The following is a 140003-nucleotide window of genomic DNA, read 5'->3' as shown; positions in this document are numbered from 1 at the left end:
TATCTTTAGCATCAGACAGATCTGGGTCATGATTCTGCCAGCTGTGCGACCTTGAAAGAAACCTTTCACCGCTCTGAGCCTCAGTTTCCTCATCTATAAAATGGGACCAATGAATTCTGTCTCACTTAGTTGAGCTGAGGCCTGAAGAGAATGTTTTTACAGAGCCTGGCACACAGAAGTTGTCCGATCTGTGGAGGCTCATTTCATTTATACCAGTGCTAACTTTGAGTCTTGTTGGCCTAAGGACCACAACCAGAAACAACTTCCCCATCAGGGGACATGGCCTGACAGTCACCCTACCAGATATCCCAAGTGATAGCTGAAAAATGCTGGGTTGGCCCTAAGCTGTGCTATATCAGAGATTCAATGGCACTAGGAGAGAAAAGCTGATGCAGCTTCTTTGCCTGAAGAATCACAGAGAAAAGACTAGAAGGCCTTGCCAAAGTAATCCAGGCCAGCTCCCTGCCTCAGACAGGGATCACCCCCACCATGGGTTCTAAAACGAGTTAATTACCCTGTAATAAGTATAGAAAATGTTGAATTTTTTGGAAAGGTGATTTAAGTGTATTAACGTTGATCCACTCAACATGTAATCCTTAAATTTCCTGTTCTGCCTTTATCTCTAAAGTGCAAGATAACGTTTTTGTTTGTTTGTTTCTTAGGAATAATATTTTATTTTTGTGTTTAAAAATTGGAAATGCTCCAAATATCCAAATCAGAGAAAGTTGTTATTAAATCTCTTCAATTTAATCATATAAAGTCATTGTAAGGGTGGCTATGAAGACATTATAGTGAATATTAATAATCGACCATTGAGCTCTTACTACATGCTAGACATTATACTAAGAGCTACACATTAATTCTTTTGTTTAATCCTAAGAACAACCCCAGGAAGTAGGTACTATTATTATCCCTATTTTACAGCTAAGGAAACTAGGCCACAGGGAGGTTAAGCAACTTGCCCAAGGTCACTTAGTAAATGATAGAGCCAGAAATCAAACTGAGGCTGGCTGGCTCTAGCTGGCACCCTTAACAACTCTGCTGTAAAGGGAAAATGCTTATGAAATAATTTTAAGAAAAGAGAAAATAAAAATTAGAGCTATGACTCTCTGTGTAACAGAATGTCATTTGGTACTTTTCCTGTGGCTCCAGAATTGCAGCTAAGGCCCAGGGCTCTAAAGAGAGCTGTCAACCCATCCATGGCATCCGGGCCTCTGGACTTAATGAGGGGTGGTGAGGAGGCACAGAACAACAGGGGGCAGAGGGCTGATTCCTCTTTGTATCTTCGGCACCTAGCACAGTGGCAAATACAGAGAAGTGAATTGTATGTTGAGCTAAACAAGGCCTTATGATGTGGCAGACACCGTTCCAGGAGTTTTGCATTCATAACCCATTTATTCCCCAAAGGTAGGACTATCATCTGTACTTGAAAGGAGGAGAAAAGGAGCCTCTGAGAGGTTAAGGGATTTGCCCAACATCTGCCCAGCTCCAAAATCCAGGCTCTTCTCCAGACTCCACAGGCCATTTACGTAGCTACTATGCCTTGCACATAGTAGGAGCTCAGTGAACACAAAGAAAGAACAGGTATACACCAAATTTAACCCTCCTGCTAGAGCAGCATTTAAGAAAAGAGAAGCTTTGAGAGTAAGGAAAGAAGGCATAATAATGTAATCAGCAAAATAACTTCATCTCCAGATTTCAATAAAACACAGAAACTTTCCCCTTTCTGGTTTCATTGAAACAGCAGTGCTGACATGCACTATTTCTTTTTTTTTTTTTAACATCTTTATTGGAGTATAATTGCTTTACAATGTTGTGTTAGTTTCTGCTGTATAACAAAGTGAATCAGCTATATGTATACATATATCCCTGTATCCCCTCTTGCATCTTCCTCCCACCCTCCCTATCCCACCCCTCTAGGTGGTCACAAAGCACCGAGCTGATCTCCCTGTGCTATGCAGCTGCTTCCCACTAGCTATCTATTTTATATTTGGTAGTGTATATATGTCCATGCCACTCTCTCACTTCGTCCCAGCTTACCCTTCCCCCTCCCCATGTCCTCAAGTCCATTCTCTACGTCTGTGTCATGGACTATTTCTAATCCTGCCAGAGCCTGGGCTCCTATAAGATGTGGCCAGATGCAAGGTTTGGCATCATCTGCAGACAACTTTAGTTATTGGGGCCACTATTTGCAAAGCCTGCTCAGCAGAGTCACAGAAAGAGAAATACAAATGGCTAAACCACATAAAGCACTGTGTATTCAACTTAAGTCATCAAAGATTTGCAAACTGAGACAATAAGTTACCATTTTTTTTAACCTATTGATTTGGCAAGAATTTTTTAAAACTGGTAATACTTGTTGCTGGCAAGGGAATGCCTCACATAACTGATGAGAATGTAAAATGTAAATGATATGTAAAATGTAAAATGATACAACCTTTCCAGGAAGCCTTAGGCCTTTGACTCGTTACTTCCACTTTAAAAATTCATTCAAGAGAAATAAACAATTAGATGTAAATAAAGCTTTATGTATGAAAATGTTCATCAGAGTGTTATGGATAATAATGAAAATTAGAAAAATCTAAACAGATAACAGGGAATTCCCTGGCGGTCCAGTGATTAGGACTCCACGCTCTCACTGCCGAGGGCCCGGGTTCAATTCCTGATCTGGGAACTAAGATCCCACAAGCCAAGTGGCTCGGCCAAAACATAAAAAAATAAACAGATAACGGTAAGGAGAGGTTAAATACTTTGTGCCGTTATGCCCTCCCTATGTTGGAACACTATACATCCATAAAAACTGATATTCATGGGGGCTTTCCTGGTGGCGCAGTGGTTGAGACTCTGCCTGCCAATGCAGGGGACACGGGTTCGAGCACTGGTCTGGGAAGATCCCACATGCCGCGGAGCGGCTGGGGCCGTGAGCCACAACTATTGAGCCTGTGCGTCTGGAGCCTGTGCTCCGCAACAAGAGAGGCCGCGACAGTGAGAGGCCCGCGCACCGCGATGAAGAGTGGCCCCCGCTCGCCACTAGAGAAAGCCCTCGCACAGAAACGAAGACCCAACACAGCCAAAAATAAATAAATAAATTTATTTAAAAAAAACAAAAACAAAAAAACCCCTGATATTCATGAAGGAAATGCTTGCAATATAAAATTGTGGAAAAAATAGGTTATACACCTCTGAGAATAGCCAAAATCCAAAACTCTGACGACACTAAATACAGGAGAGGATGTGGAGCGGGAGGTACTCTCACTCACTGCTGGTGGGATGCAAAATGGTGCAGCCACTTTGGAAGACACTTTGGTGGTTTCTTACAAAACTGAACATACTCTAAACATATGATCCAGCAATTGTTTTCTTTGGTATTTACCCAATGGAGTTGAACACTTATGTTCATACCGAAACCTGTACGAGGATGCCTACAGCAGCTTTATTCATAACTGCCCAAACTTGGAAGCAGCCAAGATGCCCTTCAGTAGGTGAATGGATAAACTGTGGTGCATCCAGACAATGGAATACTATTTGGCACTAAAAAGAAATGAGCTATCAAGCCATGAAAGGGCGTGGAGGAAACTTAAATGAGTATTACAGAGTGAAAGAAGCTGATTTGAAAAGTCCATATAGGGGCTTCCCCGGTGGCGCAGTGGTTGAGAGTCCGCCTGCCGATGCAGGGGACATGGGTTCGTGCCCCGGTCCGGGAAGATCCCACATGCCGTGGAGCGGCTGGTCCCGTGAGCCATGGCTGCTGAGCCTGCGCATCCGGAGCCTGTGCTCCGCAACGGGAGAGGCCACAACAGTGAGAGGCCTGCATACCGCAAAAAAAAAAAAAGAAAAGAAAAGTCCATATATTGTATGACTGCAGCTACATGACATCCTGGAAAAGGCAAAACTATGGAGACAGTTAAAAGTTCAGTGGTTGCCAGCGTGCGGTGGGGCGAGGAGGGATGAATAAGTGGAGCACAGAGGATTTTTAGGGCAAACAAAACTACTCTGAATGATATTATAATGATGTATACATGTCATTATATATTTCTCCAAACCCATAGAATGTACAACACCAAGAGTAAATCATAATGGACTGAGTGAATATGATGTGTCAGTGTAGGTTCATCAAGTTTAACAAGTGTACCACTCTCTCTTAATAGTGAGGAAGGTTATGCATGTGTGGGGCAGGGGATATATGGGAAATCTCTATACCTTCTCAATTTTGCTGTGAACCAAAAAAACTGCAATAAAAAAATAGTTTTATTAAAAAATAGATTACATGGTTATTTGTACTATGATCTCAATTATGTAAAATAATATGCAAATATATATTCATATGTTACTATATTCATATATTGTTTTACATAGTATGATACATGAATATATTATTAATTATATATAATATGAATATATTATTAATTATATATAGTATTAACTATGTATTAATATGAATATAACATTTTATATATACATAAAATAAAAGACTAAAAGGGAATATACCAAAACATTAACAATCTCTGTCTCTGAATGATTGTATTATGGGTATTTACATTTTTTTCTCCTTCATACTTTTTCACATTTTTCTTTTTTTTTTTTTTGCAGTAAGCACATATTACTTAAATAATCAGAAATAACCCACAATAGAACTCATTTGGATCTGGGGATATGTCTGCCAACCACATTCTGGATCTGCCTCCATGGTATCTCTTCTCAAGATGATGAGGAAGAGAAAGTTTTAAGTTGTAAACTCACATTAACTACCAAGTGCCTTCCCCAAGGAAGCTAAATGTTGAAATCCTGCTTCAAAGTCCTTCTGATGCTAAAATAAGCTCAGAAAAGCATTTGCTGCAGTTCTTGGAGATCCACTGAAGGACGTCATTCACAGTGGGCACCAAATCAAACCCTCACTCGTCATCAGCACTGGCTGCAGAGCAAAGAATTTGAACCATCTAGAGGAGGAATGGGGTCAGAGCTTCACAGATAACTCTTTCCCTTAGGTTGCTATAATTATAATACAGGGGATTACTGACAGGTGCAGAACACACAAAGCTTTCCCAATCATTGTCTTGTTTGAGCTTTGCAACCACTCTGGAGAGACGGTGGTGGTGGTATTAGTAGTAGTAGTAGTAGTAGTAGTAGTAATAGTAGTAGTAGTGTAATAATAATAATAGTGACTAACATTTACTGAGCACTTATTATATGCCAGACATCCATGCAAAACACTTCATGCACATTATCCCTTTTAATCTTATACTGAGGTAGGAGTGATTATCTCCACTTTATAGGTCAGTAAACTATTGCTTAAAGAATTCAAATGACTTGCCCAAGGTCACCAAACTAATAAATGGAAGAACTAGGATTCATAGCCATTTTTTTAGTCCTCAGGTCCAGAGTGATTTCCACAACTGCTTACTGAACTTCCTCAACTTTAATTTTTATTGCTATTGTTATCAGGAGAGACATTAGTGCAGCAGTAAAGAGTGCCTGGCTCGAGGAGCAACTAAGCCCGTGCACCACAACTACTGAGGCTGTGCTCTAGAGCCCACGAGGCACAACTACTGAAGCCCACGTGCCACAACTACTGAAACCTGCATGCCTAGGGCCTATGCTCCACAACAGGAGAAGCCACCGCAATGAGAAGCCCTCGCACCGCAACAAAGAGGAGCCCCTACTCGCTGCAACTAGAGAAAGCCCACGCACAGCAACGGAAGACCCAATGCAGCCATAAATAAATAAATAAATAAATAAATAAATAAATAAATAAATAAAATCTAAAAAAAAAAAAGAGTGCCCGGCTCAATCCTGGTCTTTCTAGCTGTATAACTTTGGACAAGTCACTTTAGCTCCGTGTTTCAACGTCCTCCTCTGTAGAATGAGGATCATAATATCTGTCTCACGGGTCGAGGTCAAACAAAGCAATGTATACAAAGTGTTGAGCTAAAGCCTGCCCCAGAGTAAACACTCAGAAGACACTGGAACATATCTGATTTTCCTAAACCTTGTCTTTTCACATAGTGGGTCAAGGCCAGGAGAATACAATGAACTTGGGGGTCAATGCCCAGTATTCATACTCCCCATGACCTCGGCCCTCTTGAAGAGCCTCCTTCACTGGAGTGAGTACCTGTCGTTGGAATGTGTACCTAGTATCTAGGGCTAGGGGAGTGGCAGGAGTGCACACCTGGCTCCCCGGTTGTCCCTGAGAAACCCAGGCCTTTGGGACTAAGATGCTCTTTGTTGAATTATTTTAAGGTAGCCATGTTGATTTCATGCTGACTTCTGAGGGCTGGAAGATAAGGAAACCCAGGCCTAGTGGGGAGCAAATGTTTCCTGAAAAAAGCCACAGAAAGAGCAAATATCAGAGCTGGAAGAGGACTCAAGAATTAGCCCCTCCGAACCTGTCCTTGGACCAGTGATAAACCAAGACCCAGAGAAGGAAAGGGCCTTGACCAGATTCCATGCTGCACATTAGTGACAGAGCCGGGGTCAGATCCAAACCCTCTGCCTCTCAGGCCACCAACAGACCCAAATCTTTCCTCACAAAGGTGGCAGCTGAGGGCCAGCGAGGGACAGAGTGTCTGCTGGCTGGGAAATCCAGGCCCTTCCCACCCACATCACTGCCCTTCTGGCTTCTGGTCCAGGGCTTTTTATGTCACCAAGCTCCCTCACCAGGAACTTTCCTCCTGGAATCAAAGAAATGGTACCCTGCTGTCAGCTCTTTACCAATGGCCAAGGCAGTATTTTAAATGATAACAATAATCAAGGTCCGATCTCAGGCAGTATTTGAGACCTCAAAAACGGCAAAAATCTGCCAAATTAGGCCACATGAAACTAAAGGAACTAGAAACAACATCTTTCCCATTCCATCAGGCCTAAATTAGAACAGCTCTGAAGAGGACCCTGGGAGATCGGGCCAGCTCTCAGGCCTGTGGGTTTGATTTTCTTCCTCAAGCAGTCACTGCACTTTTCTTGTGATCATTGGATATTTATTAGGTGTGTGTGATGCCTCAATGCAGCCTGGAATTTGGAACTGATTGTAATCCTTAGGCACATACAGGCACCTCTTTAGAGATAGGAACTTTGGAATCTCTGCCATCGGGTCCCATGTTGTGGAATTAGTCTATGAATCAGCCAAGCTGGGTTCCCAACCCAGAGTCTATCTCCCCTCAAGGTGAAATAGTCTAGTGGGAAGAGTTCATAATCTAGGGCCTGGCTATGCTACTTCCAGTCTATGTGACTAGAGCAAGAATCCATCTCTGTAAGCTTCAGTTTTGACATCTGTAAAGTGAGCATATAATGCCTGGTCTATTCATTGTGCTGCTAGGAGGATTCAATCCATTCATTCATTTATTCATTCATTCATTCAGCAGAAATGTATTAAACACTGATCGAGAGATACCCTAGTGAACAACACAAGAAAAGGGAGAGACCTTGCATTCATGGTGCTTACAATATATCAAGTGAGATAACCAATTAACATATAAACAGGTAAATAAGCAAGGTATTTACAGCTTATGATAAATACTACAAGGGAGATAAAAGGGTGCTGTGACACAGAGAAACTGGGAAACATTCCCTTAGGGTGGTCAAGGAAAGCATCTCTGAGGATGTAGCATTCAATCCGAAATCAAAGAAGCTGGTTCTGCAAAAACCACAAGGAACAGCAAGTGCAAGGCCATGAGGTGGGAAAGGGTCTGAAAAGAGGCCAGAACACACAAAGCATATTGAGGGAGAGCGTGTTAAGTGGTACGAAATAAGGTGGGAGCTGGAAATGCAGAGCTCTGTAGCCATGTAAGTAGGTTGGATTTTCTTCTAAGAGCAGTTTGAAGTCCAGGGAGAATTTTCAGGAGGAGATGGAGGTGGATCAGAGGACGGCAAGGGCGGGAGCACGGTGAGAAGGCTGAGTGGTCCAGGTGTGAGAAGGTGGTGGCCTGCATGGGCCTAGAGGAGTTTCAGGATCAATTTTAGATGTGGGGTGTCAAGACTTGCTATTGGGTTGGGTGTGGGGTGGGGGAAAGAAAGAAAACAAGAATGATTCCTAGATGGGGAAATCAATAGGATCACTCATTGCACAATCATCAATGAAGCACGTAGATCTTCATGACCCTATGCTTGGTGTTGTGGACAAAGACAGGGATGAAGAGCATAGCTGAGACGGAGGTAGACCGGAAAATAGGCAAATGCATGCATTTAAATAAGTTTAGTAGATGTTAGAGAACATCTAACTCTGCTAAGGGAAAAGGATCAAAGAGGTCTTCTGGGCTTCCCTGGTGGCGCAGTGGTTGAGAGTCCGCCTGCCAATGCAGGGGACATGGGTTCGTGCCCCGGTCCGGGAAGATCCCGCATGCCGCGGAGCGGCTGGGCCCGTGAGCCATGGCCGCTGGGCCTGCGCGTTCGGAGCCTGTGCTCCGCAACGGGAGAGGCCACAACAGTGAGAGGCCCGCGTACAGCAAAAAAAAAAAAAAAAGAGGTCTTCCTAGGGGAGAAGAATTTGAGATGAGTCTTGAAGGAAGAACAGAAATGAGGAGGAGAAGGGCTCTGGGGTCATGCAACAGAGCTCTGAAATAGCAACAACAAAAACAACAACAATAGTAATGGTAGGTGATATTTGTAAAGCCCTAACAATGTGCTAGGAACTGTTGTAAGTGCCAGTTAAGGGAATTCCCTGGTGGTCCAGTTGTTAGGACTGTGCACTCTCACAGCCGAGGGCCCGGGTTCAATCCCTGGTCAGGGAACTAAGATCCCACAAGCCAAGTGACACAGCTAAAAAAAAAAAAAAAAAAAAAAAACCCTTAAAAAAAATGGGTGTAAGTTAACTTATTTAATCGTCACATAAGAACTCTGTGTGGTAGATACTATTATAATCATGTCCACATCATGAATGAGGAGACTGAGGCACACTTAACCCCTGTTCTATCACTTGCCCAAGGCCACACCATCTCAAACCAGGCTTCAGTCTCATGCAGTTTGGCTCCAGAGGTCAGGGTTCCACCACCACAAAAACTGCCTCTCCCTGGGAGAGCACTGCATGTTAAGGGGTTGACAAGTGCAGAAAGTATAGGGCGTAGGAAGGTAGAAGTGGATGGAAGGGGAGATAAATGACCTGTAAGTATTTTGCAAACTAGTAAGTACTGTCCCCCAGCGGATGATCACCACTGTGATTAAACAGTGTGAGAGACAAAGGTTTCTCAGCAGTGTCTCTGGATTATTGGCCTTGGGGGACTGTGGCTGCCTGGGGGGCTGCCCAAAGAGAGGGGATCTTAGGAGAGGATGGGCTGAAGTGAATCCTACCCTGAGTTGGGAAGCAGTAGGTGTGGGTTCCAGCCCCAGTTCTGCCCCTGACTTATTACATGGTTTCAAGTGAGTCACTTTTCAGCCTGGTGTTCAGTTTCCCCATCTGGAAGACAGAAGGAAGGAGGAGTGGGGATTCCAAGGGCCTGTCCAGTCTTCACATTTTGAACGATTGCTGTTGCAATTGGTGCCCTGCTTCTTGACTAGACAAAAAAGGAATGTCTGCTTGGAGTCCTTTACCAAAGCAAAAATGACAGCTCAGATGGGAGTGGCACCTTCCAGAAAGCAGGACCCATGCTAGATGAGAAGCCTATGACATGTTTCCTGAGTCCACAGATCTCTGAGTTAAACCCCTCTCATCCCTCCTGTCCCTGCCAGGATGCTGGTTTCCAACACCCCGCCCAGCCCAAATCCAGCCCATTCCTATCCTTTTTAATCTTCCAGGGGTGGGTCTGAGAAGCATTTCAGACAGTATATTTCTGAGAATGCAGCCAGAAGATGCTTTTACATCCTAGGGGGTCTTGTTTGGAGTCTTCTGCAAACCAAACCCTCGGGGCTTTTTTGCCTGTGCTGCTCCAGGCTCCATCCGTGTGATTGGTTTGGGTCCACTGCCCTGGAGTAAAAAGTGTTCATCCGGGTGCAGCATGGGATCTTTCTCTTCATGTCTTGGGATCTCCATAGTGAGAACAGATTCACAGGCCTGCAAGAGAACCTTTTCCATCAAAGCAATGCAATCCAATGCTGTCTTGCTGGCGTAGAATTTTGTAAACTGTAAAGCACATTCATACATTATTAATTCACATATTATTCCTTTTGCACCTCATAAAATTCCTGAACTAGTTTGGACAGGGGTAGGGTTGCAAGATAAAATACAAGATGCCAGTCAAATTTGAATTTCAGATAAACCATGAAGAATTTTTTTACCATACCACAAATATTGTACGGGACATACCTACACTAAAATATTATTCATTGTTTATCTGAAATTCAAATTGTTGCGAAGTCTAACAACCCTGGACAGGGAACATTAACCCCATTTTGCAGGACTGGGGCTCAGTGGGGTGAAAGTATTTAACCAAACTCTCTGAGAGCATGGACTATGTCTGATTCATTTGTAAAATTTTAGTATTCATTTATTTTGTAGTATTCATTTATTTTATATTCTCATAAAACCAGTGTATCAGTTCCTTCAGTGGTGATCTGAAAGATTTACGTACCATGAAAAGTTTTGGGCTTCCCTGGTGGCGCAGTGGTTGAGAATCTGCCTGCCAATGCAGGGGACACGGGTTCGAGCCCTGGTCTGGGAAGATCCCACATGCCGCGGAGCAACTAGGCCCGTGAGCCACAACTACTGAGCCTGCGCGTCTGGAGCCTGTGCTCCGCAACAAGAGAGGCCGCGACAGTGAGAGGCCGGTGCAGCGAGATGAAGAGTGGCACCCGCTCGCCGCAACTAGAGAAAGCCCTCGTACAGAAACGAAGACCCAACACAGCCAAAAATAAATAAATAATTTTTTAAAAAGTCTTTTCCTCTGAGAATATAACCCGTGTGTTTGCATAGGTATTGTATTACACAGAGCATTAAAAAGGTAATGGTTCATTTTTAATCCCCAATTCCCAGCCTGGAGTTAGCTCAGAGAAGATACTTGGGAAATGTTTACTCAACGCCTGGGTTTTCTGAGCCTCTCACTCTCCCTGTAAGAACCCTACAGGGTGAAAGAAAGAGTTGGCTCAGGACAGAGAATGGTCCCAGGAACCCAGTACTAGGCTTTCCTGTTCTTCCTAAGTGGTTGTGCCTAAGATTAATTCAGATGAATTTCAGGAAAGCAGAATGAAACTATAAAACATCATGAAATCAACACAGGGCATGATGAAAAGTCTCCTTTTCACAACATCCCCTTTCCACTCCAGGTGCAGGAACACAGGGAGGCTGCCACACCCAGGGAGATCTTGGGATAAAGGCCACCCAAGGAGTCCCTACACTGTCAGTGACAGAGGCACAAAGTCCCTCTCCTGGTGTGGAGAAAAGGGAACCTCCTACACTGTTGGTAGAAATGTAAGTTGGTGCAGCCACTATGGAAAACAGTATGGAGGTTCCTCAGAAAACTAAAAATAGAGCTACCATAGGATCTAGCTATCCCACTCCTGGGCATATACATGGACAAAACTATAATTCAAAAACATACATGAAAAAAAAAAAAAACATACATGCACCCCTATGTCCATAGCAGCACTATTCACAATAGCCAAGACATGGACCTAAATGTCCATGGACAGATGAATGGATAAAGAAGATGTGGTGCATATATACAATGGAATGCTACTCAGCCATAAAAAGAAAAAATAATGTCATTTGCAGCAACATGGATGCAACTAGAGATTATCATACTAAGTGAAGTGAGTCAGAAAGGCAAAGACAAATACCATATGACATCACTTATAAGTGGAATCTAAAAAAAGGGTATAAAGGAACCTATCTAAAAAACAGAAACAAACTCACAGGCATAGAGAACAGACTTGTGGTTGCCAAGGGTAGCGGGGGAGAAGGAGAGGGATGGACTGGGAGTTTGGGGGTAGCAGATGCAAACTATTACATTTAGAATGGATAAACAACAAGGTCCTACTGTATAGCCGAGGGAACTATATCTAATCCCCTGGGATAAACCATAACAGAAAATAATATTAAAAAGAATGTATATATATCTATATATATATATATATATCTATATCTATATCTATATATATATATATATATATAACTGAATCACTTTGTTATATAGCAGAAATTAGTACAACATTGTAAATCAATTATACATCAATTAAAAATAGTTTTTTTTTTAATTCCCTCTCCTGCCCCTTGGATGAGTAGCCCTGTCAGGGGCACTGGTGGGACAGCCTCCAGGGTGACTCTGGACCAGATTCAGCCCATCTCTCTCCTGATAGACATGCCGGGCTCTGCCCACTGAGAAGCTTGCATGCCAATGTCATCTGCCCAGCCAACGCTGTGACTAAACACAGACACTCGGAGAAGACTTGAGCTTCTGATGATGGACGTCGGGGGTCTTGGTTCCTTGCCAGGCTGTCCACTAAGAAAGATGTCCTGCTGAAGAATTGGAGCCTGGCACAAGCCCTGGCCACAGGTCTGAGGTTCGCTGGGTAGCCTCCTGGAATGTTAGGATTCCAAGAGAGGCCCTTAGAAAGCATCTAGGTCTAATACAAATATTCTCGTTTTTCCAGAAATACACACCAAGGCTCAGAGAGGGAAAGAACTTAGTCAAACTCACACAGTACCTTGGCAACAGAACCAGGTCTGGAACTCATATTTTTTCGAGGTGCTGCACTCCTGGTTCAGTTGATCAGCTTTTCAGTGCAAAGCAAAGAGCAGGTGGGACAGATGTGGTTACTCACCAGTGCACTGGCACTGTGGGTCACCGACCTTTAACCCTGGCACAAAATTAGCATCTTAATCCAGTCTATCACTCCCTGAAGGCCCAGCAGTCCACAGGCGGAGGACTAGAAATAAACTCCTCTCTGCCAAGGCCCTGAAATTGGAGATGAAATGGCTCACAAAGATCATCCGATCTAGTTCCCTCAGCAATGCTAAGTCCCCAGCATCCGTGTTGAGGCCAGTTCCAAGTACCTGTGAGCTCAGTGAGCTTGCAGGTTGGCAGGCAGTCCCCATGGACACAGAGGGTTACGAATGGGCCGTGGAGGGATGGACCAGGGGTAAAGCTAGCCGAGGGAAGCATCAGCATGCTCTTTCGGCCTCTGGCAGCTCTGTTCAAAAGTACAATTTACATCCACCTCAAGTCTGTCTCTATGAGCTTCTGCCCAGTGGGTCCAGTCTGCTGCTTCTTCAGGCTTGGGTAGAGGAGGTGGCCCAAGTCACCCCGTAAGTGAAACTACCAAGTTAGGCAGGAACCCTGATCTGCATGCCGTCCAGCCAGGGCTCTCTCCTGTGGTTTATCCCACTCAGGAGAAGAATGAGAAAACCGAATGAAGAAGGGCGGGGGCAGCTCTGCCTGGGATTTTTGGACGGATTCCCCTGTACTTGCCAGCTCTCAGCGGAGAACAGAATAGCCTTTGACCCTGCCCTTGTGGAGCTGATGTTCTGGTTATAGAGTCAGACAGTATGTGGCTAAATAAATGAATAAAATACTTTGAGGAAATGACAGTGCTAAGAAGAAAACATAGGCTGATAATGGGATAGTAAAAGGACCCAAGGGGCAGCATGACCTCTTGGGAAAGGTGCCCACTGAACTGAAGGTTGAATGAGGACAAGATGGTGAGCATGGGATGACCTAAGAAGAGGGAACGCGGCAGGCAAAGTCTCCGGGGCAGGAACAAGCTTAGTGTATTCGAGGAAGAGAAAAGCCAGGATAGAACATCATAAATGATAGGAAGCGGGGGAGGAGATAAAATCTGAGAGGTGGTCGTGGTCTGAGCCACAGCGTATTGCACTGGGCTTGGCTAAAGATTAAATCATGGTGCCAAGTCTACTGCCAGAGTAGCAGAGCCTCCACAGAGCAGGAATCACAGCATCATTGTGAGGAAAACTGTGAAGGCCAGGTGCTCACACGCAATGTGGCTGGGATGGGGTCACTGGAAAACTCCACTGGGACCTACGGTTCTAGCCTAAAATCCAACAGGAAACATCCATCCCAGGGTTCTGTTGAAGCCCAACAACACTGAGGGGCCTTTTCTGCAACTCCCCTGGGGGCACTGCACTCCTGGGGGAGTCCCACAGGTCAGAGGCAGTAGAGAAGGAAGCCTAGGTTTTAAGAGATTTTGTGAAAGGCTGGACTCTGAGCTTCACCTGCTTCCTGGGGCCCTTTCTCCTGCTTTCAGGGTCTTCACTGGGACTCTTCACCTCCTTCCCCCATCAGGCCTATTCTCAGAGCCAGAGCTGATACATTCGTTCACCCTGGGGTATAAATGGCACTGTGCCCTCTCCTGTGTTTTATCAAGAGTCAAAGTCCTGATCCAGAGGAATGCATCTGAAATTGTGTAATTTCAGTCATCAGCACTCCAAGGTTGGGGTGGGAGGGAGCGCTTGCTGAGTCAACAGGTTGATGGCAAGGTCCTGCCTGGAGCTTGGGTTCCTGACTCCAGGGTGGGTCCTGTGCTCCCTCCACCATGTTGCCTTGTTCTGGTAAAACATTGATTCCCACCCAAAACAGGCATTTGACTCTCTCTTGGGAATTCACGGGAAATTCTAGAGAGCAACCAGCTCTGTGCTAACTGCCAAGGTACAATTCCAGCAGAGGTAGTTGAGGAGGTGGAGTGGCCCTGGATAGACTGAGAGTCTAAGGACCGGGATATCAGTTGAGGATGGTCTCACAGAAAAGAAAAATCCAGCCCCTTCCAGAAAATTCTGCCTGGCTCAGCAAATTGTCCTGTCACCTCATTGGCACTGCTTCTGCATTTTTTTCCCATTTCAGACTGGAAAGAACATGTGGGCAATCTCCGCGCATTGGTTTTATCTTCCTTCAGGATGACCTAACCTTCAGGAAAGGCCAAAAAGCCCTATTCTTATCCTTTGCCTCCTTAATCTGCTTCCAGGAATTCATTCCAAGGGCGTACTTACAAAGATTGATTTAAAATCTTGCTTTGGACTTCCCTGGTGGCACAGTGGTTAAGAATCCGCCTGCCAATGCAGGGGACACGGGTTCGAGCCCTGGTCTGGGAAGATCCCACATGCTGCGGAGCAAGTAAGCCCGTGCGCCACAACTACTGAGCCTGTGCTTTAAGAGAGCCCATGAGCCACAGCTACTGAATCCTGCGTGCCTAGAGCCCGTGCTCCACAACAAGAGAAGCCACCACAGTGAGAAGCCTGCGCACCGCAACGAAGAGTAGCCCCCGCTCGCCGCAACTAGAGAAAGCCCGCATGCAGCAAAGACCCAACACAGCCAAAAATAAATAAATAAATAAATGAATTTAAAAATCTTGTTTTAACAAAGGTTGATAGTATATATATAATAGCAGAAAGTTAGAACTACCCAGGCACCAAATGACAGGCAGATGAACAAACTCTGGCCCATTCACTTGAAGGAATACTATGAGAAGCTTAAAAATGATAAAGATAAATCTAGTCGAGACGTGGAAAAATATATGTGAAGGAATGTCCAACGAAAATATTAGAAACCCCAACTGTACAAGTCTATCTTCCTTTTGTTTCTTTTTTTTAAACCTCCTCACTGTGCCCTTGAAAGGCCCTTGAAAGGCTACCTGTCTACTGTTCTAGTTTCCTCTTGTTAATGGCTGAATTCAGGGGGACATTGCCCGGTGTGAACTGGGCCCCACGACTAGGGTTTTCTTCAAGGATGAAGAAAAACAGCCAGTACCAATTCCAATTTACTTTTTACCATCTCTAAGACTTGTCCTTTAATAAAGTTAGCTCTCAGAATCTACAAGTTTCCCATCCTCGGATACAGAGAGCTGACTGGAGGTCTATAGATGAAAACCTGAAGAGCTCAAGAAAGATTTAAATAAAGCTGAAATAAAGCCCATCTTCTTTTTCATGGGTATTTCTGTGCTTAGATAAGGTAAATAAAATAATCCCTGTGAAAATGCTTTCTAACTTTTTTTGCGGTACGCGCCGCGGGCTTCTCCCGTTGCAGAGCACAGGCTCCGGACGCACAGGCTCAGCGGCCATGGCTCACGGGCCCAGCCACTCCGCGGCACGTGGGATCTTCCCGGACCGCGGCACGAACCCGTGTCCCCTGCATGGGCAGGCGGACTCTCAACCACTGCGCCACCAGGGAAGCCCAATGCTTTCCTTTTAAATGTTATTCAATATAAAATTATTATTCCCTTTCTTCAAAGAGTAAAACATCACTTTAATAACTGCTAATTGCTCAATTCTGCATTAGGTGGTTGGGACAGAAAAATGATCGTTTGCTACCCAAGATTCAGAAGAGTGGGGATGGAGTCTTGACCAGGCCTCCCCTTCCCAGGTTACTCTGCGAGTTGGGTTACAGAGAAGAAATAGCGCATGCTCACACCCAAAGGATGGGAGGTCGCTTTCTCCGTCACACTTGTGCTGGACCTGGGGAAACTGCCCATCTGGTCCAAGCGGCCTGTCCTCCTAGAAAACTGCCTTGCTCCCATAAGGAATAACCTTAACTGTATCAGTTAGGATTCTTAGCTGCAAGCAACAAAAATCTACCCTGGATAGTTTAATAATAACAACTATTATTATTGTTATTTTCATCATTAGTGTCACGGCTGTTATATGCGGGCGTTTGCTAGGCCTGGTGGTAAAAGGGTCTTCAGTGCATTATTTCTTTTTATCTACAACTTTGAAAAGGAGGCAATTCCTCTCCGGTAAAAAAGAAGTAATTGAGCTTTGGAAAAGTTGAGAAACTTGCCCCAAGGCCAGAGATTTAGTAAGTGGTGGAGATGGTTTTCAAAGCTAGAACAGACTACAGAGCTGGAGGTCTGCATTGCCAGGTCCTGCTCTCTCGACAACAAAGCTCCTTCTGGGCTTCAGCAAGAATCCACCAAAGTGGCGATGGGGCCTCCATCCTCTGGGGGTCTCTCCTGGCCTTCATACTTCAGGGCAATTTCCAGAGGGCTGGCTAGAGGTGGCTGTTGACATTCCCACCAGCAGAACCATGGAACCAGCTTTCCCAGCAGCCACATGAACTGGCAAGAAGCAGAAATGCTCTCATGGCCTCAGGAAACATCTGCAAGTCCTCAAGGAGGCAAGACCTGCTCCTTTATCCCCTTTCCAGAGGAGATAGCGGGCCTGTCCCATCTGTAGAGATTGGACAAACTTACTGCTTTTACTTTCCAGGCCGGGTTTCTGCAAATGGAACAATTCACTCCTACTACACTTTTAGGACTGGGCACTTGGGAGCAGACCCTGTACTGGGCAGTGGGGTCGCAGCCCTGAAATCAGAGCCACCAAATGCCTTCTAGGGCTCACAGGCAATGATGGAGACAGTGACAAGTAGCATTTGCAATTCAAGGTGATTGTTGCAGGAGAGGGGATGTGGGGAAAGGGGAAAAGTATGAACTTTGGAGTCAGAAAGATCCGTTTCCTCACATCCTCGTAGTGTGACTTCAGGCAAATTTCCTAACCTCACTTAGGTTGTTTCTTCATCTGAAAGAAATGTAAATAGTTATATTTTTATTGCATAATTCCCATAAGAATGAAAAGGACAAAGTACATCAATACTTACAACTGCCTAGCACATAGTGGGGTCTCACTGAATGATAATTACTAGTAAATATTACTAACATTATTGTAAAGGCTCTAGGAGGGGTAACTATAAATGGTGTTTTTAAGGAGACAACAACAGAAGAGACTTATAAGCTGGGTTTTGACAAGTAAGTAGGAGTCTGTTGAGTGGCTGGTGGGCAGGAAGAGTTTTCTAGTTAGAACAACAGCAAGAGCAGCTTCTGAAGGAGCATGGAATGTTCAGGCAGCATAAGAGGACCAGTCAGGAACTACTGGAATATTCCCATCAAGAGATAAGGGCCTTGCCTCAGGCAAGATGATCTCTGAAATCCCCTTTCTACTGTTCTCAAATAAAGGGCCCTCATTGACTTAGTGTAAATTCATAGACCAGCATTCTTACAATCTGTGCTACCTTGAGGGAAGCAGCCTCCACGCCCCTGGCCGGCAGGTCTACAGAGAATAAATGAAGCTCAGAGCTTCCCCCAGGCATCCAAGCCTCTGGCTCACCTTCCCCGGAGTTATACAGGCTTGGGTTTCGTTCCCAGTGGAGCCGCTCTCCTTGCTGTATAACCCTGGCAAGCCCCTCGTCTCTCTACCCTCTCAGTTGTGTTATCTGAAACGATGGGAATAATGACACAGTACGTAGAGGTCCTTACATACCATCTCAGCTCCCAGCACACAGCAGGTACCCTGCTTCCAAGAGCAAGGGGCTGCTCTGGCAGCTGAACTTATCGCAGAATCGGGGCAGGACCGACATAGTCCTGGGGAAGCCTTGCAGTATCAACCGCTACAGATGGAAAAAAAGACTTCCACCAAAATGGTATACTTTAGATATTGCTCTGCAACTTTGTGTTTTTCAGTGAATGAGAGATCATGTCAATAGACATCTTCCTCATTCTTTTTTTAGCTGAGATAGAATTCACATCCCATAAAGCTCACTTATTTTTTATTTTATTTATTTATTTACTTATTTATGGCTGTGTTGGGCTTTCTTGCCGTTGCTGCGCATGGGCTTTCTCTAGTTGCAGCGAGCAGGGGCTACTCTTTGTTGTGGTGTGCTGGCTTCTCATTGTGGTGGCTTCTCCTGTTGCGGAGCACGGGTTCTAGGCATGTGGGCTTCAGTAGTTGTGGCACGCGGGCTCAGTAGTTGTGGCGCATGGGCTTAACTGCTCCCCGGCATGTGGGATCTTCCCAGACCAGGGATCGAAACTGTGTCCCTTGCGTCGGCAGGAGGATCGGCCACTGCGCCACCAGGGAAGTCCCAAGTTCACTAGTTTAAAGTGTACAATTCAGGGGGTTTTAGTATATTCACAAGGATATGGAACCATTACTACTATATAATTCCAGAACAATTTCATCATCCCCCAAAGAAACCCCGTACCCATTAGCAATCATTCCCCATTCTTCCCTCCTACCGACCTCCGGTGACTACTTAGCTTGTTTTCTGTCTCTATGGATTTGCCTGTTTCGGAGATTTCATATAAACAGAATCATCTGAGGCCTTCTGCGTCTGACTTCCTTCACTTAGCATAATATTTTCACGGTTCATCCATGTTGTAGCATGTATCAGAACTTCGTTCCTTTCTATGGTTGAATGAGATCCCACGGTATGGGTATTATACCACATTTTGTTTATCTATTCATTATTTGATGGACATTTGGATTGCTTTTACTTTTGGGCTATTAATCCCCATTCTTTTTTTTTTTTTTTTTTTTGCGGTACGCGAGCCTCTCACTGTTGTGGCCTCTCCGGTTGCGGAGCACAGGCTCCGGACGCGCAGGCTCAGCGGCCATGGCTCACGGGCCCAGCCGCTCCGCGGCACGTGGGATCTTCCCAGACCGGGGCACGAACCCGTGTCCCCTGCATCGGCAGGCGGACTCTCAACCACTGCGCCACCAGGGAAGCCCCCCATTCTTTTTAATGCATAGTGTTCTATTGATTGGATGTAACATAATTTATTTAAGCACTTCCTACTTGAGAATAGTTCTGGTCTTTCCCATCTGGGGCCGGTGCAAAATGCTAATGCAAAAAATGTTGCCACAACATCCTTCTGGTCTTCCATAACAGGTAGTCAAAACATACCCCATTTCCTAAGGAAATTATTCAACTGAAGCAAAAAGTTATGTTGACAAAGATATTAATCGAAGCAATTTTTGCAGTAACACAAATGGAACTACTTAAAGAGTCCACAATAAGGAGCTCTTTTGATAAATTCTATTATTTGATGAAATAACGTACAGTCAGCAAAAATGAGAATTATGAAGGCAATGGAGCAACAAGTGAATTGCTAATGATGATCTTAAATTTAAAAGAAAATACAACAGAATGCAAAATGGTATCCCTGCCCACGCTGGTTCTCACAATAGCAAGACATGGGGCTGGGAAGCACACCCATGCCCTCTGTCCTCAAGTGTCCTGTCTCTGCCACACCACCATGACACACAGAAGCTGGGCTTCCTCTCTAAGGAGCAGACTGGGGATCACTGCCACCCTGCACTGCTGAGGGTGCCTTGAGAGGATCACTCAGCAGTGGAGGGGCAGCAGTCACAGTGCCTTCCCTAAATTTAAGATGCCAACTCCTTATGTTGGCAGAGGGTGGGTCATAGCTGGCTGTGTAACTGTGATGAGCATCATGGATCAAGGTCATCTTGGGGCTGTGGAACCAGTCATTCGTGGAGGTAATGGGTGACCTGCTGTGATGGGTACCCTCTGAACTTCCCATGTGCTATGCTGGAGTCTCTTGCCAGCATTCAGCATCTGGGACAAAGGCTTCCTTCTTAGAGTCCTGCTTGATACTGTACTGTCCAGAGTAGTGATTGCAAATACATTCAGCTGTAGCAGTTGTGAATGTATTCATGTGAATCTCTTTTTTTTAATGTATGCTTTCTATTGTCATAATCATGTATACTACAATCATTGCCATTAAAGTTACACAATGCAGCTACAGAACAGACTTGTGGTTGCCAAAGGGGAGGAGAGGTGGGGGAGGGATGGATTGGGAGTTTGGGATTAGCAGATGCAAACTATTATATATAGAATGGATAAATAGCAAGGTCCTACTGTATAGCACAGGGAACTATATTCAATATCCTGTGATAAACCATAATGGAAAAAAATGTACATATATGTATAGCCGAATCACTGGGCAGAAATTAACACAACACTGTAAATCAACTATATTTGAATAAAATAAATTAAAAAAAAGAATATACAATGTAGCAAAACCAGTGATGAACACGCAGTCTTTAAAATATTAATGGGAAAAATTTAGTCCCAATGGAGGATGTTGGCTGTACGCTCGTAGTTGTGATTTTTGTGATTTTTTTGTGATGGGTTCTATCAATACACTTAGATTATATTGACTATCTATTATGTCTTAGGTTATAAGTTATAATAAATAGCAAGAGATTACAGGTGTTATTTCTAAACATTCTAAACTTAAAATATACTAAATATGTAATTTTTGTGAAATCAAAGTTTATATGAAGGAATAGAAAAGACCAATATTTTATGGTATTCTGTAAAGTGCATAGTGACTTCCAATCAGCTCCATGCTCTGCTACTAGCCTCTACTCAGCTCCATGAACTGTGAAATGACCTCCAAAATCTCCCAAATCTTTGGCAGAGGTTTAAGGTGTGTTTGTTAGGGTCACAGCTAAGCTGCTATAACAAAGAGATACTAAAATAGAGTGACCCAAACGCGATGAAATTAATTTCTCCTAAAAACATGTCGGCCAGTCTGGGCTGGTGAGGTGACTTTGCTATGGACAGGTAGGAGCTTCCCTGTTGCTCGGCCATCCCCTAGGGGGTCATTATTTGCTTAATCAAAGCTGGGTTGCTACTCCTGGGAAAGAGGAAGGAGCCAGCATCTAAAATAGGGAGCTTAAGTTAGAGATGACTCAGAAAATGCGCCCATCACTTCTTTTTATATCCTACTAGTCCGAACATAATCATGGCCACATCCAGCTGCAAGGCTCAGAAATGGACTCTCTACTCTGCCCAAGAAGAGGGAGAGGAGGGATTTGGGAGAACAACTACGGATCGGCAGAAGAGATTTTTTTTTTAATTAAAAAAATATGTAACGATAGAATTATATCACTTCACACAACTGCTGACATTTCTCTGTGGTTCCTTCCACACTTGATATGTACATATCTTTTTACAAAGTTGTAAAAATAGTGTCTATGCAATTTACGTTCTGCTAGAATAAAACGACATGATTAAAATAAATGATATACTGTTTTTCACCTGTGATATTGGCAAAGATTTTTTTAAAACACAGTAGCCAACGATGGGGAAACGATGGAGAAATAGCCACTCTCAAATATTACTAATGAGGATGTAAATTTGTGCAACTTTTCTGGAGGGCAATTTGATGATACATCACAAAGGCTTTACAAACCTAAGGGGGAAAATTCAGAGGTGTGTATACAGATTTGTATAAAAGGCTAGCCACCAAAGCCTTATTTATAGTGCTAAAAAACTGAACCAATATAAATAATCAACAGCAGGAAATTGTTTAAGTGAATTATGACCCATACATCCATACGATAGACACCACACAGCCATTAGAATCATGGTTTTGGTAAGTCAGAAAGAGAAAGACAAATACCATATGATATCACTTAAATGTGGAATCTAAAATATGGCACAAATGAACCTATCTACAAGATAGAAACAGACTCACAGACGTAGAGAACAGACTTGTGGGTACCAAGAGGGAGCGGGAGTGAGGGAGGGATGGACTGGGAGTTTGGGGTTAGTAGATGCAAATTATTACATATAGAACGGATAAACAAAGTCGTACTGTATAGCACAGGGAACTATATTCAATATCCTGGGATAAACCATAATGGAAAAGAATATATATATGTGTATTACTGAGTCACTTTGCTATACAGCAGAAATTAACACAACATTGTAAATCAACTACGCTTCCATAAAAAAAAAATTAAAAAAAGAAACTTTGAGATACCTAAAAAAAAATCATGCTTTTGTAGAACATTAATGATACGAAAATTATGATAATATATTAACTGAGAGAAACACATTGCAAAAGAGCATATGTGATCTGTGTTGATGAAAATAATCAATAAACAATCTACAATAGGAATAGAAAAGAGTTTTATTTGAGCCAAAGTGAGCACTATAGACAGAAGACAGCCTCTCAGATTACTCTGAGGAACTGCTCTGGAGAACCATGGTTTTCAGCACAGCTTTATGTCTTGTCAGAACAAGGAACATCAAACACGTCAGGGGGACTTCCCTGGTGCTCCAGTGGTTAAGAATCCGCCTGCCAATGCAGGGGACACGGGTTCAATCCTTGGTTGGGGAACTAAGATCCCGCATGCCGCAGGGCAACTAAGCCTGTGCGCTCTGGAGCCCACACGCCACAACTAGAGAGAAGCCCGCATGTCACAACGAAGATCCCACGTGCCACAACCAGGACCCGAGGCAGCCAATAAATAAAACATTTTTTGTTTGTTTTACAGGTTTATTTCTGGATCCTTTATTGTGTTCCATTGACCTGTACATCTATCTATCCCTCTGTCAATACCACATTGTCTTGATTATGGTTGCTTTGTAGTAAATTTTAAAATAGGAAACTTTGAGTGCTTCAACTTTCGTTTTTTTTTTTTCCAAGACTGTTTTGGCTACTCTGGGTGCTTTGAGGTTCCATATTATTTTTAGAATCAGCTTGCTAATTTTACAGAGAAGCCAAATAAATGTTAAAACAAACAAACGAAAAAACACATCAGGGATATATTTCTTTCAAGGTTTCAAACAAAGCAGATCAGCACATGCACGGCAAGTCAGGACGGCCTTGGCACCCAGGAAGGGAGTCTTATTATCGAAGGAGGACCGGCATTGGTGTCCCAGGAAAGAAGGCATTTAATCTTGATTTTTAACATGGACATTCTTTACTTCTGGTCAATGTGCCCTTTCCTTTAATAATTAAAGCAGATGTACAATGTACAAACAGGCTGTTTTAGTTAGCAGAAAATTCAAGTTAACTCATGTATAAGCCAGAATTAACTTCCCCATCCCTCAAACTGTGAAAATTTCTTTTACCATCTAATTCCAATTTTTTTTCACTTAAAATTATCCAGAGTTATAAAAAGGGCTTGAAGAATATTCACCAAAATGTTAACAGTGGTTCTTGTGGGTGAGTGGTGTAAGCAGTGATTTTTACTTCCTTATGTCTTTTTAGTACTTTTCAAATTTTTTGCAATGAATATATGTTACGTTTATAATAAAGGGGTTATTTAAAACGCTGAATCAGACGTACAGAATCCTAACACATTAGAGCAGGATGGCTCCTCGGCAATAACTCCCTCAAAATTCTAAAAACAATTTCACCTCTGACAACTTAGTCCGTGTTGAGGTGAATACAAAACAAAATGTGTATGGAGGACTCAAAATAACTTAAAACACACACGCACACACTCCCCAAACTTCCGATACAACCAGTGCTAATGGGAAAATATACACTGGGAAAACAAACATTGACATTGGCAGAGATAGGAGATGAGAACTTCATTCATTCATTAAAAAACTATTTGTGAGCACCTGCTATATGACGTTTTTTTTTTTTTTTTTTTTTTTTTTTTTTTGTGGTACGCGGGCCTCTCACTGTTATGGCCTCTGCCGTTGCGGAGCACAGGGTCCAGACGCACAGGCTCAGCGGCCATGGCTCACGGCCCTAGCCACTCCGCGGCATGTGGGATCCTCCCGGACCGGGGCACGAACCCGTGTCCCCTGCACCGGCAGGCGGACTCTCAACCACTGCGCCACCAGGGAAGCCCTATATGACGTTTTTGACACACTAGATCCTGATAATCAATGATGAACAGATATGGTTCTTGCTCTTCTTGTCTTACAGTATTTAAAGTCTGCTAATGGTTGCCGAATGTCTATTATACACTATACATTTTCACAGACATCTCTCTGTCATATTACACCAATAGTATTAATCCCCACTTACCGAGTTAGGGCCTAACTGTTATGCATGGTTACATAGGCACTATTTCTAATCTCACAGCAACCCTATGAAACAGCTATCATTAAGCCCATTTTACAGATGAGAGAACTGAGAACTAGAGAGACAAAGAGAATTGCTCAAGATTGCACAGATAATTAGTGGCAGAGCTGTTTTCCAATGCATGTCTCTCTGCCCTTCAGCCTAGGGTTCTGTAGCCTACCCAGAGCTTTTAGTAGCACCACTCATCCCAAAGCCTAAATAAAAGCCCAGGACTCAATAAATTTGGACCTAACCAGACTTACTGAACTTACTGAGATGGGGCCCAGGAATCTTCTGCTCTTTTTTTTTTTTTTAAATCAGTTGTCAGATTTATTTTGAAAGTGTTTGTCAGAATCTTCTGTTCTTAATAAGATCTCCATATACCCTCATACTCATTCTAAAGTTTAGGACCACTGCCTTAATCTCTTTACCTCCCTCAAAATCCATTCTGCAGAAATTATTCAAGTGAAATGGAAGGGTGGAACTTGTAAAACAAAACATAAGAAGAGGCCTTTGTGGAGACAGAAGTCTGTCTGGATCTGGTATGTGTACCTGGGAGCGAGGAGGTGGGTACCTGCAGCCTGGGGAAAAGGCTGATGGAGGCAGCAGAGAGGATAGGCCGGAGGAGAGGCCTTTAAGGTCAGCTATTGCCTCACCCAGGTGTTATTTTGGGATAAACACTGCCTGCCCCTTCCCATTAGAAACCAGCAGCACAGGTAGCCACATGGGTCAGCCTATCAGAAAAGCAAAAAGCCCCCAATGAGAAAAAAAAATAAAATGGAACTAGAGATGACACCCTAGAGAGACTGCTCCCTCCCAGTGCTTACTATTGAATATTTAAGGACAAATCCCTGCCCAGAGAATCAATCCCACCTAGAAAGGTGGGATTAAACCAGAGGGGCCAAGAGTGATTCTGTGGGTCCTGTGGTCCTGTGTTCTGGGGCTTATCCCCGCCTCTCTCCTTAAACCCAGAGACTAGAGCCTGGTCTTCAGCTCTCCCCCCTGAAAACACTACTGAGGAGCTGCTGTCCCAGGGGACCATGAGCTCCTAGACCAAACTAATGAGCCACCTGAGAAACACAACCACGGTAAAAGAGGACAAACGTGTACGAGGACCAACATCTACCATCTGAAGCAAGATGATTGGAATAGACTGGCCAAGAATATGCTTGATAAATACACTTAGGAAAATAAGGGCTTTTAAAGTATAAAGCAAGAACAGGAAATCATTTTTTTACAACTTGAATGGTATATAATTAACATACAATAAGATGCACATGTTGAAAGTATTCAGTTTGATGAGTTTTGACATAAATGTAGTGAATAGTGAAACCATCACTATTATCAAGATAATGAAGATCTCCATCACCTCCCCACAAGGTTTCCTCCTGCCCCTTGTCATCCATCCTTCCCTCCACTTCCATCCCCACACAGCTGTTCATCTGCTTTCTGTCTCTTGAGGTTAGTTTTATTTTACATAGAGAATTTTGCATAAATAGAATCATATAGTTTTCATTCTTTTGAGTATTGTTTCTTTCACACAGCATAATAATTTTGAAGTTCATCCATGTTATTATATGATGATAATTTTTCCTTTTTTTTTTTTAAAGAAGATGTTGGGGGTAGGAGTTTATTAATTAATTTATTTATTTTTGCTGTGTTGGGTCTTCGTTTCTGTGCGAGGGCTTTCTCTAGTTGTGGCAAGTGGGGGCCACTCTTCATCGCGGTGCGCGGGCCTCTCACTATCGCAGCCTCTCTTGTTGTGGAGCACAGGCTCCAGACGCACAGGCTCAGTAGTTGTGGCTCACGGGACTAGTTGCTCTACGGCATGTGGGATCCTCCCAGACCAGGGCTTGAACCCGTGTCCCCTGCATTGGCAGGCAGACTCTCAACCACTGTGCCACCAGGGAAGCCTGATAATTTTTCCTTTTTTATTGCTGAGTAGAATTCTACCATATGGATATACCTCAATTTGTTTATCCATTTAAAAACAGTAAAACACATCGGTTGAGGTACTCCTGAAACTTTTGCCCATTGAGTCTACTTCTTCTAAATCACTTTCAAGTCAAGATTGTCAGTGTCTGTGATTTTCCACATAATATCTTCCCCTATGATATCAAGAACACTGGTTTTGCAGCATTTCTTTAAAAAAATATTAATGAAAGAATTAAACACCTATACTACTGAGCTCTAAAGCCAGATTTGCAATTACATATGATGCTAACTTACTTTTTTGGTACTTTTTTTTTTTTTAATTTTATTTATTTATTTATTTATTTTTGGCTGCTTTGGGTCTTTGTTTTTGCACGCCGGCTTTCTCTAGTTGCGGTGAGCGGGGGCTACTCTTCGTTGCGGTGTGCGCGCTTCTCACTACAGTGGCTTCTCTTGTTGCGGAGCACGGGCTCTAGGCATGCAGCTTTAGTAGTTGTGGCACATGGGCTGTAGAGCTCAGGCTCAGTAGTTGTGGCACACAGGCTTAGTTGCTCCGCGGCATGTGGGATCTTCCCAGACCAGGGCTCGAACCTGTGTCCCCTGCATTGGCAGGCGGATTCTTAACCACTGCACCACCAGGGAAGCCCGGTACTTTTTCTTATTGTGGTAAAGTGTATATAAAATAAAATTTGCCATTTTAACCATCTTAGTTCAGTGGCATTAATCACATTCACAATGTTGTGCAACCATTACCATTATCCAGTTCCAAAATTTTTCATCACCCTCAGCAGAAACTCTGTATCTATTAAGCGATAACTTTTCATTCTCTCCTGCCCCAACCCTATGTATAACTGAATCACTTTGCTGTACACTTGAAACTAACACAACATTGTAAGTTAATGACAAGTGTTGAAAAGAGTGTGGGCATATGGAAACCCTCATTCATTGATGGTGGGAGAGTAGACGGGGGCAGCCATTCTGGTATAATCTGACAGTATGTAGTCATATGAGGCATTCACGCCTCCCCCCTGCCCCAGTGGAGAGAAGCTAATGGGAAACCCAGGAAGGCAGCCTGGCCAGAGATCCAGCATCCAGGGAAAAGAGAAACTTGGGCCAGGGCTGTCCCCATGATCTGCAACAGTGCTCCACCCAAGTGCATCCTGTTCCAGAAAGTCCTGGTTCCCCCACGGGCACCTTTACCTCTTACCTGGACCACACCACCTTGTGATCTCATCCAGGTGCCGGAGGGAAACCTTGAGGCACACAAATGCCCAGGAAGGCATGAGTAAATCTCTGTGATGGGGAAGCCACGAGATGGATGGGAAAACCTCTGGTTTGTGGATCAACAGACCTATGTTTGCTACCAGCCCCTTGGTCTCGGGCAAATTTAGCTCTCTAAGCCTCAGCTCTCAAATGTTAGTGGGGACAAAACATTAGATGACATCTGTAGAAGTGTGTTGCATGGACTCGATGCTCAATATTAATTCCGCTGACCACATTTTTGACACGCCAGTGCTGAAAGTCTCTGGGGACACAGGGGCTCTTTTTTCTTGTTACCCTGAAGGATAGCTCTAAGCAGTCTTCCCTATGCTAAATCCAAATCTACCTTCCATAATGTTAAAAAAAATTTTAAATATTCAAAATAAAATTAAATAGAGCTTGAAAAGAAAAACAGTTTTACACTCAGAATGAAATAATACACTTGGAATAAACCCGGCAGTTTCTGCCCTATTCTCTCCCATCCCTAAGTCCTGCTCTACAGAGAGCCACAGAGCTGACTGCCTCCTCCCCCCACATACTTGACTCCATATTTTTAAATAATGTGTGTTTATACAGCTATTTCGTTCTTAGGAATTTATCTCCTAGGTGAGGATTTAGCACTGTTGAATGAACTGTCCTTCCAGCATCCTCTTCTGCTAAATTAGTCATCACTCCTCCATACACAACTGCTTTTAACTTCAAAAATATTCTCAGGAGTCTCCCATTTATCGATGCGCTGTCCTCAGCTCCCTTTGCCCTTGTGTGTTTTTTTGCGGTACGCGGACCTCTCACTGTTGTGGCCTCTCCCGTTGCTGAGCACAGGCTCCGGATGCGCAGGCCCAGCGGCCTATGGCTCACGGGCCCCGCCGCTCTGCGGCACGTGGGAGCTTCCTGGACCGGGGCACGAACCCGTGTCTCCTGCATCGGCAGGCGGACTCTCAACCACTGCGCCACTAGGGAAGCGCCCCTGGTGTGTTTATATACTGTTTTTTATCCTTTACTATCATGTTGGGTCTATAGAAGAGGAGAAGATAAAGGCAAGATGAACTTGCCATCTTTTTAAACAGAAGCTCCATGAGAGAGCTTCTTCGAACAAAACTTTATTGAAAAAAAAAGAAGTCATTTACATCATTTTTGGTGAGTAGTTAATTCTTAGTCGTTAAGTCTGAAACCGTGGTTAAATATCTTTTGCCCTTGCTGAATATATATACATGAGTTGAGATTCTCCAATCTGGTTAATGTCAAAACTAAAATTTTGAATTGGATTACTGATGAAGAATTTATCTTCATCTTTAAAAAAACACAGCTAATATTGAACTGAACACTCCTTTAATATTAACTGATCATAAACAATTCCTTCTCTTAAGGAACTGATTTTCAGGTATGCATTTTTGTCAATTGATTTGTTATCAGTTGTAATTCATTGGAATTTAAAATTTGTAATTTAAGAGATGAATAGCCCTATTTGATTCCTACTATATTTCTTTTTAGTAGCTTCTAACTTTGGCATTTGCCAAAATCAGAGATCATTTAACTTTCTCTAGGCTAGACCTTTTCTTTTAAAATAAGGAATGGGGTGGAAATATCCGGACCCCAAGTTTTCTAGGGCTTTTTTTTTTTTTTTGGCTGCACCACCATGGCATGTGGGATTTTAGTTCCCTGAACAGGGTTCAAACCCATGCCCAGGCTAAACCACTGGATCGCCAGGGAAGTCCCAAGACTTCTGTTGCTTTTTATTCTCCACCCAAAAAAATGTTTTACAAAAGTCAGATATTATCTCACTGGTTTCAACCCTCCCTTGGGAGAGGGCTTTTGGTTTTTTTTCTCCATACTAGAGCAGATCTAAACCTTTCATCAATTTGGAGGGGAAAGCCAGTTTTGTCAATCTGCTTCAAAATTGGGGGGAGGGGTCCTGGCCCCATTTATAACATCAGAGACAGGAACAGAGTTCCAATCATGATTCCTTTATTTCATTTGCAGCAGATTAAATGGGCAGGTCGTTCTCTGCTATTTAGTAGCGACTTTAAACAGTAAGAAGGCACAATTTGGGGGTTAAATTTTCTCACAGAAACTTTGCAAACGCTACGTGGTTCATTTGTGGCAATGATGTAAAAGGGATCTTTCTGAGAAAGGTCCATATGTATTTTAGTTTGAGAACAATCACAATTTATGCCCACCTTTTTCCTGAGACACAGGAAAAGATTTTAAATATATCCTGGGTGTCAGGAAGCTTTCAGTGTATAAAGGGACATTTGACCGAGGGATTCTTAGAAATACGACTTGATGGCAAGTGAGAAATAGCTTTCCTTTAAAATAAATTCATACAAGAGAAAGCAGTTGTTTCAAAGAACAACATTAAGTGTGCAGAAATGATAAAAACTCCAGGGTGGTATTTGAATACCAGAAGGTCTTGAAAACATTGTTTAGTTCATTTCTTTTTTTCCAGAAATAGTTATTGAGTAGCTTCTAGCTTTCAGGCAATCTTTTGGGCACAGAATACAGAGGTGAGTGAAAAATTGTTTGAAAGCTCAAAGCTCAAAGCTCAAAGCTCAAAATATAGAGCTCATAGAATGTTATATCTGGACAGGCTCTGAATAGCCACCTAGCCCAAGTCTCCTCTTTTTACTGACAGGGAAACTGAGGCTGAGAGAGCAGACATGACTTTGCCAGCTCACACATTTTGTTGGTGTGAAAGGAACATGAAGGAAGCCTGCCAATTCCCCATCCAGCACGTCACTGTGTCTTCATCCCTCTGAATCCCGATTCTCTGGAGTCTGTTCCTGGGACTGGCATCTCCAAGACTTTTGTCATGAAGGTTCTGCCCTGGCATCACCCATATTGGAGGCAGCACAGTTTACACCTGGGGGAAGTCACCCTCAGGAGAAGGACTGCTCTGTTCTAATCTCAGGTTCTACTCCCATGATCAACATTAGCCAATCAGTGCCAACTGCCAGAAAATACTGGCCTTGCTTCATTCTGAAGAAGCTACCCCAGTGTTTGTTGGAAGGAGGAATGAATTTTAACTATATTTATGGTGACCTAGTCTTCTCTCTTTTCTCTCATATGTGTCCAGGAAATCAGGATGCCTCTAGTTTTTTTTACTACAGATTTTGCTTACAGTCATATAATTCATTTTGATTCTGTACATCATACAGTTCTATATGATAAAGCCAAAAGAGAATTGAGGAAAAATAAAATTGTGGCTGCAGGGTCTTCCCTGGTGGTGCAGTGGTTAAGAATCCGCCTGCCAATGCAAGGAACACGGGTGTGAGCCCTGGTCCGGGAAGATCCCACATGCTGCGGAGCCACTAAGCCCGTGTGCCACAACTACTGGAGCCCGCGAGCCACAACTACTGAAGCTCACGTGCCTAAAGTCCGTGCTCCGCAACAAGAGAAGCCAGCGCAATGAGAAGCCCGTGTGCCACAACTACTGGAGCCCGCGAGCCACAACTACTGAAGCCCGCGTGCCTAAAGTCCGTGCTCCGCAACAAGAGAAGCCAGCGCAATGAGAAGCCCGCGCACCGCAATGAAGAGTAGTCCCCACTCGCCGCAACTAGAGAAAGCCCATGCGCAGCAACAAAGACCCAACGCAGCCAAAAATAAGTTAATTAATAAAATAAAATTAGTAAGTTTAAAAAAAAGAAATCTGTGGCTGCAGAGGGGAGCTTGCCAGAGATAAAAGCACACCTCTCAGAGATCAAAGGACATTTATAATAGCCTCTGGTTTTGTTAATCCTTCTCAACCAAATCTCATCCATGTCATTGGAATCGATCACCATGGAGAAGTGCCAGAGCCGTATTGTTTGTTGCGCTGCCTGCCTGCCGTCATAAGAGCAGAAATGGTGTTCCACAGTGATAGCAAACGGCTTTATTTTCTATACAGCTCGTGTGCTATGTGAGATTCCTGAGAATTCCTCCCTGTTGGCTCAATTCACTGGGCCAAGATGACAAACAGCCACATACCAAGGTTTGAAATCAGAAACCCAGTTCCCGTGGATCCTGCAGAGTTCACTGTGTGCATGTCACCTCTTTGGGGGGGGAAATTATAAGAATATTCTACAATTTATACAAAGCATAGAGATGTGCAAACTTCTGGCTCTTCAAACCTGATAATTTACAAAACCAGCTGCAGCAAATTTCTGGGAAGCATCTTGCGGTATTGCATCACAGTAGGGTCAGGAGAGGTAATTCACGGCCTGACATGTCTCCTCCCTGGCACTTCTTCTTGAAGAAAAGTGACTTTGCTTTACTACAGCCAGAGGACAGCCCTCGGCAAGCACGTGTATGGACATAAGCACAGGAGCCCGTCTGTACTGCTCACTGACATTGAAGAGAGGGTGCTGCAGATCAGGTGCCGGGAGTGGAAGGCTATGGTCGGGGAGCTCAGGCATTTACATCCGGATGGGGGGATTTTCCTGTTTAAAAACTTTGTCTTCTCCAGTACTGTTCAACATAAATCCCAGTTTTACAGGTCTTCATGGAAGCATCTCCTTGGGGGTAAATGTGCTGCAGTCTACTTATAAGGAGCAGGACTGGTTTAAGTCATGGAAATCCAAGAAAATGTTGGTCAAGCCAAAGAAAGTTGTTCACATTTCAGCACACACTGTCCTGGAGAGATGTGGTCCCTCCGTTGATGTGCCCCTAGATCCAGATGCTGGCTTTCCTTTACCACTGCAGAAAGCCCCTCCTGAGGGACGAAACAATAGGGCAAAGTAGTAAGTCTGTAATTTAAAATGTGGGCTTTGTGCTAAGTAAATTATACTTGACAAAAAAAGTTCCTAGATTTCCTCTTACAAGGAGAGAGAACCCTGAGTTAACTTTTGACAGGAGGCCCAAAGTCAGGTCCAGATGCTCCAAGTCATCAAATACAGCTAAACCAGACTCTAGTGGGACTTCTCAAACACAATTGAGTGGAAAACTCCCTAGAAGAGCAAAGAAAGTCAGCAATTTGAGCAGTCACCTGACGGAAACATCCATTAGCTTTTGAATCTATGGGAAAGAGATGATCCTAGGTCTTAACAGGTTCTCTATAAATATTTGAAGGACATTCTCTTCCAAGGACATTTAATTAAAAGTACAGTATTTCAATTTTTCTTTCTTTTTGTCTTTAGAATAATGTTATTGGAAGCAGAAAAGAAAGACCTTGTATTTGAGACCTAGATCATTAAATACTTCTCTAAAAAAAGTCTTTGACTTTGCTATATCAAAGCTCTTCTCAAAATCATGTCTATCAAAAGGTTGTGGTGCTGAAGATGTTAGATGTCTGTAAGCAAGTAAGAGATGCATACTTGAATGCTGATTGTAATTTTGAAAGGATGTTTTTTCTTTTATAAGGATTTCATGGCATTTCTTGAGGGAGGCGCTCCTGGCATTCCGGATGGAGCAGTTCTTTGTTGTGCTGGAACATGTCATGCATGTCAGGAAGTTTGGCGTCACTAGCCCTGAGGCACAGAACAGTCTAGTAACCTAGGTCCTGGGACAGCCACCCACAGATCCTACCACTGGACAAAGTCAGCAGTACCAAGTGCCTCTGATCCAGGCACTGTGGCCGGCATTTGGGACACAGACATGAAACAGAGAAGCACACCCATTGCCCTCAAGGAACTTACAGTCTAATGGGGAAGGCAGACATCAAACGACTCAGATCAGGGGCTCTGGCCCAGTAGGGCCCACTGAGCTCGGCCAGCCTAGAAGTCAGGAAGGCCGCCTTGTGAAGGACTGTGCCACTGACCCCCAGGATGAGTAGGCGGTAGCTCACAAGGCATCATCCGTTGTGTTTAGTTCTTATGTTGCTTCTAGTTTAGTCTTCGCTTCTAAAATAATTTCTAATTCTTTTCTGAATTCTTCATTTTTGAGTTTTTCTAATTCTGATTTATGCAGTTCTTTCATGTCTTAGGCCACTTGTTCAATGTATTTTCATTTGTTTTTAAATAACTGACTGCTTTGAACTGTTTCTGACATCTCCGAGGTGTGCTTTCATTGTCTATGGGGATAGCATTCTGCTCCCTCTTATCCTTTTAATAAGTTTGGGTGGAAATTGGCCTTGATACTTTCCTATTGTTTATTTTTATGCAAAATTATTTGTCCTGACTTTTTGGAATAAGGCTATCTTCAGGAAAGATTTTCAACCTTCACAGAGCCCACTCTTGTTGTTTTTGTGTGGAGTGTAAAAATAAAGCAGCTTGATTTCTGGGATTTCCTGCCTCTGTCCTTATCCTTTCTTGGGTCTGGTCCATCTCATTCTTTCCTTGTCCTCAAACTCTGGTAGTGTCTTACATGTTCCTCTATCAGCTACAAAGACCACCCCCGCTTGCCCCCCAGCGCCCCATGAGTAATACAGCCTCTCTCTCTCTCTGTGTCTCTCTCTGTTTCTCTTCTCTCATCTCAGTCCTGCTCAATTCTGATTTTAGCCTAGAAGACAGCAGGTCAGCCTCATGAGCTTATAAGGGCTACGCTGCTCCAATCCTTTCAGGTGTTCTAACCATAGGCACTTGCACTCACCCACTGTTGGGGAGGACAAACCCTCTCCCAGCTTCAGCTGACATTTTCAGGTTGGTTGCCCAACTCTCCAGTGATCACCATTGCCCATTTTGGGTTCTGTTCTCAGGTCCATGATATACTTAGCCCTGTTCCTTCTTTCTTTTTTTCCTTCGCCTCTTACACAAATGCTGTTCCTGTGGCAGTTTTTGGTTTGCCCCTCTAGCTTGTATTTTGGGGCTCATGGAGTTACCTTGTTACCAATTTTTTTGTAAGTATTGTCTGGTTTTTTGGTCTTGCTATTTAGTTGTTATTTTTATGTGGGGATTCGAAAAGATTGAAGAACTATGCCGCTACCACGAACCACCTGCTCCTTTTGCGTTGAGTGTCAGGTGTTTACAATGATTTTGTCTTCAAATTCTGGTACTGTCCTATATGTACTTACATTGATTGTAAAGACCCCTGTGATTAATACAGTCCAGCCAACCACATGTATCCTGGAGCCCTCTAACAAAGGCTGGTAATTTACAGGATGTTTGCATCTAGACTCCTCATCTTAGCTTGGGAACTTGATGGAGGGTTACTTCCTCTGGGAAATCTTGGTTATCACCCCAAGAAGAACTTCTCCCTTCTTTGAGCTTCCTTCATTACACCTCTTGGGATTTTGTGTATACTATCCCAGAGAACCTGGAGCCCCTAGAAGCAGGGGCCATACACAATTAGCTCTGTATCCCCAGGCCCTAGCACAATGCCTGGTACAAAGTAGGGACCTAACATTTCCTGATAGAAGGAATTTTAGCTAAATGATGCCTGCAGCTATATTACATACTTATATGAAAATTTTTAAAAATTATTCTTAAAAATAATTTATGCTCATCATAAAACACTTAGAAAATACCCCCCCCCCCAGAAAAAAGCATACAGAAAATATTCACCTATAATCTCATCCCCAAGAGAGAACCATTATTACCCTTCTGGTATATTTCATTTTGTTCCTGTGTGTATTTGAATCACGGTGTATGCCATTTAAAAAATTTTATAATAACTTAATTTTTTAAACATCTTTATTGGAGTATAATTGCTTTACAATGTTGTGTTAGTTTCTGCTGTATAACAAAGTGAATCAGCTATATGTATACATATATCCCCATATCCCCACCCTCTTGCATCTCCCTCCCACCCTCCCTATCCCACCCCTCTAGGTGGTCACAAAGCACTGAGCTGATCTCCCTGTGCTATGCGGCTGCTTCCCACTAGCTACCTATTCTACATTTGGTAGTGTATATATGTCCATGCCACTCTCTCACTTGTCCCAGCTTACCCTTCCCCCTCCCTGTGTCCTCAAGTCCATTCTCTACATCTGCGTCTTTATTCCTGTCCTGCCCCTAGGTTTGTCAGAACCATTTTTTTTTAGATTCCATATATATGTGTTAGCACACGGTATTTGTTTTTCTCTTTCCTACTTCACTCTGTATGACAGACTCTAGGTCCATCCACCTCGCTACAAATAACTCAATTTCGTTTCCTTTTATGGCTGAGTAATATTCCATCGTATATATGTGCCACATCTTCTTTATCCATTCATCTGTCGATGGACACTTAGGTTTCTTCCATGTCCTGGCTATTGTAAATAGCGCTGCAATGGTACATGACTCTTTTTGAATTATGGTTTTCTCAGGGTGTGTATGCCATTTTTTTTTTTGCGGTACGCAGGCCTCTCACTGTTGTGGCCTCTCCCATTGCGGAGCACAGGCTCCGGATGCGCAGGCTCAGCGGCCATGGCTCACGGGCCCAGCCGCTCCGCAGCATGTGGGATCTTCCCGGACCGGGGCACGAACCCGTGTTCCCTGCGTCGGCAGGAGGACTCTCAACCGCTGCGCCACCAGGGAAGCCCTGTATGCCATTTTTTATCCTGTTTTTTTCACCTTAAGTTTTTGCACTTCCCCCACAAATTATTCTTCATAGCATTATTTGACAGATGTGTATTATTCCGGCGTATGATAAGAGAAATTTTAATACAAAATTAAAGGTATTTATTTATAAAACAATAGGGAAGAGTTTATGTAGTCTGCCTACTGATGTCTTGACATGAAATGCGCTATAATAACTGAAAATAAAGTAGAAGCCAACTCCAGTTTTAGAACACATTCAGAGTGGCTGTAATTTTAAGTGCAAGAAAGTTCTTAGTATAATTAATGTATTCTACAGCAACCGACTTCTGCTCAACTCGTTGCCAGATGCTATTCCCAAGGATTCCACTAGATGGCAGAACAGGCTAGGTAAGAGCCATGGTTCTCAACCTTTGTGGGCGCAGGAACCACCTGCCTAACTCCAGCCTCAGAGTTTCTGATTCATTAGGTCTGGGGTCTGGCCCAATAATTTTCATTTCTACCAAGTTCCCAGGTGATATGAATGTGCTGGAAGGATATCACACACATCGGGAACACTGCATTATAGGAATCAATGCAGACCAACCCAAAGCCCATTCACCCACACATCCATCCAGCCCCTCCTTCCGAGTTTATATTAAGCCAGTTCCAGGCAATATGGGCACAGAGAAGAGTAAGACACAGTTCCTGTTCGCAAGACATAGTCTTGTGGGGTAGAAAAAAAGAAAGTAAGAAAACAGTGCTTAGTGTTGTCCGCTTAAGCTGACACATAGCCTTCCTAAGCGTTTTTTGTTTTTCTGATTCCCTCTCAAAGAGTTCAAGCAGGAATTCCCCTGTCGGTCCACTGATTAGGATTCAGCACTTTCACTGCTGTGGCCTGGGTTCTATCCCTGGTCAGGGAACTATGATTCTGCAAGCCCTGCGGTACAGCCAGGAAAAAAAAAAAAAAAAGAGATCAAGCTTTATGGCCTTAAAGCTTGAATGATCAACAAGCTCAGTCTGCTGAACTAACCACCTCAGGAATGTTCGCTCTCCTGCAAAACCTCACAGATGGAAAATCTCCTCACCGAACTCACAGAGGCCCGAAATATAAAAGCACGCCTGACAGCACCCTCTGCATTAATGAGTAAAAATAAAACACTAGGATGACTGTGTTCTTGGAATCTGTACTTGGTTGCCTTCTGAATTAGTTCAATTTAAATTTCAACACATTAGTTTTGGAGAAAAACCTTTTGATTCACGATTGCTCACATTTTCCTTTAAATATTATTAATCACCTGTGGTATACCTTCATTAGGAAAAGTTTAAATTAAGACAGCTCTGTATATCCAGTACTGTTGACTGGCTCTCTTCTGAAGTTCTAGACCTACTCTGACAGGCAATGCAGTTTATGACATATCATGTTAACTACTGGGATGTAAACAGCGATTGTTGATAGGTTTACTTAACACGAATCCTGGAATGAAAGAAAACTTCAATGCATGCCTTGGGTTGAATTCTTACTTTCAAGTGATGCCTAGATTAGTGAAATTTTATTTGTGACTATAATTCATCTCAATGTTTCCCAAGTTTTTGAAAATGTAATAAAAATAAATGGGTAAAAGAAGAAGAGTTCAGAAGAAATACAAATAAGCACACATAAAAATATGTCTTCACATGTTAAAGAAACGACAATTAAAGCAACCTTGAGATACCTTCTTTGTACCTACTAAATCGGCCATTTCAAATAACCACTCAACACTGATGATGTTGAGACATGTACACTCAATCCAGTAAGGTGGCAACATAAAATCCCTTTAACCCATTTGGAAAGCCACATGATAAATATGAAGCAAAAGCCATAAAGCGTTCCTTCCTGGAAACAGGGGAGGTTTCTGGGGACCCAGAAATGTTCTTTCTTGATTTGGACAGTGGCTAGACAGGCGTTCACTCTATAACTACTCAATAAACTGTGTGTGTTTTATGGTCTCTTCCATGTCTAAATGTTAAGGAAAAAATTTCCTTTGCTTTTACCAATAAGTCATCTACTGGGAACTTGTTCTAAGGAAATCATGCGCAAAGAAGTTCTCTGTAGCATTACCTAAAAAGCAAAACTAGAAACTACCTAATTATTCACCAAAACAGGAATGCTTTAGCAAATTATATGTAATAAAGGAATATTACAAAGTATTATGGTAATTGCAAAGACAGAGCACAATTCTGACAATACAAAACAATGATCTGTAATTACATAAATCTATACATATATGCATAAGGATTAGAAGAGAATATTAAAAATTGTTATGATAAAGGAGTCTGGGTAATTTTCTCCAGAAGTTTGTGTTATTGTTAGATGATCTTTGCCATAAAGAGAACAGAACATGTGGTTAAAATGCAAAGGACAGGGGCTTCCCTGGTGGCGCAGTGGTTGAGAGTCCGCCTGCCGATGCAGGGGATGCGGGTTCGTGCCCCGGTCCGGGAGGATCCTGCGTGCCGCGGGGCGGCTGGGCCCGTGAGCCATGGCCGCTGAGCCTGCGCGTCCAGAGCCTGTGCTCCGCAACGGGAGAGGCCACAGCAGTGAGCGGCCCGCGTACCGCAAAAAAAAAACAAACGCAAAGGACAGGGACATCCCACTGGCAAGGACTACCCTTGTCTAATCACAGAGTGATCGTCAAACATTGTTCGAGTGTACTCAGAACACTTTAGATGTTTATAGAACACGGCAGAACAATGCACCCCTATGTTCATAGCAGTACTATTCACAATAGCCAAGACATGGAGACAACCTAAATGTCCAAAAATGGATGGATAAAGAAGATGTGGTAGACACATACAATGGAATACAGTAAGTCCCCTACATACAAACCTTCAAGTTGCAAACTTCCAAAGATGTGAATGTGCGTCCGTCCTCTACAAGTGGTTGTGCTTTTGTGTACTTTACTGTACAGTCCTGAATACAGTAGTACAGTATCTTTATTTCAAGCCCAGGATGTCTGGATGCAAGAGGGTAGATAGAATTGAATCCAGCAAGGAACCAGAACCTGTGCCATCAGCGTCAGGCATGAGCAAAACTGCAGCTTGCCCTCCGTCTCCTGTTGCTGACGATCCTTCAGCTCTACCATCTCCCACCCCCCTCCCTCCTCCAGTCAGTAACTTTTCTTGCCTGTTCACTCGATGCCAGCCCCTGTATGCCAGCTGTTGTACGGTACTACTGTACTTTTCAAGGTATTGCACTGTAAGATTAAAACTATTTGTTTTTTATGTATTATTTGTGTGAAAAGTATTATAAACCTATTACAGTACAGTACTGTATACCCGATTGTGTTAGTTGGGTACTTAGGCTAACTACGTTGGACTTACGAACAAACTGGACTTAAGAACGCGCTCTCAGAATGGAACTTGTTCGTGTGCAAGGGACTTACTGTACTACGCAGCCATAAAGTAATAATGAAGTAATGCCATTTGCAGCAACATGGATGGACCTAGAGATTATCATACTAAGTGAAGACATAGAAAGACAAATACCGATTGACATATATACACCAATATGTATAAAATAGATAATAAGAACCTGTGTATAAAAAAATAAAATTCAAAAAGACAAATACCATATGATATCACTTGTATGTGGAATCTAAAATACAACACAAATGAACTTACCTACGAAACAGAAACAGACTCACAAAGAGAACAGACTTGTGGCTGCCAAGGGGTGGTGGGGTGGGGGAGGGATGGATTGGGAGTTTGGGATTAGTAGATGCAAACTATTATATATAGAATGGATAAACAACAAGGTCCTACTGTATAGCACAGGGAACTATAGTCAGTATCCTGTGATAAACCATAATGGAAAAGAATATATAAAAGAATTTATATATAACTGAATCCCTTTGCTGTACAGCAGAAATTAACACAACATTGTAAATCAACTATACTTTAAAAAAAATACGGCAGAGTAGGGAAGTCTAAGAGAGGGAAAGCTGTGTGTAATTGGTCTTTCATTCTGCTTCAAGGCTCTGACATTCTCAAAAGTTATTTTTCCTCCATAACATGTAGCCCCTAAGATAATTCATGGAATTTATTAAAATATCAAGTATTGAGCATCTTGTAAGAACTCAATCTTAATATGTTACTGGAGAGACAAAGCATTCACCTAAATCTTGAAAAATGTATGGCTTAAGGGTAAAAGTTAATGGTTTGCCAACTGCAAAAGGTACTACATGATGAATTGCCAAATGAATTGCACACCTACCTACCCTGGAACAAAACACTGAGTCAGGCCCAGTGCGGGGGCGTGGTCACCAGAGGCTTTAACGATGGTGGGAGGTTAATGGGATCCTACAGGCTGGCCCAAAGACAGGTTGGAAAGAGCACAGAGGGCTTCCCCACGAGGACGGGGGAAGACCCAAGGTGCAAAGGCAGGAAACGAAAGAGCAAGAGTCCTTTGAAGAGATGAGCTGGGACTCAATTACACTGATAGAGCTAGACACCCTCTGCTGATAACAGGGAGTCATTAAGGCTGTTGAACAGAGATACGTGCTCAAAAGAGTGGTTGGGGAGAGGCCCTGGAAGCAGAGTCCATGGTGGCTCAAGAGGTACACACGAGTGCCGAAGGCAGATGGCAGCGGGCCAGGTCTGGATTGAAGAGACTGAAGTAGAGAAAATGGGAAGGGAAACAAGGAAAGGCAGGAAAAATCCAGGTCTGCAGAGGCTAAACATCAGGGCCCCAGCCTCATCCTCGCTACTTACTACTCCTCTAAGCAATGAGCCACTCTTTCAAGCCTCAACTCCTTTTATTTTTAAAATAAATTTATCTACCTATTTATTTATATTTTTGGCTGCATTGGGTCTTCGTTGCTACGCGTGGGCTTTCTCTAGTTGTGGTGCATGGGCTTCTCACTGCGGTGGCTTCTCTTGTCATGAAGCACGGGCTCTAGGTGCCCAGGCTTCAGTAGTTGTGGCTCGCGGGCTTAGTTGCTCCGCACAAGCCTCAACTTCTCACCTGTAAAACAGGAAGGACAATCTGCCCTGTCATGGTGCTGCTGGGGATCAAAAGTACAGGACCATGTTTGATGACAAGGAGTCCTACAAGTTTAAATTAAGAAGAAAGAATGAACCAACTTGGGGATGTGCTCAACAGAGGAGGGCAAAAGAGAGGAAGCTGATCCCAAGGTCTCCACCCTGCATAAACGTACTTTCCCTCCATCTGCATCTATTCATGAGGGTCACCAAAATCCTTCCTTGCATTTTACTTTTAAATTTATTGTTTTCCCTCTTGGATCTCATTCAGAAATTGTTACATTGTTAGACTTACATTCTAGAACATGCAGAAACAGTAGAAGAACAGAGTCACTTTAGATCACTCGAGGGGCAGTTCATTTCTAAAGATGCATTCTAAAACACTCACTTTTGAAAAGTTTCCTTGGAATTAGTTGGGGGAAAAAAGCAAGAAAATAGTCTTAACTACAGAATGTAATTTTTAAGGAAATGCAGCTTTATTTCTTTCAAGTACAAACAATAACTTGGGCTTGGCTAACCAAATGTTGCCTAATCAAGGGAACCTGCTTTAATGTATAGATATAAATGATTTACAGTTAGCACAATCACTCACAGGTAGAAGAATGCTTCTATGATGCATGAAAATAACTTCTCGTCTTATAGAGACATCTTGTTCCACAATCACTCCACTATTTGCTTAAGCAATCCCTTCTCCCCCGCCCACCCACCCCACAGACAGTTCAAATATAAACTTCACTTCATTCCCCCTAGATCACAACATACATCAAGTAAGTGAAACATAAGTTCCATGTTGCCACAGCCGTTGGATTGGTGAGGCCAGCCTTTTTCAACCTGAGCATTCTCATCAAGAGTACCAAGTCTAAATGAGTGAAATATGTTCACAATGTGAGTATATGGACACCAAACAATTGTGAGCTTTTATCATCTGAATTCATAATTTGCCAGGTTTAAATATAGAAAAACACATTTTTATTTGAGCATATTCATGAAGAGTAGAAGTAGCTGGATTCTTTAAGCTGCAATAATTAAGTATGTTTACACTGGTCAAGACGGTAGTACTAGCTTTAAGCAACTATACCATTCTGGGGGAGATCGGAAACGCATTGAAACAACTTGACAGCAAAACACCTTTCTGCACTGAGCATGATCATTCAGCCTAATTAGGCTGAAGGGAGTGATACAAAGACTATCCAGTAATCCACGTGAGGATTTATCCTGAAAGAAATTCACTTTCCTAGAGTAAGTACAGGGAGCTACGGATCAGAACACTGCCAAAGATGGCTGGTAGGCATTTCTGTCAAGAATGCTAACCTGTTCTCTCCATCAGACATCCTATCTGGGGACTGCAGAATTCTCGAGTGTCTTGGTTGTCTTAAGTATCTTGGCAAGCACCAGCATAACCAGGTAGGAAGGCTGTGTCAAGGGGACAGACCTAAGGTGCCTCTCCCCTATACTGACAACTCTATGGCCCTAAAGGCAAAGGGCACAGTGTGCCCTGGCCCAGGCTGCATCCTAGGGCAGCAATCTGACTACACACTTCCCTACAGAGGATGGCAAGTGGTTCAGACACCAAGGCCCAGTAGAGGCCCAGACAAGGAGGAGGTACGGAGAACTAGAAGAGGGACGATGGGAAGATTCACCTCTAGGCTCCCAAGAAGCCAGGGCAACAGTCACGGCTTCAAGGAGTTGGCTGGGTTTGGCCAAAGCAACGCATAAAGCCAGGCTCTACTCTCCTTAGCTACTTCTGTTTGGTTGAAACGCCTCACCTAACAGAAACAAATTCTTCATGTCTAATGTAATACTGTTTCCAGAAGTATTTCTTTTCTCCCTAAGATTTACAAATGCAGAGCAGTAATCATTCTCCTGAGAGCAAATACTAGAATGATTACATAACCCTCATTCACATTTTACTGAGCATTTTTAGTGGCCAGCACAGATTAATTTTAAACTATGAAAAATGAAGTACACAGCTTAAAATAGCAATATTCCCCATCTTCCATTTAAAAGCTATTCAAACACATGTACTTCCTGTGGAACGTCTTCAAAGTCTAGCCCCTATCCTGGAGGAAGTCTTTCTTCCTACTTCTCTGATAGGTCTAACAGGTCAGGTTTGACAACACTTATTACTTCAAATAATGGGGCTGGTTGGAGGAAACTAGCTTCCTTTGGAATGGGAACAAAGTCTGCTAAAACCACACTCACTCAGCTCTCCTGGACCCCGTCCTCCCCCGGAGCCTGAAGTTGTTATGGTTCCCTACACCAACCGGAGAGGAAAGAAGCCCACCTTCTACCACAGCAGGGCCACTCAAGAAATCCAACACTCATAAAGAAAGATGGAGTCTATCTGCTTATGATTAAGAATTTTTCAGAAATGAGAATATTCACAAAAGAAGAGGCAAAGGCAAATCCCTTGCCTCTGAGCTAAGGAAGCAGAAGTCAGTGTGTAGGGCAGAGGGGCCCCTGACTCCATGAAGGGAGACTGAGTTATCCCCTACCCACTGTTCTCACTGACTCCCCACCTTGCTTTATTTCTTTTTAAAGGATAAGTTAAGTTTTCCATTTGTATAAAAGCTGACAATACTATGAATAAAGCTAGCATCCATAAAGCAATTAAATAAAATGCTCAGGTGACCTCTGTGAGGAGGATCAAAGTTAGGACCCTAAGCACTGCTGTCAAAATCAGCTGTACTACCTTGATGGTAACTTTGGTATTCACCTCTGAGAACTTAAATGGGACATGCCATACAGGTTTCAGGTTTGTCACTTTCAAAACATTTTTCCACAAAGGACTATAGTTATAATCGCTTGGTCTCTGAAGCTACTGGATGTATCTGATGGTGAGGTGGGAATAGGGATGGTCATTAGATTAGTAATCTCAGTTTTTTTGTTCTGGCTGGATGAAAAGGAGTTAAGTTGTTTACCCTTATCATGGCCCAAAGCCTCCTGAGGTTCCTGCAAAATAGATTCCAGCTTCTAATCTGGTTCCACTTCTTGAAGGACCGAGCAGAGCTCACACACAGAACTCAATGTGAAACGGATTTGGGGGATGGAGAAAGGTAATTGTTCTTTTACATAATTCCCTCAGAGCCTCAACATGGATATTAACTAAACCCGTCCTTGAAACCAACCATCAAAATTCTCTGAAACCCTAACTTTGCAGCATTCAGAAGTCCACTGTCAGGCTCTAGGCTGATAGGATTCTGGGAGAGCTGTGTCCCCACTGTACTCTGAATCATTCTCAGCTCTGCCAGCAACCCTTTTCCTACCTGAAAAACAGATGTGCTTTGTATCAGAGTTAAGAAGATGAATGAATACCTCATATTCCCAGGCAAAGGCTCTCACTCAGGTTCCCATTAAGTTCATCTTCAAACTAGTTTCCTGTCGGTCTGTGAATGAAATGCCCCCCTCACTCCCCTGTAACACAACGGGGAAGAGCTGAATTCTTCCTACTACTTGCTCCCTCGACTTTCTCCCTAGTGTTTGTGACAGTTACTTTAAAACAGTTCCACTGCGGAATCACAGCATTATCTAATTTACAGGAATGAGAGGGTGGAGAATACAAACCGGCAGCCCGCAGACATGCTTTGTTTAGCCCACTACACCTTGAATGATCTTCAAATCGCTGTCAACATTTTTAAAATTAGGGAATTACAAATACAATTCTGGAGTTCTACCTCCTTCTGAAAAATCAGAAGACCTGCCAAACACTGGACCTGTTTCTGCCTAACACTTAGGGCTGCATAACTGCCCTGCCGGATAAGCTTCCCCTGGTGCAGCCCCACCCTACACAGCATGCTGCACTCACTTATGTTTATCTGCCTGGTTTCCCTGGGCGTGTGGCTTTGCGAACCTTAATCTAGGGCAATTCCTTCATTTCCAACAGAAAGTTAACCTGCCTGAGGCTACACATCAAGTTAGAGGCAAAGGAGGACGAAAGTCAGGGTCAGGGATCTTTCTTTCTAATATGGCACACTGCCTCTCTAGAGGACCACAGCTGCTCTCAGCATTTCTTCTACCAATCACTTACATTTTTAAAGTGGAACATGTAACATTTTCTACATTCCCTCTTATCCATTCTTTTTTGTACGTTTGGATTTCCTTATACGTGACAACCTTCTATCAGTGATTTCATTTATATATTATCTCCAAACCTAAAGAAGCAATGAATCAGCAATCAGACAAAACTGAAATATCAACTTTTGCACACCTCAGCAGACACAGGACCAGAAGGAGTCTTAGAAACCAAGTGACAGCCTGACAACTAGCTATACAGACAGGGAAAATGGGGACCAGAGAAGTATATGCCTGGGGTGCAGGGTTCCTAGGTAACAGAGCCAGTCTTCAATCTGCCAGCTCAGTGCTCTTTCTACTGTACCATGTCACCCTCTGTGCAGTGACCTAGGCCGTGGGGGACCAAGGACCAGCTTGCTCCACCTAGAAACAAAAACTACATAACTTCCTCACATAGACATGGCCCACCTTCACTCCGTCAAGAACTAGGGTTTAGAATGTGTTACAAACCATCAATTTATAGAGCTGGATTTGCACTGGAAGACGACTTTTCTTTAGAACTGGTATTTGGTGGAGAGTATGCATGTCACAGAACCTGGTGGTCTTTATAACACGGGTTGTTAGAAAAGCTAAGCCCCATGTGAGAAAAGTTGCTGTAACAACATCATAGCACCTTTGCTTCAACTTCAAAAGAGAAAAAGGCAATGGTAAAAAGCTTTAATAATAGACTGAATGTGTTTTTATAGGCAACCAATTAGCAGATTAATGAGCCATTTAAATATCTTTACTTAAAACCAATATTCAAGAAAGATGAACCCCAAATGCAGCCTCTTATACTGACCAACATAACTAAGTACGAATGAAGTCAACGGTGCACCCCATCAGCATGCTGCGGTGTATGTCAACGAAATGAGCCCTCCCCGACCCCGAGCCCTGGTCCCCTGGCAAACAGAGATAAATGATTGTGCACTGCGTGATGATACCATTAGGTGAGAACTTTGGTTCATGCAGTCGGCTGCCACAGAGGTTGCACTCAAAACCCGCAGCCCCGGCGCCTGAAGTCAGTCAGCGGCGCAGCTCGCGGCATCAGCCGTGCTCCTTCCACAACACCAGGTGAATACTGTGGTCAGGCATGCTGGTGGCAAAGACCAAGCCCGTGTCATTGTGCCCATCCAGTCCATTCAGCCAGGACGCTTCGCCTGCTAGGAAGCTGGAGCCTCTCTTGGATTTCCTATACTCTGGGAGAGGCCAGCGGCTAATCAGGCTCTCTGTCCGCAAGTCCATGATATACAGGTAGCGGTTGTCAAACAGCAGGGCAAAGATATCTCCAAAGCCAAGCAAGGCCAAGTTTGCTATCTCAGGAGTCTTGATGACCCTACAAGGATGAGAGTTAATAAACATGAACCAGAAGGCACCTGTGCTTCTGTTTATGCTACTGTAATCTTTTCTGGAGAAATTTAAAACCAATGCAAAATTCAAGCAGCAAATTTAGAGTTAAATGAAACATTTTTATAAAAAGGAAAATATGAGGATAAAAAGCTCACCCTCCTTTAGAAAAAAGGCCGGGGAGAAGAGCCCTTCATAATGATAAGGGAATATAACATAGGCATATAAGGAGATGAATATTTATAAAAGCACAAAATGCCCATCTAAGCTGGAAAGGATCTTACAGATTATCGTTTAATACTCTCACTTTTAAGATGTGAAAACTGAAGTACAGCCAGGGTAAATAATTTGGCTAAGGATTCACAACTAGTTAGTTACCAGTCAGAACGAGAGGGTAACACTCAACTCTTACCACTAGGTAAAAACTACTATACAGTCATCCTTTGTTATCCAAAGGGATTGGTTCCTGGACGCCCTCAGATACCCAAATCCGAGGATGCTCCAGTCCCTTACATAAATGGCGTAGTACAGCTGGCCCTCCACATCCATGGATGCAGAGCACACGGATATGGAGGGCCGATGGTACTGGCCTAGGGGAACCTCCCCCAGCCCAGAACAAAGACTAAAAACCAAGTGACTCAGACTCAGTGCTTCTCTATTCGGCACGTAGCAAACACAGGTTCCTCTCTAAGAACAGCAGAGGCTGAATATATAAAGTTCCCCCAAATAATTCAGAAACATTTATTAATAGATTGATAATAAGTTAGAGAAAACTGTGAGAGTTGGGAGGACAGCCTTAACCTTCTCAGGTTGGCAGTTCCTAAAACATCGACGACAAAGGCAGAAAGTGGGAGGGACCTTGCCAAACAGGAACACAAATGAAAAAAAACAAAACGAAACGAAACCCTCCGTCTCTCTTATCTGCACATTTAGTAAGGCGAAAAGTTGCTGTCCTCTTTGGAGGCACTAGGAAAAGAGCTATAAGACAAGGGCTATACAAATTCTGCTGTGGCAATATATTTAGCCTAGGTGAGACTCCAGTTTATCCTACATCTTAACAAGGACACTACCAACTAGTGTATGTCCAAGAGGTCAATCAGAAGGGACAGGGCCTGGTGACCAGGACAAGCAAGGAACAGCTGAAGAATATGAGCTTGAGGCGGGGAGAAAGCAAAGTGGCAGGGACAGGGAAGCTATACATGATCATCGCCTTTCAATAGTGAAGGATGCGTGAGAGGCCAGGCATCAGGCGCTCCAGCAGAGAGAACGAAGGTCAAAGGGAAAGACCGTTACAAAGGAGCAGATTTTAGTCTGGTATCAGGAAGGGAGGGGATTTAGCAGTGAAGAGTAAGACCTGCTCCTCACACTCAGACAGTCCAAAACAACCTTCTTAACCTGCTTCTCTTCTTCATTTCCTTGCTTGCTCATTCACCCAGCTGCTCAAGCTAGGAAACATGGCAACCATGCAAATCTCAAACCACAAATCCAATCACCAAGATCTACGGATTTTACCTCCTAAACTTTCCTTTAATTTATTCACTACTACCTGAACTGCCCCAACTCTGACCCAGGACATCACCTTTGCCTGCACTGCTACCAAGAGTTTTCAATGGGTGCCCCCACGTCTGCCCTTGGCCCCTTCCAGTCAGTTAACCTCACACTAAAATCTAATCCTATCATATTTTAAACTTTTAAACCCTTCAATGGCTCTCTACTGCACTCACATCTGCCACTCTGGCCTTCTTTCAGTCACTCAAAGGCACCAGGCTCTGGCGTCTCGGGGCCTTTCAGCAGACTCTGCCCTCGCGTCTACAATGCTCCTCGCTGCACTCTCGCCCCTGGCGCTTAGTGAAATGCGTCTACTCATCCTTTACAGCTCGGCCCCAATCTCCTCCTCAAAGAAGCTTTCCTTTACTCCTCAAACTAGGCAGGGTCTCAAAGTACCCTGAACCCTGTTGCTCTTATCCCAACCATGAAAACACCTGAATGTAGTCAGCTGTTTAATTTAGTCAGCCTTCCCTGGGTAGTCATTTCCACAATTTGGTAAGTGTCTCTGCTGGTTCCCAGTGTACATCACAGTGCCTAACATACAGGTTAAATAAATAATTATCTGCTAATGACTAGAGAAGTGGTGCAGTAAGCATGGGAAAATACAAATTCCTACAAGAGAGAGCCAAAGGAAACTGGGGGAAGCAGCAGGAAAGTCTAGTAAGTCCCACATCATCAACACAAGCAGAAAATGACCAGAAACTTGGAAAACAAGAGTGGCTAGGGGACAGGACTTAAGCCTGAGGAAGTTGAGCTGACTCCAAAGACCCCAGCACAAATGTGCTGCAGGACAAAACACAGGTCCTGACGGGCTCACAGCCTGTCTACTTTGATTACTTTAGAACTGTAAACAGACATCCCTGCAGTGCACTCTGGGCCCTTAAACCTACAAAACCCCACCTGCTGTACTGAGATAACCTAGCTCAAGGGATTGCACCATAGCTTAGCTTTATGGAGCAACATGCTACTATTTGTGCTTTCTTTTCAATTAGCATCAAAGCTTACAGAATGCAACCTGGTCCTGGCAACTGAGGCCACAGGATTTGTACAAGATTTCAAAAAGAGGCTGTTATGTTCATGTTTGAGGGGAAAAAGCAAGAGATAAAATAGCCCCTTTTCAAAAAATAAAAAAATCTGAACTTAGTACTTGCTAGCAGCAAACAATCTTGCAGATTTATTGGTTACAGCTAGTATATTGAAACATCAAAAATTAACAGAACTTTCATCTGGGACTCTGGACTCTATATGCCATTCTGAGTAAGAAGCACGAGAATATAGGATCAAATTAAACCTTTAGAGACTCTCAAACTCTAAGCATTAATCAGATTATAATACCTCTATTCCACCTTGCCTCTTCACCCCTCTCTCCCAAATTTTAATTCAAAGCAAAAACAATATTAAACTATCAAAGATCTGATTTTCCCACGGTGACTAAGGTCATATCTGTGGGGAACTGGTTCCAGGACCCCCCTGGATAACAAAATGCATGGACGCTCAAGTCCTTTGTATAAAACGGTGCAGTATCTGCATATAACCTACACACATCCTCCTGTATACTTCAAACCATCTCTAGATTACTTACATCTAATACAATGCAAATGCTATGTAAATAGTTGCTGGTGCATGGCAAATTCAAGTTTTGCTTTTTGGAACTTTCTGGACTTCTTTTTTTTTAATATATATTTTTGATCCTCAGTTGGTTGAATCTGTGGGTGCGGAACCCATGGCCAAATGTACTTCAATTTCTTACTTTGCAAAGAATCAAGTTCTTTCAAAAGTTCCTTCTCTCTGGCTTGCTGGTTCCTTAAGCATATGCCTGCCCGATGATCCAACCACAGATGGATGGATGGATGGATGCTGGACTAGGGTGAGCTGTGGGATATTGGGCAAGGCCCTTATCCTCTCTCAGCTTCAGTTTCCCCATCTATAAAATGAAGAGGTTGGACTAATGTTTTCTGGTATCTGTTCCAGTCTTTCTTTGTCAAAATGTAATTATCAATCATTTCTAGAAATTATTCTGACAGCTTGGAAATCTAACTGGTTAGAAATGTAGGTCTAACTCCAGGAAGACATAAATGAGGTTGTAACTTTACAACCAGAGAGACTGGGCCCACCAAAGTCCTGCGGGCTAGCGGGATCAGATTCCATACAAGTTGACCTCAAACAGTCATGCATAAAAACAATGAAGAAAATGTTCAGTTTCTGTCCCCAGGCCAGCACTTCCTGAAGCATGCTATGGAACACTAATTCTGTGAGCTGTTAACATGTGCTCCTCAAAACCAGGGCTCTATGCACAATACATGTGAAGTACAGTAGGTTAAAGAAATTAAAACAGGTTTCTTTATGTACGACTTCTCACACCTATTAGTAATAAAAACCTGTCAGGTCGTCTGCTAGGTCCTCATTACAGGCATTTCATTTAAACTTTACTTTACAGGTGAGACAATTCACACACAGAAAGGTTAAGAAACTTACATAAAATCACACAGCTCATAAGAAAGAGAACTAGGTCTTAAACCAAGGTTTATTTATCACCAAAGTAGGTTCTCTTAATCACCATATGTCACTGGCTTCCATCAGCCTCCAATATGCTAACAGATACTGCCAGTCTCCAAGAGTGGTCTATGATATACAGTGAATCACAAAATTATTTGTCTACAGACCTCTATTTCTTTCTTTGGAGAGAAACTTTGCAGGTTGTAACTTTCTCCAAGTTTCTCTGTCTTTCTGCTAGTCAGCAGAAAGCCACTCAATCCCTCAACACAGAATTTCAACTGACCAGGAAGTAGAACTTAAAATATTAGAACTAGAAGAGATCTGAAAGATCTTTTCATCCAAACTCTTCATTTTCCAGAGAAGCTGGAAGGGGAATTCAGAAATTCTTAAAGTGGAAGTAACTCAAAGCAAGACGACTTAGAATCTAGACCCTTTACATTCTAACATATAACTCTAATTTAATTACTGCCTTTAAAACATTTTTATGTGTGAGATTTTCAGCACACAACTGATGGACTAAACATTTCCCCAAAGCAAGTTACTAACTGGTTTATGGAAATATTTAGTCTTGCCTTTATTATTATTATTATTTTTTTTTTTTTGCGGTACGAGGGCCTCTCACTGTTGTGGCCTCTCCTGTTGCGGAGCACAGGCTCCGGACGCACAGGCTCAGCGGCCATGGCTCACAGGCCCAGCCGCTCCGCGGCATGTGGGATCTTCCCGGACCGGGGCACGAACCCGAGTCCCCTGCATCGGCAGGCGGACTCGCAACCACTGCGCTACCAGGGAAGCCCTTGCCTTTATTATTAAACTGCAACAGACTGTTAAAGGTAAAGGTCCAAGGGAATATTACCTGAGAATATCATAACTGGCAAAGTCCCACTGGTAGAGACCCAGTGCCGAACTACAGACAATGTATTTGCCATCAAAATGAAGTCTTGGCTGCAGGCAGATACTTCTATCCTCAGAGACAGACAACGTCTTTAAGCACTTACAGTTAATTTCTCTCCCAATTGGCCAAATCTACAGATAAGAGAAAATTAGCAAAGATGAGAGATCACATCACCATAGAAAAGCTTGTCCTTAAACAATGTGGCCTGTGTTTGCTGACGTCAAATACAAAGTGAAGTAAACTGGAGAGACCACAGGTTTTACAGCTGAAGCATGGGTTCAAATTCTGATTTGGCACATATGTGTTGCGTAATCTTGGGTAAAATATTTAACCTCTTTGAACCTTAGTTCCTGCAGTGAAGATGGTTAGTGCCTACCATATGGAACAGTTTAAAAGATGCAATAAAAACACATGTAAGAGTGCTCTGTAAACTTTTTTGCAAATTGCTATTATTATGACACAAGGAAATGTTTATGTTTTCGTACTTTAGATCTAAGAACTGAAGAGAGCAGGAGATATATGTCTTAAGAAAAGGTAAGAACGCATCGAAGATAAATTTCTGTGGATTTCTTCCCCCTTCATTTACAAATCAGAGTTAGAAACTGCCTAGAACACAGGAAAATGAACAATTCTCTTTCCAGTGTGTTTAAGAGGGCTTAAAGACATTCCTTCCTCCCTTGAAATATTCCCCCCGTGCCACACTCTTTCATAAGGCAAAGTAATGGAGGGAAAAAAACCTCACCTTGATCTCATATTTGTCTGCACTTAAGAGGATGTAGTCTCCAGGGCTGTGCAAGAGAGACTTGACTTTGCACTTTTGCAAGACCACCTAGAAATAATAAATATCCATGTTACAGAAAGATCCTTTTAGTACTGTTCCTACCCCTATGAAAATAGGAAAAAGAGCTCAAAATGATATGGTATTATGAGTAATCTATAACTCTATGTTAACTATAACACAAGTTAACCTTTACTAAGAGTTTTACTATTACCAGATTCTTTAGATTATTAGCAAGACCTAAAAGTGTCTAATGTTGGCAGCATTTACTCTTAGCTTTAGTCTGGAAGCAAACATTAGGACTGACTTTAAAAATTATAAAACGTAAAAAAAAAAAAAAAAAATTATAAAACGTGACTTCATAAAAAATGTGAGGGATAGGAAAGAAAAAAGTCCATTCACATAGTAGATACAAAGGACCTGTTTTCATAAGCATGTGCATCATAAAGGGAAAGGCACTCGACTTGGGACCAGAATCTGTCATATGTTGACTCTGCAACCTTGGGCAGGACCATCTAACCTCTTCATTTCTCAGTTTCCTCATCTTTAAAATAGGGGATGGGGCACCTATTATCTCAAATAATTGTAGTGAAAATGAAATAAAACAAAGAAAATAATAATGTAATGGAAGCTAACATTCCATTAGCATGTGGGATAATCTGTAAACACTAGCTTCTGGTTATTTTAGGAATAAATAAGCATAAAGTGAGAGGGGAGGCCAGGCTCACTCATTCAGAAGCCTGGGTTGCAGATTCAAATGAAACTGACAGACCTGCTACTGAGTGCCAGGCACCTTGCTGGGTTCTGTCCCATCATCTCATTTAGTACTCACAGGAACATCTAGCAGATGATGAAACTCAGGCCCTGAAGGGAAGAGTAACTTATCTAAGACATCTCAGTCAGTGTCCTGGCCCCAAGTCCACTGTTTTTAACATAACACCAACTTGTATTATATAACTTTTCTATTTAAAATTGAATGCACCCAGTACAGAATTTTTTTCCCCAATGTTTTTATTGTCCTAAAATACACATAACATAAAACGTAGAATCTTAACCATTTTTAAGTGTACAGTTCGGTGGTATTACTGGTCTTCTCACACAATCACCCACCCAGTCTAAAAGCCACTAGTCATCAGATTCTTTCTTCTTCTTTGCTCCCCATGAGTAAGTTCAGTTGGCTTTACCTTAAAGACACATCCTTCGTGTATGCCCTTCTCTTTCTTTATTGCCACCCAAGTCCAAGCCGTGGGTCTCTTTTGCTTAGACTACTGCAAAAGCCTAACTGGCCACCCTGCATCCACTTGTGCCCCACTGTAACCCATTTTTCACTCAGCAGTTATCTTTTTTTTTTAAATTTGCTTTTAAATTAATTAATTTATTTATTTTTGGCTGTGTTGGGTCTTCGTTTCTGTGCGAGGACTTCCTCTAGTTGCGGCAAGCGGGGGCCACTCTTCATTGCGGTGCGCGGGCCTCTCACTATCGCGGCCTCTTGCGGAGCACAGGCTCCAGACGCGCAGGCTCAGTAGTTGTGGCTCATGGGCCTAGTTGCTCCGCGGCATGTGGGATCTTCCCAGACCAGGGCTCGAACCCATGTCCCCTGCATTGGCAGGCAGATTCTGAACCACTGCGCCACCAGGGAAGCCCAGCAGTTATCTTCTTAAAAACATGAAATTACACCAGACTCTTGCTCAGAACTCATCACTTGCTTTCTACTATACTTACAATAATCCAGAATCCTTAATGAGGTCTAGTAAAGCGTACATGATGGCCCCTCTCCCACACCTCCCCCAACTACAGCACAGCTCCGCTGGCCTTCCAGGGCATCAGCTTATCAAATGTTCTAGGCTCTTTCCCACCCCAGGGCCTGTGCACATACGGCACCCTCTGAAACACTCCATTTACACAGTTACCTCCCATTTATTCTTCACATTTGGCCCCTTCTCTAAAAGCTTTACCTGAATCAAAATGAATTAGACCCTGCACTTTTCCTCCACAGCACTTAACACAATTTGTGAACTTGTGAAATTACTAACAACTATTCCTCCTACTAGACTAACATTCGCATCAAGCCTGGGTCTGTTTTGCTCATTCCTGCATCCTTAGCCCCTCACAGAATAGCACGATAAACTCAAGAAAAGTGTTTCTGCATGGCATTTCCACTTTTTACATGGCTTTTGATTCTCACAGCAATCGTTTTTTTGAAAACTAGAAGACATCACAACATTCTTCTAAAGATCCTGTACATTTTTGGTTCACTTCTTGCAAGCATTATTTTCTCCTCCTTCCTCCTTCTCTTTCTTCACAATTTATTTAAACTAAAAAACCAAAAAACACTGTCCACCCATTTCTCCCACTCCCCACATCCCACCCCCGGCCTCTGGCAACTACCAATCTGTTCTCTGTATCTATGAGCTTGGCTTTTTTTTCCCCTGTAGAGTCCACCTATAAGAGAGATCGTATGGTATTTGCCTCTTTATTGTCTTACTTCACTTAGCATAATGCCCCTGAGGTCCATCCATTTGTCACATATGGCAAGATTTCATTCTTTTTTTACGGCTAAATAATATTTCAATACATATACCCCTTCATCCATCTATGGACACTTTGGTTGTTTCCATATCTTGGCTATTGTAAATAATGCTGCAATGAACATGGGGGTGCATGTATCTTTCTGAGTTAGTGTTTTCAATTTCTTTGGATAAATACCCAGAAGTGGAATTGCTGGATCATGTGGAAGTTCTATTTTTCATCCTTCGAGGAACTTCCAAACTGTTTTCCGTAGTGGCTGCACCAATTTACATTCCCCTAAAAGTGAACAAAGGTTCCCTTTTCTACACAATCTCACGAACACCTGTTATTTCTTGTCTTTTTGATAATAGTCATTCTAACTAGTATGACGTGATATCTCATTGTGGGTTTTTTCCCCCTAATATTTATTTAGTTAGTTGCCTGTGCTGGGTCTTAGTTGTGGCATGTGGGATCTTCATTGCCACGTGTGGGATCTTTGTTGCAGCATGCGGGATCTTTTTTATAGTTGCGGCATGCAGGATCTAGTTCCCTGACCAGGGATCAAACCTGGACCCCCTGCACTGGGAGCGCAGAGTCTTAACCACTGGACCACCACGGAACTCCCTCATTGTGGTTTTGATCTGCATTTCCCTGATGATTAATTATGCTGAACATCTTTTCATTTACTTGTTAGTTGTTGTTTTCATTTATCATCTATATGTCTTCTTTGGAAAAATGCTCAGATCTTCTGCCCATTTTTTAATCAGACTGTTTGGTTTTTTGCTATTGAGTTGTATGAGTTATTTATCTATTTTGGATATTAGCCCCGATCTGATATATAATTTTCAAATATTTTCTCCCATTCAGTAGGTTACCTCTTAATTTTGTTAAGTTTCTTTTGCTGTGCAGCTTTTTAGTATGGTGTAGTCCCACTTATTTATTTTTGCTTTTGTTGCTTTTGGTGTTAGATTCAAAAAATCATTGCCAAAACCTATGTCAAGATGCTTATGATCTCTTCTTCTAGTCTTAAGTTTTATGATTTCAGGTGTTAAGAAGTTCAAATCTTTATTCGATTCTGAGTTAATTTTTATGTATGGTGTAAGACAGTGGTTGAGTTTCATTCTTTTGTAGGTGGCTGTTCAGTTTTCCCAACACCATTTATTGAAGACACTGCCCTTTCCCCATTGTATATTCTTGGCTCCTTTGTCATAAATGAATTGACCATATATACGTGGGTTTATTTCTGGGCTATCTATCCTGTTCCATTGATCTATGTGTCTGTTCTGCCAATACCATAGTTTTAACTACTGTATCTTTGTCATATAGTTTAAAAGCATGATGCCTTCAGCTTTGTGCTTTTTCAAGATTGCTTTGGCTTTTTGAGTTTTTTTGTGGTTCCATACAAATTTTAGGATTATTTGTCTTATTTCCTTGAAAAATGCCATTGGAATTTTGATAGGGATTGCACTGAATATGCAGATTGCTTTGGGTAGTATGGACGTTTTAACAATACCGATTGTTCCAATCCATGAGCACGAAATACCTTTCCATTTATTTGTGTCTACTTCAATTCCCTTCATTACTGCCTTGCAGTTTTCAATATACTGGTCTTTCTGTTATGTACTGGTTAAACTTATTCCCAGGTATTTTATTCTTTTTAATGCAACTGTAAATGGGACTGTTTTCTTTCTTTCTTTTTCTGATAGTTCATTATTAGTGTACAGAAAGGCAACAGATTTTTGTGTATAGATTTTACATCTTGCAACTTTACATGTAGTTTACAAGTTCTAACAGTTTTCTGGTGGAGTCATCAAAATGTCATGCATCTGCAAATACTGACAGCTTTACCTCTTCCTTTCCAACATGGATCCCTTTTTTTCTTTTTCTGCTCTGTCTAGGACTTCCACTTATATGTTGAATAAAAGTGGCTAGAAACCAGCACAATGTTCTTTTAAAGAGCCTGTACATTTTTCTTCCACTTCTCGCAAGCATTTTCTTTTTTAAAATGAAAATTACTTTTCTGATTTAAAAATATGCTTATCCTAAAGGGAAAAAAGTACTCAATTCCACAGGAAATAATCATCTTCAACATTTTAGTGCAAAAACACATTTAGAAACTGTCGTCATACTCTACATAGTTTTTTGTAAGTAACCTGTTTTATTTGCTCCCTCTACCCACCTAATATATTGTGGGCATATTTCCATGTCCGTAAGTCACTCATTCATTAAACTATTTACTGAGTGTCTTTTACACGCTGGCCACTGTTATACACCATCATGCTTTGTGGTTGTAGCTATCCCATCTTATGACTCATCTACCACTTATGAGGCAGCATCTACCATCCTCCATCCCACCCCCAGCTCCCCCACCCTCAGCAAGACTGATGTCAACATTTCTTCTGTAAGTCTTCCTACCTTGGTGACCCATTCTGTGTGCCCGGTGAGTGTGTTCAGGCACGTCCCAGCAGATAAAGCCCATACTTTCACAGTGAAGTCTGCAGAGCCACTCACCAAGATGTCCAGTTCATCATTGTAGTCGACGCTAAACACTAGTATATACAACACACACAAAGTTAAAATACGCCTTTGCCTGTGGGTCTTTCATAGTAGAGTTCAATTACATTTATTCTCCCTAGCTGCCCAACTGTATAATTTCTCAACCAGAACTACTGTAGGAATGATGCTTTCTCAGCTAGCAATTTTATGCTAAAAAATATATCCATTTCAAAATTCTTTTTATTATCATAGCTTATAATTCTAAGGATGAAAAGCTCCTGGAATAGTACGATCTCTTATACTTGTACTAGGTTCAGAGTGAGAGGTAAACCAGTGTAGTAGATAATGGCTTTTCTTCTCAGGACTGCCTGCCTGATACTACACGTAACTTATCTAGCCTATGCAGGAAAAACAGAACGTAAGTGGACCAACTCATATTTGTACTATTTACTGCAGTAAGATAAAACGTCAAGAGTATAAGCTGCAAAACAATACCCATACTCAAAAAAATCCAGTGTAATGAGAAAAACAAAACAAAGATCTTAAAGGTCAGACTGAGCCATTCTCTCAAACTGTCTGATTTTCTTTAGAGCTCTATCCCCAGCACCTAAAACAGTGCCTGAGTATAGCAAGTACTCAAATATTTGTTTTTTAAATGCCTGCCAAGCTCTAAAGGAATACTGGGGACCCAAAGATGAAGACACTGCTCTTTTCTTTAAGGAACTCAGACTAAGTGAGGGGTGGAAGAGGAAGTCCAAAAAAAAAGATAAATAAATGTTTACCTCTTGCTAGGGAAACACCAAGGAGAATGACTAACTCTGCCCAGGGGTATCAGGGAGGACTTCAGGGAAGAGGCGATATTGGAGATGGGCCCTGAAGGATGAGTAGAATTTATCAAGAAAAGAAAGAGAATACTGCAGGTAGAGGGAACAGCAAAGGCATGGAGTTAGGTAAAGCCACAGCAATGTCCAGGGAACAGCAAAGAGGAAATTTTTTAGAACAGGGCTCTCAAAGCCGACCAGGTATAAAATCACCTGGAAGTCAATGTACAACCCTGGACACTGTGGAATATTACACTCAGTTTGATACATAAGTTCCATGTTAAATCATATATCTTCAAAATATTAATTTCTACAACAAACAAGTGGTAGCAGAGAAGACTGAAGAAAAATGTACAGGATGACAAACAAAATGGGGGGGGACTTGGTTTTTTGCCACAAAACATCTAGGTTTACATTAAAGAATTACTGAGTACCAGGTACGGTGCAAGGAATTCAGGACCTAAGTGTGAATAAGACACGCAGGATCCCTGTCCTTCTGGAGCTTACAGGTTGGTGGGGAAACAAGGTTATCATACTTACTTGTATTGATATGGTAAGTGTTAACACACGTATTGGGAAACCTACAGCAGAGAAACTCAACCTGTTTAGGGAGTACAGGAAGGCTGCTCATAAGTGTCTCAAGACCATAGACTATGATTCTCAGGGGCTAATGCAGTGGGTAAAGGGCAGAAAGGAAGAAGGGAGCAGCTGCACAAGAGGCTGGGAACTACATCAACATGATTTCTGCACAGAGTTCCAAAATACAGTGAAGCAGAGGGAGAAGCTCAGATCTGAAGGGTACGTTCAAATGACCAGTTTTTTACAAACTAAGGATGCTGTAAAATTATTGTCAACCAAGCTTCAATTTGATGTAATCTGTATAGTCACTCCAAATGATTTCCAGTCCTAATTCTACAAATAGAGTGGACTGAATTTACAAGTGTAGCACTTACTCAATTTGGAGGTATGGAATCTGATCAAAACAGAGGGGGCTGACTGTTCAGTAGGATATAAATGAAATAGGGGAAAAGAAGAACTGCCTCTCCTAGCATAAGGGTATAAAGGACATAAGAGTTAAAAAATGGGCCAAGGAAAAGCAAAATTAGGGGGAAAATTCCAAAAAAAGAGTAACTTGAATAAAGGGATTAACTGTAGTGACTGAGAAAGAAATTGGGGGAAAGACAGGTTAAATTAAAAAACAAAAACAAAAAAGGGATCACATTCTTGGCTCCTGGCTTTAAGGAATGAGGGTAAAGTAGCTGTTGAAACCCTTGAAGAAAGGCAACCCACCCGCCCCCGTGTGCCCCCGGAAGTGCTGGGTCCTGGCTCCGGAACTCCATTCCCAGCAGGCCACAGTGTTGTCAAAGGAGCCTGTCACAAGCTTCTGCTCATCAAACTTCACCGCTGCACAAGTGTGGGTCTGGATGCCATAAACACACTGCCCTGTGCTCACATCCCATAGTTTTGCAGACAAATCATCTGACCCTTCAAGAGAAAAACAGGGAGGTTAGTAAGAAAACAAACACTAAAGAAGGAAAATCAATTCCCCAAACCATGGTATTCTTAAAGGAGAACCTTAACAGTCACCTCCTCTAGCACTCTCACTTAACAGCTGGGAAAACCAAAGCGTGGAGACAGTAACACAACTTCTCTGGGTCACCAGAATACTGTTAACAGCCCTGGGACTGAATCCAAGCCTTTTGGTTTAGTCCTTTTCCCTTAACTTTCCAGGTTATAGCGTGGTGTTAGACTAAAGCACCCCTTGGTGCTTCCACTTGTAAATTCTCCCAAATTTTTGGCTATCATGAGCTCTCTGATTTAAGTTCAAAATGGTGGGTACCACCTATGACTGGATGTGTACACTTGCATGCCTGTCCATTACCCAACAATTCTGAACAAATAAAGAATGGTGAATAGTAAAGTTGTCTGCTGGAACATGTTCTACTCTAAGGCAAATCATAGATAAGCCTCCAATCACTGGTTAATTTCTGCAAAGACTAACTGCTAATTTCTTGAGCCATCCTGAAATATGTGAAGGAACTTCAAAGAAAACTAGACATAAATTATTCTCAGACGTTCACAACAACTCAACAAAGAGCTTGTAAAGCCTCTTAAGATTCTGCAGAAAAGAGGGTAGGTTTTACTTCTGCCTCTGATGAAAATATTATACTGATTATGGTGACAATCCAGGACTTTGTCTTAATCACATTTAAAATCCTAACGATGAACACATGTCTCACAATTTACCTGTATAAAAGTAAGAATAAGAACTGACAAAGAGGGAATTCCCTGGCGGTCCAGTGGTTAGGACTCTGCGCTTCCATTGCAGGGGGAACAGGTTCGATCCCTCATCAGGGAACTAAGATACCGCATGCTACACAGAGCAGCCAAAAAAAAAAAAAAAAAAAAAAAAAGAACTGACAAAGAAAAAACCATTCTGAAGCTACAAAAATGTAGTCCCTGTAATAAGGACATGGTATCTTGGAAAAGCACCAACTGATCAGTTTTCTAAAAGTTTAAATGACTAAATAAAGTTAGCCACAATGCCACCTTTAAGGGCTGATCAAGAGCCACTGTTTCAGACAATGGAAAAATAGCTATCAGTTATGAAAGAGGCAGAGTATGAATTTCAACTGGGACAAACCCTATGAGAGCATACTGAAATGAAGACTATATTTGTTGTTATTTTACTATTTAAGGATTCAGTTTCCTCTCTATAAAATGAAAGGCGAGATTTGGCTGGTGGTTCTCAATGGGCATATGAGGCATCAGAATCTACTGCGGAGCTTTATCAAAACACACGTGCAGGGCCCTATCTTCACAGATTCTAACTTAGAACATCTGAGGTAGGATCTAATTACTGTAAAAGCTTGTTAGGTGATTCTAATGTATTAGCAATGCATTGAGAACCAATAATCTAGAACAATACCGCCCAATAGAAATGTAAGGCAAGACACATACACAATTTAAATTTTTCTAACATCTACTTTAAAAAGTACAAAAAAAAGGGGACTTCCCTGGTGGTGCAGTGGTTAAGAATCCGCCTGCCAGTGCAGGGGACATGGGTTCGAGCCCTGGTCCGGGAAGATCCCACATGCCACAGAGTAGCTAAGCCTGTGCGCCACAACTACTGAGCCTGCGCTCTATGAGCCCGCAAGCCACAACTACTGAGTCCACGTGCCACAACTACTGAAGCCTGCCCACCTAGAGCCCGTGCTCCACAACAAGAGAAGCCACCAAACGAGAAGCCCACACACCGCAATGAAGAGTAGCCTCCGCTCGCCACAACTAGAGAAAGCCCACGCGCAGCAATGAAGACCCAATGCAGCCAAAAATAAATTTATTTTAAAAAGTACAAAACAGGGAAAATAATTTAATATTTTTAACTCAGTATGCCAAAAATATTATCATCTAACATGTAATCAATATAGAAATTAATGAAATAGTTTACATTCTAAGTCTTCAAAATCCAGTGAGTACTTCCTATTTCACATCTCAGTTTGAACTAGCCGTATCTCAAGCGCTCAAAAGCCATACGTGTTGAGTGGCTACCACACTGGACAGCACAGGTCTAGATAATCTTTAAGGTCCTCTCAGCTTTTTGGTCCAGTCAGCATTTTGTGACTATATTTCTAGGAAGCAAAGCAGGAAAAGAAATCATTTCAGATCCTATCTTAGCTTGGTTCTGATTTATTGCCAGTGTTTAGCCAGGGTCTCATTCATTCATTCATTCAACCCATATTTAGAGAACTTGTGTGTCAGGCAGGGCTCTTGCTCTTATGGTGCTTAGTCTTCCTATGAAGACAAAAAGGCTAAACAAACAATAACCCTTCAGTACAGTAAGTGGTGGGCAGTACAAAAGCCCATAGCAAATACAAGGGGGGGATAAAAGGAGAAAGCGCCCCAGGTGAAGCTCCACTGAGTTTACAATCGTGCACCTCAACATCGAGGTGTTCCATGAACATGCCTCAGGAGATGGAGCGACTGGCTCCACAGCTATATCCTCTACTCTGCTGTTAAGCCGGGCTGTGCTGTAGGACTGTTGGAAGAAGGAATTTCATGGCTTAAAAAAAAACCCCAAACTTTCAGGTATTAACTAGCTGAAATCTAAAGGATGAATAAAGTAATCAGCACCCTCTCCCCAACCGAAAAAAGCAGTATATGCCAGAGCTCAGCCAAAATCTCTGTAGAAGACTAGACAGTAAATATACTAGGCTTTTTGAGCCCTAGAGTCTCTGTGGTAGTTACTCCACTCTGCTGGATCCAGCCCCTGCAGTTCGTGGTTTACCAATCGCTGGAATATAACTATTAAAGCACCTATTAAATATCCCTATATATTACATAAATATACGTGACTAGGCATTGGGGTCGATTCATAAAGAACTACTTGAATCCATTCTAAAAGCTACCTAGGAATTATTTACAATGTTTGTCAAAATGCATTGCCTAAAACATGGACACTGATAACAGTTCGGTATGACTGGGAAATAGTGGCAAGGTTAGGCTGGAGAACTCGGTCGGGAGGATGTTTAACTATGACCTTATCTGCATTTCTGAAAGATCACTATGGCTGCATCAAAGAAAATGGTTTGAAGGGGAGCAAAACTGGAAGCAGGAAGGCCAGTTATAAACTAGGAGGGGGGATAAAGAAAACATGGCCTATACATACAAAGGATTATTATTCAGCCTTAAGAAGGAAGGAAATTCTGACATACGTGACAACATGGAGGAACCACGGAGACATTATGCTAAGTGAAATTCAGTCAGTCACAAAAGAACGAACACTGTAAGATTCTACTCTAGGTACTCTAGGTACCTAGAGTAGTCAAATTCAGAGACAGAAAGTAGAATGGTGGTTGCCAGGGGCTGCAGAGGAGGGAATAGGGTGTCATTGATTAATGAGTACAGTTTCAGTTTGGAAAGATGCTAAAAGTTCTGGAGATAGATGGTGGTGATGTCTGCACAACAATGCACTTAAAATGGTTAAAATGATAAATCATACAGTTTACCACAATCTGATAAAAAAAGGGAAGGAGATTATCTAAATTAATTATTTATACTAGTTTATATAGGAAAACATGAGGCCATTCAGTTTTACACCCTAATAAACATCAGAAAACAATCAGGTTGGGTAAAGAGGTTGTAAATGATACAGTGTAGAGGAAAGTGAAAGGGAACTAAATGTAGACTATTTTTCATTATATAAAAGGGAGAAAAAGCCCTCTCAACTCACAAAACAATCTTTGATATAAAAATTACAGAGATGGGTAATGTAACAAAGGTAAGCAGAAAAATGAGCCGTAACCCAAACAGAGTAAGCTATCTTATCAAGTTAAGTTTAAATATTTAACTGGTAGAATCAGATCTCAGCTCTCAAACCACCCCTCTGAGTTATCTGACTCTGTTAACCAACTGAATAAACATTTACCAGTGCCTCTTCAAGTCAGGCAACTTTCATTCTCCTTCTTGAAACTCTCTTCATTACCCTTGTTTCTTTACCTCTCCCCTTTCTCTGAGTACACACTCAAAGGATCCTCCTATGCTCTATCTTCTCCTCTCTCCATCTCCTTTTAAAATTTCACTTACAGCCATAGCTGTGATGTGACTAACTCCTAAATCATTCTCTCTAGCCCTGAGCACTCTCCAAAGCTCTCACCCAGCATTTCCAGATACTGTGGGAATCTCCACTTAGACATCCAACTGAATTCAGTTCATCCCAAATTGAATTCCATCTATCCTCCTGAATTTATCCCTTCATTTTCTATTCTTTTACTACTACTACTATCTTCCTAGTTATACACGCAGCTAGAAGCCTTCAGCCATTTTTGAAATCTCCCTATTCCTTACCACATACCCAATTCATTGACAAATCCTGTCAATTCTATTTCAATAGCTGCTCTTCTCTGCAACTGCTACTTTTAAAAATCTCTACCCTGACTATCCTATATCTAGACCTATTTAAGCTCATCTAAACTGCAAGACTAGTCATTTAAATTGCAAGCGCAAGATGTGTCTATGTCAAAGGGTATCAACAGAATTAGTATCATCTCCTAGGGGGAACACTTCAGAAATTTCTAGGGTGGCTTCACTGTCACAATGAGAGGACATTACTGGCATCTACTGGGCAGAGTCCAGGAATGCTGGACATCCTGCAATGTTTGCAGAGCACAAAAAGAATCTGTATTCTGTATGACATTCCATAAGGTTCTGCCAGATATTTGTAAGTGAAAATCTTAGTTATCTGACTGAACCTAAAATCTGTTTTACAAAGAGTATTAGCAGTTTAACTGTATACCTAATTTTCTATGAGTGTAACTACCAGATAAATTGAGGAACGACGTACTTTCCTGGGAACTCTGCTAAGAGTCTTTCACCATTTGAAAAGATGGTGTCACAGATGATACAAAATACAACATGATACAAATGTGTGACACAAACACAACATTCTGCATTCACAGCTGTCATGTTCACAGTAATAGTACACATAGGTGTAAACATCTGATTACTTTACCACCGTCTAAGCCATGCTTGAGCACGTGTTCAATATGTATTACTTTAAATCACAGTCCTCTTATTTCTCCTCTGGATCAAAGTTTGGGTATTATATTGATTTTTAAAATGTGTACTTATAGATAAGTTACTTCCATGATTTTTACTTCATGATAGGAGAATACTGTAAAATATGTCATCCAAAGAGGACCTGGGTCTGACAGAAACAAGAAACACTAGCTTATCTGAAATGGAAAGCTCTGAACTCGGCCCTTTTTCTGCTCAAAAATCTTTCATAGTTTATAGAAAACTGTCCAAATACATGTTCCTGGCATTCCAGGCTTGTGAAAACACAGCCCAAGCCTATTTCTTCAGATTATACTCTAGGAGTCTCTCCCTAATTATATTCTAAGATATCAGCCAACATGGGTTTTCTTTATTTTCATCCTCCATGCTTCATGCTTGGCCCTTTCGAATGCTGATATTCCTATTGGAAAGCCCTGTGTATCTCAACTCACCAAAAATCTATACATTCTTCAAGACCCAACATAAACACTGCTCTACTTTCCCAAATGGAAGAAATCATTCCTTCTTCTGAACAATTATATAATTTTATTCCCTCATACAATTCAACAGTATCACTTTTTTGGTTGGTCTCTCTTTTAATTAAGATATAATTGACATATAACATTATATTAATTCCAGGTGTGTAATGTAATGATTTGGTATCTGTATATACTGTGAAATGTTCATCACAGTAAGCCTAGTTAAATATATCATTTGATCATACCTCTTTTATAGCTCTCGTTTTTCCCATTCGAATGTTAAGCCAGAGGTTACAACACAGCCACTTATAGGTTGAATATGACCCAACCACAATATTTTAAAATTCTGAATAATACTTAAAAATTAATACTTTTTAAAAAAATGAGGGTATTTCACAAAAATTTAGACTTGGGGCTTCTCTTGAAAAGTCAGATCTGACAACTCTGAGCCTGAATCCCACATGGCAATAATTTACTACAGTGGAGCAGCAACTATCCACTTCAGTGTTTTCTTATTAGCCACAGTTCACACGGAGACCTTTACTTAATCAGGTTACCTTCCTGATCCCAGTGTGTACGTTCTCTGCAGAAAGAACTGCTCTAATTCAGCTATGCATGCCCTCACACAGTCTGTCTGTCACACAGTAGGCATTTTATAAATAAATACCTACTGAACAGCACAAAGCACAACAGTTTCCTTTCTTACCATTTCAGAAATAAGCGGAATAACTACCTCATTCAATCCATACCATGTTAATTTTTAGCATTATCGATCTTTTTGGTAATACTGTTTTATTGCTTGCTTAAGGGCTAATTTGAGAGTCACTGTAAATTTATTGCCAAATTCAGAATTTCCCAATTCAACCACAGTGAAAATACAAGCTCTTAAGTAACAAAGTGATACAAACACATGTTTAATTCTATTAACAAATATTTCTCACTAGTTAACAGTCCCAGGAATGCTGCTTTAAACTAATGCTTTGGATCATTTTCAATAAACAAAGCATAATTTTCCATATGCCAACCTGGTGAATTTAATCATACTAAAAATAACATAGCATATAGACCCACCTGGAGAATAATCTTAAAATGCAGGGTTGGGTCCACAGTTATCTGCAGATATTAACTGTCCAGGTAGTTAAGGAATTCAGTGAATGTATTCCATTTACTTCTGTGACAAGTAACAGGTTTTACGGCATTTTAAATGCGAAGTTTAACAAGAAATTAAAAAAAAAAAAAAAGCTGGAATTGGTTCTGAAAATGAGTCAACTGCCAGTATTGACCCAAGTGTGAATAAATGCCAAGCTCAAAGGCAATACGGCATCTTAATCTTTAAAAAAAAATTACCTGCCGGTGATCATGACGCGAAAAGGATATTGAAAAGCCATCACCACAGCTGGAAAAGTACATCAAAGTGTAAAAGAACAAATGATGTTGTTCCAGTAATCAGGCTTTTTATAGGACAGGGAAAATAATGTAAGCACAGAGTAATTTCAGGATGGCAAACAAACAAAACCATGAAATGCCTTAAATTTAATGTTTATTTTATAAAACTGACAAAGTGTCTAGCATTTCAGAGAATGTCACCACGTGAGAAAATGTACATCCTCAATGAATAAAGAAATGCCATTTTAAAACAATATTGAGAAATCATACCTCTCTTAATTATTAAAAATATTAAAACTGAGTCTGGTAGGACTCTGAGGGAGAAGCAGGTTACTTTAGACTTTGCTGTGGGCATAGCATCAATCCACTGTATCTGGAAAGGACATTTAAGAGGAGCTAGAAAATTATTCATACGTCTGGATCTTGTGATTCTACTCTGAGGCTTCTGCCCCAAATAAATAATTCAAGGGGAAAAAATAATGCAAACAAAAATATTCATAAAAATAGAAACAACCTGAATATGCATAATACGGAAATGGCTAAATAATTATGATATATTTACACAAAGGAACAGTATATACTATTAAAAATGACAACTATGTAATTTAGGTAATACTCAAGTGTTTATTAGAAATCATCCTGGATGATTTCTAATCATCCAGAACATGGAGTATCCCTATACTATATATATTATATATGATGGAAATAAATAGGCATTGCTATCATTGGTTAAGAACTGCCTAGAGCCATTCTAAATTTTGCTTGAGAATTATTTACAACACCTATCCAAATGTATTGCCTAAAACATAGGCACTAATTATAATCACACATGTAGAAACACACGCCCATTATAATTGGAAGATACACATAATTCTAATTTTAATGATTACATTTGTTATAAAAAGTTACCTAACTACTTGCTTAGTTTTAAAATACCCAACTGTCTTCATTCCCATGCCCAAACTCTTCTAAATCTTCTCACCACAGGATCTTAGAGCAAGACAGAAATATCTCCTTTTCCATTATTTTACAGACAAGGGAACAAACAGAGAGGTTATATAATTCTTCCAAAATGACCTATTTGCTAGGACTAGACAGCAACTTTTCTACTGTTTTTTCCCCTAAAATCATAGCTGATAGAAAAAAAAAAAACCCAACATGGAGGACTGTACATGGAAGAAAAGCACAGAAACAAGTAGAGCTTTCTGACACACATCACGTTTAAAAAAATGTCTGGAGCTTTCTTCTCATAAAATTTTATAAAAATAATTGTCTTCTCAGAGTGAAAAAGGATAAAGAGGAGAAAAACCAGTCAGGGATGGAGGGATAATGCCATTATAGATATATAATTAACAATTGCCATTCTCAAGCCTGAGGAGTATTTTGTTCTATTTGTAAGACTACACTCTATGAAATGCAAAAAAAAGTTCCAGGCTCTCTTACCTGTACAGAGGAGTCCATCTTTGTAGTAAAGTGCATACACTCTGGCACTGTGTCCAATTAATGATGAGGTCTCAAAGGCTTCATGGTCCTCCAGTTGCTTCATTCTCAAAATAGCCTTCAAATAAACCTTCTTCCAGTGCAAAGCGTCCTGAACAGAATCATCTATCTGCCAGCCCAAATTTTTACAGGCAGTCTGCCACACCTCTGTACAGGCACTTATCACCTTATTCCACTGTTTAGAGACGAGGCAGCATGTGAGTAAAGTCTGAGGATCGAGCCATTTTAACAAATAAAAACTGAGCTCCAGGGGAAGGAGTTTGAGGAAGTCCCGCTTGAGGAGAGTCTCCAGGTTATTGGAGAGATGCCTGAGCTGGACTGCCCCACTCAGACTAATCAGGTGATCCAGAGTTTCATTTTTCTGCAAGTCCGTCAGAGAAAGAAATGTAACAGAAATGTTATCAAGCCATGTCTCAAAGTCCTTTCTCTCCATAAGGTTATGGAAAAATTTACCTGTGGCACATCAAAATATTGTATTAGTTCTGCTCAAAATGACCGTTCAAGCAAGACTGCTAACAAATGAAGTATTAAAAATTAGTGTAAAAAACTTGGCATTACAACATTATGCTTAGTTACATTACAACTTTACAGTTAATACACTGTATTTATCTGAAAAATTTCCATGCACACAAAAGAAAATACATTTGTGAAATCAAACTTTAACAAATCATGACCTCAAAACATAACTCAATGAAATTTATGCTGGTGTGTGCGTGATTTGCTCCTTTTGGAGTCTAGCACATGCTACATGCATCTCCACAGTAAAAGATTTACAGAGTATTCATTCCTTATGAAACAGTGTATTCTATACAATGGAACCCCCATCAAAACCATCATAATACCATTTCCTTAATACACTCTATTTGGGCACTAAAATCACAAAAATAAGCACAAGGATGTGACAACCAGAAAACAAGTCTCCGGAGCAGTAATTTGAGACATTGGTCATCATGCTAGGTACAACATGACCTGTTACTAGAATCACAGAACTGACTACTGGCTTTTGCAATAGATATTCAGGCAAAAAGGTTTGGGGAAGAAAAATAAGCAGATGCAGTAAGTTATACGGCTCATGTATTCTGGTTCTTCCACTTCCTTTATGGCACTGCCTGTTATAACGTGAATTACCAAAGGCCTTATCTGGCCTTACATAGTCTGTTTTTATAAGCCTCATATGAGCTGGTGACAACTCTTAACCTCATGTACCCCCAGAGAGCCATGAGGGTCCTGGAAGCCTGCACAAATAAGACAAATTAGTAACTCTGATGCTTAAAAAACACCCAAAGAAAGGGACCATCATCTTCACTTTGCCGATGAGGAAGCTGCAGGTCAGGGAAGGTAAGTGATTTGCCTATAGCCAACAGAGCAGACTGAAAGCCAGTGCTCTCAAGATCAGTACTCTTCTAAACACACCAAGTGTCTCTCTCTGAAGCCAGCTACCACCAGGAGAACTGCAACCTGGTGATAGAATCTGGGAGCACCAAGCCTGATTATATACCACCTTCCCCTTTAGGGCTAGATACAACAAAAAAAATTTACAAGTATCCAGCAAAACATACTATGTCAAGGTGTCAACACACTCTTAACAACGGGGACTAAACTAACAGGAAGAGAAGAAAAAATAAAGCAAATCACGTAAAAACCATCGTTCCCAAGATAGGCCATGTTGGTAGATATTAGTGCTGGGTGATGGGTACATGGAGGTTTTTTATTCTATTTTCATATGTTGAAACATTTCAATGATTTAAAAAAAGAATAAAAACTTTCCTTCTAATCTGATCCCTCAGTTTCCCATCAGATTATCATACTAATTTAAAAACTTTATGTCCACATTAAGGGCTTCCCTGGTGGCGCAGTGATTAAGAATCCACCTGCCAATGCAGGGGACAAGGGTTCAAGCCCTGGTCCGGGAAGATCCCACATGCCACGGAGCAACTAAGCCTGTACGCCACAACTACTGAGCCTGCGCTCCAGAGCCTACGAGCCACAACTACTGAAGCCCGTGTGCCTAGAGCCCATGCTCTGCAACAAGAAAAGCCTCCGCAATGAGAAGCCCTCACACCACAACGAAGAGAAGCCCCCGCTCGCCGCAACCAGAGAAAGCCTGCACGAAGCAACAAAGACCTAATTCAGCCAAAAATAAATAAATAAAATAAATAAATTTATTAAAAAAAAACCTTTATGTCCAAATTAAGTTAGAAGAGGAAAATAAACTCCTTTCCATATATGTCACCTAGATCAAGGTTTACACAAATATCCAAATCTCATCGTCCAACTTTGTTAATGTTAAGGTATGTAAAAATCATTTTCATTAATTTCCCAATATCAAATTTGGTGGGAATGTTATTAGACAAAAAGCAGTCAAAGCAAATAAACCTCTTCCAATCACATCATCTGTTGTCTAATATTTTTGAACAGTGAATGGACTTTAATCCTCAGGGTTTGGGCTAGGTAGGATTTATTAATTTAAGGATTTACTTGGCTGCCAAAAAACGATGATTTCACCAAAAGTTTTATCAACTTAACACAAGATAACAAGCCTCCTGGGACTTCCCTGGCGGTCCAGTGGTTAGGACTCTGTGCTTTCACTGCCAAAGGCCTGGGTTCGATCCCTGGTCAGGGAACTAAGATCCCACGAGCCACTCGGCGCAGCCAAAAAAGAAAAGAAACAAACAAAAAACCAAAATAACAAGCCTCCTCCTTTTTCTGTATCCTAACAACCTTTTATCTATAAAATTTCTGGAAAAGTTTTACTTTAAAAAAATCATTCACAGCAAGACCAAAAAAAAAGTTTCTGTGGACATTCACAAAATGTCACAACAGCTAATTAGTTAATACTGGCCAATTAAAAACATAACCAAAACATCTGCCCAGGCATCATTTTTTGCAGTGAAGAAGCAGGGGGGCTTCCTCTATCTCACCTGCACCGCCACACACACACAGTATGCCACAGGTCCATCACAGAAACGCTGACATTTATGTAAGACGAACTGTCGTTTAAATGGACACAACGCAAATTTATAATACCCGTGAAAACAATATCATTACCAAGTAACTAAGAGACATCATACAGCATGCCAAATCAATGTATCCGTGACACTACAGAGATTATGGGACGAGTTTTCCAACGAGCACCTTTAAAAACCCAGCCATTTCTGATATTTATATACTCTCCTAACTCCTAATAAGAATTTTTCTTCCCACTCTTACATTAGAAATTGCCCTTTAAGCTACTGAACCCTTTACAGGAGGCTCTTTTCCAGTTCTTCATCTTTCACTGTCATGAAAAAGGCATCTTTTTAAAATAAAGCAGGCCCCATTAACTTTGCAGAATGCACTATTAAAAAAAAAATCAGCTTTCGTTTCTCTAAAAAATTGAACTGACTCTGGAGAGAACTTTCTTAAGGTCACAGGTCTAAACTGAACTCTTAGAGAGCCTCTAGGAATATCATGTACTGGCAGCAAAGGTCCCACGGGGAAAACTTCAGGAAGTGGGATTTCAATTCAACTGAAGGAGGAGCTTTTAAAACACCAGAGCTTTCCAATAATGGAACAGCTGCCTCCGGAGTGGTGAGCTTCTCATTACTGGGAATGGTCAAGGACAGCTGGATACAGAGGCAGAATGAGGTAAATGAAAATGCTTTGGAGCAGTCAAACCTTTTACTGATTCAGCCACTTCCTCTGTGATCATGGACATGTTCAACTAACTTCTAAGCTTCCGTTTTGTCATCTGTAAAATGGAAGCTAGCTCACCTTGAGGGCTGTGAGAATCAGGACCAGAGTAGGGACATGCCTAGCACAGGGCCCTTGTAAGTTTTATTACTATGAATACCTGGCAGGAAAGCTCCACTAACATCCCTTTCAACCCTATGACATTACCACAGTTTATCTTAAGATGGCTTAAAATACACAGACCAAAAAACTCAAGTGCTCAAACTTACTGGGAATTTAATTTTATAATTAAGGGCAGTTACTGACTTGAGGCTATGATTTCCCACCAGGTGCATTTTCTCTCCACCCTCTCCACACTCCATGGTGTCTCATCCTTTATTTTCCCCCTCACTTAAGACTAAACATTAAACTTGCCCTTCTGCCCTCAATAGTAACAATCACAAACCTCTGAAACAGGTGGATGATGAAAAGATTCCTAAACTGGGAGATGGGAGACCTGGGTTTGGTCTCTGGTTCTACCATTAACTCCCTATGTTCCCTTAGGCAACTCTCATTTTTGTACTGGTTTGACAGACTAAAGTACTACTCATAGATATTACCTCACTTGATTTTCACAACCTCGTGGAAGGTATCAGAATTGCCCTTAACTAATAAATGAGGAAATTTATGGCCCCAAAGGTGGAGTGACTGTCCCAGGGTCCCACAGGAAGGAGCAGGTGCAACATCTGTCCCAGCCCCCACCCTCCAAAACCAAAACCAAACCAAACCTATACTCCCAGGTCTTACTAAAGATACAACATTCTCGATTAAACATGATGAATGCATTTTCCTCTCCTCCCTCAGGACCCGGCCTAATCAAGAGAGAAAGCAAGACACTTGTTGCCCTTGGCTTCATCTTCCCTCTCTTTTCTTATTAAGTATAGCCAGCAATTTAAGAGTACAGAGGCTCTGAACTTATCTAAATGAACTTACATACTTATATTCTGAATATTCAAGAAGCTAGTAACACTGGTTGCTTCCAGAGAATGCTGGAGGGCTGAGGAATAGGGGTGAGGGTCCCTTTATGAATTTAAAACCGTGTGAATATCCGTTCTGTGTAAATCCGCCTTCAGTTTTAAGATGAATTTTTAAAAGCTTTGAAAGAATACAAATAGTGTTTCTGAAATAAGGGCTCTGCAACACCACTTGTTGCTGGGTGACCCTGGGCAAATCGCTTCACCGATCTCAAGCCCAGTTTCCTCACTTACAAAAGGTAACCACGAACAGGTAACCCTACAAGGGTTTTTAAGAGGAATAAACAAGATAATGCACTTAAAACATTTAGCACAGTACCCGCACACTGTAAGCCTACAACAAATGCCGATTACCATCATTATTCAGCATTAACCTTGTTATCTTTATTGCAAACAGCACTACACATACACACCTGTTTCCATGGCATACCCACAATTATGGCGCAGTCCCTCACATTAGTACAGCGCTTTATACTTCATAAACCACCTCTCCACACTTCATCATCTTTCAAACTCATGGCAGCCCTGGGACATGACTGTTAACTCATTTCGCAGCTAAGGAAACTGAGGCACTAGGAGGCAGTCACTCCGAGACTCAATTCTCCCATCTCTAAAATCAACTCCAGATCCCTTCAACCCGTTCGTCGCTCCCGGGTCCCCTGCTCCCGGAGCCGTGTTCCGCGCGGCACTGACCTGAGCGAGCGCCCCGGGGCCCGGGACCTCGCGCCGGGTTCACACCGACTAGGCGCGTTCGGGCCGCCAGAGCCTCGCAGCGGCCGGGTCCGCTCCGCAGCCATGGCGCCTGCAGGGAGAGAAAGACAAACAGCCCGAGGCGCGGCGGGTCAGCAGAGGCGCGGGCGCCAGGCAACCCCCTCCCCGACCCGGGCCCGCCTCATATACAGACCTGGACCTGCGGCCGCCGCTCGGGTCCGCAGCCTCACAGGGGAGCGGCTTCCGGTGCTGCCTACGTCATCTCCGCGCGTCCCTCCACCCGCGGCGCCCGGCGGACGCGGCTGCGCTTCCGGCCCCGCCTTAAAGGGGAAGTGGGAGAGCTGAGGAGCGTAGAGGGAGGCGGAGCATGCGTAGGTCCGCTTAGATCTGTGGCAGATTGTTCAAAGTTTACTTCCAGGCTGTACACACGGATTTGTCCCGCAGGTTTATGTCCGTCATCCAATCTGATCTTGCACCGACTGTGCGGCACTTTTTCTTATTATGCTTACTTTACGGAGGAGAGAGGGAGAATTTAAGAGAGGTGTCCAAAGTCAAACAACGTATAGACATAACATTTATATAGACAATAAGGCACCCGTATGTCCAGTTAGTGGTAGAGCACATCTAGGGTGCTCTTGAAACATGGGAAATAAAAAGTTGATTCTTTGTGGTGGAAACTAAGTATGGAGTCCAGAAAGGTTTCAAGAGAGCAGATTTGATTCGGTAGGCAACAGGAAGCCTCTGTGAACTTCGAAGCCAGAGAGTGACTGATGACAACATTACAAGAAAATTTAGGAAGACATGGGTACACAGATTGGATAAACTTTATGAAAGAAAAGGCAGTGCTAAGGTAATCAAGAAAACCAGGCACCCCTATCTATTTGCAGCAAATGGTCTCAACCCCAGGATGGTAGGAGTTTGATGAATGAAACTGAAAATTCCAGATGGAGCTGCCCCAGAGACAACATTGTTTCAACCTCTCATGGACAAAGAAACCAAATTGTCTAAGTTTAAGCCCAGAGGCTATCCAGGAGCAAAATTTATGGCTCATTAAAAAATGAAAAGAAAATTGCAAAATTGAATTTGTATTTAATTAAATCCAACACTTGTGTAACCATTCAATTTAGTATATGTAAAAATTCCCTTTCATTTGAATTTTTTTTAGGATATATATTCCCACTTTGTAAAAATCTCCAAGATTGCACAATGATTGTTGAGAAAACATAGCCAACTTTAAAATGTAATGAATTATTCCTAGCCAAATAACTACAAAAACTGCTATGAATGGCAGGTAGGAAGATCAACACGCAAAAAGAAAAACATGAAATATGGCCTGGCGTAGGAACCGAATGTTCATTACAACTGTTTATGTGACAGGAACATATAAATATGCTGGATGTTTTTTCTTTCCTTCCTTCCTTCCTTCCTTCTTTCTTTCTTTCATAAACTTGCTGCTCAAATGGTATTTGGAGTAATTCCTACACATTCACGCAATAGGAAAATTGCAAACATCAAATGCTTAGTTTCTCTGATTCAGGCTAAAATGGACTACACGTTTTCCATTTTGAGATAAAGTTGCCTGGGAAAGGTAGATGGATGACATATAATTTATTTAGGAATGTTCTTCCATGGCCTATACTAGGAATTCAAAATCCTTCTTGATGAGACATAAACCAAACCACACGTTTCTTTGGGTAGAAAAAAAATGCACCCACTAGGGATGACAAGTATCCCTTGATATTTAACACATTTGTTGCATGTGCAGGTACCAGGGAGCAGAAACTACTCCAACTATTTAGTTTCTTGAGATGCACTCCTTCTGTGATGATGCTATGGAGAGATGATATGGGTGAACTAACTGTTCTTTCAATTCCCACACACATTTCACCAGGCACTTCACCAGGATCATTTTCAAGAGGTAAATAAGGTTGGAAGCATTTGAAGAGGTTTGCTTTCTAGTCTTTGTTCTGGATTCACTCTAGCTGTAACATGATCAGCACTTGCTGTCCTATGGAGCCAGCAGGTATTCTGGGACAAAAGCTCAGGTTGATTGACAAGAAACCTTATCCTTAAAGTCTCAGGCACAAGGTACTGTACCTCAATTGCTGTTAGACTGAGTGATCCTGAGATACATTTGGGCATACTTTGGCATCTGGACTCAATAATTTCCAAAGCCCTGAAATCGTTCACAGACAACATGCAGGCAAGTTTCTTATAATCTTTGAAGCATTTTATATCTATTAAAATAAGCTTTTAGTAGGCTGAAGTTTCTTCTGTGTGTAAATCATCAGAACTGAGAAAATGGAAAGGAGTTCAGATTATAATTGTTTGTTTTGCTTTGTTGGGTTTTCCTATTCAATAGACACGGGAAAGTAAAAGATGGAACTCAGGATTCTCTAGTGGTTAAGAGTGAGCTTTGAAATCTGACAGATTTGAGTTCAAATCATGGCCTTACCTCACCCTCTTATTCACTGAGAGATCTTGGGCAAATTCCTATACTGCCTGTATGCTCAGCTTAAGTTTGAAGATAACATATCTGAAAGGGATATTACCAGGGCTGAATGAGTTCAGGCATGTAAAGTGCTTAGCACAGTGCCTTGCCCCCAGCAAGCGCTCAGGAAGAGGTAAGTGTCATTAGGGGAGTCTTTGTTGATTGAAGCTCCAATGAATAGAGATTTAATTCCTCCAATGTCCCCTGGCTCTGTTATATTGCAATACTACATTGTATATGCTCTTCCAGATGGAAAGTTTCCATCTCTTTTGATGAGGTAGAGTAAGCTTGGCACAGGTATGTCCTAGATCTCTGAAGAGGTGCTATACAGATAGCAGAAATCTGCCCATATTGATAGATGCGTCAGATGGATTAGGGGACATTGTCAAAACAATGTCAGAATTTATTGTTAAATTGAAAAGTCATACTAGAAGAATGTAAATGTTTGATAGTAGCCATTGTTCAGTGGCCAACAAAAGCTACCACTCCATTGAAAAACAGCCTTTGACCTTTGTAGTTAGAGAAGAAACTGATCCAAGTGCTTCAATTCCAGAAAGAATATCATATATTTTCCTGCAGGCTTTTAGCACAATGGCACTTGTTACTTTATATCCATGTGTCTATGTCTGATTTCTCTTTGCTTCCCCAGTGTCTAACACAGTGCCTTGTATATAGTAAGTAGGCTTTCCTCCAAGCAAGAAAACAACCAGCATTTTATTCATAATGCCTGCTGTCCAGGGGGCCATGATATAGTGGGAGAGACAAATAACAGAACTAAATAATAAACACTTAAAACAGTGTAGTGCTAAGTGTTGTGAGAGGTACATATAGTGTTCAGTGGGGACGAAAACAGAAATGGAGATGGAGCTTGAATGTGTGTTCTTTTATTTAGGTGACATTCTGCAGACTTCGGACTCACCAGTGGTGTTTCATTCTGTTTAATGTTATTCTATTTCATGCCTTGCTTTTTGGGGCTGATTTTGTGGAAGAATATTTTCTGCATGCTTTGCCTTATATAGATATGAAAGTTCTTGAAATTAAGGATAAGGCAAGAAAATTGAACATGGAGCCCCTAAGAAGTAATCTTTCCAAATACTATATCCTGAGCCAGTCAGAGGTGTGTAAAGGGAAGAACATATTTTTGCTCTCTCTTATCTTCAGTAGCCCAGGAAATGGAACAAGGCGGGACCTCATCAGGAAAACCTGGGGTAACATGACCAGTGTCCGAGGGCATCCCATTCTCACACTGTTTGCTTTGGGAATGCCTGTTTTGGTGACTGCCCAGCAAGAGATAGACAAAGAGTCCCAAAAGAATAATGATATAATTGAAGGAATCTTCTTGGACAGTGCTGAGAACCAAACTCTGAAGATTATCACCATGACGCAGTGGGCTGTGACTTTCTGCCCTAACGCACAGTTCATTCTCAAGGTTGATGAAGAGATGTTTGTCAATCTACCAAGCTTGGTAGACTACCTCCTCAATCTGAAAGAACACCTTGAAGATATCTATGTAGGAAGAGTTATCCATCAGGATACACCCAACAGAGACCCTAACAGCCAAGAATTTGTCCCTTTCAGTGAGTACCCAGAAGAGTACTACCCAGATTACTGCAGTGGTGAGGCCTTTGTTATGTCCCAAGATGTGGCTCGGATGATGTACGTAGTTTTCAAAGAAGTCCCCATTATGGTGCCTGCTGATGTGTTTGTAGGAATTTGTGCTAAATCCATTGGCCTAATACCCATACACAGTTCAAGGTTTTCTGGGAAAAGCCACATCAGATACAACAGATGTTGCTTTAAGTTCATTTTCACATCCTCAGAAACTACAGATGCTGAAATGCCCCTGGCATGGAAGGAAATTAACAGTGGGAAAGAATGTACGCTGTTTGAAACCTACTATGGGCTCATTTCCTGCAAACTTCTGACATACCTTGACAGCTTTAAACTTTTTCACATGGGTACCATAAAAAATAATGTCATGTATTATGGTGATTAGGATTTCTTTGTTTTTCTTAAAAGTGTGTTCTTTAAAAATTCCTTCCTACCTTGTTACAGAAAGTGTCCCTCCTTCCTTGTGTTTTATGTAGTTTCTCTGAATCTTTGATTGTACTCAGCAGGTTGCAGTGTTCTTAGTGCTCTGATGTACTACATTGAATTGAGATCTCATTTTAAGAAATTTAAGTTGGTGTAGCATAATTCTTTTCAAAATAATACCTTTTGTCTAGAAAAGAGAGAACATTAAATTTAATTATAACCAAGAGTCTTGTTTCTCTTTACAATTAATGGATTTCTAAAAATCACATTCTATGGAACTGTCATGACTCAGTGATAGCAGCTGTGACTGATTTTTGAGAATTCTCAGAATTAAAGGAAAACACTAAATAAGGAATGTAACAAAATGTTCATCTTGTCTGTAAGATGAAACATTTTAGTAATCTGAGTGGTGGAATTACACTTAAAAGTTTTAGCTACCTAGTATATATTAACTTAAATCTCACTAGTGTAAAGACTTGGATCTCTAATTTTTTGTGAAACAATTTTCATCAAGTCCTAATTAGGCAGTATTTTACAAACGGGATGCAACAAATACACATTTCATGTTATGTATACACTCTATTAGTTTCCTAAAGATGCCTAACAAAGTACAACAGACTAGGTGGCTGAAAACAACAGAAATTTAGTGGTATTAGCAGTAGGAAAATGGCCCATATAGAAAGATGGAAAAAGGGGACTCACGGATACCAGAGATGGCGGAACAGAGATGACTAATCTGGGGCAAGAAAATTCCAGTCACTTGAGAATCATTTTGTAACAGAGCAGGGCTGGTTTATCAACATCACCACCATGGCTTGAAAGAAACCTATCTCTCCATTCTGAACCATCACACTCTGATAACATATTCATGTAGAAACCTCTGGATTGGTGATCACTTTGCTGTTTAGAGAGCAGAGCACTGGAAAACAGGTGGGAACATTTTTTGTCAATGAAAAGCAAGTGCATCCTTTGTTAATCAGTAAGATGGTATCCTGGTTTAGGCATAGTGACCCCTCCATTCTGACTCTAGTTATTAGGAGTCAGTTTCCCTCTCTCTGATCAACTCAATATGGACCTGATGGATCTCAGAAATTAAAAGCAAAGCTCTCAACAACGATGACCCACCAATAAATAACATAACAGTTTGGGGACCTTTCTGGTTTAGCATGTTATCACTCCTCCCCACCCAAAACCACAACACAGTAAGATGCCTTGATAAACAGCAAAAAAAAAAAGCATCGAGGAACACTAGAAACATTTTAAAAAGATTTATTATCTACTTTTCAAAGGAATAATAGTAACAAAAAAGCAAAAGAGACCTTATTAAAAGTATTTATTCTTAGTATAGGGAACATAATTTTAAGATTGCATATTACTTGTTTTTCAAAGAATATTTATATCCAAGACTTTGAAAGTGGAATCAGAAGGGAAAAACAGACCAAAAAAATAAGGGAGTGGGGGGATAGAAAGAAGTCAGAAACAATTTGGTTCCATTTTAGTTAAAGTGGATTTTAAAATAAGATGGTAAGTCCACGAAAATTTTCTGGGAGAAGAACAAAACTTCCATCTTCTTGCAAAGATTAAGGCAGCCAAAGGAATCTGAGAAACATCTGGTTCAATTACGATCAACTTTACCTGCTTTCCTGGCTTTACGTTGAATTTCAATGTAGAAACACAACAAATGTTGGTGATAAAATTACATTAGACACTTCATGATAATTCTGGTGGGAGGGAAGTCTGTTTTGTAAAATGCAGATGGATTCAAATGCCTCAGGAGAAATTTTGGTCAATAAATGGTCTAGACTCTAGAAGAAATCACTCTGCTCCTTCCACTGCTGTTGTGGAAATAGGTTTCACATAGTATGGACCTTCGCTCAGGTAAGTTCTGAGCCTCAAATAATTTGGGTTCCCAAAGATTTCTGCAATTGTCTTAGAATTGGCAAGTGCTTTCACCAGTTCATATTTGGCATCCTTTGAAGCTCTGTCACGCTCTACGGACCGGTCCATCACATATTCTACAAAACCTGGACTGTTAAACATAAGTTTCTGAGCCCAGGGTTGGTTTGCAATGGCCTGAAATGGAAGGGGGAAAGAACACAATTCCTCTGAGCCTTAAGTTAAGTTTGTTAATAGGATGGCACAAACCTTAGAAAGAAATTTGGCAACATGAACCTTAAAAATGTTACATTTTGCCCAAGTAAATTCCCTCCTGAAACTCTAACTTAAGAAAATAATCAAAATATTTAAAAAATCTGTAAACGAAGATGCTCATCACACTGTGAAAGGTACACTATAAATCCTTAATAGTGGGAAGATGAGTTAGTAAATTACGGTATATAGCAATAATAAATTAAACATTAAGAATAAAGTTTATAAAGGATAAGTAAATCTGTTATACGAAAAAAGTAGATCCAAATTATACATATGGCATGATTACAACAGTGGAAAAATCAAGACAAAGACTTGAGAAGAAGACTACCCTAAAGAAACTCTCATAGATGTGCATAAGAGGATATTTTTGAGAATGTTCATTGTAGCATCATTTGTAATAGATGCTATCTAAATCTTCATTTACTGGAGATTGACACACTGTGGCTATACAATGAAATACTAATGACTTTCTAATTGCCTCTTTTAATATAGATAAATCTTAAAAACATAACATTAGGGAGAAAAAGGAAATTGCAGAATGATATGAAGAGCACGATACCATTTGCAAAGTTTAAGAATATTTAAAATACTGTAATTTAAGCATATATGCATAGATAGTACAAGTACAAAATCATGCGTGCACTTGTAAACCCTGAATTCATGACAGTGATTACATTCAGAGAGGGAGGAAGGGGAATTGGATTGGGCAGAGGTAGCAAGGTATGACTGTATGTTTGAAATATTACACCAATAAATAGATAACTACTAATACCAATACTAAAAGGAAACACCTTAAAGTCATACCAAACAGGTATGACTCTATGTGCTTTAAAAAATTTCTACGTCTCAATCTTTTCCAAATTTAAAAATAATGAATAAGCAACGTTTATTAAAAATGTTTTTAAAAACCTCACTACTATATTTTAATGAAGAACAAGGCACAATCAAGTTTACAGCCTATGTCTTCCTCTCAAAATGTGTTCTGCAGGCCATCAGCTTCAGCATCACCTGTGAACTTGTTAGAAATTCAGGATCTCGGGCTCTATTCCAGAACCAATGAATGAGAATCTACATTTTAACAAGACATTACAGTTTGAGAAACATCAGCCTACTTAACAATAGTTGAGGATGGGTGGGTTGAAATAAAAACAGCTGCCCAAATCAGTAAATCAAAAATTATCTCTACAACTATGGCTAAGTGGAGCATAACGTAGAAGAGTGGGAAAAAAACAAATCATGAGAATACCAGTGCAGGAGCCAAAATGACCATCACAGTGACTACTGACAAGGGTGAAACAGTCTAAAAACAACATTCTTGAAGTTGACAGGTATCCTGTACCCTTCAAGATGCAGATCCTGTATCACATCCTGTGGGAAGCCTTCCCACTTTTTAAAAAAATTTTCTTTATTTTTGGCTGCGTTGGGTCTTTGTTGCTGCGCGTGGGCTTTCTCTACTTGCAGCGAGCGGGGGCTACTGTTTGTTGCGGTGCGCAGGCTTCTCACTGTGGTGGCTTCTCTTGTTGCGGAGCACGGGCTCTAGGCGCATGGGCTTCAGTAGTTGCAGCACACGGGCTCAGCAGTTGTGGCTCGTGGGCTCTAGAGCACAGGCTCAGTAGTTGTGGTGCACGGGTTTAGTTGCTCTGTGGCATGTGGGATCTTCCCGGACCAGGGCTCGAACCCGTGTCCCCTGCACTGGCAGGCGGATTCTTAACCACTGCGCCACCAGGGAAGTCCAGCCTTCCCTCTCTTGTCGCCCCCACCCTCCTTGTTCCCTCCCTCTCTAGGACAAGCGTGCTGCCCAAGATCCCATTATTAAGATTACTAAAGTGATGACTACATTTCTATGAGCCCAGGGAACCAGAGCAAGTGCTGAAGCTACAAAGTTAAATCAGCTATGGCTCTTATTTTCAATAAACTCTGTTGAATAGGTCAATAAATAAACATTTTCAACAAAGTGTAATAAACAGAACACAGAGGTATGACCCTTACCACAACTATAATTATACAATTAACTTTATATTTACTGCTTGGGTCCTTCAATAGACGATGAGCTACATGAATGGAAGGTCTTTGTATCTTTTGTTCACTACTATATCCCCAGAACCTAGCAAAGAAAAGAAACTCGACAAATATTTGCTGAATAAATGAATAAATGTAAAGTAGGAAAGCCAGCACTGCTTAACTCAACCTTGTGGGTTTGGGCAAAGCTTGCTGAAGAGACACCCGACTTAGTCCTTGAAGAATAAATAAGAGGTTAACAAGCAAAGTCAGGGAAGAGTGTTGAATGTAGAGCGTACACGAGGGTCCAGAGATATGAAGCAAGCAGTCTGCTATCACTAGAGCTGCCAGTGCCAGAAGCGAATGGCAGGAAATAAGGCTGAGGGAAACCAGGGCTAAGGTAGCGAGGGCTTGCTTGATGGCAGATAAGGAATGCGGAATTAATTTTGTGATCCCACAGCACCCTCGAACATTTTGCCACAGCACCTAATACCTTTTACTGAAACCATTTGCTTACATATTTGTCTCCCTAATTAGTCTACAATAATAGTAGAGGGCAGAAACTTCCTATGCACTTGTGCATCCCCAGGGCATGGCAGAGAGACTGGCTCACTTTAAGCACGCATGTGTTGAACTGGCAGAGTCCCAGAAGGCATGGAAAAGAGGATGCCTACCGTGAACACTTTTAAGGCAGCACAGTGTAGTTCAAAGAAGGGTTGAGTACTGATGCCACGGAAGAGCTCCATCGGGTCCCGAGATAAAGAAGAAAACCAGGATTCTGTCATCCTCAGGAGGTCATCAGTCTGCTGCTCAGCCTACACGACAGAAAAGGAAAACCTCAAGACATTAGAAAGTCAGGAAACCTGGGTTCTGCTCATACCCTGTCATTAACTAGCTGTGTGAGCTCTGCCAAGTCTGGAGCATTCTTCCCCAACTCAGCCCAGACTTCCCCAGTTTTGTCTTGTTTCTTTTTTGATGGGGTTGATTAAGCAATCTCTAGGGTCCTATCCAGTTCTAATACTCTATGATTCCACTTTAACTTTAAAAATGTCACTAGTCACATAATGAGGGTTCTCTTCTTTCACTAAGAGTGGGAGAGATGGCATTTATTTGGTCAACATTTATAGTAAGTTAACTAGTATTATACAGACATATTCTCCCCCAGATACACCACTGTTCTTCATTACTTTCCCAATCTACTTACTGGTAAATAAAAAAGAGATGAAATTGCATCCAAACACCTAATTTTGAGCTCTGTTGAGGCATTCTTTGCTTGATATCCTATTCTCATCAGCAAACGTTCAAAGCGAGTTCCTTTGAAGAATAACAAGATATTTTTTACTATGGTAAAATACACATAACCTAAAATTTATCATTTTAACCATACAGCTCAGTACATTCACACTGTTGGGAAACCATCACCACCATCCATCTCCAGAACTTTTTCATCATCTCAAACTGAAACTCTGTACTCATTAATCAACAACTCTCCTTCCCCCTCCCCCCACAACCGTCCCCTGGTAACCACTATTCTATTTCCTGTCTCTGTGAATTTGACTATTCTAGGTACCATGTATAAGTGGAATCATACAATATTTGTCTTTTTGTGTTTGGCTTATTTCACTTTGCACTATATCTTCAAGGTTCCCCCATGATGTAGCATGTGTCAGAATTACATTCCTTTTTAAGACTGAATAATATGCCTTTGAATGTATATACCGCATTTTTTTAATCCATTCATTCATTCATCAATGAACACTTGGGTTGTTTCTACCCTTTTCGGTTATTGTGAATAATGTTGTTAATGAACACAGATGTACAAACATCTATGTAAGCCCCTGCTTTCAATTCCTCTGGGTATATACCTAGAAGCGGAATTGCTGGATCATATGGTAATTCTATGTTTAATTTTTTGAGGAACCACCATGTTTCCACAGCAGTTGTACCATTTTACATTCCCACCAGATATGCACAAGGGTTCCAATTTCTCACATCCTGTCAACACTTGTTATTTTCTGTTTTTTAAAAAAATAATAGCCATCCTAATGGGTGTTAAGTGAACAATGATTTTTAAAAGTATGCTTTCATATACTATGACTGTTACCAACCTAAACCAATATAAAAATAAACATGTAGTCAGAAACCAAGTGACAGGCCTAAGACACATTCATATGCAATACAGCATATATAAGTTAAAGTGTAGAGCTCTGGAATCAAAGGACCTGGATTTGAGTAGCAGCTGCCCCACAGTCTGAATGATCTTAGAAGATTTTCTTAACTTCTCTGAGTGTCACCTACCTTATCTGTAAAATGAGAATGACAATAGTATGTTCTTTGCAAGACTGTAAAAGGATCATATGTCATAGGTACAAGCAGTTAGAAAAGTACACATAATCTGGATACTAGCTGTGATACACAACAGCATATATAATTTTCAACATATATTTCACAAGGGTTTTAACAGTGCTGTACATTTTTCTTTTTTTTTTTTTTGCTGCACGCGGGCCTCTCACCGCTGTGGCCTCTCCCGCCGCAGAGCACAGGCTCCAGACGTGCAGGCCCAGCGTCCATGGCTCACGGGCCCAGCTGCCCCGCGGCATGCGGGATCCTCCCGGACCGGGGCACGAACCCGCATCCCCTGCATCGGCAGGTGGACTCTCAACCACTACGCCACCAGGGAAGCCCTGTACATTTTTTTGTGTGTAGAATTCACAGTACTTGCAAGATACTCATGAATGTGCCATGAGAGTATCACTCTTAACATAAAATCTTGTAACATATTTTTGTTTTCCTTCCTTGACATACAAATATAAAACAAATGTGTCTTTTCAGTAAATATTCACAACAACCCTGAGAAGTAGTTGTTATACACTTGTTATATATGAGGAAAGTGAGGCCTAGAGTAGTGAAGTGAGTAAGTGAAGCTCAAAAAGCTAAGTTAGTGTTAGAACTGGGACATGAATCCAGGTCTTTCTGACTCCAGACTATGGCCTTTGTACTATGAATACTATTTAAGAAAGATGTAGAGGGGAAAGAGTGCTTGGTCCAGCCAAGTTAAAAAAAAAATTCAGTAATAATTATGAAACTTTTTAGGGATTAGTCCAAGGTCATGGTAAAAAGACTGCCATCTGTAAAAGTAGTTTCTACTATGCAGTTAACATACAAGCAAATGAACTTATATGATGAATTCTTGTCCCCCCGCAAAAAAAGAGATATCCTTAAGGAAAGCCAAAACAAGGCATACCAACCTGTTTTCTGTAAAACTTGTTTTCCTTCAACATTGGATCCTAGAATTCCAATTGTGTCCACTGCCACACCAATCATGGTGGGGTCTTGACTTTCTGTCATTTCAAAGACTTTTTCCACAAAGACAGGATAACGCTCACAGATCTGCTGAGGACTATCCATGATAGCCAGGTTTCCAAAAAACTTCACAAATCCTAAAGATATTTACAAGAATGTATTTTAATAGAAAAAGAAGATAGCATAAATTGTGGCTCCTAGGTTTTCATGGGACAGTTAATAAACTTCAGGCCAGAAAGAGGAGAAAGGTTACAGTACTGTGTTGCCTGGAAATCAGACAGACCATAAGGAGATACTGAAGGACCTGTGATGTGTGGTCCTGATGGAATAGAAACCCCAGGGTGTCAACGGAGCTGGGTCCGAATACTGAAGCATTGTCATATGCAAGAGGGAGGAACAAAGAACAAGGACCAGCGGATACAAATTATAGGAAGGCAAGTTTGGAGTCATTATCAGGAAGAAATTTTTAAACAGAGATGTTCATCGAGGAAATAAGCGAGGCTATCTAAAATTAATATCCAATTTCTGGAAGTGCTCAAGAAAAACTAATCAACCAAGTCCTAGAACAGAATGGCTAGAATAATTCTATATTAGATAAAGATTCCAACTCAAGATTTGATGAATCGGTGAAATATACTGTAAGTATCATTACTAGTAGTTTTATTATGATTCTTTTGGCTAAGGTTCAAGGGAAACAGCCTAATGCTCTAAACAGCAATATTTCCAGAAAATTAGAATCAACAGTGCATGGCTCCCAGAGCAATAGATTCCACTTCATTAAGGGGCTATGGGTATCATCTTAAGGGAATCAGCTCTACAGAAAACAATCCCTGGCCTCCTCTGTCAGAGATAACTCTGAAAACAAACATACACTGTCATTTCCACAAGTGTCAGTATTTCTTACCTGGCAAATAGAAGCTAGAGAAAGGGTCTGAATCTGCCCCAACAATTATATTAGAAATCTGGTCAATTACTCCTTCTTGAGCAAGGTACTGTCGTCCATGATGAGTATATGCCAGTGATGTCACCATTTCTATACAGGTGGCTCTGAAATGCCAAGATTTTGCATATGATTAGTATAGTTTATAAACTGTTTTCATATAGGTTATTTTATTTAATTCTTCCCACCAAGTGTGAAAGGTGACTGATCCTGGCTCTACTTTTCAGATCAGGACACAAGGATGAGAAAATTGTAACTTGTCCAGAATCACATTGTTTTAACAAGGCAGTTAAGACTTAAATCATGACCTTCTGACTTGAGGCCCATTGTTTTCATTATAACACAACTACCTCCTCAAAGAGTTTTTCAACCTTTGTTTTATTTTGAAATGTCAAACATGAATATTTTCTCACAAAATTATAATGCCTTTACCACATATTTAAAAAATAATTCTTTGGTATCATCTAAAGCCTAACCATGACCAAATCTCCTCAATTAACTAAAAAAAGTATTTTTATAGTTGATCCTAAGGTATTTTAACTGATTATTTGCAAGGTTTTTTCCTATGTCACAAAGTCTGATACTAAGTTAAAGAAATTTAACAAAATAATTTCCTTATTAGGAAGGCTTTGAAACAATGTAACTCAAATGCTCTGAAACAGTATGACTCGTTTATGCATGTGAGTTCAACAAATTCAATCACATTTAAAGAACACAGGACAATCAGAAAATCATTTAAGATAAGAAAAACAAAGTCCTGTGTACACAAAGGTAACTATAGCGCTCTTATATCAGCAAGATACTTGAACCAAGTATTCAACAGTGGGGATGTGTTAGTAAATTGTGGAATATCCAAGGAAACACTTGGCAGATACTCAAGGGGACTTAAGGTACAGGGGCTGGGAGTAAAGAGACTGGAATTAACATTTCTTTGAGAGCCTATATCAGCCATTATAGTGGTCTCTATGGTCAATTCACTTAATCCTCATATTATCTTCTTTACAGAATTGTCATTGTTCCATTTAGGAGATAAGGAAATTCAGGTGCAGAAAGGTTACAATAATTTGTCTAAGGTCAAACAGCTACTAAGTAGTAGAGATGCATGTAAGCCCAATTCTCACTCATTTTCAAAAGTCCATGTTTCTTCTATCATGCCGTAGTGCTATTATTTAACAACATCAAAAAACGTGCATGTTGGGAATTCCCTGGCAGTCTAGTGGTTAAGAGTTGGCGCTTTCACTGCCAAGGGCATGGGTTCAATTCCTGGTTGGGGAATTATGTTCCCATAAACCACACGGCATGGCCAAAAAAAAAGAAAAAACTTATATACATACATATATATATATATGACGTGCATGTTAACACATTAAGTCATACAAAATGACAGTTACCATGTGATTGGCAACTTTTAAACAGCACACATGCCTAAGGACAGGGAACACCGTTATTCAAAAGTAGCTGAATTGTCATGCTAAGTTCCAGTATGTTGTCACCATGTAAGTTGAGCAATTTTCAAAAAGCCCCTTCTTCAGGACATAATCAGTCATGAGATTGCAACCTGAGCATAGGCTCTACTAAGGGAGATCACACTAAATTCCGAGGTTGTCTCCTGTCCCCCCAAGAAAGGACATTTTGCTTTAAGAATTCTCTCCATCAACATACCTGACTAGCACATCCTCACCGGTCAGTTCTCGGAGGAGCTGCGTTACCAATCCACTGGTGGTACAGTAGTTTAAAGATTCTGGTGACACAGAGGATATCTCCACAATTAGCTGAAAGAAAACAGAAAAAGCAGAAAGGTCAAAATAGCCCCAAACTTGTTAGATGGCATTTTAAGTTAAATGCAGGACTAGGAAGTATATTACATACTATTATATACTAGTATAAATTATATACTTAATATAATTGAATTTTTAAAAATCCATTATTTGTCTCCACAAGCAAGAAAACTTCATTGAACACATAAGAAATTACTCTGGCACAGAAACACTCACCCAGATATACCTGGGTATATCTGCCCTTTTTTAAAAAGAAACCATCAATCAGGACAAAAGCCCCTATCAACAATAACGAACAGACTGTAAAAATCATTCATTCATTCATTCAATCAGTCGGCTATTCACTTACTCGTTCAACAAGTATGTTCTGAGGGCTTACTGAGAGATCTAGGACACCGAGTATTTTAAGCAGAGGAACGACAGAATCAGATTTCGATTTTTAAAAGATCATTCTGACTACATGTAGCGATAGACTAGGGGTGACAAAAATGGGAGCAGACCAGTTTGGATGCAAATACAATAGTCCAGGTGAGAGATACTGGTAGCTTAGACTAGGGTGGTGGTGGCTATAGCAAAGCAGAGAAATGCACGAGTTTACGTAAAACTGACACAATGTGATGACTGAGTGGATACATGGCAGGGAGGACAGGGCCTCACAGAGAATAAGCTGGAGGTCCAACAGCCAGCCACGTGGACTGGGAGACGGGGCCAGTTTGTTGCTGCTGTTTTTATTGGGGGCATGAGGTGGATGGAGAAGATCAGAAGTTTGGTTTGAACTTGAGCATAAGGGGCCTAGCATGCCTTCACAAACTCCAACAATTAAAGGTCAATAGAGGCTAAGGAGCCAGGAGACCAAGAAGAAACAGCTACAGAAGCAGAAGGAAAATCAAGATTGCGTAATATTAACAATGCTGAAGACATTGTTCTGAAGAGGGAATCAGACTGTAAATGGTTCTGTTTTGAATATACAATCTATTAATTGCATGGCGTTGGGTCAATGACTCCATCAACAGCGAGATTAATGATAATGAAGTATCAGGTTTACTGTGAGAATTGAAGAGAATATATATGAGAGGATTTAGCACACTGCTCAGTACAAAGCTTCTTCTTACTACCACTACTACACTAATTTTTTCAGTGTAATTTCAATGGGATCTCCTCTATTATAGTACTCAGAGTGCAGTGTAAATATTTTTTATATGACTGTCTCACACACTAGGCTGGGAGTTCATCCCTACATCCCAAGCACCTGGTATATATAGGGCCTAACATAGACTATAAACTCAATAAATACATGTTAAATGAGCCATCTCGCCTTCTGATGTAAGCCTTGATGCATTCTGAATTATAGGCACCAGAAACGATGCTTTTAGTCTTACCTCATACACCCTGTATCGAACAATGTCATTTGTTTCCATTACACTTTTCAAATCATCCAGCAGATTACTTTCAAATAAAGCCTCCAGTCCAGCCTGGGTCAGTGATATTCTTGACAGGGATTTAATGGCCTTATAAGGAAAGGAAATATCTCTTGAGTCATAAAAATACCAAACTGTACTTTCTACTTCATAAGATTTACGTGAAAGTTAGTGTATGGAACGCAGCTTACCCAAGGAGCATTCACTACATTTTAGCTATAATTACTTATAATTGGAAAAAACACATAGTATTCCCAACAGAAAATAGAAAAAGCTTCTTATCAAGCAACCCAATGTAAGCTCTATGATGGTTAATTTAGAAATGTGCATTCTAGAAAATAAAAGGGGTTTACTAGTTTTATGTTGATGCCATTTATTTATTTCATACCATCGATATGAGGCTGCAAATTCTATTACGCAAATCATTTATTCTAAACCTCCACCTCTCAGCCCAGAAGGCCTTTCTCTGTCTTTTAGGACATTAATGTCTCTGCATGTTTAGGCTAACGGTTGTAGCTGACTCACCGCTTTAGCTACAGATAGATTCTCTCCACCAATACAATAAACGATTTGTTTTAATAATTCAGCATTATTTAGAATCTCAGTAACAGCATCAGAATTTTCAACAATTCTTCCAACCTGAAAGGAAAAAAACAATCAGAAATACTCTTCCAAGGTAGGGCAACATGGAAACACATGATGGTCAAATTTCCTTAGTGTGCGGTTATTTTAGGAGTTACTAACTACAGCTATGAGTCATTAAAAAATTCCAAATGACCCAAATTCATTAAAGCCAAACACACAGATGGTATAGTCACATCTTTGAAAAGAAAGAAAATATAAAACAAAACAGGTGAGTTAAGACTTGAGACACCTCAGTGAGTGAAAACAATACAAATCTTAGTTCTACCAACTTTCAGTTCTTGATCTTGAGCAAATTAAATAACTTTTTTTGAGCCTAATTTCTTGTCTGTAAAATGGGAATACAATACTTAACTGCAGGACAGTAATAAAGACTAAATGAAACTAAATAGGTAAAGCACCTCCTACAGAGTTTTGCACATAAATGGTCAATGGATAAATCGATCCTTTCTCCTTTTCTTGAATAAATACTTTAGAGAAAAAAAGAAAAAACAGTAGTTGAACATCTAGTGGATAACTAACTGCTCAGCTTCTATCCCTTCAAGATAATCCTCGGCAGCAGCTCTTCACCCAAACACTAGCATGTTTGGTTACCAGGGTGGTAAGAGTTACTGTCTTAATTTGTTGGTATAGTGACCTTTATAATAGTACTTCACTCATGCCACTATAATAAGACTTACCATGGCAATCTTTCTCTCTAGACTAGGGGCTCCTTGGAGGAAAGAAACAGGCTTTATTTATCTTGGTAGCTCTAACAGCATACGGTACAATGCCTGATAAAAGGAGCTCAGTATTTGATGACTAGCTGATTCAGACGGTACTCAGTGGAACTTCTTACTTTAGCTTGTAGCTGCTGGTTATAGTTAGCTACACATACTAGAATAGACTTGATACTCCCTACACAGAGAGCACATGTTTTCTTCACCTCTCTGTATTTGGCTCCCAGCATACACCCTGGCCCAGGGCAGGTTGTCACTAAATGTTGATCCCCTTATTATGTGCTAGTAAAATTTCATACCTGGGACAGAGTGAGGATTTTTACAGAATCATTGGGGTGAGTCAGTCCCCTCTGCAGGTCAACCCTGAGGTCCCGGGCCATGTGAACTGGCTCCAAAGCTTGCAGCAATCTCTCCAGGATGGATACACACAAAGTAGTCTGTTCCCTAAAAGAGACACCACAGATCTCATCAATTCATGTCCTACCAGGTAGGAAGCAACAACCTAATATCTGACATCTAGCTTAATGAGGCTCTTCTCCACCCAGACTTCCCTTTGAAACACCAGCTTCTACTAGTTTATTCAAATTTACCTAGTATCAGGCTTCCCTGGTGGTGCAGTAGTTAAGAATCTGCCTGCCAATGCAGGGGACACGGGTTCAAGCTCTGGTCTGGGAAGATCCCATGTGCCGCGGAGTAACTAGGCCCGTGCGCCACAACTACTGAGCCTGCGTTCTAGAGCCCACGAGCCACAACTACTGAAGCACACGAGCCACAACTACTGAGCCCACACGCCGCAACTACTGAAGCCTGTGCACCTAGAACCCATGCTCTGCAACAAGAGAAGCCACCGCAATTAGAAGCCCGCACACCGCAACTAAGAGTAGTCCCCGCTCGCCGCAATTAGAGAGAAAGCCTGTGCACAGTAACGAAGACCCAATGCAGCCAGAAATAAATAAATTTACTAAAAAAAAAAGATTCTAGGTTTACATCTATCAGAAAAGATCTCGAACCAATATATAGTGCAGGAAAACAGCAATATATCTAGAGACTGCCAATCCACTATCCAGAGAATTATTCCCACAAATTGCAATTGGTATCTACAGTGTACTAAGTTCTGAATTACCTTGTCTTTAAATTTCCATTAAAATTGTTTCCTAGAGAGCTGCTCATTCATTCAGCAAACCATGACCCCACAGACCTTATTCTTCAAACTCCCCTTCATTTCAGTTCCTAGTGCATCTCTGGTGTTAACTTATAGATCACTGAAAGTCTCTTCATCTATAAAATGAAGTGGTTGGACTAGGTGGGCTCTCTAAAATTTATGAGTTTAATCTTTTATTTGGCATATATTGTATTATGTGCTTCATCCTAAGAGGGATGCAGAGATGAATTCTTCAAAGAATTTACAAACTAGACAGAAACACATATGGAATTACAACATAAGGCAATAGTGTCAAGTATTATTAAGAGAAGTAATGATAATGTCCTTTAGGAGATCTAAGGCCAGTCACTTGCAACTGGAGTGACCAAGAAATACTTTTTGGAGGGGGTGGCACTTCACCTGGGCCTTAAAAGATGGACAGATTTGGAGGGGAAGGCATTTCAGTTAGAAGGACTGGCATGAACAAAGTTAGGAAAGTGCCAAGTCATGCTCAAGGGAAAGTAGTGCCACTTGGTAGCTGGAGCAGATGAAATATGTGTAGAGTGGAAAAAGATGAGGCTGGAAAAGTAGGATGGAAATATATTGTAAAGGTCAAAGTGCCAGACTAACAAGTCATGATTTTACACTGGAGGCAATGGGAAACCATGGCAAAGATGTGAGCCAAATATCCTGAGAAGTTCCCTGTGGTTGCAACGTGGGAAGGACACACTAGAAAAGGAAACTCAGAGGTAATGAGAAGTCAGACTAATGCAACAGACCTAGCGAGAGGGAGAAAAGGAAGGCCTGAATTAAAATGGACAAATAGAGATTTCATAGGCAGACCTGAATAATGTTAATTAACAGAATTAATGAAGGGAGAACACATATGAAAAAGGGAGGATTCTTAGAAGGTCAGAGCCAAGAAAGCCCTCTGAAATCATCCAGTGTTGATTCAGTGATTCACTATCTTTTCAAGAAAAAAGGCCACTTTTAAATTTCTGGATCACAAACATTTAAAAAGTCTTTTAAGTTATCAGATGATCAAATACAAAGTGTTTTTAAATCAAACACCACAGATGTACATAAAATGAAAAGTAAAAGTTGCCATCCTACCATTCTAAGTCCCACTACCATATTAATAGTTACTGATGTATCTTTCAGCTATTCCAAAAGCTACACTGGCCTGTGTTCAAGTGGGTGTGGGAGGGTGGTAATCCTTTTTAAAAATTACACATAACGGGATTATAAACTCCTACAATTTTCTTCTTTCATTCAGCAACATATATTAAAGATCTTTCTATGTCCACATATATAGATCTACCTCAATTTTCCTAATAGCTCCATAGTATTACAGTCATGTGTCATAATTTAAGAATCCCCTTTTAATAGATATTCAGGTGGTTCCGTTTTTTTGTTTTGTTTTTTTTTTTGCTGCCTCCTTCTGTTATGAATATTCCTGTATATACAGTACATTTTGTGTGTGAGTAAACCTGCATGTTAAATTTCTGTAACAGGGAATTACTGGATCAAGGTATGTGAATTTAAAATATCGATGGATCCTTCCAAATTGCCAGGATAGGACCCCTTCTTAAGAGGTGGGAAAAAGTCAAGGACTTGGATACGTGGTTGTGGAGTCCCCCCCGTAGGTGGGCAACCTTGCTTTCCTCCTCCTATTCCAAGGATGAAGGCAGTGAGGCTAGGCGACGGCCACCTCAGAGCCTGGGCTTGAACCCCGTCTCTCGCGTCTCAGCCCGGGATCCTTCCCTCTCTGAAATTTCAGCGATATTCAACCTTCACTGTGACTGGGAAAAGCCTCCCCCGTCACCACCACCCCCATCCCCGTCTCCATACTTGGGGGTGTCGCTCTCCCCCGCTCAAGCTGCCGGGTCATCTCACCGATGGTTCTCGTTGAGCAGGGAGAAAAGCGGGCCAAGGCGCAGTTCCGCCGCTTGCTCGCGGAGCTCGCTGAGAGGCACCGACTGCAGCACCGACTGCAGAGCGCGCAGCTCCTCCAGCGGCGCTTCCAGCCGAGACACCTCTCTCAGAAGCGACAGCGCCTGGGCCGCCATGATGCCCCCTCCCGCCCGGGCTCGCCAGTCAACCCTCCCAGCTCCCGGGTCCCGGCGCGCTTTTCCAAGCCTCGCGAGATCCGCCCGGCGCAGACTCCCTTCCCCGAGTTTTGGCTGGGCCAAAACGGCCCGGGCTGCACCAATAGAGTTGCGGAGTTGCCGGGCAGCGCGCGCTCGGGGGCTGCCAAGCCTCGCGAGAGCGGGGCTGACTAGAGTCGCTGGTGGTTAGGCGGTAGCGTCGTGGCGTTGTGTTGGACGGTGCTCAGTTGGTCCTGCCGTCCGACTCTCCGGTTGGTTTGCTTCTGTCTCACTGAGAGCGAAGGCTGGGTAAATGCCTGGCAAGCGGTGTGGTGAGAATGAGGACCAGCCAAAGGTTGAACGGCCTTGGGGGCGGCCCCCTGGCTCTAAAACCAGGCTCAGCAGCGGCTCTGGTGGACGCCGCTGCGGCATGGGCAGGGGCTTAGGCCGCCCGGGGCGGGGCGGAGGCGGTGGGCATCCTGCTGCCGGGCCAGACACGTATTAAGAGGAGGCGGAGGGTCATGTGTCTGGAAGACGAGATGAAAGTTCTCGAGAAACTGGAAGAAGGGTTTGCGCACCCTTAAGCAAAACGAGGAGGCGGTCAGGACCAGCATGGAGAGTGTTTCGCCCGTCTGCTCCTAGGTGCTGTGCATTCCTCAGGACGTAAACATCGAGAAGATGGAGACGAATTAATCTTTGGGGTCTAGGATTAGACCAAAGGAGGAGGGGGCAGCCTGTGACGCTGAAGGCCATCTGCAGCCAGGCCAAACGGGTTTACATGCAACTGGTGGAAACCACTGGCAAGGGCAACCCAGAGAAGTTTCATGCGAGCAAGGGATGGTTGGAGAAGTTTAGAAATCGCTATAGGCTGCTGAATTTGAGGTTGATAGGGGAGGAAGAACCGTTAAATACCCAGTCGGCACCCACGTATTCCAAGCAACTCCAGAAACTGATCAGAGTTAGTGGCTTTGTACCTCAACAGGTCTTCACCGCCAAGCAGATGAGCCTGTTTTGGAAGTGCTTGCCTTCGCGTACTTTTGGGGGAAAAGACAAAATTCTGGAAAGCTTAGAGGAAGCTAAGGACCAGATTTCTTTCAATTTTTGTGCCAGTGCCGCAGGTGACAAAACCATGGCTGCTTTATGAAGCAGCACCTGTTTTATGGAAAAAAATGTAAAACGCCTTCCTATTTTCCGGCGATCACTAACAGTATCATTAACAGCTGCCCTCATTTTGGATTGGCTTCGTAATTGTTTTATTCATTGAACCTGGAGTTATTTAACAGAAAAAAATCTTGCCTTCAGAGTGTTACTGTTTTCGGACAGAGGTCTCAGTCACCCAGACTCCATTCTTTGCTCATCCCAATGATGATATTGTGTTTCTTCATCTGGAGGGCAGTAGCTATCTTAAGCCCTTGGATCAGGGTATAATTGAAGCATTCAGGAGGTAATACACCAAGCATATGTTGGACTACTTTGCCGACTTCTTGAAAAAAACCCTTGCCTCACTTTGAAAGAAACATGGCAACAGTACAACTTTAATGATGCTTTGGTAGTAATAAAAGAGGTGATGGATGATATAAAAACCAGCCTCTCAATAAAGCTTGGTGGAACCTTTGGGATGATGTTGTGAATGATTATGCATGTTTCCCTAGAGCTAATGAAGAAGTTGAAAAAAATCATAGAGTCTGAAAATGGATGGGCTTTAAATTCATCGATATTGATGAAAGTGAAATTAATAAGCTACTTAAGTTTCAAGCTTTGGCAATAACAGAGAGTCTATATCTGTAGATGAGGAAGAAGGCAAATCTCTGGAACCAGAGATAAAGTTGAACTTAAGGAAACAATTCTGTCTTACACCAGGTGTCAGACCTCATTGAAGCTGCAATTGATCTTTACTGGATTGAAGTTTGGCCTTTAAAGATTTCAGTAAAGTGTTGTATACCTGTAAAGAGGCCCAAAAGAACCTTCAAAATAAAGCAAAGGAGATGAAGAAAGAGAAGGAAGACACAAACAATAAAGAGGAAGTAGTGTGGGTGAAAGAGATGGGTACAGAATCTGACTCTGAAGAGGATTCTGCATCCATATCTGAATCCAGTAAGGAGGAGGAGAGAAAGAGGGTAAGAAGCCTCCAGAAGAAGAGCTTATAATCTCAGGCAGTGGCACGGAGGCTCTTACTAGATCTGAAGAATCTGCCAAGGCCATAAATGCAGAATTGGACTTTTGGAATCTAACCTTGGAATTGAATCTGAAGAGAGTAGAAGTGCCTGAGTTGAAGTAACAAGAGAATCCAGAAGCGGTTTCTTCCAAATAACAGTTCATCTCTTGCCATCCTTCCCCTGCTGCCCCAGCATCGCCTTCATCACGACCATCCTTATAATCACCAAATCAACAAACACTTATTGAGCATAATCTCTGTGGGATCCTGTGCGAAACTCTGGGACATCATCTCAGGATCTAAGGTAAAATGGTCATTAACAGTGGCCTTTCTTATTAATGTAATAGGTTTAAAAGATCATAGCCTTGATTTATTTTAGTGGACTTTGAATATAAAGCGTTTTTTTTTTAGGATCACTCAGCCTCATTTTCTCTAACCCTGTTTTTTTCACACACGCTAAGTTTTTCAATCACAAATGGAGATTTTCTGAGTTAACCTTGTTTGGTAGTTGACATGAGACTACTTGCTCATGAAACGCTGACATGGTCTTACATTTTATAAAGCACTCTTATATTAATCTTCTCTGTTAATCCTCACTTTAAACCTATGAAGGAGGTATTAGCCCTTCCTTTACCAAAAAACCCCCAAAAAGCTCAGAGAGGTTAAGTTATTTGCCTGAGGCCACATAGCTATTGATGTAAATGATAGGACTAAGGCTACAGCTGACTTTGTTAGACACTTTGCCAGGAAGTGTATCAGGCCTTTAAGAATTTATAGTCCCAAGGAATGAGACAGACAGGTAAACAGGTAATTAAAATAAACACAGAGGCTGTGAACTGGCAGCCTGGAGGCCAATTTAGCTAACAGGTGTGTTTTGTTTCGTCTGCCCAGTTTAAAACAATTTTGAATTGGTTTTCCGCATTCCCCCCTCCTTTGTTTAAGGTACTATTTACATACAACACAATTCACCAATTTAAGTGTATAGTTTGTTGAATTTTTTACTGTTTGTGTAACCACTACCACAGTCAAACTATAGAATAGTTTCCTTGGCTTAAAATTTACTTATGGCCTTGTGTATTCAATTTCTTCCCCTGAAGTGTTGTCATTTAAAAATTAAGATATTTCACATTAAAAAGCTGGATTAAAAAATTGGAAACCCTGACAACAGTGGACTCTGCATCCCCAAAGGGCAACAGTCAGTCCTTAGCTTGCTGCTTTTAAAGATTTGTTTAATAGTTGATGTTAAATGCTGCAACGGAAGTGTGGACAAAGTGCCTTAGGGGAAAGAGAGGACTGTGGGGATTAACCTTGGGAAAGACTGCACAGAGCAGCTGGCCTGGAAAGACAAATGAGTTCACCGGGGAGAGCAATGAGGAGCCAGAGTGTGTGCTCTAAGCCAGAGAGGATTAGAAGGGAGGTCCTAGGAGGAGAGAGTGATGTGTGGGGGACAGGGAAGGGAAGGCAGCCACGTGTGTGCTTCATTTATTTGGGTTTATTTGGTGGGATGGTCCTCTACAGCGGTCCCCAACTTTTTTGGCACCAGGGACCGTTTTCGTGGAAGACAGTTTTTCCAGGGACTGGGGCGGGGGTGGGGGGGTAATGGTTTCGGGATGATTAAAGCGCATTCCATTTATCGTGCACTTTATTTCTATTATTATTACATCAGCTCCACCTCAGATCATCAGGCATTAGACCCCGGGCGTTGGGGACCCCTGAAAAGTGGAAGAGTTTTGTGTATGTGTATTTGTGTTTGGGCTGACGATTTTATATATCTAAGAAACTTAGGTCTTTTAATCTGTACATCTCTGGGGATTTTATGGGTTTTTTTGTATGTGTATGTTAGAATGGGAAGGGAAAATTAGTATTTTTACTTTTGCAGGGGTTGGAGGTTTGCATATGGTGCTTGGGTTGTATGTTTCCAGAAGGAGAGTTGCCCAGTGAAAAATTACTCCCTCTTTCCCCGCCCCCTCCACTATCTCCTTCCGGCCAGCCTGGCTGGGACCTGGCTGGGCAGTGGGGCAGGCAGCAGGTGGTAAGGGGAGAGGCAGTTCAGGCCCTTCGTGCCCGCCAGTCAGCCAGCAACTCGGCCTCAGGCCACAGTTCCAATAGGCTGTGCTGCTAAATTACCAGCGACGCCATGGACAGGCTGGGCTTACGGTGCCCTTGGCCAGGCTACCCGCGGCCCTCTGTCCTTTTATGCCTTTTGGTGAGTGTTCCACACTACAATGCTATGAACCCTCTCACCTCTAAACCTCCAACCTGGGGACTGAGGGAAGAACGTGCATTTCTCTTTTACTCTTCCTGGGGTTTTGAGCTGGGGGCGGGCAGGTAGTGGGTGGGCGGTAGAATCCTTGGAGGCATCACCCTGTGTCTTGGAGATTGTGGTGTGAATGTGAAGATTACCAGCACCTCTTTATGCCCTGCCTTGTGAGGAGGAGTGACTGGGCTGTGTTTCACTGCCAGGGTCCTTGGGGTGGTGAGGGGTGTCTGCTGGTGAGTTATCATGTAAGGGTCACATGATAGGTTCTTTCCCTCTTTCCAGTGGAGTTACCATCTCATTTTTCTGGGGGCTTTGTTTTCTCGTCTCTGAAGTATGTTAAAATGTTAAGGTTGGCAGTGGCTACAGAGTCCCTACAGTGGTGCTGGTGGTCGCAGTGGGCGGGGGCTGAGTGGGGTGGGGTGCGGGGGTGGTGGAAGGGAGAGCTGTGTGGGAGGGCCACAAGCCTAGGGGTCTAGCCCAGCTCTGCTGCTCACTTTTTGGTGATTTCTTCCCCTCTCTGGCCCTTAATTAACTGGCAGAAATCAGTGGCTCAACATTTTGGGGACATTTCTTGATTTTTTTTGTGTGTGTGTCTATGTGTGTGAGTGCAAGTCTGGATTTGCACCCAAGGAAAGTGTATAAACACAATGTCAATTTCAGAGTATTCACAGATTCCTTAAAACTAGATGGATTACAAATTTAGAACCACTGGGTGGTTTCTGAGGCCCCTTCTGCCTTCACACAGATAGTAAAGTCAACCATAATCTCTTAAAGGCTAGGCAAATACTGCAGGACGAAAAAAAAATGAAATAATTGAAAGGGTACATAAAATATTTTAAACGAATGTAAAATTAGAAAAGGTATATAGTAAAGACATAAATATGAAAATGCTATAAACTTACAGTAAATCTTTTCCCGTTATAATGTTTCTATTAGGGAATATGGTGATGTGTGTATTTTGCATTCATATAATATCACTTTCTAATACACTGTAGTCCACTTGTGGTTCTAAACCGACCTTTACATGCTTCTGATTCTTTGTTGATATGGTCCACAAACATTTCTCAAGCCCATACTCCTTGTCAGTGGGTTATAAAGTGCTGGGGATACAGAAATGTATGAGGCCAAAGAGCTCATGTCCAATGAGGGAGACGTATGTAAACAACTGTCTGTATTTCAGTGTGATTGATGGTACAATAGAAGGATGTTTAGCAGCAGTCCTGACCTCTACCCACTAGATGCCAGTGGCATCTCCTCCCCAATCATGACAATCAAAATTGTCCCTAGATGTTGCCAGATGTCCCCTGGGGGGAAAAATTGCCCCAAGTTGCGAGGCACTGGATTAAGTGAAGCTGAAATAAGCCCACTGTATGAATTCCTAGTCGTGCTCCTTGCAGTTCAGAGAGCCCAGAAAAGGAGGCAGGAGTCTTGGATTTAAGTCTTGCTTCTGTCACAGAATTTCTGTATGTTCTGCCTCAGTAACATTATCTGTTAAATGAAGGGTTATCTTAGATAATACCTGAGGGCCCAAAGTACCTCTTAGTATTTTTTGACTATGAGTTCATACAAGAGTTTCAATACATTTTAGGTGAGTTTATAGTTAATCCTGTTAGCTCAGTGTTACACTGATAACTGCTGGCCGAAATGCCCTAGATCTTCCTTAGGAATGGTTTTTTTGGTTGCGGGACAGACCATTACTCCTTTTGTTCAGAGTCTGTACAGGAAGCCACCTTAGAGTCATGTAGTTGACCCCTTACAGTTTTTTAGTTTGTCCGATTCTCTGCCAAAAGCGCTGTGGGTGACCCAAAAGCCCTACTTACTTCAGAAGGCTATTTTGTCTCAATATCAACATCTTGCTGGTGTACTAATTCACCAGTCTACAAGTTATTTCTTGAGAACCTGCTGTGTGCCGTGAACTGTCCTGGGGACACAGTGATGAGTAAACCACAGTCCCTTCCTTTATTGGATTAGTGATTATATATTGTTTTTCCTATCTTGTTTGAACCCATGGCAGCTCTGAGGCAGGCAGCACAGATGTCATAATCTCCAGTTTCTAGATAACATTTATAGAAGGCAAAGGAAGTAACTTGTTGAAGACCACAGGCAGCAGTACTGGCGCTAGGATTTAAATCCTGCTCTTTAGTGCCTTTATTTTTTTCCTATATAATCTAATTGAGTTGTCACCAAAAGCTTCATTGAAAAGCCTGGTTCTTTTTTTCTTGTGTGGTCACTGGTTTAGTTCAGAGGCCTAGTGTGTTGGATTGGAGGTGTTGGTGGAGGTAGTGGGAGGGAATGAGAAACCCACCCCAGACAGGCTTCTAGTCAGACTGAAGCTAAAGACATAAAAACGCTACTCAGGCCCTGCCAAGAAGTAGGAGCCAGGCAGGGCCGGGCAATAACGTAGGAGTGGGAGGACAGAGGTTTATTTGAGCGAGATGTGAGCCCCGGGCTGGGAGGCAGAAGCGTGCTCTTGTTCAGTCTTGCCTGAGTCACAGTGGGGCTCCTTGCAAGTTGCCTCTATCCCTATTAATGACTCCTTTGTATTCCCCCAGCAAAGAACCCTGGAATAGAAGATGTCCTCCAGTTCTTTTCATTTCCTCTTATTTTAAAAGTTTGTCATTAAAAAAGCAAGAAAAAGTATATCTTGCCTGTCTTTTCCTCTCACGGTGTCACTGCCGTTTTCTTAGCTCAAGATCTTAATGTCTTTTTCCTGGAACATTGTAATGGCCTTTTGAATGGACTGCCTTCTGGTCACTCCCCATCCTCCTTCAGCTTGATCATATTATTACTCTTCTGCTTTAAAACCTGCAAAAGCACCTTATCACTTGAGTATGAACCCTACATTCCTTAGCCTGACCCGTTATAGTTCTAGCCAGTCTCATTCTCCTCCCAATCTCTTATCCACAGACTAAGACCCATGCAGACTAGATAGCTTATCTGTCCCTACATACCTCTTGAGTTTGTACATATTATCATATCTCCCTCTTTTGTAATTCTGCTTATTATTTCAGTTCCAACTTAGATAGTACCTTCTTTTCAAAGCCTTTTCCTGTCTCCAACAGGTAGAGCCTTCCTCCTGGACCCTCCAGTTGTCTGTCACAGTAGTACAGGTCACATTGCTTTAGAATTAGCCTTCCTTTTCCACTAGACTCCCTGTAGCACCTGGCACATACACAATTGAACGAAGGTGAAATTAACTCCCTAAAACATCGGCAGGTGTAAGAACTTGTCATTCATAATAATCTCCATAGGATGATAGCAGTTCAGTGTATGCCAATTGGCATTACCTCCAGTAGCAGTTTTGTGCAGTAGGAACGGATTTCAAGTTATCCAGACTCGACTCCTAATCTTGGCTTCAGTTAAAAGCTGTGTGATTTTTTTTTTTTTTTGGCCACACTGCATGGCTTGTGGGATCTTAGTTCCCCTACCGGGGATTGAACCCGGCAGTGAAAGTGCTCAGTCCTAACCACTGGACCGCCTGGGAATTCCCAAAGCTGTGTGATTTTGAGCAAGTTTCTTGATTTTTGAGCCTCTGTTTTTTTTCCTTTTTTTTTTTTTTACCATTTGTAAAATGCAGAGGCAAATAATCTAGACATGAAAACTTTAAGCACTAAAACTCAATACAGATCCCAGGAATTATTTTGTGGATGGGAAATAGGGATGAAAATATGGTGCTCAGCTTTGGTTCCAGTCTGCTTGAGCTGGCAAATAGTGAGTTGGCCATGTCACTGCTGATCTGTGCTTCTCTTTTCCCACTGTGTAGATCCTGACTGCTTCTTTCCTGACATACCCCATGCTCAGGACCCTTAGCCAGCAGCTCCTTTCAGTTGTCACTGGCAGCTATGTCTCCGGCACTTACTCCATCGTTTTTGTCAACTGTCCCAACGAGCAGATTGCCAGAGATATTGCCAGGTATGGTGAAGGGGCTTAGGTGCTGCCCCAGGAGGCTTGGGAGCTACCAGGATGCTCCAGAGGGGCCACTTTGGGGTACTTCTCTTGCTTTTGACAACCCCATCTGTCCAGTGATGAACTACACAGCTGTCTGCTTGGGGTGATATGAGAAGCATGGCTGAATGACACTTGGATGGATCCTGCTGCTGGGCCTGAAAATGCTGAGTGGTGCATGGGGGCGTAAAAGTGATATGAGACCCAGAGAGATAGCTGGCTTGCGCAAGGTGTTAAGATAAGAGAACAGTGGAACTCTGCAAGTTGAGAATTTAAGAGTCCTAATTCCTGACCCAGCTGTCTTTTTGGAGATAGTCTTTGCTCAGTCCCAGAGGTGCCCACCATGGCAAGAGGAGGAGGAGACCAATTCCAAGTATATGGCAGATTTCTAAAAGCAGCTGTGCTGTGGTGGAAAGAGCACTGGACTTGTAATCAGAACAATTTGAATCTTGGCTCTGCCACTTGCTGTGTGACCTCGGGCAAGTTGCTTCCCTTCTCTAAGCATTAGTTTTCTGAATTATAGAATAGGATAATGCCACCTACCTCACAGGGTTGTTGAGAGGATTATATGATATATGTACAGTCCTTATTCCAGTAACTCAGATGTAGTAGATGCTCAAAAAATGTTTGTTGTATCTGAATTTCCACCCTTCACTTCTCTTCTTTTTAAATTTATTTTTCTTTTTTTGGCTGCGCCTTGAGGCTTGCGGTATCTTAGTTCCCTGAACAGGGATAGAACCCAGGGCCACGGCAGTAAAAGCGCCGAGTCCTAACCACTGGACTGCTAGGGAAGCTCCCCTGCCCTTCACTCCTTTATAGCTGCAGCTTTGAAGCGGGTTAGTGGGGCTGAGGGGTACTGGATTTGGCTCCTGGCTCCCTTTCTTCTTGCTCTACAACTCAGCATTCTTGAGGTTTGATGATAGCTTAAGTTATAGTGTTTTATGTGTTGAATTCGGTCTTTGGGGGCACATAGCCTCCAAACTAATGGTCACAGGTTAACTTTGCATTTGATTCCATCTTTCCTGCCCCTAACCAGAATGTCTATTTTTTCCTTATTTACATTACTTTTGGAGAACAGCTCTTGTCTAAAAGAACATGTGATTACTCCAGAAATATGACCTAGTATTGTATTTAGCAGCTAGGAATTGAAATCCCTCCTGTGCTTCTGGTATACCCAGGATCTGTGCTGAACTCTCTGGACCCCTGGATTAGCCACTCTGGGTCCTGTGAGGGAACAACTTCAGCTGACATCTGTGAGGTGTTGGGTATCAGGAGGAGAAGGATTCTAAGGCCTGGATTCTAAATACAGTAGTTGAGAGGCCAGTTGAGGTAAATGGATCAGTATCAGCTTGGAGAGGGGTCTCTATTGTCTTTGCATCCAAGGTTGCTCATGAGAGGTCAGGAATGGGGTCTCATTGCTTCATAGGTAATGCTTTTTCTCTCTGGTTTTTCTCCTAGTTTTTAGGAATTTCTCTTTGTCTTAATGTTCAAGTATTACTTTGTTAAATATAGCCTCTCTACTCTCTCTATCTGCATCACGCTTTCCTGGAACTCCTTATAGATGTTGAATTTGTTTTCTGTGACTGAACTTTTATAGTTTTCTTTAGACTGAATTTTATAGGTTTCCTTTTCAAGATTTCAGATTGTTTTTAATAACCAACTGCTCTTGTTTTGTAATTGTCTGATCTTGTTTTATAAATGCAATAATCTTGCTTTATCTTTCTGTGGATAGTAATTATACTTATTTTATGCTTAATTTTCTTCCAGCTTTATTGAGATATAATTGACATATAACATTGTGTAAGTTTAAGGTATACAACATGATGATTTTATATGTGTATATATTACAAAATGATTACGACAATAAGGTTAGTTAAACATCCATCATCTCAGTTACTTTTTTGTGTGATAAGAACTCTTTAAGATCTACTCTCTTAGCAATTTTCAAGTATACATAATTGTACTTATTTTTAAATCTTGGTTTCAATTATCCTTCTCATGTAAATTCTTTTTTGTTGTTGAATTTTAGTCTCTCATGGTGTTGACTTTCCTCAAATACTTTGTAATTCTTAATTGTAGCCTCTCTCATCTTCTTAGCTATGCTTATGGGGAAGTGTAGAAACAAATGGAGGAATTGACCTTAGGTGGTACTCTGCAGTGTGCGTGTGGGGCATGTGGACATTCTACTGGCTGGGGTACCCAAGTAACTGGTCTTCTGGGCATGCACTCTCCCTTTTGTCCTTGGCTGTCGCCGGCCACTAGGACAGTGTTTTGCCTTTTGTCCAAAATTCCCATGCTCACTGCTCTGCCTGTATCAAACATCCCATTACTGTTGCCTGGGCCATGGGAGATTTAGGGGGTCTACCTGCTCCTGCTGTGGCATTCCAACTATTTACCTTGATGGTTGCCTCCAAGTTCTTGCCTGCTCTGGTTCCCATTACATCTAGATTTCAAACTGTTGCTTTCATTTTCTCTCCCCCACCTCCTGCCCCAAGTTCAAAAAGGCACATTTATTTACAAAGGAACAGTATAAACGTAATAAGGAATAAAGGAAATAAAATAATAGGCATACATATTTACATAGCAGATGTAGGCAAAACTTACTAAGAAGGTTCTTGAAATACTTTTACAATCTAGGATTCAACAGTTAAAATCAGTTTCTAAGAATAATTTATCACCTCAAGAAGAATTTTTAGGATGGTCAACTTATATGATTCAAACTATGGCTATGTTAGTGAAAAAATTATAATTTTATATTCTTCAAAATTCTCCAGGTTGCTGGAGGCCAAGAAAACCAGATCACTGCCAATGTTTAAAAGATTCAAAGGCTCTTAAGTTAGAAGTCCCCCTACATGCTCCCATGCATGTCTCAGGGCTGCCTTTTTTCTTTAGGGCCTCCTCCTAGTTGCTAGTGCATAAAGCGTTCTTACTGTGCTCTGGCACGGTGAAGAAATGTTTTGTTGTTTCTGGTGTGGGGTGTAAAAGGGAGGTTGCAGTGTGTGTGCAGCCCACCAGCTGAGCTGGAAGTCTCAATTGGAGTCCTGAGTGATGTGGCAGTGGATCTCTCCCCTCAGCTGTTCTGTTCAGTATTTTTCGTTAATGATTTGGGTAGAAGAGAGGCAAATAGGTTCGCTTCCAGGATTTGTAGAAGGAGAGTAAGTGGGTACATGGTGGGGAGGGCCCCACAAGTGTTAGCCGGCAGGAACCCCAGCTCTGCCTGCGGAACTAGTGCTGGGACCAGGTCTTTCAGCTCCAGTTTAGTGCTCTTTCTTCTTTAATGCTCTTTAGCGTTCAGTCTGCTGCCTCTCAGTTCTGGTTCAGTTCCATTCTGGTTCCTGGCCGTGTTCTTAGAGCTCTTCATTGACAGGTACATTCTAAACTGGAAAAATCTCTTATTGGGGCTAGGGTGAAAACCTGAATGTTGAACCAGGAGACCTGGATTCTAGTTTCCTTTTTGCTGCGAACACCACATATGACCTTAGACAAGTCTTCCTTCTCTGGGCTTTGATTTCATACGTAGGGAGAGGGAATTGGATTAGGCCAGGGTCACAGACAAAGATATCACAAGCAGGCAACTTAAATGAGTGGAGTGGGCTGGGGTGTCGCGCTGAAGAATGACTGTAGTTAGCAACCCTTACTCGTCCCAGGTGTTGAGAGGGAGAACAGTGGAAACTGACCCGAGAAGCATATGTCATGCCTAGAGGGAGTAGCCCCTGCTCAGCTCTAGCTAAATCTGACCTTGTAGGACTACAGGTCCAAAATGTTATAAGATTCATTTTTTGGTGAGAAGCTAGGTAATGTGTATTTTTTTTAACGTGAAATACCCTGATAGTAAATATTGGTAGCAAAATCAAGATTTTTTTAAATGCCATGAGAGCCAAACTATGTATCTGGTCTGTGAGCCTCTAGTCTGTGAACTTTGCAGTTTCTAGAGACCCCAGAAGCTCTGTCTTCTGCTTTACTCACATGAGCATGAGGGCTTGAGCTTTCCGTCTGTGACTCACTGCTGGGCTTTAGTGTGTGTGTTTGTTTTTTATTTGTTTGTTTGGCCACAGGAGCTTTTTGAATAACACAGCCCTCCATAACTTTACAGTCTTTTACCCAAGGACAGGTTGCTGTGATTACTCAGGAGTTGACACTACCAAAGAGATTGGAGGCCCGTGAGGCAATGGATTATTTTTTTCTAGAGGTTTAACTCACTCCCTCTGTTTGCGTGCCACCTTCAGAACCAGTGAAGTGTAATTTCTCAGCAGATCATTTGATTGAGTGAGTGAGACTTGCAGACGTTGCTTAAACAAATTTGTGCCGTGTGCCTCTCCTTACAGTCAGATTTATTTAGCACCTGGAACTTTCCAAGGGAATGAGGGTGGTGGTAATACCACATTAAAGTGGAGCCTTAAATAGAGCACTGTTCAGCCTGGAACTCAGGGGAAGAGAAAGTAGGTCAGTTCTCTTGGCAGCAGTCAAGAGAAGGAGAGATCAGTAAGCAGGGCTCAGATTAGGGTTATCTGGCAGGGGCCACACACCTCAGAGAACTGAGACCAGGCCCCCTCGGCTGACTGAGACCTGAGAGGGGGTTGTCAGGGCCTGCCTGATTCCAAGGGCTTGAGGTTTGATACTTGGGGACACTTCTTTGCATCGATGACTTGGTGGTGCTTTTGTTTCTATGACACTTGTACTAGTTCAGGCACTTTTTATTGTGTTCACCAGGGCTCTGCACAGGAATCAGACTATCAGAGCAGGAATTCCAACCTGTGGTCTGTCAAAGAAAGTTTTTAGAGGTCTGCAAAGGTGATGATAATTGTGCTGTTAGGATTGTGGTAGGAACCTTCACAAAAATAAAAAGTGAAAAGAGCCTGTATTTGCCAAAGACAGACATAGGATAGGATGCCTTTTTTTGCTTTCCCTTGGAGTTATATCAGTTCCATGTGGTCACATGATATCTACAGACCAGAAACCCTGTCAGCCTAGTACATATCCAAGAGAGAAAAGGAGAAGGTGACATAATAAAAGGAGTTTTTGGTGGTGAAAAGAGTTGGAAACCACCGACTGAACCAGTCCTCTGATTGTACAGCAGGAGTCAGGCTGAGTGAGGGGGTCGTGCCTGTCTTGGATAGGTGCTCAAATACTTATTTCTGTAATGAAAGAAAGAGCTTGCATAAGGTCACACAGCCATCCTACTGCAGGGCTGGATTGGAATCCAGGTCTTTTTGTTCTCCGTCCATTGCTAATAAATTCCCATTCCCCAAGCAGACTAGGCCTGTCCTTTAAAACTGCCTTCCCATAGCTGCTTCCCTACTTCTCTCCCCACCCAGGGAAGGACTTATAAACAACTCTGTCTTCAGAGGTTCTGTGCACAGTAGTTACGAAACATGTTGGTTTGAGTTGGGAGGGGCACTCTAAATGGTTATCTATTTAGAATTAGGTTTCCTGAGTAGTTCCCAGGAACTGCTGGACACTTGCCCCAGTAACTGTCACTCTCTCTTTGCTTTAGGGCTATACTGGATAAGAAGCTGACTGCCTCTGTGAACATCCTGCCTAAGGCATACTCACTGTGAGTTTTGCTGTGGCCAGTGGAAGGGTGTGGGAGTGCTAGGTCAGGTCCTGCCTGGTGGAAAGAGCACTGAACTAATGGGGAATTGTCAAAGAACAACTCAAAGACACTTAATTAATCAATAGTTCACTGTCAATTTCTATTCAGAGGAAATCAACCAGTGGGTTTATGTCATTCAACAAAAGCAAAAACAGGCTGTGTTTAGAGAAGGGAGGAAAAAATCTACAGTTTAGGCACAGCGACTCTTGTGTGCACATTCTTTGTTTAAATCAATTAGCTTGCTTTTAGCAAAGAAGTCGAACTGGGCATTCCATCCCTGAGTAAGCCAACTAGGGATATCAAAGATTATAATTTCCATTACTTTTGGATTCTCTGGAAAACTTTGAGAGTTTAGCATATGCGACAGGCTGTTTCTGTGTATTGTCTGCGTTTCATTTCATCAGCTCCTTTACTTAAGCCTGGTCTGCACCATTTCCCTCATCAAAATATGTCAGTATCCCAGTACTGGCTGTGCAGGATTTGTCTTGTGCCTTAATCTCTCTGATCAGCCTGTTTCTCATCTCCTTCCTCCCCTGATGAGCAAGAGGGAGGGAGGGAGGGAGGGAGGGAGAGAAATAACGTCTACTCTAAAGGTCAGCACAGAAAAGTGCTATATAATGAAAGCTTTCCCCTGCCCAGCAGTGCCATTCCCTCAGTGGCTCACATCACCTGTAGGTATGGTTCCCAAATCAGGCTATGCTTTGGATTCCTGAGCTCCCTCCTGGATCTACTCAATCAGTCTCCCTGAGGATGGGCCTTGAATCTGAATTTTTAAGAGGTTATGTAAGTGATTCACATAAAGCCAGCCTGGGAGCTACTGCTTTGGAGCTAGAACAGAATTTTAGCCTACTGTTTCCCCTCATGTGTTCATCCTTCCTTGTAATTCATCCTTTTACCACAGCTCTGTGAGATGAGGCCAGTGGCCTAAGTCATCTTAGATTTGCCCTGGGTTAGCATAGGCATTCTCAGGCCAAATTTCTTTCCCTTCCCATGATGCTGTTCTCGTACTCTTTTCTAAACATTGTCACTGACTTTGTTTTTAACTTTTGGACCTGTTTCCATATTTTATAAGGCTTACTTCTTCCCTGAATCTTCCTGTGCTTTTTCATTTACCCATTGGTGGGCACTCAGCTTTGAGAGTCAGTGATACAGATAGCACCAGTCCAAAGGATGGGGAGGTGCCTGGAAGCCAAGAGTATGGGATGAGCATTGAAAAAGCTGGAGATGGCCAGTTTAGAGGAGAGAACATATAGGAGTTTCTGTAGGGCTGTCCTGAGGTGGTTCTTCATGTGGAAGTTGGGGAAAACAATTGGGTGGCAAATGTTGGCACACCATAAGAAAAACCATCTCATGTGAAAACCTTTCAGGAGATGGTGAGCCCCTCACCTCCAGGAAAGTTAAGGCAGGTGCTAGAAGCGTGCATTAGAATGTTTAGACTAGATGACCTGTAGGGCCTTGGCCAACTCTAGACTTTTTTATATGGGCTTGGAAAGATTTTAAAGTTTCCCCCTTAGTAAGTCACCTAATTGGGCCAGGCTTATTTCACTGAACTCATCTTGTAAGCATGATAATTTTTTTTGTTGTTATTCTCTTCTCCAGATACTATTGGAATGGAGAAATAGAAGAAGCCACTGAAATCCTGCTGGTGAGTGAGGATAGGGGGATGCGGCCTTGATAGGGAAAGAATGAGAGCACAGTTCCAATTAAAAATTAGCAAAGATCAATTAACTGAGGTTCTTGCCCCACATAAGATGCCCTAGGTTCATTTGTAAGCCACTAACAGGGCCTGGGGACCCGGAGGAATCTGTCTCCTAAACAGCCAGTTGAATGAGCAGCTGCAGAGCTGGGGCTGATCCCCTGAAGCAGTGATTTTTTTTTTTTTTTTCTTTTACAGTTAATAAAGACAAAGACTTCCAAGGTCCGTATGCTATCCAGCTACATCAGGTAATAGTGCAATCTCTTCCCATCCGGGACATGCTGGGAACTAAGTGAAATGAGCTTGAGAAGTAGGATACCTAGAGCTTAGTCACCAGCCTCCCATGTGACCCTGAGTATGGCCCTGTCCCTCAGACTCTCCATCTGTAAAGTGAGTGAGTTTTAAACCAGCGGTTCTCAAAATTTTGGTCTCAGGATCCCTTTACACTTTTAAAAATTATTAAGGACCCAAAAGACCTTTGTTTATGTGGGTTACATCAAAGTTTACTGTATTAGAAATTAAAGCTGAGGGGCTTTTCTGGTGGCACAGTGGTTGAGAGTCCGCCTGCCGATGCAGGGGACACGGGTTCGTGCCCCGGTCCGCGAAGATCCCACATGCCGCGGAGCGGCTGGGCCCGTGAGCCATGGCTGCTGAGCCTGCGCGTCCGGAGCCTGTGAGGCCACAGCAGTGAGAGGCCCACATACCGCAAAAAAAAAAAAAAAAAAAAAAAAAGTAAAGCTGAGAAATTTTTAAAATATGTATTTTTAGTTCATTTAAATTAACAGTAATAGAACAATTACATATTAACATAAATACAGGCATACCTCAGACAGCTTTGGTTCCAGACCACCGCAATAAAGTGAATCATATGATTTTTTTTTTTTGGTTTCCCAGTGTATATAAAAGTTATGTTTAACCTATACTGCAGCGTATTAAGTGTGTTAATAGCGTTATGTCTAAAAAAAACAATGTACATACCTTAATTTAAAAATACAAAACAAAAGACAATTATAGTAACATCAAAGATCACTGATGACATCACCATAACAAATATAATAATCATGAAAAAGTTTGAAATTTTGCAAGAATTAGCAAAATGTGAGACAGAGACACAAAGTGAGCAAATGTAGCATCAATAGACTTGCTTGATGCAGGGTTGCCACAAACCTTCAATTTCTAAAAACACACAGTATCTGTAATAAAGCGTAGTGCAATAAAACAAGGTATGCTAGTAATGTATTTTTATGGAAAGTAACCATATTTTCCAAAAAACAAAAAAGTGAGAAGAATGGCATCATTTTCCATTTTTGCAAAATCTGGCTTAATAAGAGAGCTGGATCTTGTCAAAAGCATCTTTAAGTGTTGGGACACTTTTAAGCTCATGATGATAAATTCAGGTTTTCCAAACTTCTGATTTTTGCTTAAAAACATGATTTTTTTTTAATTTACAATATTGTGTTTAATTTCTGCTGTAGAGCAAAGTGACTCATTTTTATATATATATATATATATATATTCTTTTTCATATTCTTTTCCATTATGGTTTATCAAAGGATAGGGAATATAGTTCCCTGTGCTATTCAGTAGGACCTTGTTTACCCATCCTGTATATAATAGTTTGCATCTGCTAATCCCAGACTCCCAGTCCTTCCCTCCCCAACCCCCAAAACATGAATTTTTAAATTGGCATTAAATGATATAAATTGTCTTCGTTTGAGTGATGGGCCCACTTTGTTCATATTTGATAAAATGTCTACCTAATACTCAAACCTGAGTAACCTTAATTTGTAAAACTGACAAATGATGGTTACTCAGGCTTGAAAGTAAAAATGGTATTCTTTGGGAAAAGTCTAGTTTAGCTTGTGTCTCAGTCAGACAAGTTTAAGACAACATTGAACTTAGGTATATAGCAGAAGTGCTTTATGTATGCTTCCCATTCTGTCACACAGAATATTAAAAAGGCACACTCAAGGGTCAAACTTTAATAAAAATAGTAATTTTTACCACATTATCAAGAATGTTCTTAAGTGAATTTGACTTTTTTAAAATGCAAGTATTGTGGTGGTGAAGAATACAGTGAGAGCTAGTACAGTTTGGTGCTGTTGTCTTGATGCATGCTAAGGTGCCACCAGTTTTACCCATCATTGCTTTTGTACCATCAGTGCAAATGTCAACATAAATGAAAAGATAAATAACAGTTAGTATTATTATGAAAATAGTTTTGGCCTCATGGACCTCCTGAAAGAGTCTTGGAGTTCCCCAGGGGTCAGTGGACTCCACTTGAGAACCACTGGTGTAAATCCTTATTTATCATTCAGAGTGTAGTTTTGTAATAATTGGCATCACCTGGAAGCTTGCCATAAATGCAGAATCTCACACTCACCCCAAACCTACTGAATCAAACTACAGTTCAACAAGATCCCCAGGTGATTCCTATGCACAGTAAAAGCTTGAGATTCTCTGGTCTAAACCAGTGATTTTTGATGTTGGCTACATATTATAATCACATGGAGACTTTCTCAAATTACCAATTTGGGCTCCACCTCAGATTCTGACCTAATTCATCTGGAATGGGGATCAAATATGGTGTTCTTCAAAGCACCCAGGTTGACTCTCCTTGCAGCCAGGATGCAAGTCACCTGTCTGGATGATAAAACCCTTTCCTTTCACATCTTAGGGAACCAGGCAGGATTCTATGGTTATATGGCTATACTGGGTCTCAGATCTATTGGTAGAGAAGGCCCTCATGTTACTGCCTTAGCGCAGGTGTGGAAATAGGGTATCTTTGGTAGAACCAGTGCTGTTGAGAAATTACAGCCTGACTGGTGAAAGACAGCTTCAGGGTTAAGACAGTGAACCCCAGAGCTTGACCTCCAGCGTCAAATCCTGCCTCTTCCACTTGCTGGTTGTAGCATAAGTGCATGCAAATTACTTTCTGTGCCTCAGTTGCCCCATCTATAAAATGGGGACTATACTAGTACCTTGGGTTGTTATGCATATTGGAAAGAACTTATGTCAAGTATACGCATGAATTGCTGTATCAGTGACAGCTCTTACTACTAAAGTGTTATTAAAATGCCTTATACTGGGGGCTTCCCTGGTGGCACAGTGGTTGAGAGTCCGCCTGCCGATGCAGGGGATACGGGTTTGTGCCCCGGGAGGATCCCATGTGCCGCGGAGTGGCTGCGCCCGTGAGCCATGGCCGCTGAGCCTGCGCGTCTGGAGCCTGTGCTCCGCGATGGGAGAGGCCACAACAGTGAGAGGCCCGCGTACCGCAAAAAAAAAAAAAAAAAAAAGTCTTATGCTGAATGCTATTCAGACCTACATACACTGAATTCTGTGTGTCTGCTTATAAAAACACATACACTGGTCTAGGTATCCGTGAAATAAGAAAATTCATTTTTCTCAGGCATTAGATAAAATTACCCAGCTTACTGCTAATGTTTAAGCACCTATACATACACATGTTGTGATTTAGTAAACATTCTATCTCATGAGAACTTTACAGTGCCTAATTCAGCAAAAAAGCAGCAGAGGATCATTACTCCTGTGTGACAGATGGGACCAGGGCCCAAGGCCTCATGTTTTTTCCATTTGGAAAGTGAAGAGAACTGGCATTTTGTGCCAGGACTAGGTGAGGACTAGGTGAAAGAAATGGGGAAAAGGGAGAGATTGCTGTGGGTTTGGATGGTCAAGGAAGATCCCTGGGGAAAGGTCAGTGGTTGAGTTGAGCCTTGAGGAACAGAGAGGCTTTTGATTTATCAGCAGGAACAGGGAGAACTTTCTAGGTGGAGAAGAGAATACAGAGGTACAGGGGAAGGGGGAGTTGTTTGCGGAAGGCCCAGTGATGAGTGAAGGATAGTAATAAAAACAGTAGCTAACATTTACTGAATGCGCACAGCGCCAGTGTACCAGGTATGTGCCTTATATACCTTGTCTCGTGTAATCCTCAGCAATCCAGTCACAGAGGTACTATTTTTATCCCCTCTTTTGCAGGACCTTTAGGGAAATTAAGTGATTTGTCCGTGCTTACATAGCTAGTAAGTGGCAGGCTTAGAATTTGAACCCATGTCTGTGAGACTCTAAAGCCGTCTGGCCTAACTCATCACTTGGTGACAGATGGGTAACAGGCGTAGGAGTGGTGGGCTGTGGGGCTGGAGCAGTGGGCTGCAGGCATATTGCAGAGGGCCTCAAGTGAGGCTGCCCAGTTGGGTTTTATTGCATAGGCTGACTAATCCTGGTCACTCACAGAGCTCTGCTTTCTTTCCAAAGGTTGGTGCATCCTTTTGAAATCCCAGAGGTCTTCAGTCTTCCCATGGACCAAGGAGATGTGCACTATTTAAAGTGGCTGGAGGAGGGCATGGAGGAGGAATGAGTGGGGGCTTCTTGTGCCTCCTGCTGGCTGACTCTAACCTTCATCAGCTGTTCTCTGGGGGAGGGGAGGCTTCTCTCTGCCCCCTCGCATCTCTGGATATCATGCTTTTGTCAGCACAGAGGAGTTAAGTAACTTGTGGAGGGTGAAGGCCCAAGGCTTCTGAGGCTGGAAGAGGACGCTGGGCCAGTCAGGCCAAGCAAGAACCCCGTGGATCTTGTCTCTGAGTGCATCATGCGTAAAGGTGGCTGGGGGTGGGAGGGCGAGGGTGACTGTGTATGGGGACCAAGGGGAGGCAGCAGTGAGGGTGAGGTTTGTCATCTACGTTCACTGAGCCTATATTGAGTGCCTAGTATGTTATTACTCTCCTGCCTCTCATGAGGAATGGACCTGTTGACCTGTCACCCAGAAGTGTGTGGGGCGAATGCCACCTTCTAGGGGAACTGGAAGTGCTCTATCCAAAAGCATGAATTGCTAATGGTGGAATTTCAGGGACAAGCAGGATTTTATTTCTTCTAGCTAAAGATGGTGTTTGTTATTCCTGAGTCCTGAGGAAGTGGGACTGGAAGTGGGCTTCCTGAGTGCACGTAGCACTAGGGAGTATTAGGGCTTAGACATAGCCTCACGGATTGGGAGTAGGTCTTGACTCTTTCCTAGCCTGAAGGGGCAGACATCAGAAGGTTCTGGTGCCCTGATCAGTGGAGACATGGGTTCTGAGCCCACCATACTAACCTCTCCACTTGAGCATTGAAACTGAGCATCCTGAAGGAGGAAGAACCCAGGGGGACTGCTAGACAAGTGTTTTTCAGACTTGCTCCACAGAACCCCAGGGGTTCACAGAAGGTATCCTGGGGGCTACTCATACTTCAACCAGTGCAACTGTGCTTTTATTATTTTTATGTATTGAGCTAAGTTTCTGTTGTTAAAAGTTTGTAAACCAGTGGCCTAAGCCAGTCTCCATTTTATAGGAAAGGAAACTGAACTGCAATGAGGTCCAGAAAGTGGGTGGCAATGCTGAGTTACAGACGGGATAGCCAAGGCTGCTCACTCTGTCTGGTGCTCTCCTAAACCTGTTCCACAGGTGTCTTCTCCACGGGGAAGATCCCTGTGGGGTGAGAAGAGAGACCTGATCTAGGCTGCTTCCATGGCTCTGTCACAAGGTGACTCCGCTCTGGGGACACCATGGGCAGTTTGGGTGGGAGTCCACAGACATCTGCGGTATCCTAGGTCTTCCTTCTCAAGAGGGAAGGGTGTGTGGGAAGGGTGTTGCCAGCCTCTGGTTCTGACACCTTCTGTGCTTCTTGGACCTTAGTTCCTCCAGATATAAAATGAGGGAGGATCTGCAAGGACCCTTCCATGAAGACCATGTAGCGACTTCAGGCTGAGCCCCTTCCAAAGGTCCACAGGATCCTGTTTGTGATAGTGGGGAGTTTGGTGGGCTGCCTCAGGAGAAGAAAGAAAATGTTAATGGTGATGTCCTTTTTTTTTATGACAGATGTTTCTGGTGCATGTGAAAATCTTGTGTAAAGTAAACCCTACCGAAAATGTACTGGGGACCCCAAATGGACTGTCCGTATTGCTTTCACGATAAAGTCAATTTCTTGGTCTGGATTTCAAGGCCCTTCAGAGCCTTGTCTCAACTCAATTTTCCGTCCTCACCTACTCTGGCATGTGGGTGCTCCAGTGTGCTGTGCTGTTACTCCCGTGTTCAGGCCATCCCCTCTGCCTGATCACCCTTCTGCATGAGTGCTTAAGAAGCCTTCTTGGCAAGGGCTGGCATCCCTGGTTGGAAGGAATCTCTCCTGCCTTGATGTCCTGTTATCCTTGTGTGTCACAGTCAGTCTCCTGTTTCTAGACTGTGAGCTGCTCGAGGTGAGGGATATGTTTGAATCCATTTGGTCTCTTGCACTGGGTTTGGCAGATAATTTCCTGAATTGATGTTTCAAGGATTTGAATAGCTAAAGCTTTCTCTATGGTCCACAATTACTTCCTAATTTATGGAGTTGGCAAAAATCCAACTTTTTTTCCTTCAACTTTTTTTAGGTGGGACTAATTCCAAAGGAGGTTTTTCTTTCTATCTCTGGCCTTCATTAGTTCATTTTCTGTGCTGACTGTGCATTGAAAACTGTTTCTTGGTGGCCTTCCTTTGTGACAGTGTCACAGCTGACTATAGGCAATAGGAGAAGACAGGGACAAGACACCAGCTGTCTCTGCCAGGTACTGCCCTAGGTTCTTAACATTATTTTATCCTTACAAGTCAGTGTTATCCTCATTTTGCAGTTGAAACCTGAGGTCAGAGAGCAGGAGACACTTAAAAGTAAATGGCAGAACTAGGCTCCTAACCCAAGTCTCTGATTCTAAATCTGATGCTCTTACTGCCTCTTTCAAAGAGGTTGGGTGTATCCCTTTGTAGGCCAAAGATCCAGAGAACCTGCTGTAGCCAACTCTAAAGGAAGAGTTATTCGCTCTGAAAACGTGTGGTAGTTGGTGTTGATATATTGCATATATAGATGCAATATATATATAATCTATATATTGCAATCTATATATTGCATATATAGATCTGTGGATCACCAACATCCACAGATCTGGATGTTGGTGATAATATCTTCAATTCTGCAGATGAGGGAACGGATTTAGAGGAGTTTAATGGTTAGGGTCTGTGTGACTCCAGCTTACATGGTTTGGCCACTACACCACATTGTCCTCCCAGATGATGCTGTGGGAGCTGGGGCTAGGACCTTCATCAGGGTTTCCACGCGGGAATTCCTTCCCAGCATTTCTCAGGAAACTTATGTTTTTTGATCCCAGAATCCCTGGGAGAGGAGAGTCAGTTGAGGAAATGTGAAAAAGTATTAAAGTTTTATCCGTGAACACTAAAGCTTAAAAGCATAGAGACGTTGCTGGTTTGAGGGACTCCAGCTTCATCAAATAAAAAACTAGAGCAAGAAATGCTAACATAGAGTTGAAGACTAAGAGAACCAGGACAGGAGCATGTAGAAAGATGGTTTCCACCGAGTCAGTCTTGCCTGTGATTGTTGGCACCTCATAAGAGTGTGTGTCTAGCCCTGTGTGCCGCAAACTGTGAGTTATTCTTGCAAATAAGATAAGTTTATACATGTAGTGTACTTTATACAAATCCTATGAGCAGTGTTCCAAGAAATAAGCTTTGGAAGCAAAATAAATTCTTAATTTGGCAATTTTGACACATGATTCTGTATACTCCTAACCTTGTTAGGATATTTGAATGTTACGTTATTTGAATACTATCCAATAATGTTCCCTGGTGTTTTCCAGTGTTTAAGTATTCCCTAGAGGCTGTAGTTTTCTCTAAATTCTACTAAGCTTACTATTCCTATTTGTTAATTTTTTTTTTTTTTAGCTATCTGTAATAACGGGGAAAGTATGAAGAATGTTCACAGTATTTTAAGAATAAGTTATGATTTGGGGAATTTTTGAGAATTCTGATTTCTTGCTCCTAAATTCTAAACGTAGATAGATATGTGTTGTAAATTTGTGAACACTAACGTAGACCACACAGGAACAGCAGGGACTCCCCAGCTCGGGGAGACCACTCACCTCAGGAGGGTGTATAGGGCTCTTCACTGTAGAACTTGGACTAGAGCCCAGATCTCTGGATGCTTGGTGCCGTTCACTTTTTATTCCATTACGCTGATTTCAGCCCGGAGAATAATCCCATCCTCTACCCTGCCCTAGCTCCAACTGTGGTTTTGTTCCAAGGGCAGTTATAAAGTTGCAGCAGAAAGAGTGGTAGGAAAAAGCGGGAGCCGTAGTTAAAGAAGATTTTTAAGGGCAGACATTAACACTTGGGGTTTAACATGCTACACTAACCTCTGAAAACAGAGTTCAGTTGAACTCATAGCCTTCAGTTCCCTGTAGCTTTTTCCTATCCCTTCATGCTGCCTCTTGTTCTCTCTCCAAACTACCCCCGATTTAGAGAAGTTTATTTAAGGTGGTAGTCCATCACATTTGTATGTGAGAGGGCTCCCTCAGTATCTGCGGTGCTGAATACAGCGGGGATTCTCCCAGGCATGTGAAGGGTGAGGAACTGGAGCAAAGGAACCTGACAAAGCGGTGCAGGTTCCAACCAGCAGAGCCAGGCCAGGAATGCACTTCAGATTTCTACAACTGTGTGCTTGCAAACTCTGAACGAAGTTTTACAGTGCCTGTACTTAAGCATCTTCGTAGGGTCGCATTCTAAACCCAGTCCCCAGCTTTCACTTCTCTGTGGCCCTCAGCAAATGTTTTTTGCCCCCATGGGTCAGGTACTCACAGAAAAAAGGTTCCACATCCTTCTGGTGGCAAAGGTGAGAATATTGCTGAGAGAATGTGGTGGTGGTAGGAGTGGCTCAGTGGCCAGAGAGAGGATGGGGTCTCACCATTCCTCTTCACCTTCCAGGAAACCAGAGCTAATTCCTCCTGGTACCCAACAGCTGATATTTCACTAGGGGAATGACAGGCAGTTTTTCAAAGTGAGCCTTTAAATTGTAAATCAGACACATTAATTATAATTTTAATATAACAAATGTTATTAAAAGCAGCAATTCAAAACCATAAATCTTTTCGAAGGTGCACAGGGTTATGATAAGGTCAGTTGGCAGTAATGCAGCTATTTTCAGGTATGAATGAAATGCTGGGGTGTGGAGTCAGTGTGACCTTGCCAGGCCTTACACTGACCTCCAGGTGAGGAAGACACTGTCTCCCCCCGTCCTCCTCTTCAAGGCCAGAGCCTCTGGAGCTTGAGTAGAGGAGGTGCAGGTCCACTGACAGGCTGTGTTCATCCTGCACTTTCTCAGGAGCCTGGAAGGCAGGCCTGGGAGGCTGCTGTGTTCTCTGGAGCCAGGCAGGAGGCACCCGGTTAGGTCTGGCCCCGTACTTCAGGCGGTTGGGGGCTGCCTTCTCAGCTCCCCTTCCACCTGGCCCCAGTTGCGGGCTTCAGTGGCAGCAGCTGTGGAGCTGAGAAGGGAGAGAACTGGGCCCAACCAGCTTGTTCCTGCCTGGACCATGCTGGGAAGCAGAAGGAAGTGGGTGGGCTGTGTACAGGAGGTGAGGTCCCAGTTGAAAGGCACTGTTGGGGCTGAGGTTTGAGGCAAGGGGCATCTGAACTCTCTCAGGGACCCCCCTGAATGCCCACAGATGGGGAGGGGTCAGCCTAATGGAAAAACCAGCTCCAGGCCTGCTGCTCTCAGCTCACTGTTCACCCCCCTTCACCTTGGAGCCGGCAGCCTCCAAAACCCAGCCGAGCTGGAGGCCACAGCAGCAGTTGGCAAGGATGGTCCCCATCAGGTAACACCCCTCGCCCCAGTCAAGGCACTTCTTTCCAATCAAGTGAGTCAGTTTCTAATACCTCTGGAAGCAGCAAAAATGAGGGGTCTCCTCCCCCTCCCATTTTTGGTCTCCCTCCAGGTGGGTCTGAGTTTTAATGTTGGTTCTAAGAACTCTATGTATATTCCCACTGACAAAGGCTTCCCTTTGAGGGGACTTAATGACTCAGGCCCTTTAAAAAAATCCCAACCTGCCCCAAAAGTGATTGTCAATTTCAGAACGGGGCAGGGGATAAGGAAGAGGGTATGAGTCCCCCGTGCCTCCCTCTAGGGTCGCAGCTGGTTCACGGGCAGGTGCTGGATGTTCACATTGAGTTGCAGCACATGGCCCCCAGAAGAGAGCCAAGGAAAAGCCAAGGGCAGGAGCCACGCTGGCACCCTAAGGAATGTGTGGGTGTGTGTGGGGGTGTGGGTGTGGGTGTCGGTGTGGTGTGTGTGGGTGTGGTGTGTGTGGTGTGTGTACACCTGGAGGCCGGGGCCCGTGTGTGTGCCTGGAGGTGAAAGCACACATGCAGATGGAAGCTTCTGCGTGGGGGGGTGAGTCTGCGGGTGGGAGGCAGAGGAGACAGTCTGAGGTGTAGCAGGACACGGCTTCCTTTCCTTCAGCCTCAGGTTTGCGAGGCCAGGCCCAGCTCCATGGTAACAGAGAGGGATGTAGCCAGGGGAGGGAACACGGGTCTCAGAAGCTGACGCCTGCAGCCTGCACTCTGGGCCTTAATAACTGGGCTCTGGTGCTGGTGCCTTCGGAAGCAGAGGCCGAGTCTCCTCACGCCTCAGATCCTGAGGTCCCAGGGCCTCTGCCACACAGGCTTTCCAGAGGCATTCTCTCTCCCACCCTCACCACCTCTTCCCAAGGGCAGGAGGAGAGGCGGGAAAGTGAGAGGGAAAGGCTCCTCAAGGCATCCTCTTACCCACCTTCACCCAGTCTTTCTCAAAGGTTTCTGTTCTCATGATGTGGTCCCTGGGATGGGTCAGGTGTAAGGATGTCCAGTGGAGGGTTGGGTGTGTAAACACACACACCCAAAAGGGGAAGGAAAGGTAAAGGGACGCACTGGGGACAAAGACTCGGGCCTCAGGAACAGCCCACAGAGCCAGCAGGACACTAATTCAGAGGAACAGGTAAACAGTTTGAGGGAGTGTGTGGAGACACTGAGAAGTAGCCAGCGGGACCTCAGAGACACAGGCAAAGAGGTGGTGAGCCTGAGGGGGCCGGAGAGCAGAACGGGCACAGCGGAGGCACAGCCCTGGCAGGCAGGCGGGCAGGCAGGGCTCTGGCCAGGCACTTGCAGCTCCGTCTTGCTTCCCTCCCCCACCCCAGCCTGGAGAGAACTGGGGAGCCTGTGGCTTCCGCTGTCTCTCCTTTGGTTTCCAGGACTGCTGGCATCCTTTAGGGGCTGGTCAGTAAGGGGTAGTCCCTTCCCACTCCACCAGGTACTGAACCTTGCCCTCAGGCGTGACCCTCCGAGCCAGCACCTGGTACTTCTCCCCACAGGCTAACCGCCCGGCTGCGCCAAAATAGTTGGTGATGGATGACTTGAGGTGGGACAAGGACGAGTCATCTTCACTGATGCTCTCGAACGTGTGGCTGTCGATGCCCTCGTCGGGCCGCTCAGGGCCTGAGGCCCCCTCTGCGCTGCTGTCGGAGGGGCAGCGTCCACCCAGCTCGGCCGCCCGCCGCTTTGCCCGCAGTGGCATGTACGCTTTGGCTGCCAGCTTCCTCTTGCGGCTGCCCACTGTCCGTCTGTATCGGAAGGGGAGGAGGACGACGACGGGAATGAAACGGGATTATCCCACCAAGTCCCTGTCCCTGAGCACTCCGGGCACCAGGCCCTGGGCACCGATGATCCCCCTGGATCCCTACAACAGCCCTGAGGAGGCTCCAGAGGAGAAACCACCAGCCGGGGAGTGGCAGAGCCCGGATTCAAACCTAGGCGTGTCCAGCTCTAAAACCGTGTTTCTTACGCTGAGGAGCTCAGTGTGGCCTGAGTCCAGGAGCACCATCCTGGTGCTTCCTGCAGCCGTGCAGTGCAGAGGCCCTGCTTACTCTGCCTAGTCGGTCACCTGGACTCACTGTAGCCGGAGGCGTCATGCAGGGGTAGGGACGGGGAGGCAGACATGTGTCCCCCCCTCTCCTCCCCTCTCCCCTCCACAGGGGCAGAAAGAGGCGGAGCGGGGGAAAGAAACGCACACACAAAAGAAGAGGTACACGGTCACGGATACTTAGGAACAAACCAAGACCCAAAGAGCTAGTGAGAACCGAAGAGAGAAAAGAAAACACAGAGGCAACAGCAGAGAAAGACAGAGATGTTTGGAGACAAGACACGCTTCAATGGGCATTACATCGATACTTTAAATTCTACTTTTTGCAAGGGCCTCAAGTATCCTAAGTACAGTTAAAAGAGCCTCAGTTAAAAAGTTGTCTGTGTGCTTTGCAGCACCACCCTCCTTTTGCTGCTGAGGACCAGCTGTTGCCAAGCAGGCTGCACCCTCAGCTAGGCCTCCAGGGATTTCTGTGCCCTCTCCTAGTCCTTATACTTTGCAGGATGCCATTTCCCCTCTCCCAGGCTCTTTTCCTTAAACACCCACAAGACAGACACCAGGTTCAGACAGCCAAGAACCAGGGTCAGGGGACCCTGCAGTCAGAGGCACAGACATTGCAAAATCATGGCAAGCAGAGGCCAAGAACCCCAGAATGGAAGAACCCTGGATCTGAAACTGCCCAGCAAGAGGTGTCACATAACCTGTAGCAGGCTAAGAGGAGCAGCCCGAATGCCCACAACTCAGAACCGGAGGGTCCCAGACCCTCACGCACTTAAGGGCGGCCAGGTCCTGAGACTCAGATGCACAGAGTGAGCCACACATCCCAAAGGGGGTTGGGGGTTCTGGGGGGAGCGATGGAACTTGAATCCATCGTGCTGGGAAGCTAACCTGGAGTCGTAGGAAAGGCTGGTGGAAGCGGAGCCAGAGGTGCTGGCAGCATCAGTGGAGTCCACGTCGGAGAAGAAGGTCTGGCCTGAGCTGGCGCTAAGAGGGAGGAGAGGGTGAGCCTGCCGCTGATCCTCAGCGCCCCTTGGGACCTCCCCGTCATCTCCTGGTCCCTCTCACATGCATCCTTCGTCCCAGTCGAAGCCACCTTCCCACTGAGCTTCCCGCCACCACAGCTGCAGTGGCACCTCCTCTCTCCTGAACATTTCCTACCCATCCAGCCTTCAGAGTCCAAGGAGTCACAAAAGCCTTCCCTGACCACCCTCCCCTGGCACTGACATAAACACTGTGACAGTCATTAGAGATGATAATCACCATGATCCCAGGCACTCGTGCAACACCGTACAGGCCGGGAGTGCTTTCGTGTACAGGATTTTGAGTCTCATAACAACCACGCAGGAACAGGTGAGGAGGTTCAGAGAGGTTAAAGAATTTTGCTAACGTTACACAGATGGCAACTGGTAAGTAGGGGCCGGAGCCCAGGCCTGACTGACTGAAGCCCTTGCTCTCTCCTCCATGCCCACAGGAAAGCACGAAACGACCTTTAATAGTTCTGGAAATAAAACGATGGATGCGGCCCCTCCCCTCGTGTGTACCAAGCACGAGGCTCTGTGGGAATACACAAGGAGCATCCGCCACAGCCTGGGGAGGGTTAGGGAAGGCTCCCTGGAGGAACGTGAATGTGGGGTGATCACAGCAATTTTGGTGTCAGGCGTGAGGCAAGGAGAAGTGGGAGAGGTAGGGAGGGCCGGGCTAGGCAGGCCTTGAGCGCTGCCCTGCGGAGCTGTCCCCGGGAGCCCTGCAGGCTTACAGCATGGGTGTTAGGCTGCCCTAATGCAGACAGACCTTTCAGGCAGCCTTCTGCAATGCGGACCCTTTAACTCAGTGACCCCAGGGGAGCTTCCCTTCCCTCCAAAGGCTCTCTGCTCCACATCTTCCATAGCTAGAGGAATGGTGGTCCCCCTGCTCGGTTCCATCCCAGGCTCCAGAGCAGAGCTCTGTGCCAGGTCCCTCACTGTTACCTTTTTAAACTCTGTATCTCATCCAGCGTGAAGTCGAATATGCTGGCTAGGTGGTGGTTGGTGCTCCAGGCCGAGGCAAAGTCACTCTGTGGACACAGGGAGGAGGGGCGGTCAGCCGGCAAGCATCACTTCCGCCTTTCACAGCACCCTCCTCCCCGCTGCGGGCCGCACAGGCTGCACGGGGCCAGCTGGCCTTCCGAGGGTCAGACTTGTCCCTTCCTCTTTTTTCCAGTCCTGACCAGGGAGCCAGGTCATGTCAGTTCTAGTCCTGGCTCTGTCTCTGGCCGGTTGTCTGACTGTTCGATCTCTGGGCTTGAGTTACCTCAACTGCAAAAGGTGGGTAATAACCCCTTCTGAGCTTCACTCTTAGGAGGTGTCAGGGAGCGTGGCAGAATGGAATGACAGTTGTGAAGGTGCCTTATAAATGGTCCATTGGAGACACGGCTAATGTTACTGCCCACAGCGAGGGCCTCAGTGAGGATGCAGGGCTACTGAAGAAGGCAAGAATGCTCTGGAGCTCTGGTTCTGGGCTGGGCTCTGCCACTGCCTGAGGTGTGACCTCAGGAGGGTCACTGCCCTCCTGGGCCCTCAGTTTCCCCACCTGGACAGTGGAGGCAAGGATATTACCTGCCCTTGCCCAGCCCCGCTCTGGGTTCTTGGGAGAACTTGGGGAGATGAAGGAGGAGTCTCGCAGTGCCTGGCCCTTCCTTGTTTAACCAGCTGTAAAAGGATCCTTTCGGGGACGTGGGAGAGTCCCCTGGGCCTGGGGGACTTAGTTTTCTGCACAGGAATCCCTAGTATGTGCTGACCCTGAGTGTGAAAGTGGAGAGTGAGAAAACGAGAAACTAACACTGGGGATAGCATCTTCCAGCAAAAACTTTGATCTTTTTCTTCTATAAACTCGCCTTTTCTGCTGCTGGAAATCATGAGGCAACAAACTGTGGAGACAGAAAAGGGAAAGGGTGGCCCAGTCAGAGCCTGAAGGCCCAGAGGGTGGCCCCGAGGGAGGAGTGGCTGGGCAGGGGTGGGGTCACAGCGTGGGAGTGGGCACAGGCTCTCCTTTACAAGGAGACCTGGGGAGGCGGCGGGGGGGTCCTCTGGGGCAGCAGGTGTGTGAGGGTGGTGGGGTATAGTGGGCAGGCAGGAGAGGAGGTGCCTCTCCTGCCTCGGGCATCCAGGTGCTCTGCCCCTCACCCCCCATGCCAGGAAGAGGGGGCTGGGCTCAGCCGGGAGCGCTAGGGACCCCTTACACACTGACTGCCCCTTGACCTCTGCCTCAGCCCTAAGCCAGCAAGACTGGGTCCCGTGATCTGGCTTTCCCTCCAAGCGAGGCCACAAGGGGCTGTGGCTGAAGGAGCGGGAGCGTGGTATCAGGTCCCGGCTCAGCCACTGACTGGCCGGTTCAGGGTGCCTCCAGCTGGGACTAACTGGCTGGAGGCCTGCCTTGATCACTTGGATGCCACCACACAGCCCATCGGAGGGGGCTGCAGCTGGAGCCGGGAGCAGAGGACCCGAGGTCGGCTGCGGCCCCGGCCCAAGGGCCCCAGGCACTGACCCAGGCTTGCTCTTTCCTCTCTTACGCAGCTCAGAGGCGCCGTTCTCAGTGGGCACCAGGCCCTTGTCGGGCAGCAGCTTCCCGGGGGGGTTGGGCGGGACGCGGATGCGCAGGCGGAAGATGCACTTCTTCTTCTTGATCTCCTTGCCACAGAGGAACCTGGGGGTGGGCAGGGAGAGGAGAAAGCTCTGGAGCCTGTCCGTCCATCCTCCTGGGGAGGAGAGTCAAGTGTTAAAACCTCCCTCTCTGCCTCCCCGGACCCAGAGTGGCCCATGGAGACACTGATTCCTCGAAGCCTGTGGGATCAGGGGCTCCAGGTGGCGGCCGAGAACGCAGCCGGCGGCTCGTCCCCGTGCTTCCTTGTCTTGTGTGTGGCTCTTGCTGCTCCTCCCTTTTCTTCTCTGCCTCAACCAGCCCCAAGGCCTCTGCCTACAGGAAGCCCTCCTCCAGCTCCCCGTGGAACCCTGTGGTCAAAACACTGCATTCCACACCACTCTGTTCTCTGCTCTCCCCAAGGAGACTGAAAGCACCTCCAGGCACTTCCCTCACCCTTTCATCACTGGCTGAGCTGCCATGAGGCTGCAGAGGTGACTTAGCCACAGTCCTACCCTCAGGAGACCGTCCACAGAGAGGTCAGGAGGCCCCACGTACTCAAGTAGAGGGCTGTGTCTGGGCCCCAAACCGTGACAAGATGAAAGAGAGAGTGGATAGTTCTGTCTAGAGATGTCTGGGGAGGTTTCACAGAAGCAGGGACCGTGTCTTATTCACGGTGTCCTCAGTACCTACACAGGGCTGACACAGAGCAGTTCAATAAATAGTCATGGATGGAACAAATGAATGAAAGGCATCAAGGAGCATCCTAGGTGAAGAAAGAGTGTGAGCAAAAGCACTGAGTAGGAAAGCAAAGGGTTCAGAATGGCTGACGCCCAGAATAGATAAAGCAAAGGGTCCGTGGCAGAAGGTATGGGCAGGGTCTGATCATAAGAGGCCTTGAATGCCATGCTAAGGAGCTTGGGCATTCTCCGTGGTGGTAGCGAGGGGCATGCCAGCCGTGTGTTCTGAGAAGAACTCAGCAGTGTGGATGGGCAGACATGGGCTGGGGACAGGTGATGAATCCGTGCTTCAGTGCCTGGCCCAGAACCACAGATGGCTACTGCAAGGGAGACCTCAGACAGCAGCGGGCCCTCAGAGAGCAGGGGTTTCAGCCCCCTATGGAGCTGAGTCCAGTATCAAAATGTGTCTGGCTGCTGGAGTGGTCAGGGGAGGCATCCCAAATGAAGTGGGTGCTCCCTGATCTTGAAGGACGGGTAATATTCATATAGTCAAAGAGAAGTGGAGGGAGACCCAGGTGGGAGCATAGCTTGTGCCAAGGTTATGAGGTAGGAAGACGCTTTAACTGAAATCCAACCTGTCGGGGGGCCCACAGCACTCCCTCCCTTCCCTGCACGCACCGGCTTTTATAACTGTTCAGAGCGTTGAGGAGATGCGGTCCTCGGTCCGTCACGGGGGTGCTGGTGAGCTACGGGGGAGCAGGGCAGAGGACAGTCAGACCTGGCGCATGGCATCTGAGAAGACCTCAGCCCCTGCCCCCACCCTCTCCTCAATCTCCTGATGCCCCGAGTCCTCCAGGCGAGGACCACTGACTTGTTCCATGATCTCAGACAAGTCTTTTCACCTCTGAGCTCACGTCCCCATCTGAAAATGAGGAGCGTAACTCCTGTCCTAAATGTATCAAGAGGTTTAAAAATGTCCATGCCCTTGACCCAGTAATGCTGCTCCGTGGAACCTGTCATACAGACATGACACACAAATAAAGCTTTATGTACAAAAAAGTTCACCGCTTCATTTTCCTAATGATGGGAAAGAAACTACATGCCCAACAGGAAAGAAACAAGCAAGTAAACTATGGTGGAAACCATGCAGCCATGAAAAATGCTGATTAAAAACTCTTTCATAACATGGAAAAGTATTTATGATATAATGTAAACTGAAAAAAAATGACTTAAAATTGTATATACTGTCTGTTTTGTATACAGATTCATTTGTATTATTTTTTAGATTCTACATACAAGTGACATAATATTTGTCTGACCTATTTCACTTAGTATAATATTCTCTAGGTCCATTCATGTTGCTGCAAATGGTAATATTTCATTCTTTTTATGGCTGAGTAATACTCCATTGTATATATACACCACATCTTCTTAAACCAATCATCTATTGATGGGAAATTGGGTTGTTTCCATGTCTTGGCTATTGTAAATAGTGCTATGACCACTGGGGTGCAGGTGTCTTTTCGAATTAGAGTTTTCATCTTTTCTGAATATATGCCCAGGGGTGGGGTTACTGGATCATATGGTAGCTCTATTTTTAGTTTTCTAAGGAACTTACATTCTGTTTTCTATAGTGGCTGCACCAATTTACATTCCCACAAACTTACGGTTACCAAAGAGGAAAAGGAGGGGGAAGGGATAAATTAGAGGAGTATGGGATTAAGAGATACACACTACTATACGTGAAATAGATAAGCAACAAGGATTTACTGTATAGCACAGGGCACTATATTCAATACCTTGTAATAACCTATAATGGAAAAGAATCTGGATAAAATGTGTGTGTGTATGTATACACACACACGCACACACACACACACACACACACACACACACACATATATATGACTGAATCACTGCTGTATGCCTCAAACTAACATAATATTGTAAATCAACTATACCTCAATAAACAATTGTAAATACCGTATAATCTAAGCCCTATAAAAAGAAAAACAGACGTAAATGAGAGGCTTGAACTCTGTGCACCTGTGTGTGTTAGCAGTGGATGTTTCTGAGTGGTGAGATGCAGGAGTATGGATGGTTTTCTTTGAAGTGTACTTTCTTATACTTTTTGGTACTTTGAAAATTTTCTACCAGGAACATGTATGAGTTTTTTTTTAATAAATCAGGAAAAAATTATTTAAAAATCCCAGCTCTACCTATCTTTAAGGGCTTTATAATATGTATGCCTTTTGTAAATTATCAAACACTGTAAACGAAGATGTTACTATATGAAGAACTTCTGCCAAGCATAAGGTTACTTTAAAAAAAAAAAAGCCCTATTTCACTAAAGGATTTGGGGCAGTCAGCAGAGATGACTCACTCTGGATGTGGTGGAGAGGATTCAGAGGCTGTCATTAAAGGGTGCATGGCCCTGCCGTGGAAGTGGTTGGGGAAGCCCTGGCTCAGCTCTCTACCTCTGACATCCTGAAAGTCTCTGGTTTGTGACTTCACTCCGTGAATCCCAGTTCCCAGACCCCTGGTGATCTCTTCTGCTATTCAGAGTACGACCGGCAGAGGGCAGGCCCACTTCACTTTCCATCCTAGCCAGGTAATCTGGAGTGGGTCACACAGCTCTGTAGGGAGATCTCCTCCAGCCAGACTCGACCCCCAGCTCCCTACAGCTGAGCTGGTGAGGCCCTAACCCACCCACTACCAAAGCCTGGGTTAGGAAGCTCCTTGCAGGGAACAGGCTCAGACGCCTGGACTCAGAGATGCAACGGCTCAAAGGCTCTGGGTCTTTGTCCCCACTCAGCAGCCCTCACGGACAGCCAGCGTTCCTGAAGAACTGTGCTCAGAGACCCAGATCCTAGTGCGGCGCCGTGTGGCCCTGGGCAAACCTCTCACCTCTCTGGACTTAGGGAACCCCACTGTGGAACGGCTTCTCGCCATTCTGACGTCCCACGGTCTCGCATACCTTGCCAAGCTGCAGGAGCTCCCAGTGGTGGTTGACAAAGGCCAGAATCTCCTCAAAGTCAAAGTACTTCTTCTTGCTCTGCACCCCCAGGTTGTAGAGGGCCAGGTGAACCACATCGACCCTGGGCAAGGGTGCAAGGAGGCAGGCCCACAGTGAGCTGGCAGCCTGTGCAGCCAGGGCTGGAGCATCCTGGGTCCAGGCTGAAGGGCAGGGGCAAGGCTGGGACCTGGTGGCTGGAAATGGAATTGTTCCCGGAGGGAGGAGGGAAGGGAGAAACTGGGAAGGGACAGGAGTGGGCCTGGGCCAAGCCCCACCCTCTCACCATCGCAGGGGCAACCTCTCGATGTACTCTGGGCCCTGGTTGCACACGGAGCAGAAAAACAGGTAGAACCTGTGGGTGGGTGAAAAGGGGGCCTGTGGTAGGAGGGGCTCTGACACCCGACCCTGGTCCAGTGCCCTCACCCCCACCTCCCGCCTGCTTTCCCAGAGTCAGCATTGTCCTCATTCCCTCTGGGGAGGGGATAAAGATGGGGCAGAACAGGGACCAAGAACTACTCCCCCACCCCTTCTAACCAGTACCTCAAACCCTTTCCCAAATATCACTGCCCTGGAGGGTGGCTGAGTTCTGAGTGAGCTGAACTAGGCTGGGCTGCAGGGACCACCCTCTTCCCCTCTGCCTGACACACACACACACACACACACACACACACACACACACGCACTCAATCACAAACCACGTGAGACACCAACCAAGACACACACAGTATCCTGTTTGACACACATAAGCCTTCCACTAGCTTAGCCCCCTTGGTTAGAGGCCAGATCAAGTCATCCATTTCCCCCACTGCCTCCTCCAACAACCCCAGTCAGGGCTGGGGCAGGGCCTGTGTCTCTCCCCCTTCCCCAGACACTTGAAGCGTCTGGGGCTTAGGGAAGGTGGGGCTGCGACTGGGGATGTGGCCCAGAGTGTCCCTCTACTGGGAAGGCCTCCTTACCCTGAGCTGCCTCTGTAGACAGGGACACGCTGTCCCAGCCCCCCACTGGGGGTCTGGGGCTTGGCAGGCAACCTGAAGGAGTTGCTGCAGCTGCTGCCCCCATCCCCCCACCTCGCCCCCAAGGCTGAGCCAGACCAGATTAGCACCTACCGGTCTCCGAACATCATGGGCTCATTGAGACACTGGGTGCAGGCCTCGTGGAACCACTGCCTGCACCGGTAACACTGCAGCATCCGCAGGTACCATCTGGAGAGCCAGAGGAGCCAGGGTCAGCCAGGCCCACACTCCCAGCCAGGGATCAGCCTCAGCAACCTTTCCCAACACAAACTCGCCCTCCAGCGGGGGGAAGGGAAGAGAACTCACAGTTACTGAGCACTGGGCTGTGCCAGGGGAAGCCCTGGCAGCAGGGCTTAGGCTATATCATTTGATCTCACCGTCTGGTCAAACATGGGCCGCTGACCACTTTACAGGTGAGTCAGAGGTTAAACAGATTGTTCAAGGTCACTCAGGAGGCAAGTGGTGGATGGTGACTCAAATCCTGGCCTCCCTGACTTCAAAGCCCACGCTCTTTGTGCCACACTGGAGCCCCCATCTCTGGTCTGTGCCTCACACACTGCTTCCCAAACACTACTGTTGGGGAAAGGTTTGCCCTGGAGACTTCATGGGAGAATAAAGGCTCCTATAAGCCCCTCATCTGGTAATGTATTTACCCTATGACAACCATTCAACAACTACTCACTGAATAAGAATGAAAACCAAAAAGGTGCTTTCTTAATTAACAGTCAATGCTTTGTTCACACCTTCTCAGGTGTGGTCCTTGGACCACCAGCATCAAAATCACCTGGGGTCCAGGTTAAAATGCAGAAGATTCCTTGACCCGTTCCAGGCCTACTCAATCTTTGGGATAGCCCCTGGGAAACACACTTCTGACAATCACCCGAGCAGCTCTGCCCAGTAAGCATTGAGAACCACCACCTCAATGCTGCAAAGGTCTCTATAAGCATTTCTCCATCTGTTATCCCAAAGGCCTCAACACCCACAGAAGGATGATGGGGCCGAGGTTATTAATCCCACTTGAGAGATGAAGTACTTCAAGTGATTTGCCCAAATCACCCGGCTACGTCGTAAGCACAGCCTCCAGACCCCTAGTGCTTGTCAGCAGAACTTGGGGATGAGACTCAGGACTTCAGGGTGAACTGGAGGCTGTTTCCTGAGGGCAGAGGTTCCATCTCTCACTTCCGTGGTTCCTCCCACAGTGTTGGTGCAGTCAGCCCAAGGGAACAGGCTCAATCGGCCATGGCTGCATGGAGGCCCAGGCCACAAGGAAGAATCAAAGACTCCCATCCTACATATAGTCAGGGTGAGAACCCCCTCCACAGCGTCCCCAAGGTATTCCCCCCAACCCCTGCTTGCACACCTCCAGGGAAAAGGACCTTCATAGCTCATCAGCAGCCTGTCTCATTGACTCTGGCAACGGAAAGGTTTATCTCCACGTCCATGCACCAACAGTAACAGCTCACAATTGTTAAAGTGCTTACCAAGAGCCAGGAACTGTGTGGGCCTTTACGTGAATGACCTAATTCACACACCGCTCACAACCACCACGTCACGGGAAAACTATGATGAGAACTGAGGCTCAGGGGTAGCACAGCTCTAAGGGGCTGGTTGGACACTGGGGGCCAGTCTGGTAACCACTCTTCAATACTGCCTTCTTTTCCACGGTGCCCCAAGAGAACAACCGCCACTCCCCTGCACCCCGCTGCGGAGAGCGCTAGCCCTGTGCTCTCGAGCCCCGCGCGCGCTCAGGTGTCATCCCCGAGGCCTGAAGGAGGATACGGGCTCTTCCATGGGGGTCTGGCTGCCCCAGCCAGCAGCGCCTACCCCGCTTCCCTGGGGCCCCGCCCCGCGCCCCGCCCCGCCCCCGCGGCCTTACTCTCCCGGCCCGCCGCAGTAGCAGTAGCATTGCTGCTGGTTGGTGCGGTGGGGCGAGTCCCACTCCAGCTCCTCGGGCTGGTAGGACAGCACCATCTTCACAGCCTGCAGGGTCCTGGCGATGGCGCCCTTCTTCAGCGCGCCGCCTTTCTGCGGGAAGATGAGGGCCCGGGTTACCCGCGGGGGTCCCGGTTGGGCCACACATGGCTCCCTATCAAGGCTAATGCCGACCAGGTGGAACAAGATATTGCAATGTAGTCAGAAACGCACAAAGCCTCTTCTCATCAACCCCAGATCCATCCTCTCTCTATCCCCAAGGAGCTGCATTTTCAATAATATTAATAGTAATAAGCACAACAATAAAAGTAACAATAATAACCAACACATATTGAGAGTGGGCGCTTATATGGATTTTCTCTCTTAATAGTGATTTCTCACTATTTGTTGGGGGCCTCCTACTCCTGACACCAAACCTGTATCCATTTAAAGAGTACTTGTTTTCTTTTTTTTGGCCGCACAGCATGTGGCATCTTAATTCCCCCACCAGGGATCGAACCCGCACCCCCTGCATTGGAAGCGCGGAGTCTTAACCACTGGACCACCAGGGAAGTCCCCAAACCTGTATGCATTTAACAACCAAGGAAACAGGCTCAGGGAGGCTAAGGAACTGCACAAGGACATCAGCTGATTAAGTGGCAGTCTCTGTCTGCCTCCAAAGCCAGGCTCTGTGACCAGGAGTGAGGCCCGAGCCCAGGGGGCCTCTGGGCTTCCAGACTGGAGGATGGGGAGAAGCAGGGTGGGAAGGATGGAGGGCTCACCCGCACAGCCAGCGCAAAGATGCAGCGTCGGCAGAACCAAGGTGTGAGCAGGGGCCGGTCGGCACTGCCCGCTATGGGGATGTGGCACTGCTGGTGGTAACCTATGGCAAAGGAGAGGGGGTGAGTGCCCACGAGGAAGCAGTGGCCCGAGGCCAGTCAGCCCAGAGGCGGCAGGCTGGGGAGGGCTGCGGCAAGTCCTAGGAGCTGTGTGCCTGCCAGCTGCCAGGGGACTGGCTGGTCATGCTCACCAGGCAGCCAGGCTGGTGTCCAAGCAGGCCACTAAGAGCCAGCATTGGCCCACGGCGGGAAGCACCAAAGGTCTGGCTTCAGCCTCTGTGCCCCATCTCTCCTACCCATCCTCTCCACCCACGGGGGCTCCAAAGTGCATAACTTCTCTCACTTTCCAGAAGCCCCAGCTTTCCCCAGGGATCACCTCCCTGGGCCCTCTTTCCCAGAGACTGGCCCCTTGTCACTCTGGAGCTCCAAAAGAAACAGGAAGCCAGCTAAGGCCCCAATGGTCTGAGGCGACACAGGTCCCGAGCCAGCGGGGAATGGGGACCCACAGGTCTGGGCCTTCTCCATGCCCTGCTCATCACACTCACCCAGGCCACACTTCCCACAGATGAGGATCTCATTCAGTGGTCCTGATGTCTTCCCCAGGCAGATGTTGCACTTGGGTTCCTCTCCTGGAACACCAGCTGAAAGAACGAGGCCCTCTAGGGTCAGGTCGGGCTCACAGGAAACAGCAGTTTTAAAATTACATTCCAGGTGCTGAGCCTCTACTGAGTGCTGGGCCCCGTAGGCCAACTCACTGAATCTCCCCAACCAGTCTGAGCTGCCTATTCCCATTAGCCCATTCTAAAGATGGGGAAATTGAGGCTCGGAGAGGTTAAGTCCCACGCTCAGCTGGTAAGTAGGAGGGGGGGATTCAAACCCGCAGCTAACTGACATCACATTATTTGTCCTTTTCACCGTGTCATGCTGCCTCCCCTGCTTAATTTAACTTGATTTGTTAAAGTATTTTATGTTAAATAATTAAAAAAAAATTTTATTATGGAATAATAACAGAATGTTATAATGAAACTCCACGTTCTTATCAACAATCATGAACTCACGGCCAATCTTGTTTTGACTATATTCCCACTCACTTCCCCCCCTCCTGTATTAAATATTTCAGTACGTATCGCTGAAAGTTCAGGACTCCAAAAAAAAAAATAACTACAGCACCTTTATTGCACCTAAAAATTAAAAATAAATTCTTAATATCAACAAATTCAGTTAGTGTTCACATATTCAATTGTCTCAAAAAAGTCATAACAATTTTAAGTTTGATCAATTGCTTTTAATCTACAGTTTCCCTCTCCATCTCTCTTTTTTTCCTTTGCAATTTGGCGTTGCTGAAGAAGAAATATGTATTTATGACTGAAGGGTTTGAGTGAATAAAGTAAGATACATTTTGATGTGTGTTTCTGTCTCATTTCCCCTAGCAGACGGAAAGTTCTGTAAGGGCAGAAAAGGTATCTGTTCATCTCTGTGTCCCCAGGACCTCTTATGGGGTGTGGCACATAACACGTGTTCAAGACATGTTTGTTGAATAAATGATGTCTTGCCTCTTATCCCTGAATATGCTCCCAGGAAGGCGGGACCCACTGTGGGTCGCAGTAAGTCTTCACTGGCTTAATGAAGTGATGGATCAGTAACTATAGCGTGCTCAGCCTTATGCTCTAATCTTGGGCGACCCCGGAGGGCTGCTGTCCTACCTGTGAGGAGCAGTGATCTGGCTGGGGAGCCACACGGTGAGCACTGCAGCACCTCCTTAGTGCCTGGCACACAGTGGGCCTTCTATTCATGGTGTGCTACTTCGATCCATGGTTTGGACTGTCTTTCCTCACCAGCTGGCTCCTTCTGCTTTGAAAAAGAAGGTAGCCCAGGAGAGGAGACCCTCGTTGCTTTGGATTTTTAAATAATACCTTTAGGGTGAGAGGGGCTTGGAGAAGCATCAGCCTGTATTAGCCACAACGTCTTGGAGAAAAAGGCAATTTGGAAGCTCAACTAACTGGCTGGGTTCTGTGGCCTCTGCTTGGCAGGCTCTTGAAATCATCTCTTACGGTAACAAATTCTTCAGAAACAGCCTCCCTGTAACTCAGCAGCACTGGGCTAAGCATTTAACCACACTGTGAGGCCAGTACGTTCAGTCTCCTTTTTCTCAGATGAAGAAACAGGCTCACAGAGGTTATGTCACTCACCCAAAGATATGCAGCAGTAAGTGGCAGAGCTAGAATATCTTGGTCCGAGGAATACTGGACCCTAAAACCTGCCTCTTCCCCACATACCGCCATGTCGGTTCTCCTGTTAGAGCATAAATGGCAAAAAAAAAAAGTCTCTTCTCTCACGGTAACTCTGACTGGTAGTGGCTGCTTGGAGCTCCATGTTGAAAATATGCAAGTGTTGTGATTGATTAGTGATGTCTGTCATGTACATGGCAAGGAAGAAAGGTGGCAAGAATGCCCCCAATCTGTCATCTCTGTAAGACAGTATCAGCTCTCTGAGGGCAGGAATGGTACCCAACCCAGCTCCCTTTCAACTCTGAAAACTGGCCTAGCTCCATCCTGGTAAGTCCATCATCACCTTGCCTGGTTCATATCTGCTTGTTTGGTCTTTCCCCCATGAAGAAAGCTGCCTCCCTCGTTTTCTTACCATGCTGACAGGGGACACTGTGCTTATATCGAAAGGTGACAATTCTGATTGCCTGGGCCCTTCCCTGTTCCCTAGCCCCAGAGTGACCCAGAGCTTTGGGCAGCAAGGAAGCAAACACAGGCCTGGGACCCAACCCTGCTCTCCCAGCACCTCCCTGGGCCACTTTCTCCATCTGCCTGCCTCCCTCATGAGTAGGAGTACTCAAGGGGATGACAGATGTTACAAGTGTGTTTCCACATAAATGTACAGCTGGTAATCCGATCAGCGTCTCAGGTGCACCTGGGGCTCCAAGGACAAGGCCAGTTGCCAGAAGTTAGAGACAGAAGGCGAGAAGGAAAAAATGGAGGGAGAGGCGGAGAGAGGATCGGGGATTGGGCTGCGGGGCGGGGGGGTGCCTGAAATCACAGGAATACTCACCATGCTGTATGTCCTTCCACAAGACCCAGTATTTGGAGTTATCTTCAAAAGTTACAAGGCAGCTCTGCTTAGAACTGCTGACCTGGGGCAGAGAGAGGGAAGGGCAGTGTGAGACAGTAGCCGGGGAAAAGCCACTTGAACACGGTCTTCCTCTCCCATTTCTGTCCCCACAGGTCAGAGGCTTTAGACCTCTCCTTGTGCTGCAAAAAGGAAAGCCAGGCTAGAAGGGGAAGGAGGATGGCAGTTCCGGAGGTAGTGCACACCCACTCACTGGAGTTGTGCAGTCAGGGACTGGGGGACGGCAACTTGGCGGGAACGCCAAGGACAGAACAGGCCAGGTGATCGTCTGTGGTCCTCTCCAACCTGACTATTTTGTTTTGTAGGCTCACAGAGCACTTTTCTAAAGATGTTGGCCCTAAGGATGGCACCTGCCTTTGCAGGCTCCGCCTCCTTCCACTTTCAGTTTGGAGCATAAGAACAAGGCGGGAATTTCCCAGCAGTCTCCCAGCCTCCATCACTGGTCTGAGGCCAAGACCAGAGGATGAGCAGAGAGATGCTGAGCCTGGGAACTGGGGCCAGGAAGGAAAGGTTTACCCTCTTGATCTTCCCGAGATAATACAGTCCATCTGTCCACCGGCACAGCACATACTGGCCCTCTGTCAGCTTGGACATCAGGTCTTTGAAGTTGTTCTTGGCTTTTGCCAGGGCCCCCTTGTTGGGGAGGTGGCTGGTGGCACCATAGGAGTCCCGAGTCCCTGGGTCCAGACCTCGATTCTCCATCAGCTTCCACTGACACTGGAAGAGAAAGAGAAAGGGGTTTTTACTCCTTACTTCAGGAGAAGGGGAAGGAAGGAAAGAAACAACCATTTATGTAACCTGTGCTATGTGCCAGACGCGTTTATCATCTCACTGGATCCTGCTGACAACGCTGTGAGGGAGGCATTATTATTCCCATTTTACCAGTGAGGAAACTGAGGTTTGGCAAGGGGAAGTGGCTATGGGGTCAGAGGCAGAGTCATGGTCCATAATCAGGCGAGCTGATTCTAAGTCCTGCTCTCTCCCCACCCATACCATGCAGCCTTCTAAGTAGAAAGGCTCTCTCAACCAACCACGGAGCAAAATCTCCCTGCCCAGTGGGGCCTGAACCTCACTCCCTGGCTTCACAGCCAGAGGTTTTATCCCTAAAGCAAACACACTCTGTGTTCCCTGAGTGGAGGACCTTCTCCAGGGGGCAGCGGGAAGTTCTCAGACCCCTGACCCCTACCCTGAGAGCTGGCCAGAGAAAACTCACCTGGAGAGGGAAACTCCTGGGTGGCTTGTGAACTGGTATAGACTTGGCCATCTGTGTCTTCTGCAATCTCCTTTTCTGTTCTCAATTATGGGATGATTTAATGGACACCAATTCTGGGACATTTAAACTCACTTATGCTTTTACTCAGATGCAAACCGGCTCCAAGCAGTGAAGTCATTGCCATGCCAACCTCTCCACATCTGTCTTTCACCATCCTACAAATGTGCCGCTCCCATTGCTTTCGCTGCTTCCTGCTAATGGTACTACTATGGTCCCCAGACCCCCAAGCATCTTAGACTTCTCCAACCGATCAGCTGCCACAGCAGCCAAGCACAGTGGCCTCTGGCAACCCACTCCTCTCTTCCATCCCCCTGTCCTGGTCTGAGTTCAGGCCTCACCTTGCCTGGGCCATTCATTCATTCAAGAACTGTTTCCTGAGCCTTGTGCTCACTCACCTATGCTGGGAACCTGGGATTCGGAATGGAACCACCAGCGCCCAGTGTTAAACAGGCCACTCCCTGTTTCCTGCCTCCCCACCAGACTCTTCCACAGGGCCCTCAATTCCCATCTTCTTATTCTCCCAGAAACCTTCTGTGGCTCCCCAGTACCTTCAATGGCATTCAAAGCACCCCCCACGGCCCCCTCCTCCTCAATCTGGGCTCACCTGGCTCCAGGCCCCTCCACACACTCTCCACTAAGCCAAAAGCACAGCATCCCTCTGTTCCCTGCACCCGCTACTCTGGTGCCCTCCTTCTCTGCCAAGGCGCTGGGCACCTGGTGTTATGATTACCTGTAGACAGGGAGAGAGTCCTGTGTTTTTCCCTGTAAGTGTGTGTGTACTCCTGTGAGACTGTGTTTGATGTCTACAGCCTTATGTCAGTGAGCATATGAAATGGAATACATGTGTGTGCATGTCAAGGGCCCTAGGGCAGGCAGGGCCTTGCTGGGGTCTTCACTCTCCAGATGGTGGCGCGGCCACGTCCCCTCTTGCCTCCCCCCCCACCCCCGCCCCCGCCCCTCCCCCCCAATTCCTCTCTTTTCTCCAGGGCAGAGCGCGCAGGCACCGGGCAGGGTGTGCAGTCCAAATCTCTGCCTTCTCCCTGCCACCTGGCTCCCGGGCGCTGCAAGGTCCCTGCCCGCCGGGCCTGGGGCCCGGGCCCGCGGCAGGTTCACAAACTGACACTTCCTCCCCCGCCGCGCCGTTGGGAGCAGGCCCGGTCGCCGCACCCCCCCTGGCGGGGCGGGGGCCCTCGGGTGGCGGCCCCCCCAACCGCGCCTCCATCCTCCCGGAGCGGGCCCCCGCGGGCTGTGATTGGCTGATTCAAACCCATCTGCAAAGAAATGCCTGTTTGCGGGTTCCCGTCGGCGTCCAGTTCAAATCCGCGGCACCCGGATCGCGGGGCCGGGCGGGGGCAGGAAGCGAGGATGATTCATGCGCAGGGGCCTCTCCCAGGGCGGCCGTTGGCTTTTTAAAAAGGGTGTTTGGGAGGGGAAAAAGCTTGCAAAAGTACCCCCTTCGGGTTCAAGCGCTCCTCTCTTTAGTCGCTCCGACGCCAAGCCTCCCCCATCCCAATCCTGCCGCAGCCTGACTTCGGACGTGAGCAAAATCCCAAACGCCCCCGTCGGTCTCCAAGCCACCCACCCCCCGACACACACAACAGGAAAAATAAAGATTTTAGGCACAGGACTAGCGACCTGTCACACACGCCCCCCAAAGGCTCGGGGACCCGGGCGGGGCTCCCGCCACCCCGCGGACACCGTTCACCCCTCTCCACCCCCAAGGCGTGCGGCTTCCCAGGACTCCAACGCCCCCGGAGGCGTCTGACCCGCCAAAGTTCGGGAAATTTCCAAAAGAGGGATGATTGCAGGGAAAGGCGAGTGTGGCGGGGAGTCCCCCGGCCCGGGCCGTCAGCCCGCAGCGCTGAACTTACCGCGAGGCTGCGTGTCCGCCGGTCCCACTTGGAGTCTGGCCACCAGGCGCATCGGCGGCGGAGGTGGCTGCGCTCGGCCCGCGGCTGCCCGGCCGAGTGTCCGCCCGTGGGGCCGGGGTCGGGGTCTCGGCGGGGGCGGGGCGGGGCGGGGGCGCCGCGGGGAGGAGGGGGGGCGGAGGAGGAGGGAGGGGCCGGGGCGCTCAGGAAGGGGCCCCCCGGGCGCGGGGCGCCATCTTTTTCGCGTTTTCCCGCGAATTATTGACGTCTCGCTTATGTAATTAGCGGGGGCCGCGCCGGCCTCGCCATTGGAGCCCGCGGCCGCGGGGCCCCGCAGCACCGCCCGCCCGCCGGCTCGCCCACTCCCGCCCCCGGGCCGCCCCCGCGCCGCGCCCCGGCCTCCGCCCCCGCCCCCGCGGGCGCGCATCCTCCGCCGCCACCGCGCGCCGGACGCAGACAAGCGGCGCGAGCGCACACGGACGCGGAGCCTGCACCCCGGCACGACCGCCCGGCGGAGGCGCAGGCACAACGCGGGCACACGAGGAGGCGCGCGCGGCACTCCGAGCCGGCACACACTTGTTGAGGAAACACAACTCTGCGCGCGGGGCACAGACGTCAGCTGGCACAGACACACAGCGGGGAGGTGCAGATACACACGGACTCCCTGCGTAGACACAGACCTAGAACAACCCAAACGGGATTCGCACAACAGAACACACAAACATCCTGCACTTGCGGTGTAGAGAGCACACACAGAAACAGATCCACAATGCGCACGGCACAAACACAAATTCACAACACATGATACACACGACACAACACACAATAAAGAGGCAATTACAGAGTATGGACATAGATACATAGGAGAGACACACCGTGTACACAGCACGGACACACAACAAAACATACAGATAAAGTAGACAAACAGGCATAGAGCCGTAACACAGGCGCACAAGAGAAACAGAGTACACCAACAGCAAATTGCACACAGACGTAATGCACCGAAACACAACACAAAGATACAGTTGCAAATACATACCACAAACACAACATTTAAATAAGTGGCACACAGTGAAGGACAGCATACAGAGTCATAGGAATAGCAGATTGAGGAAAGGGGCGTGGCTCCCGTCATATCCAGTCCTTGCCCTGGGGAGAATGGGCAGCAATGTCCCCATCCAGACTTACTCTTTGGGGGTTGGGGGCTGGAGAATACTTGCCAACCCCTCTCCTTATCCCTCAGCCCTCTTCTCACCT

General features: G+C 44.0%; 5 protein-coding genes across 10 annotated transcripts; 2 read left to right on the top strand and 3 right to left on the bottom strand.

The window, feature by feature from the left end:
* Positions 1–41496: 41496 nt before the first annotated feature.
* FBXW2 (F-box and WD repeat domain containing 2) lies at positions 41497–73535 on the bottom strand. 2 transcript variants are annotated; one of them, XM_060014245.1, is made up of 8 exons: positions 73482–73535; positions 73271–73379; positions 67836–68345; positions 59263–59457; positions 57071–57204; positions 52112–52198; positions 51331–51500; positions 41497–46422 (listed from the first exon to the last, which is right to left on the bottom strand). In XM_060014245.1, the coding sequence occupies exons 3-8, from the start codon at positions 68323–68325 to the stop codon at positions 46134–46136; spliced, it is 1365 nt and encodes a 454-aa protein (XP_059870228.1). In that variant the 5' UTR covers positions 68326–68345; positions 73271–73379; positions 73482–73535; the 3' UTR covers positions 41497–46133. The 2 variants fall into 2 exon arrangements, with proteins under 2 accessions (XP_059870228.1, XP_059870227.1); XM_060014244.1 differs by lacking the exons at positions 73271–73379; positions 73482–73535 and adding an exon at positions 72991–73260.
* B3GALT9 (beta-1,3-galactosyltransferase 9) lies at positions 73373–77913 on the top strand. The gene is made up of 2 exons (XM_060013660.1): positions 73373–73534; positions 76672–77913. Exons 1-2 carry the CDS (start codon positions 73373–73375, stop codon positions 77773–77775), a joined length of 1266 nt encoding a protein of 421 aa, XP_059869643.1. The 3' UTR covers positions 77776–77913.
* Positions 77914–78239: 326 nt separating this feature from the next.
* PSMD5 (proteasome 26S subunit, non-ATPase 5) lies at positions 78240–94029 on the bottom strand. Of its 3 annotated transcripts, XR_009519807.1 has the most exons (11): positions 93800–94029; positions 91062–91206; positions 89927–90040; positions 89363–89491; positions 87868–87977; positions 86170–86312; positions 85211–85402; positions 83167–83276; positions 82637–82777; positions 79449–79886; positions 78240–78732 (listed from the first exon to the last, which is right to left on the bottom strand). XR_009519807.1 is itself a non-coding variant. In XM_060014242.1 (10 exons), the coding sequence occupies exons 1-10, from the start codon at positions 93970–93972 to the stop codon at positions 79629–79631; spliced, it is 1515 nt and encodes a 504-aa protein (XP_059870225.1). In that variant the 5' UTR covers positions 93973–94029; the 3' UTR covers positions 79091–79628. The 3 variants fall into 3 exon arrangements, 2 of the variants coding, with proteins under 2 accessions (XP_059870225.1, XP_059870226.1); XM_060014242.1 differs by lacking the exon at positions 78240–78732 and having other exon boundaries at positions 79091–79886; XM_060014243.1 differs by lacking the exon at positions 78240–78732 and having other exon boundaries at positions 79092–79886; positions 93755–93929.
* Positions 94030–94233: 204 nt separating this feature from the next.
* LOC132426528 (protein CutA homolog) lies at positions 94234–114236 on the top strand. 2 transcript variants are annotated; one of them, XM_060013317.1, is made up of 6 exons: positions 94234–96449; positions 102169–102317; positions 107845–107904; positions 109543–109588; positions 109838–109887; positions 113912–114236. In XM_060013317.1, the coding sequence occupies exons 2-6, from the start codon at positions 102199–102201 to the stop codon at positions 114012–114014; spliced, it is 378 nt and encodes a 125-aa protein (XP_059869300.1). In that variant the 5' UTR covers positions 94234–96449; positions 102169–102198; the 3' UTR covers positions 114015–114236. The 2 variants fall into 2 exon arrangements, with proteins under 2 accessions (XP_059869300.1, XP_059869301.1); XM_060013318.1 differs by lacking the exon at positions 94234–96449 and having other exon boundaries at positions 101634–102317.
* A 4287-nt stretch (positions 114237–118523) lies between these two features.
* PHF19 (PHD finger protein 19) lies at positions 118524–138983 on the bottom strand. Of its 2 annotated transcripts, none has more exons than XM_060014241.1 (15): positions 138750–138983; positions 136122–136322; positions 135528–135609; positions 133016–133111; positions 132414–132514; positions 131597–131745; positions 129814–129909; positions 128991–129059; positions 128669–128789; positions 126370–126437; positions 124919–125077; positions 124214–124301; positions 123364–123449; positions 122285–122380; positions 118524–121097 (listed from the first exon to the last, which is right to left on the bottom strand). In XM_060014241.1, exons 2-15 carry the CDS (start codon positions 136305–136307, stop codon positions 120755–120757), a joined length of 1740 nt encoding a protein of 579 aa, XP_059870224.1. In that variant the 5' UTR covers positions 136308–136322; positions 138750–138983; the 3' UTR covers positions 118524–120754. The 2 variants fall into 2 exon arrangements, with proteins under 2 accessions (XP_059870224.1, XP_059870223.1); XM_060014240.1 differs by lacking the exon at positions 138750–138983 and adding an exon at positions 136819–137057.
* Positions 138984–140003: the final 1020 nt, after the last annotated feature.

Source organism: Delphinus delphis, chromosome 6, assembly GCF_949987515.2.
Source record: "Delphinus delphis chromosome 6, mDelDel1.2, whole genome shotgun sequence".
In the NCBI taxonomy this organism is placed as follows: Eukaryota; Metazoa; Chordata; class Mammalia; order Artiodactyla; family Delphinidae; genus Delphinus; species Delphinus delphis.
This window is presented reverse-complemented; position numbering and strand designations above follow the sequence as displayed.

Bases quoted from the DNA above. Each gene is read 5' to 3' on its own strand.
- FBXW2 (XM_060014244.1), bottom strand. The intron at 59,458-67,835 runs GTAAGAGAGCCT...TTTCTCTTGAAG, and splicing joins AGATGGACTCCTCTGTACAG to GGTCAGATGATTTGTCTGCA. The intron at 57,205-59,262 runs GTGGGTTGCCTT...TGTATATACTAG, and splicing joins CCGGGGGCACACGGGGGCGG to TGTTTAGCGTCGACTACAAT.
- B3GALT9 (XM_060013660.1), top strand. From the start codon at position 73,373: ATGGCGCCTGCAGGGAGAGAAAGACAAACAGCCCGAGGCGCGGCGGGT. The intron at 73,535-76,671 runs GTGCTGCCTACG...TCTTTTATTTAG, and splicing joins TCACAGGGGAGCGGCTTCCG to GTGACATTCTGCAGACTTCG.
- PSMD5 (XM_060014242.1), bottom strand. From the start codon at position 93,972: ATGGCGGCCCAGGCGCTGTCGCTTCTGAGAGAGGTGTCTCGGCTGGAA. The intron at 85,403-86,169 runs GTAAGAAATACT...AAATATCTTTAG, and splicing joins CTCTAGCTTCTATTTGCCAG to GATTTGTGAAGTTTTTTGGA. The intron at 83,277-85,210 runs GTTGGTATGCCT...TATTCTTCAAAG, and splicing joins ACAAGTTTTACAGAAAACAG to GAACTCGCTTTGAACGTTTG.
- LOC132426528 (XM_060013317.1), top strand. From the start codon at position 102,199: ATGCTCAGGACCCTTAGCCAGCAGCTCCTTTCAGTTGTCACTGGCAGC. The intron at 102,318-107,844 runs GTATGGTGAAGG...TCTTTGCTTTAG, and splicing joins ATTGCCAGAGATATTGCCAG to GGCTATACTGGATAAGAAGC. The intron at 107,905-109,542 runs GTGAGTTTTGCT...TCTCTTCTCCAG, and splicing joins CTGCCTAAGGCATACTCACT to ATACTATTGGAATGGAGAAA.
- PHF19 (XM_060014240.1), bottom strand. From the start codon at position 136,869: ATGGCCAAGTCTATACCAGTTCACAAGCCACCCAGGAGTTTCCCTCTC. The intron at 135,610-136,121 runs GTAAACCTTTCC...TCTCTGCCCCAG, and splicing joins ATCTCGGGAAGATCAAGAGG to GTCAGCAGTTCTAAGCAGAG. The intron at 131,746-132,413 runs GTGAGCCCTCCA...ATCTTCCCGCAG, and splicing joins TCTTTGCGCTGGCTGTGCGG to AAAGGCGGCGCGCTGAAGAA.